The 144179-nt window shown below is 36.8% G+C and overlaps 2 long non-coding RNA genes across 6 annotated transcripts; both read left to right on the forward strand.

The window, feature by feature from the left end:
• Positions 1 to 4554: 4554 nt before the first annotated feature.
• On the forward strand, positions 4555 to 118590 carry LOC146545047 (uncharacterized). Of its 3 annotated transcripts, XR_014881506.1 has the most exons (6): positions 4555 to 4693; positions 50977 to 51127; positions 54818 to 54921; positions 105859 to 105908; positions 109588 to 109632; positions 116688 to 118590. It is a non-coding gene; the product is annotated as an uncharacterized LOC146545047 (long non-coding RNA). The 3 variants fall into 3 exon arrangements; XR_014881504.1 differs by lacking the exons at positions 54818 to 54921; positions 105859 to 105908; positions 109588 to 109632; positions 116688 to 118590 and adding an exon at positions 52677 to 54811; XR_014881505.1 differs by lacking the exons at positions 54818 to 54921; positions 105859 to 105908; positions 109588 to 109632; positions 116688 to 118590 and adding an exon at positions 52677 to 54811 and having other exon boundaries at positions 4565 to 4693; positions 50981 to 51127.
• On the forward strand, positions 27213 to 33669 carry LOC104909907 (uncharacterized). Of its 3 annotated transcripts, XR_014881507.1 has the most exons (4): positions 27213 to 27324; positions 28068 to 28194; positions 29711 to 29799; positions 31522 to 33669. It is a non-coding gene; the product is annotated as an uncharacterized LOC104909907 (long non-coding RNA). The 3 variants fall into 3 exon arrangements; XR_014881508.1 differs by lacking the exon at positions 29711 to 29799; XR_792675.3 differs by lacking the exon at positions 28068 to 28194 and having other exon boundaries at positions 27214 to 27324.
• Positions 118591 to 144179: the final 25589 nt, after the last annotated feature.

Here is a 144179-nt window from a genome sequence, read left to right on the forward strand (position 1 = left end):
TGAGTCCTCCCTATTCTCAATTATTTATTCTTGATGTATGATCAGTCACCTGATTCGTAGGGCATGGAACAATCAGCTCTCTGATTAGATAACTGGAGTATATTAAGAAGTATTTTAGATAGGAGGGCAATGAAAGTCAAATATTCAGTGACAAACAGTGATTCAGATTATCAGCTGCAGAAAGTGGTGTAACTGTTGGATAGGATAGCAGAAAAAAAAAAAATGAAAAAGAAATAAATGTATAAATATCTCCTTCCCTAGTGAGTGTGCTTAAAAAAAAAAACAAACAACAACAAAACCAAAAAACAACCAACCAATGAACAAACAAAAATAGAAGGCAAATTATTTAAAATTACGATTTACTTCAGCATTCTAGACATCCTCTCTCCTACGATTGTGAAAAAAAGTGATGAATGTCATCTTCTGAGTGTAGTGGCACAAATGGAGCACATTCAGATGTCACGTAGTTGTAGTAATTATTTGGCATCTATGTTTTGTCATCAATGAACATTTGTGCATCACACAGTAAAACAGATTTTGTTTGCCAGCTTATTACACTGACTACATTTGGAATTTGATGGGTCTCATTTCCATTAATCCAACAAGCTTTCATGGGTGTGATACATATTCATTATTCTTAGAAACAAGGACAAAGGAAGATTAAAAGGAAAGCACTTGCTACCATGAGTTATTGTCAGTGCTTGCACTGCAAAATGATTGTGCAGATCAAATGGAAGCCAGGCTGTTCTCCTTCTGTAGAACATCTTTCCCAAATGATAGCACGCTATTATTTTTAACATCCGTGCTTTCAAGGGTATTTAAGCTTCATATTTCAAAGGGCTTTGACAGATTCTCAGATTTGACCATTCATAATGAAATACTAAAAATCATGGCTCTGAACAATCTGACATGTGTATTTAAAATTAGAAAAAAAACCAACAACAGAACACTGTGGGGAAATAACCAGCAGATGAATCAAAATCTTTCTCCAATTAAGAGAAAATAATGTTATGTATCACAGGAATGGAAATGCTATTTCGCTGTCTCATTCAGTGTGTATACAATGTATTAGTACTTGAAAGTATATGATTGAATTTAAAGCTCTGGATCTATGGAAAGCATGGACAGTGATTTTGAAAAGATACTGACTGAGTAGATAATATTGTGTGTAACAGTTGTCCTGCAACATGTTGAACCAGGAAATACTGTCCCGTTACTTCTTTGTAACTGAAGAGAAGGAATGGATTTCACAGTGAATGGAAGTAAATTAAAAAATATATATTTGTGTCAAGACATTTTGAAAATGAAACAATTGTTATATGGATAGGCAAATGCTTTCTGTTTAATAAAAGTGGCTCATGGAAGACAGAATTCCTTATTGGAGAATTATCTTGTCTTGTATTCAGTATAAGGCACTGTTAAGTCTGCAGTAAGAGGCTGGAATGGGTTTTCAGCTGGGAAGCGAGGTGACTAAAATGAAAAACAGAAATAATTGTTCTTTTCAGCTCTGAGCAAACAAAGAATTCCTAAACAGATGATCTGCTGAAAGCCTTCATGGGCCAGATACCTCAGCAAAATGAGCGCAGGTCCACAGAAAATTTTCCTTCCAACCATCTGAAAATGACAGCTTATTCTGAGAGCAAATCCATCATAAAGATAGAAGTTGAAGAGCATTAGGATGCCTGCCCTTTCCAGAAAAAATTCCTAAGAAAATACAAGGAAGGCCACATGAACTAAGCCACTCAACTCAATTCTGTTTGTTGGTCCTGGAGTAATTAATGACTCAATATCTAGCATGCAGAAAAACACACAAATGTGAAAACCTTAAATTGCCACAGCGCCCAAAATGTGATTAATTCTGTTCCACATCAGGACAGCCATAAAGTTGTCCTCAGACAGACCACCATGATGACAAACTTGCAGAATATGCGGCACCCTGCTTCCAGTTCTGAGCAGCTGAAGATGTCTTCTTATGCATATAAGACAGGTATGTAAAACTACAATTGGACTGTTATTAATTGGATTATTTTTACTGGTGGTGAAATTTTATTTATTGAAAGGGGCCCTGATTTGCATATATTAGAAATACAAAGACACATGTTTTTCATTTTGAAGAATGTCAGTCTAAGCATTTAATTGAGAAATAGGTACATTCTGGTGTTTTAACTAAATATACTGTAGTTGTTGTCAGCCTTTCCAAACAAAAAATTTAATTCCCATATAGCCACAAATTCCACAAATTGCAAGCTCAAACCATGTCCACAGTGCCTCATATTTGTTTTAATCCCAAATCTAGAACTATGCCATTTTTTTTTCTCCTTGTGTATGTATCAAAAGTAAAGGAAGAAAACGTTGACAGCAGCAGAATCATACTCAATGTTTTTAGTTTTTGCTCTTCACAAGAATAGATTTTGAATGTGTGAGATCAAAATAGCCCAGAGCACATCTGTAAATGATAACTCAACTCTCCTAAGGAAAATTGGTTCATTGGTCTTATTATCTCAACCCTGTATGCCTGCCTGGAAACTAAATAAACAGATAGTTTGCCAAAACGAAACATCAAAATCCAGAGCATGAAGCTTGACTTGAGAAGCTGAGCTCTTGAACTAAGATGGGCTATTGACCAAGGCTGATAGGACATCTTTTAAGATTAAAAAGAGTAAAAGCTGAGCAGGAAGCTAAACAGACAAATCAGTTGTTTGTCCACAGTACAATTGTCATTAAGAACATAATATAAAAAAAATTTCAACGGTAATTTTTAATGCTATATCTTCTTTTGTCAGTGTTCTCCAGCTCTACCATTAAAACTGGTATCTCTAGTAAGAAGTTGATTAGCTAAAAGTTAACCTGTCAGTAATCGCTGTAATTAGGTTATTAGGTAACCAGGTGAAATCTGTTATGTACAACATTACCTGAAAGAGAATAGGTCAGAAACTAAGTCACTACTTTTCTTAGGGCAGAAAGCTTCTCAAAGGTGCACTGCACAATAGATAAATCAGCTCCCAATATGACAAGTTCCTATGCTGATAAACACTTTTTAAAAATATATGCCAAATTTGACCTAAAGTCCTAGTGCATAAGCAAGCCAGAAAATTTCATGCAGCTGATGAGGATAACATGAAGTAAAGCAGACTGCTATTTATTTTTAGAATGAACAAAACTTTACTTGAAAGAAATAGCACATTTATCTTTTAATGCTAGGTAAATCACACAGAGCATTAAGATAAAATCTAATGAAGAACAAGTATACCTGAGACAGATTTCATTTCACGCTTTATACAAGGGGTGTTCAAGAGCTTTGGAGATGCAGGATGTCATTCTTGCTAAAACTGAAGTGAATATTTTACGTGAATCTACATACTATCTATATTCACTCTTTAAACAAAACTAGTTGCTGTTGTGTCCCTTTGCCCTCATGTCTTTTCAGGCAGTTGTCTTACATTACCATTCACTAGTTTTAAGAAGCAAGAAATGAGAAAGGGTAGACCTCATGGTGGTCAAATAGTACAGGATAAGAATCCAGTTTGTGTTCTGAAAGAAACCTTGATGACTTATTCCAAATGTGGACAGCATGTTAGTTTGGTGAACTCAGTAAACTCAGATCATGAAGTTATTAGGAAATTACTGCTATGAAAATTGCTACATCATGAATGCCTTTCTGTCAGTGAAGGTTGGCTTGGCAAGACCTGCCTGACAAGATGGTTATTAAAACTTAACAGGCAACTACTGATCTGAAACTCCTTTGGGCAGTGGGCTGGACCAGGCTTTTGTGATCAAGGGGGTTTGGAGCTGCAGCTGTGGGCACTTTGCCAAAGTTTGAGACAGAAGGCAAGTGTTAGAAGAGGATATAAACAGAGTGAAGCTTCACAGGGATGGTAAGAGTGTTTAATGAGAGAGGAGGTGGGGGGAAAGAGTGTAAAAGGTTGAGATCCTGGAACAAGGTAGTGAAGGAGGATGTTTAAGGTGGTTAGAGCACTTACCAGTGAATCTATGATTGTTCTGGGGACTGGTAAGGTAGTGCAAGTTGTTTGCTCTGGAAATGCTGTTTTTGGATATTCTTGGTGCATTTTCCAGCTGTGAAGTCACAGTTTCTTTCTAATCTGATCTGTGATAGTTTTCCCTGTGCAGGATGTGCTACCACAAGAGAGGTTGCCAGCATGTATTTTCCAACTCCTCTCCCTGCCTCAAGGTTAAGGGTCAGTCAAAAGATTATTCACTGAGAAGTATAGGGCAAAGTAAGAATATAACTCTAAATATAAGTGTAGCCACTGAGGTGCGTCTGTAGGTAAAGGTCTAGTTAATCCTTTTGGAGCTCTGAAGTAATGTGGAGAGAAGTAAAGAGAGACTGATCACTCTGGTGTAAAATTCATACTTTCCTGTGTTGCTAGCCTATTTGATTAGCTTTCCTTTCAGCTCAGCACCACAGCACGTTACAGTACTTACAACTCTGTCAACAGTCACAAGCTAGTCTTGTATGCCAGAAGGAGAGACCCTCCCAAAACACTGGTGACCTCTGGGCTTGATTGTTATCTACAGGAATGAGCTGACTAAGCTGGAAAATGCTTACTTGGTTCTTAGTTCAGCAGCTGAACAAGACAGGCTGCTGAGAAGACAGCATCTATATGCCCTGGAGATGAGTCCCTCCAAAGATGAAACTAGACTAACTACTTCAGCACCCTGAAACAAAGCATGCGTGAGTTAATGACCTAACTTTCTGTGTGTGATTTTCCATGTTGGCAAATACTGTGCCTGAGGAGGGGAAAGTTAGCTTCCATAGTGAGATATGTTGATATGAAGAGCAGGAATTCATCAATTGCTTTGTGGTTTTGTCTGTTAGTCTGTAAATGGTGGGAAGTGCTGTAGGCTTAATCTTTTTTTTACAGAAGGATGCAGAATATGCTCTTCTGAGGTAATGTACTTGTTCAGTACCTGGAAAAAAGAGACCCTTCTTGTCTTCAAGGTGTGTAATTTGAAAGCATCAGCCAGAAAAAAGTAATGATGTGATTCACTGAATTAATAATTTTATTTTTTTCCCCACACATCTCCTAATGTATTCTTTCTCTTGTTTATGTATATTTGGTGGGACTGAAGAATGCAATGTATTCTCCTTAGTACTATCATTAATAATCCATCTTGTTTCATAAATGAGGTAACACATTCTGCCTCCTCCTAACTATCCAGCTGAGGATCACATATAATTAATTTAAAGAAACGTAAAATATGCTCAATAAGCTTTTTTTTTTTCTCCTGAAAACAACATGCCATAGTTCTAAGATTGAGTAATTTAGGGAAAACTGGTGGGTGTTTATAGCAGTAAAAGAACATCTTGCAATCAGTTTTCAAGATCTAATTCCCAAAGAAATACAAACCACATCTATGTATGTCAGTTTATGTATGGAGATTGTTTCACTCATTCGAAAAACAGCCAGTTTTTGGGAGGCTAGAAAAGAGCATTTGCTCAGTAGTTGATATTCATACAGAATAGACAGAAAGTGGAGGACAGAAAGTGAAGGACGCAGAAAACTCATGAGCATAACAACTCTTTTGTATGTTGTCATTGACCACTGGCAGCTCACCTAGTATACAGGATTTTAGTCAACAGATTAATAATGATAGTATTAAAACTATTTTAAATAAATTTCTGTTATTTTGTTATGTCTTTTCTAAGTACAGATTTGTCCTTTTTGCTCCAGTTTTCAGATTTATAACAATCAGATTCAAATTCATTTTTCTCTTAATTGCTGTAGCTAAGATATTCTTATACTGTGGTGTTTTTTTTTGTTGTTTTTTTTGTTGTTGTTTTTTTACAAAGTAACAGTAACTCACTTTCTATGTTATGATAGTTTACTTCAGGCTGTACAATTGCTGCAGGACAGAGAATATGGGATACAAGTTGAAAACATCTGTACTTTTCTAAATGAAACATTAAAAAAAAGATTTAAAGTAGGAAAAAAAGGGCAAATAAAGAGTTTTAGAGACAGAATAGTTAGCAAAATGCAGCTTGAGTTGAGATGCATCCAGTGGGTGAGTACAGCTGGGAAGCATGCATGGAACATGGCTATGGAGGAGCCACTTGCACCCCTCCTAGGAAACCTGTATGCTTGATTACCTCTCTGAAATTTTTATACACTAGTGCATACAGTATGAGGAATAAACAGGAAGCTCTGGATCAGTGCATTCCCATGAGTAACAAGTTGAGCAAAGGAGGCAAGAGGTTTGCACAGATTAGCAAGGAGCTCCTGGCAAAAATCTGAAGAAGGACGTATACAAAATGGGGGGAAAAAAAGGAACAGGCTACTTGGGAAGCACATAAGAACATTGTCAGAGTTTACAGGGATGTAACATGGAAGGCTAAGGACCATCTGGAATTAAATCTGGCAAGGAATACTGAGGACTACAAGAAAGACTTCTTCAAACACTTCAAACAAATTAGTAGCAAAAGGAAGACTAGGGAAAATGTGGGCCTGCTACTGAAAGGAGTGGGTACCCTGGTGATGAAAGATACTGAGAAGGTAGTTACTGAATGCTTTTCTTTGCTTCAGTCTGTACTGCTACTGCCAGCGTTCAGGAATCCCAGGCCCCAGAGACAAGAGAGAAAGCTGGAGAAAGGAAGACTTTCCCTTGTTTAAGGAGGATTTGGTTAGAGATCACTTAGGTGAACTTAACACCCACAAATTCATGGCTCCTGATTGGAGTATACTTCCCTGAAGGTGTTCAAAGGCCATCTTAAGGTGATCCTGTTCAGTGTGCTCCAGGTGATCTTGAGCGAGAGGGTTGGACTAGATGATTTCCAGAGGTTTCTTCCAAATAACCATTCTGTGTGATTCTGCATGAAAATAGGAAAAAAAAATAAAAAAATCCTTGAATATTTAGTTAAATTTCTTGGCATTATCCCTCCTGGCAAGAAAATCACCTCCAGCACAGTTTGCAATAATTATTCCAATACTTTTCCAGCTGAAATCAGCCAGGACTGTTTCTCTATAGCAACACTAAGGCTGGCCTATTTATGTAATTATACTCAGGAAATACCTCTATATGCAAGTCCTTCCACACTTGGTTGAAAACACTGAGCACGTTTTTTTTTCCTTACTTAGTATGATGGTTTTATACTTCAGATAATTATAAATTCAAACTTGCATAGTTACTAGACTTGCATGGTACAAAGCACAGGCCAGGCGTTGTTTGTGAACATCTCTTTTTTTATTTAATTTTTGCACCATCCAATTTTTTATTGTTTTAAAAATTGGCAAAAGCACGGACAACAGTATCAAAGCCCCAGAGGTTAGAAAACAAAGTCGAATGCATGAAGGTTACCAACCAAAAATCTATTTCATGGAGGTATGGGCTCACAAAGAATTGAAACTTTTTGAAGCTACTGAAAAGTTGAACTGATATTCATAATTGCTTAATCTGGGATGCCAAAACTGAGCTACTTCCTGCATGTATAACTAAAGGCACACCACTGAATGTAAGAAGCTAAAATGATTAAAGATTTAAAAAAAAAAAAAAAAAAAAAAAAAAAAGTTGGGAGGAGAAGGGAAAGATGGGTTTATGATAACACTGAGTAGCCACGCAGCAAGATGTATAAGCCATTTGATGCTAATAAATGCACAGCTTAAGAATTGCCTACTACTGACTCTGTTTACAGATTCAGTGCTCTAAATGAAGAGTGAGGAAATAAACACAGACAGGTGTGTTCAGAGCAGTGAAGTAGGAAGATTTCTTGAAATGCTAGAACAGGCTGCCTTACTAAATGTGTTTCCTACAGTTAGATTTCATTTTGTTATTAGAAACTAAACCAAATTCTTCTCAAGTAGGTATTTTCCTGATAAAGTAAAAAGTTTCAATGGGAAGAATATGGGGATAATAAGACCAGTCACACTTGGTCTTGGAAGCATGTTTTATATGTTTTAGTATAGGAATATATAAGACTTCCAGTTCTGTTAAATTTGATCTTCACATTCTGAAGATTGTATGCAGCCATTAATTGGTTCTCCTTGCTTCTACTTTTTCGGTGTACTTTTCTGCAAGGAAAAGTTATAACATCACACTTAGTTGGGAGTGACCAACTAAGGCATCAAAAGCAATTTTGACTGAAGGTTATTTCTATATTGCATAAGATTTCAATAATACTAAATGTTTGTCTGTATAATGCAGTTCATGTTCTTACAAAATTACCATTCACCAAACTGGGACCGTAGTTACTTATACTAATGCTAGGAGCAAATTGTCATCAAAGAAAGCTGATTGAGAACCTCAAATAAAAGGTATTAGTATGCCTATGCATGCATTTCGTTTGGTTCTGTGACACTTATATTTTGGAATGAAACACAGAAGGACATAAAGTTGTTTGGCTGCTGCTGGTCACTGTGATAAGACGTTCATGAGAAAAAGTTCTGAAATTTTCAGTTTTGCCAATACAGGCTGAGGGTTTTGAGGAGAAATGAAAAATGGTTTAATTGTTCACTAAAGTACTACAAAATAAATAAGTGACTGGTTTTACAGTCTTCTAACAAGGCTTTTGCATCAGAAGATTTTGTATTCATTGTTTGGACAATGATACCTCAATACAGATTGCACAATCAAGCATGTAGCTTTAACCTCATATGAAAATGTGGCTTAGCTCCGTAGATATTTCTGTTCTCAGGTGGTCGGAGAGGGGCTTATTTACAAGTTGTTTGGTCTGTATACCTGCAGTGCATTTTGTTTTTCTCCTCATTATGAACTTCTGAGCTTTGTCAAGAGAAAGAGTGAACTATGGGACGTATTACACCCTGTAAGTGAGTATATCCAAGTAAATGGTATGAAACCAAGGGTTCTGGTGCCTTCACTGCTTTAGCATTGTCAAATATGTTCACGAAAAACATCAAATATAATGTAATTATGACCCTTAACTATTATATTACTTAAGAGGCAGGTGTTAAAATAATGTCATGCTTTCCTAATACCTTATATTTTTTCATATATATATATTTTTACTGCACCCACTTTAAGCACATTCATGAATAAATATTTCAATTTGGAAATTGAACTGGCAAAAGTTTGAAAAGGCTCTGTAATCTATATTCAGCCTCAAGAATTCAGCTATGTCTTTGCCGCTCTTGGCAAACAAATATCTAACCTCTCCTTTACATCTCCCCTTGATAGAGATTTCAGTCACTCAGAGTAATCTATTCTCATGCCCAGTGATTCTTACAGATAAAAGGTTTTTTCCTGATACTGAACTGAGTTTTTCTTACTGTAATTCGTGTGCATTTCTTCTTATCCTCTTTCCAAGGACATGAAGAACATACTATACCTTTGCTTTGTGCAGCAGCCCTCTCTGTACGTAGGGCTGTTATCAGGTCTTCCTTCAGGCTTCTCTTCTAGACTAAACAAACCCAATTCATTTTCAGTTACTGCTCAGTCTTACTTAACAGTCTGTGAAATGTAATGTAGAAGAAGCATTTGCAAAGAACACAGTGTTATCAGAAAGTATCAGAACATACACACGAAGAATGCCTCACTCTGCATTTTGTATACTTTATCTCCTTCCTACAAGTGGATTTAGAGCTTCGTCTTACACTTGTTTACAAGGCTTTTGTTAATTGCTGTTCTGGTCCAGAACTGGATTAGATTCCATTGGCTTATAAAACCAAGGGAGCATTTTAATGAAGAGTTTTTAGTGAAGTCAGTAGTTCCAAAAAGTCTGTCAATCAAAACAAATAAAAGATCAGAATGATGACTTAACGTTGTACTATAGCTGAAAAGAAATATAGTGCTATTAGATTTCATTAGAAGGTGTCCTCTGAAGACAAGAAATAGTTCTTTCCATTAATCTACTTTTCCGTATGCCTTCTCATTTTCTATTTAAGGACTGAGGTAATTAGAAATTTGAAAAGAAAAACTGAGTAAATTTACCTCTGATCTTAAACTGTCTCACATTTTAATAATATTTAATTTTATCTTTTTTTTTTCCTGTACTAAAAAAATATCTACTCAGTTTATCACTATTATCTAAATGTTTTTCTCTCAGCTGTATTGTTATGGCTTTTTTTTTTTTTTTTTTCCAAGGTGTACAACTAAGGCTTACGAAATTGTTTTTGTTAAGTGGTAGTGACCTGCTAATTTATCTGTGGTTAGCATAAACGTGTCTATCAGACTGGTAATTTGATAAGGCTTCAGGCAGAATAATCTTGAAAATTTATTGATGTGTACTCACATAAAAAATGCCTTTGAACGTTCTTCATTTAAGACCATGGATGGCAATATATACAGACAAACAAGGAAATGGTTTAGCAGCCCATGATGCTGTAATAGATTCCAGGATGAGAACCAACAAATAATACAATGATGTGACTTCCAAACTGGCAGTAAATAAATTAAAAAAAAAAAAAAAAAAGAGCAGAGCAGTAAGAACAAGGAAGTGAATTTGAAAAAAGAAATTAAAAATATTGGGAGAAGGAAAAAGCTGCAGTGTAAAAAAAAAAAAAAAAAAAAAAAAAAAAAAAAAAAAAAGGACATTAAGGCCTTTTTTAATTATAAAAATAAGATTAAGAGGTGTGCATAAACTTGTCTGGAAAACGGCAGGCTTTGTGAAGTAAAATCATAAGAAAGGCTTCTGCTAGCCAGAGGTGGACAAATTCAGGAAATGGTGCGTTTCTTTTCAGTGAGATAGCAGCAACAGACACTAACTACCAAGGGAAGTGGTAGGCTTTTCACCTCTTCAGATGAAAACAGTCTGCCCTCCTGAGAGTTTTGCTTTTGCACAGCACAGATAGCTGGCTCTGCTTGGGAATGGTGAGATTACATGCATTTGTAGCATATGAGCAGTGAGAGTTGATCTCATGTTCTCACGGCATCGCTTTCCAAGAGCCAGTGCTGTAAGCTTAAAACTGAAATATGAAGGAAGTCATTAGTCAGTCTTCTATTCAGGTTGATAAATTATTACTCCCTCCTACAGAACTGGCAAGTAGGTTGTCTTTATGCTTTTGCCAATTACTGTTAGCAGCTTTCACCTTGCTTATACAATCCCAATTTTGAATTTCTCCAATTTTTCTATGAACTGCTATGCTAAGTGCTGTAAGGGTGCTAGCAACAGAAGTTCTGACAGAATGGTATTCAGTGAGAGATGACCAAATTCTCCAAGTGAAGCTCTTATGATCAGAGCAGTTTTCTTGGTATTTCTGTCCACTTGAAGCATGGTGGGATGGCTGGCATCACCTCCCCACATTCCTCTCTGGCCAGGATTCCAGTAGGAGGAATGAAGAATCAGTTCAAAGCAACATTGTTTTCTGTAAGGAGGATTTTCTGCCAGCATCCCTCAGTGAAGATCTTCATGATAGAAAGTGAGGAACAGATATTCGTTTTGTTGATGCTGAGCACATGCTTCAGAAAAATAACTCAGGAGCCATTATGGATGTAAAGTTATGTGACTTTAAGACAGGAAGTTCTGTAAATACTAAGCTTTGCCTTCCTTACACTTACTTGTAGCATTTCCATCTCTACCTTGCTTTTTTGTCCTCAGCAGGATACCTTGATTTTGGGCATTTATGTGGGCTGAACTCCCCACATTGTACCTCAGATTTTCATAAATACCTAACAGAAGTGAAAGGAGACAAGTTTCAGTCTTTCATCCTGGGTAGTCTTTTCCAGGGAGGAACATCAGCCTAACAAGATGCTAACCTCTCTTGCTGACATTGCTCACCTAAATAAGTCGTAGCAGAGTTTGGCTCCTTTCATCCATACCCCTCTTGGCTGTTTCACCCATATTGTAGTGATGTCTAGAAGATGTGCTGGGGAGAAAAAGCCAGCACATGCTGGAGTCTTCTTTTAACTTCACTGACAAGAACTGATCTCTTTTTTTCAGAGACCTCTAGGAAGGCAAAGGCAGGAATGTTACTTAGGGAGCTTCCTTCCAACACTTCAGTGGTCCATTCCCTATTGGGGTTAGAGTGGAAGCAACATTGTAGGTGCTTTTGTTGTGTGTTCAAATCACATAGATCAACAGTAGGCCTTTCCAGGGTCAGTACATTTTTATTTCTCTGTACCTGCACATTACACAGAGGATCAGTTCAGGCCACCTTTGTCCTTGACACATGCTGATTCCATCTGGGGCACTGCTGAGCTCCACAGTCAAGGAAGTGCTGTGGGAAAGGCAAAGGGACAGATAGGCCTGCTTGAGCTCTTTACCCACCTCCTGAACCGCAAGAGACGTCCTGAGAAGAAACTGTGTTCTTCATATAGGTAACCCCTGAAGAGTCCCCTTTCTGCAGGGGATATGAAATACCTGTTTACCATCCTTATTCATCTTGTACAGTTTTCTTGTTTCTTGTTAACATTCCTTCTCCTAGTCCCACCCAAACTCTGCTTTCAGATCTTCATTTGAGTTATTTTTAAGTAGTGCCAAAAATCTTCAGTAGTATTAGTGTTCTCTTCTGTTTCCTCTTTGCCTTCCCACCTACTTTCTCAGCTCTAGTTTCATTCTGTTTTTAATTGCAGCAGAAATGAAAGACTATTTGGTGATCCTGTTCCCACTCTTTCTTTTTTACAGCTGGTCCTTGCAATACGATAGAATTCTGCATGTTTTCCTCACCTCCACTCTCTTCCTGTCTTTTAGAAATGAATTTTGGTATAGTTAAAAGATCCTAAATGAAACTGTCAAGTCAGAATTTCTAAAACAGGCCTTTGGGAGAGAAAATGAATTCAACTACTTATGAAACTACAGTTAACATATAATTCTTGATTTAAAAAGTGAATGAAGGGTGGAAAAGGGACTGGATTAGTGTTGATGGACATGATATGTGCTTTGATCTGTTGACTGTACTGAAATTTTGATGGACTATGTTGAGTAAATTCCATTTTTTATCCTTTTGACATACCGACAAATAACCTGGGAATAGGATTAGACATCTGAGAGAAGAAGCCTTTAGTACTGAGTAGGAGGCATTCCATTATTTCTCTTTCATTTTGAACATTGACAGTAAAAGCTGAGGAACAGATTACTTGGAGAGGTTGAGTAATGAAGTTAAGTTTGTAGATAAAAATGCTTTATTTTCAAGTTAAGTAGAATGTGCAAAACATAGTGATGCAGGTATAACACAGATGAGAGGAGGTGGCATAGCTACAATCATCTTCAGTGTTTGACTATTTCCATGTGCAAAGTTTACTAAAAGCAGAATTTAAAGAATCGTGCAAGCAGCTAAATAAACAGATCTTTGGCATCATTTCATAAAAGAAGGAAGGAAGTTGAAGATTAACAAAACAAAAAAAGAAAGCAAACAACCATCTTTCATATTACACGAGATTTATGTGGATCTCTTGTTAACAGCTAATCTAGTTTGATTTATAAGTGATTTGTAAATTCACTGAAGACAAATATGATCACAGTTTTCATTGCAGCAGTGGTCTGAGAAACAACTGGTTATTATGGTTGTGTCCCAGTCTTGCAGTGGGAGCCAGTTCCTCAAGGATGGCCATTTGAAGCTGATTAATGATTACACAGTTTCAGTATTTTAGCGGAAAACAATAGTGACAAAATTAATTCTCAATAAGAGAATGTCTAGAAGGTGGCTAATGCATATGCAAATACATCTTTGAGTCATCTTCACATGATAACTAAGCTTCAGATTTCTCAGCTTTAATGTGAGAGTAAAATGCAAATAGAAACAATTCTGCAAGTGTTTAATCATATCTAATTTGTCAGAATATTTAGATACAAAGCAGAGAAATAACTAATTCATATCTGCTTAAGTATTGCTTGACTAATTACTTTAAATACAAAACAAACCACCAAGAGCCATATAAATATATTTCTTGAAAGTAGACAAGTCTAATACGATGTCATTTGGGAGATGTAAATGTCATCTTGACATATAATATCATAGTTACTGAGCTAGCCCTGTCTCATAGATAACCCTTAATTTAGAGAAGAAAATAAAGTATGTATGTATTTAATATGTACAATAGATCAATCTCAGGATCTTCAGGGTTGGGCTTTTCTATTGAAAATGATGATGAGCTATGTCTGTATTAAAATGATATTTAGAAGTTCAGATAAAGTTCAAATGGTGACTTGGTACACTGTTCAAAAACAAGTTGTGCTATGTTATATGTTTTATTCATAGTCCAAAACTTGACTGGATAAATAAGCTTCAAGTTTGAATTTACTGTGTTATGTTTTTAACAGAGTAATTGTTGGAGAGATCAACTTCTAAATGTTACCATAGCTGTATAGCATAAAAGAAGATAATATTCATCAATCACATTGAAAGAGAAAAAATCTGTCTATGATAACATATAAGCTTAAACTTTTTTGTAACTACTGATTTATTATTATAATATTAAGATCATTATGGTAGCAAAATCCTTTTGAGAGTCTGCAAAGATGTTTGTATACATCCATCAGAAATCCCACATGAGAGATTTTAGAGGCTTGTATCAACAGAAGCTTGCAGAGCTTTTACCAGCACTGAGATTATTTGATATTCATAGTTCTCAAGATGAACTTCATGGGAATGGGGCCCTTAGGCTGTAAGGAGGGAGGAGCTCTGACCTTTGCCTCTGTTTGACACTTCTGGCCAACGAAGGAAGCAAGAAGGACTGCGGATGTAAGGGGAGGGTAAAGATATAGAATAGTTTCTCTCCCTGCTTGTAAGTGGCAATGGAAGGACACATCCAGTGCTACAGTCTTTTAGCAATGTGTCTTTCTGTTTCCATTCAGTGATAAGTTGCATTTCTGCATCTACTGTGAGAAGTGCAGTGCTTAATGTAGCACAAGTGTGGTGCACAGCGATATTTAACTGGAAAACCTTGTTTGTTTGTTAATCATTCTGGGAGTGTGAGTAACTGATCTTGTGTGGTCAGTCCTGGAAGATGTCCACTTTGATGATCAGTAAACCTGAACCTATGGAGTTTAGAAAAAAAATATATAAAAAATCAGAGCTTTTCCTGCCTGCTTATTTTGCAGCCTGAAAACCATCTTTATTTTTTTCTTACCTAATTCTAAGACCAGTCATTCAGAGAATGGTTTGTATCTTGAAGATATCAGTCAGTAACATAAAACTAAAAAGTTCCTCAGTGACTATCTTCATCTGTATCTCTGTTTTGTCCTGTATATCCTGTAATATGGTGAAGGAGTTTGTTGTTCACTGTTTTTGAAGGAAAAAGAAAGCAACACAAAAAAGAATATAAATAAAAAAAAATACTATGACTGTATCAGGTAAACACTTCAATAAGCTTGGACGTGAAAGTATGCCACTTGTACTTTAAAAGGGTTACTTGGAAGTACTCAATAGTTTTGCTCACTTATTTCAGGCAATCATAGAATCACCAGTGCTAGAAGAGACCTCCAAGACCATTTAGTCCAACTACCCACCTACCACCAGTATTTGCTCACTAAACCATGTCTCTTGATACAACATCTAAACATTTCTTGAACAAATATTGCTGGGAGTTTATAATTAAGTCTGATACACCTAATTAATAAAAGCTATGTTCAAGAAAATATTCATTTTCTTTTTTTCTTAGACAAATACACAGCAGCTTCAAATTAAGTATTCATTTTTTCCAGAGAGGAAATACATCTTTCCTAATTCTTAAGAAATACTTTCATCTTTAGTTTTGAGAGACCGTTCTAAGTGAAATTTGTGGCAAATTCCTGTGTTCTGTTTTAGAAACCAGCAGATCTTCACCCTGCTAGCACACGTTCTACAACAGTGATAGCAATGAATCTCAGAGATGTTGCATGGTGCAATAGAGAGGACAAGACATCTATTCAGGGGACGGAGCTTCTGTTCCTGTCCCTCATATTGCTCTGTCACATGACTGGAGGGGAAATATTTCTCCTCTGCTCTAGTTTGTCTATAATGTGGAGGTGGATATTCATGCCTGCTTTCTGATGTAGTCTGGAACATTAATGAACAAATCAAATTATTTGATCTTACACTTACAAGAATGGTGCTTACAATTACATCTACACTTCTGCTTGGAGAAACTAGCTGGGCAAAAAAATCACTCATTATAACATGATTTTGAGAAATATAATCTTGACCTGACATGACTTTTTGCTGAATAAGTTAATTAGTTTCTTTTTCAAACTTGCACTTCTAATTGCACATATTGACAATTAAAATGGAATTCCTATCACAGTTTAGGTTCTATATTTTCGTGTGTAAGTACATTACTAAAAGTAACCTCTCAATACAAGATTGATTTGATTCCCCTTTTGGAAGGTCTTTCATAAAATACTGAAAAGAAGGAAATCAGCAGGTTTTATTTTTCTTTTTGAAGTCTCTTCTCTTCAGACATCGCATAAAACAGAAATCATGTTAGTGGCCATAGATACCAAAGTCACAGGACAGGCCAACCACTGCTTCCTTCCCAGAGGGCTGGAGGAGGGCTGGAGGCAGGCATGTGAGAGAGCCACTGACACCATCCTGTGGGCTGGTGGATGGGAAGTGCTAGTGCTGTGATAAGGACTGTTTTGACTTCAGGGCATTTAGAATAATTGGTAGAGATGGTAGTTAAGAAGCCATCAGTGGAACTTCTGTTTGTGTGTGAAGGTCAATTGTTTGGATAGCCAGTCTATAGACAGATAACAATGGGAATGTGCTGTGTAGCAACATCCATAATTTGTGTGCTACCTGAGTGCTACCTGAGTGCTACCAGAGCAGAGGGGAAACATATCTCAAATAGCAGTGAAGTTTGAATGCTTTTCCTATAAGGCATCTCCTACAGCAACTTTTGGAGATAATGCTGCATCCAATGCACTGGTAGTTTGACCCACAGAATATTTTGGTAGCTGCTATGTCTTCTCATGCCATTGTCACTGTAGGGTTTGTTTTCCTTTACTCTTTTGCCCTTTAACAGAATTCCCCTAATGAATTTTAGTTTGCCACTTCCTCTCTGTGTGTATGACGCACTTCTTTAAATGTGCACTCTGTCATGAGAAATACCCAGCAACAGTTCTGTGTGTTTCAAAACCAAGCCAGATCCCAAACAAAACCGACACATGGTTGTGCATGATCCTTATTGTGGATGAAGGACAAGAGAGCAAACACTACAAAGTACTCATAAAAGTCATTTGAATGCCATAGTAACATACCTGTGAGAACAATTTTTTGTCTTTTTTCATTCTTCTCCCAAGCTTAAGATTCCTGTTTTAAATGAAAATAACATAGTCTAGTGTTTTTTTTCTAGAAGCATATGAAATGTTCTTAAAAAATTCTTACTCCACTGTGGTAAGTGAACAACCTTACATGTGTTATTGAAAAAATAGTTGATAGCTTTTCCTAGAGATGTATATCACAACATTACAGCAACAGCTTGACTCCAGAAGGAACCAGAAACACAAGGACCCTAGTTAGCATCTTTGCAGATTGCACTTTGTAAATACATGAATCAACAAGTCATTATACAGCGTGCCCTGGAACAAAGGTTAATTTACAGCTTTAGGCAACATTCATTCATTCAGAGAAGGACAACTCCATCAGGCTGACACTGCTTTGATTCACAAAGCAGTCAATATCAAACCTTTAGGAAAATTACAGAGACGAGATATTCTTAGGGATGTGAGAATCTCAGCAGAGATGACAGTTTCTATGAAAAGCTTGCTGGGAGTCCTATCTCCTTTTCTCAGAAGAGGTTTGTGACAGTATATAAATAAATATGTAATTGGGTATGAGTCAGCTAGTCCTGAAATTATGAGTGCCAGTGTTGGGATAATGAAATCTGTCAAAAATTTCCTTGAATAAAAACAAGCTTAAATTCTTTGTCCCTCAAATGAAAAATTCTTTGTCCCTCAAATGAATTTCTTAGATGCTTTATTGAAGCAAGTTTGGAACACAGCGACAAGGACAAGACTATTTTCTGGCATATACCAGAGTAAAAGAAGTACTATTTTAGCTTTCTTGTTTAAGTGAGGGACGAGGAAGACACAATTGTTCTTAGATTACTGTTGCTAGAGGCAAGTGTCTACAGACTGAGTAAGTAAAAAAGGAGCAAAGCGAGAGTTGAGAGGCAGCCAAAAATGAAACCATTTTTCAAGAGCAGGAGGATGGTGTCCCGAGATTGAAAAGCACTGTCACAGTCTCGATTCAAAAAGAGAAGTGCTGGCTGGAGTTTTCATTCACACAGCAAGCAGAAACACAGTTTTGTCACTGTGACTAAGGCAGTAGGGACTGTGTATGGCTACTGCTTACCTGGGAATCTGAAGGATAATCAGAATGATCTGCTATGCCTGTATTGTTTATTTTTCCAAAGTGGGTAGGACAAAGAGTGTTAGAGGACATAAAAGTCACCCCTGGAAAAATCTTTTTTAGACTACTGAAAACAACTAATCATTCATGGAGATCCTTCTTTTTATTGGCTACAAATTTTGCAGCTGCTTTCTGGCAGTTTATGTCAAATAAAGAATGGTAAAAGCTCTTTTAGTTGCTGTTTCCAGCATACACTAGTAGTTATAAAATAAGAATAGGAATAGGAAGAATAAGAATAGGAAGAGTTGCCTTATACCACAAGAAAAATTAACCACATTAAAAAGATTTTGTTCTCAGGATCCAATTAAACTCAGTGAGGAAGGCCAGAAGTAATTTTAAGCTCTGATTATGTAATGTCCCCTTCTACCTCATCATAAAATCTCATCTTTCTGTCTTGCAACAATGTCAGGGAGCCTGAACTCATCCAGCTACTTTCAAAGCAAAAAAGAATCACATTCAATGAATGGTACCAGTCATAACGCTACTGAGTGAAGAAGCAGTCTGACTTGAGTGATTATGTTTATGTAAGTTTTGGATTTCTTACTAAGTTTCCAGTTACTATGGAACTGTCAACACCTGTCAAAAAATGCTCAGGGTGTCACAATCATTCTATCTCACAAATGTCAAGAGTTTCAGAGTACAGAACTGGACAAACCCAATGCTTTCCTCTCCTGTTTGCCAAAGATTGGCCTTTATAGATATGAGCCAAAATTAAATAGTACAGACATCTAGGAGTAAAGGAGGATTTCAGTTAAGGTTTTCTTTCCCTCTGTCAAAATAATTGGATCTTTCTGTAGAGTATGTTTGTATTGTCTCCCTTTATGAGTGCGATTTTTAAAACAGTTTACCTGCCTCAGGAGCTGACTCAAGCTCTTTATTTCCATTCTGTCAAGGTATAAATCCATCCTGTTCTCATTAGGGAGTAAGCAATTGTACTTACTGTAGGCAATATGTTTGTCACATACTTCATATCAAAATCATCTGTTATAGGCAATGTATACTGAGGCTGATCTTCCATCTGTGATAATTTTTCATTCAGGAATTCCCTGAGATAAAAATAAATAAATAAATAAATAAAATAAGGATTTTAACAAAAATATGTATCAACAACATATCCAACATACATTGTTTAAGCATATTTACTGTATATCAGAAAGCAGGCATGTGAGGCAATTGTGTTGTCTGTTTTTAGATGTGCTGTTGTGATGGATTCTGCAACACAGAATCAACAGCAAAAACTTAAGCTAGGCAATTGAACAGCAGAAGTTCAAACAGAATTCAGATTTGAACCTTTATTCCTGGTCTCATGCAAGGATACCATACAAGTCAAATGTAAAAAACACATAGGTAGAGAGGGAGATTTGTGAAGTATTGAATTTGTTTCTACTTATTTCTACATATATAAGTAATTCATTTAAATTATTTATAGTGTCTAAAGTGTAAATGCGTTTGAAACATTCTCATTTTCCCAAGGTTCTCCAATTATACTGAATTCATTCCAGACGTCATGTGCAAACGTTTTTATCCACACGCTGGAAACATTTGCTTATTTGTAGCATTCATATTTCATAACAAATGGTTGTGAAGAAAAATTCCATTCTAGTGAATTGTGGAAATGGACTTTACTGAGAAGTCCTTGTGAAAATGAAGAATATCTTCTTATTTCAGTAAAGCTGACAAATGTGCCAAACACGGGACTGTTAGCAGGGATGGTGCCTATGTCTGAACAGTGGTGTAGATGGACACTGGTGGTACTCTCAGTATCATCTTTTCATAATAGAGCCTGGAAACATACTGAAATGTACTGCAGCTCCTCAGTTTCATATCAGTGTTTCATTCCATAGGCAACCATTTCAGATTAAGGGAAGGTGTATGGCCAAACTTGGAGTCAAGGTTTGCATGGGAGACCAGGACCATAGGATATGCTGTATCCTGCTAGCACGGCTCCTACAATAGACTGTAGGCTCTATTAGATTTATTAGGTATCTTTTTGCTTTGTAGATTCTGCTTGCCCACAGGTAAAGCAGGAATAGTGAAAAAAAAAAAAAAAAAAAAAAAAGAAAGAAAAAAAAGAAGTGTGTTTTAAAGAAAATGCATTGATCATGAGCTAGGTGAAAATATTAAGTTCTTTAAGGTGATCTTATTAACTGCATAAGTGTTGCATTGTGTGAGGTTTCTTCATTTATATTCTGCAAAAGACTGATGCCATTAGCACTTGCTGTTCAGATAAATGGCATATGCCAATCAACTTTAACTCTTGGAAAATTAGTATATATGGTTTTATGAATATGAGGCATTTTTAATATACATTTGTTACAGAAAAAGCTTTTCATCTATCTTGTTTGCATAAACATGCTTTTGTACATGAACCAGCCTCAAGGGTTAAAATGCCATAAATCCTTTGGCAGTCTGGGAAACTGTTTCAGTAGAAATACTTGTAACAAGTAATATTTGTGTTACATCTATACTTGGCAAGGGAGTGGCCAAAGAAAATTTCCCTCCTAGGACACAACCTGTGCAATCATTTTCTGCTGTATCATTCTGAGGACAGGTAGGGTGACACAGATAAAAAACTTCTGACAATTTTGACATCTTCTAGAATTTATTGCTACAGAATATTAAATACACAATGTGTGCAGCTGAGAAGTTTGTTTCCTCAAGAAGGCCTCAAGCTTTAAAAAAATACAATAATTTTGCTTTCCATTTAGGTAGATATATACTGCCCTACTAAGTTCAGTTTACCTTGGAGGACATGTGCTGAGCTCTGTGGCTGTGGTTCATGAATGTTGGCAGTAAACTGATCAGAGTAGACTCTTTTAGAGATATACCTCCATTTTGCGGCAGAAGACTAAGCATTGCACTACAGCCTGGGAGAGCTCCTGTCTGGGACTACACTGCTGGGGTTAGCATCAGTGATAAAACAGTTATTTACAAAATTCCCCTTTTGGCCTTAATTTATTAGCTAACTAAGCAAAAGAGGACTGATAATCTGTGGACAAGCAGGGGAAAAAAATCTAAACATGCGTATTTGTTTTAGCCTACACTTTTCTTTACCAATTCCTATTTGGAAAATGTAGGTCATCACCAGTAAAGTGCATTTTCTTCATACCTAAGTTTTAGGGTGCATAGCTATTTGAAAATGGAAGTATTTTAGACTTGTGCCTGCAGAAGTCTGTATTTTTTTAAAGACAGATGTGTAGGGATAATATAAAATACATTCAAGCATTTCCTTGCGTGTTTTTAAAGTATCGTCACCAAGGTTTGACTCAACAGCATTCTGCTTTATCTTAAGGCGTCCCTTGTTCATTGCTGTCTTTCCCACAGGGATCACTTCAAGTGTATAAGTTTTATCCTGTTAAGGCTTTCCAGTTTAGACTTTTCTCAGCATGATGTTACAGACTGGTTCTGCCCCTGAGGGGTTTTTACAGAGCCCTGTAAGGACTTTCTGAGTGATGGCCTTGAAATGGTAAAATCTAGTGCATTGAGACTCCAGGACAACCTGTTTTTCCTTTTGAAAATTATTCAAACAAGAAGAAATGGCAATAGATGCCTGTGACATGCTGATAAAAGTGACTAAAGGATTACCTGACTCCTGCTGAAGTTGTCAGAAAGGAAAGCCTGACTGATCTATAAATACACGGAAGAGAGCAAGCTATTATCTAGCAAGCACTAAGCACAATACACCGTTCTGGCTGACATGCAACTTAGTTATGACAACAACTCCCCACCCTGGTATTCCAGTAAACTTCATAGGCTAAATGGGAAAACAGCAAGAAAATCTGCTAAGGAAAAGAAAAATAGAAGCAGAGATTGAAAGTGAAATTTTTGTGAGTTTAAATTCTCTTAATGTAGTCAGCCAAACTTGGTTTTCCAGCTGAGGTACCAGATTTTCAAATGGTTTGTTACCTACACAGATGATATAAATACTGATACTGAAGTATATTGGCAGGTCAAGCAGCCTTTTCTCTTTCTATTAGAATGATATACTGAAATGGGTTTTTAAGGTAGGAATTTCACCCGCTGGAAAGATAATTATGGATGACCTAGACTACACTGCCTTTAGGGCATAGATTAGGTCTTCCACTTTTGCAGAGCTTTGATGACCCTTGTAGCAATGTAGAAATAGACAATATTTTGTGATCTGTGAACTAAATTCTGGAAATACGTGACATCCTGCTAACAGGACATACCTATCTGATTTTGGATTTTTGTAGTGCATGCAGAGCTGAGAAGGAATTAGAAAAACATGCAGAAGTCACCTTCTGATATGAAATATCCATTTGATTTGGATGTAGTTTTATTTTAAAAACACCACACTAAGAAAAGAATTATTTACCTGCCACAAAAGGCGTTCTAAGAAGATCTCTGCATTTGGCAGGTGTAATAGTTGTATTATCTATGGTAAGGCTTGCTTGATGTTTCTCACCATCAAACTCTTTTTAACCTTGCTTTTAAAGTTGCTTTTAATCTTTCTGAGTTAGGACTTAAGTTTTCCATGCCATACCTTTGCCTCAGGTTGTGTTTCATATTTTATGATTGGAAATAAATCAGCTGTGTCTGAAAGTAACACAATAGTTTTAGTGTTTCCTTTTGTAAATCCTTACAGTTCTATACTTCGATAACAAGGCTTAAAAGTTGTCTTTGGAATACACCTCATAAATATCTGCCCTAATCCACCTCCGAAATATTTCATTTATACACAGCTAGGAGACTTTGTAGATCTCAGCAGCCTGTCCCTACTCATCATAATCAGCCTCCTCCTAGTGCCACATTTTGCATGTGCAATTTCACTACAACAGTTGGGCATATTCCCTGGGTCTGGTGCATGAAAGTCACTCCTCTTGAAAATAATGCCTCATGTGAGGTCTGGTCATAAGATGTTGGTCCCAGTTTTGTTACTGGAACTGAAAATAAAAGCATCTCAACTTTACCACTGTTACTCACACACTGTAGAAGAAGAATGTGTTTAGTGTGAGCAAAAAGAGGGGAAAAAGCTAGACTGTGGAGGAAAGAAGCAAGAAGAATCAACAGAAGAGCCCCAAAAGGAGTTTCCTTCCAAGGAGTTATAAGCATAGAACACATTAATGAATGCAGCACAGTAGCCAAGTGACGATAGGAGTTAAACAGAAAAATGATTGTGTGTATCCATGTAGTGAAAGACCGTATTGCCTGATTAAGTTTGCCCAGGCAATTTTCATTCTGGCCTTTTTTGACCTCTGAATGCTTGGCTTTGAACTAAAGATTTCTTCAAGCTCTTGTAACATATAATGTGTCATATACAAATGATGTCTTTGTTTTAAGTTTGTCACTTCACTGCTTCTTCCTCTTCACTGAAGAAAAACAAAAGTCACAAAAGAAGATCAACAGCAAAGAAACATGTAGTGGTAAAAAGTACTTTGCGCAAAAATTTGAATTGGCAATTGGAATCTGTTATCTGATAAAGAAATAGGCACTTTTAATATGAAAAAGAAGACAGCTGTACTCTTCATCAAACCCTTCCTCTCTAATATGCAGAAGCAATTGCACATTTTCTCCACAATAAACAGAGAGCTGGCTAACTTCAAGCTTTCTACAGAGCACAAGAAGTGGACTTTCAGAATTATTTATTTATGAAAAACACAAGAAACAAACCCTGGAAATTCTGCTTAACAAGCCAACCAGTAAGCACAGAAAGAAAAAAAATAATAATTGAAATCACAAGATTGAATAAGGATTGAAACAGCTGTGAAATGAAGTGAACTTCTGAAGCAGTAATATTGATCTTGCATCAATACTCTTTTTGCCTGTATTTTTGCCACTTCTTTCAACTGCTGGTGGAAATATGATACAATTCCCCTGCCCCTTCAGCAGGGGAGTAAGCTGTTACTATTATTCATTTGCTAATAATTCAAAGAAAGTTTAAGTTAATTTATAATTAAAACTCAAACTAATCTGATATATGCTGGTGCAGAATTATGTTTAGAAGAAAGAAAATTTTTTTTGTGCTGTTTGTTTACTTCTTTTACTTTTTAGCCTGTTTTTCAGAGAGAAAACAAAACCACCACAAAACAACCACTAAAAAAGTACTCAACAGCTGCTTTATAACTGGAGATGTTTCTGATCCCAAAAATCTGGCTTGCTTGCCACATCTGTATAGTGAGGGGCCTTCAGATATGAAAGAAGTAGTGGCTGCCTGTTGCAAGAGGTTGTGCTTTGCAGATGGACAGGCAAACACAGCAGACAGAAGATGTCGCATTCTGGAGACCAGAAAATACTTCCTAAATACCTTCTTCTTCAGTGTCTGGACCCTGTTTTTTCTGATTTATTTATTTATTTATTTTTCCTGAGAAGAGTTTTTAGTAAAAGAATGGAGGCTGGGTTTGCTGTCAGAAGGCACAGACCTGGCTGTGACACTCCATTACCACCTCCCCTTGCCCTCTCCGTATTTCTCACCTCTATTTGTGCAAGCTAACAGTCTCCTTGAGCTAAGTTTCCAGATTTTATTTCCACATGTATACATGTGTTTACCTGCGTCTGCACAATTTGTGGCTTCCAGTCCCGTGTTCACCTAGCCTACAATTTCTTGAGTTTTACACTGCAGAAGTGTACAACTGCTGCTATGACTCAGATTAGAGTTCTTTACTTTTTGAATTGTCTGACAGAAAATCCTTTGATCCACCCTTAGTTTTCTAGTTTTTTTTCTTGCTAATCCCACAGCCAGTTTGTTTTTTAGTAGCTCTTACTTTGTTGTCCATTAGCAATCTGTTAAACTTCTAAGTGTTTTTTCTTTAGAGAGGCTTGCATTTGAAGACTTCCCCATTTGAACAGTGGCCACACCACAAGCAGATGGATACTGAGTGTGTCTCACTGGCTTAGAGCAGTCCCAAAGTCTTATATCTCTTCAGCTCCCAAACAAAAAAAAAAGTCAAGATATTATTTTTACTGCCAAATAAGTGTTTAGGGAAAATATCCAATCTGAGTTCATGTATTATGCTTGAACACTTTCCTTGCAGGCAGAGCCACAAACATGACTTAACAACCTTAAGGACTTCTACACCTGTCTAGACCAAGAAGAGGAAGAAATTTTCATTGAACAAAGAATGTGGCAGGAAAACCACAGAGACATCTGACTTCCAGGCAGACTGTTATATTTCAGATGCTCCTCTGCTTACACATATATAAGCTATCTATCCTACTTTCTCTAGTAGAGACAATTTGAGATTCTGGGTCACCTCTCATTAATGAAGTGATCCTATAATTTCTTGATCAAAAGTAATAGATCATCTGCAAAAACAGCTGCTGGAAAGACATTGGAAAGTAGCTAGAAATAGAGAAGAAAGCACCTAGTTGGTCTGTCCTTTAACCCATCTTACATTCCTTGGGGACCCAGAATTCATATGATTGAACTTTGTCAGGCTGTATGCTCTGGAGACAAGGTGCAGAAATTCCAGCACAGAGTGTACTGTATGGGGACTAGATGTACAGAATTCTCTGCACTAGGAGAAATACCTTTTTATTCTCAAAGAAAAATTATTCCAAGGAATCATTTCTGCAGTATTTTAGGCTTCATGTCATAAAATGTAGCACAAAAGTATTGGAAAAATATATAACATTTTTATATTTATTTTTGGAATGACAAACTCAGCGTTGCTGAAAAGAGATTTTTAAAGTTCCTTTTTAATTACTTGTGCTCTGACTTGTGCCCTGCTGCTGGCTTTTCAAGTCCAGTTTTCTAGAAAGTCTTGCTTAATAACATCACATTTGGACAGGAATACTTTGATTTACAAACCCTTAGAGCTCCAGTGTTGTAAACATGTTCCAGCTCTTAAGCGGAAAATGAGCAGCTACGTTCTACTTAGTATCTATAAATCCATATGTATTCTAAGAAGCATTTTCCAGTGTTGTTCTGGGAGCAAAGTGCCCTGCAGGGCTTTTCTGAAAGCTGGTTACTGAAAGATGATCAAGCATGTTCGCTGTACAGGATATGTCTGGGATTTTTAAGTGACCTGAAAAGCAGAGGTTTGGCTTTTTTTTTTCTTTCTGTAGTCAGGCAGCTCCAACAGGGTTTTAGAAAATTTCCCATCCTTCTAGTTGATAGAATAAAAAATGTTACATGCTAGAGTTTTATATAAATATTTTATTGCTCATTGTTAATTTTCCTGACAACGCACACATTGGAAAAACAAATACAGTACTCTTATTCTTTTTCTACAGTAACAACACAGATGCTTACTGGAAGTGGAGAGTTTGGTCCCTATTGTTTTAGGTTAATGTGGAGCTGGGAGTGCAATAGAATAATAGAAACAGAATGGTTTGGATTCAAAGGGTCCAATAGAAACCAGTGTAATTGCTCCCCCAAAGCAACTGAATGCCAAAAGATAAATCCTGTTAGAAAACACAAAATGGATCCAGAGCTGTAGAAAGAGACCTGCATAGATATGTACTGGGAGTTGATATATACCTGGAAAAGGTCTGCAATGCTCTGACTGGAGTAATAGAATATCCAAGAGAACAACTGCATATGATACGTATTGAAAAGTATGGAAAAATTAATGATTCGTTTATTTTTGTTTCCATGGAAGCATGCAGAGTGAGCTGCATGGAACCATAATGGGACATAAGGTGAAATTTAATGAAAGCTTAGTACTTTGGAGGATTCCACACTTTCTTTGTGCATTCTATTACAGTTCTTTGTTATGCTGCTGTTCAAATGATTGGGAAAGGCTTTATTTTGTTATTTTTATAAATGTTTCTGTAACTATGTATTTACATATAAAGTGCTGAAAAATGACATTTTTACTGACTTAAAATATGCCTGGCTTTTCTTTAATCAAATCCAGCATACCACTCTAGAGAGGGATGCTACAAGAAGGAGTTAAAATCTATTGTGTGGGAGGTGTAGCTTACTTGCCTTCAGATATTTACAAGTTAAGTAAAAGCTTGTTAACCTTTGCTCCTTTTATAGGGTAATTAATCTTTCTTTTTTAAATGCTCAGCCTTTGTGAGGAGAAAGCTCATGATTTCCTGCAGCTGTTTCCTCAAATAAACCTCTACATTAATTCTTCCTCTACTTTCACCTATTTCATATTTGTTTTGCAAGAGTACGCAGGTAAGAATGTTTGGGAAATCTGTTTGTGGAAATAAGAGCTAGATATCAGAGAGCTAAAATCCAGCAATGCAGTCATTGTATTCTATCATAATAAATGCATTCAGTTTAAATGGTCGATATAAATCTGTCCTATAAATTCAATCTGAAAAGTGTAAAAAACAATGTACTTTTTTAGCAAATTATTTCAAATAAGGACTTTGATATTTTTCCCCTTGAAAAGATAAAATTTTCATTTAGGAGTGAATTCTATTGTCTACAGCAACTTTTCCAAGACTGATGGATTATTAATTAATTTAAAAAAATTGAAAGGACATAAAAATCACTCTGACATGTTTTTCTCTTAACGTTCTACATGTTTAAGCCTACAAATAGAATATTTTATGAGGTGAATATCATTTTCACGTTAGCTGAGTATATATTCTACTTCTATGCCGGTCACTCTGAATGTAATGTCTCCTATTTATTTCCATGAACACTGCTGAGAAGAGTACTATAACACTGTTTGATAGAGAAAATTGTCAGCTACAAAACATTATTTTTCAATATAGTCACCATCATTAGCTGTGCATTTTCGTCATATTGACGGGAAAGTTCAACCTCTACTGACATACCACCATCATTTGACTCTTAAGTTGTGGGCTAATATAATAAAATAGGAGGCATTACTTTTGGATCAGCCTTGTACTATTAACAAGAATGCTACAAGGCTGTGTAGATTCACACCTTTACTTTCTGTCCTGAAGGTTTCTCAACTTATGCTGGTATTTCTTCTTTGGAATCACAGCATAAAATTTCCAACAGAAGAAAGTAGTCAGTGGGATGGCCACTCTCCAGGTTGCTGCTAATATCGTCTATGCTACCTCAAATATTGTAAGAATATTTTTGTAAAACTGATTTCACCAAATTAAGTCAAATATTTTAAAAGGTCCACAGTGACTTGATTGATGTCATAAAATCCCATTCAAAGAGAGGACCTATATTAAAACATCTAGGAGTTATTTCCAGTAGTTTATTGAGTGAAGATTTGAGTTCATTAGAATATTTTTACTACACATGAATAACTTCATTCTTAAACACTAACAGCTGTACAAATGTAAAGGTCGAACTTGTAAAGTATTTCACTCTCTGAATACTTATTTAGCTTCTTTTACTAAAGGTAATATTACGTATTCTGATCACTACTCCAGTAGTTTTGCTTCCGAGAAAGCTAAAACCCTTCTGAGGAAATAATTATATAAAATCATAAATATTACTCATTTTACTTTCTTTTTAGTTCTATTTTTGTCACCTGCTCATCTTATTGCTTTGTTTATTTCTTCATTCTCAAATTTAACACTATTTATCACTACTTTAAAAATATTTACAGCATTAATTGATCTCTAAATCAACTTTTTAATATTATCAATTTATTTTATGTTAAATCACTTAAGATTTTGGTAACATTGCCTTGGATTTCTCAATCTTGTCTTGCATATCCTGATTTTCCTTTCTCTGTGAAGATAACATTTCTTTTGTCTGTACTTTCCATACTGTGGTGGTAGATATTTCCCAAAGGAGAGAAAATAAAAAGAAATACTCCTATGCAAATAATAGCACAAATAAGTAAATAAAGTGAAATTTTCGCTGGTCTTTTCTCTGCCTTTTCAGTTAACTGTGTTTTTCTTCTCATGTTTGGTATCACGATTATACATGAAGGCTGTTCTTTGTCAAATTTTTGTAGCATGAGATGCTTTGAGAAAGTGAAGATTGCTGTGATTATTAATGGAAAACAGTTTTCACACTGTACCGGATTATATCACTCACATCAGAATGTGTTGGTCACTTGCACTGGGAGGGGGCATAGAGAACGCCACAAAATGCTTCTGGTCAGCTTTGCTGTAATTATCAACAATTTAGAGAGTTCATATTAAATAGTTTTGATGGCTCTTTACATATTCAAATATTTAAAGACAACAAGTGTATCTGAAATTGTTTCTAGGATAATATTCAGGGAATTAGGCTTGTTGGTAGTTTTTCATATAGGAACAACAAAAAAAAAAGCTAAATTCTTGCATAAATTATTAGTTGTGGATTTATTATATTTTGAAGAAAAAAAGTGAGCCATTAAAATAGGTGCCATCTTCATCTTATCATGTTTTGACTATGTGCAACATTAATGCATCAACCTTTCTACTTGTAATTTTTTTATTTTACTTTTTAATCTCTGGTATTTTGGTACCAGTATGTTCCTAGAGAATTCCTCAACTATAACGTATCTTCTGTGATGAAAGCACTGGTATGAAAAATATTTAGCCTGAGCTGCCAACACACACCAACACAGTACCAGGAATAGTATGGAACTGAGCTACTTCGCAGTGCCTGTGTATAACACTGTTTACTTGCTAAGTTGTAGGCATACCAGTGTGAGGTGTCTTTCCTTGGAGAACCAGCCCCACTCTTCCCTCTGGCTGCAGCTTTCCTCACCTCAGTGAGCAGGTTGGTGAAGGGAAGCATTTCAATCTGACACCTCCTAAGAAAAGCCAAAGGGGAACAGATGATGGTGGTTTCTCATGGCTCTTTCACACACATTAAGGAATGATGACAGTACAGTGAGCAATGTACTGAAAGTATGTACTATAATATGTTGACATTATTTACATGAACTAATATTTTTCTCTCTAAACTTCCTGTTCCTCTATTCTTTTTCTGTTTCCAGAAAGATAAGATGTGTGATATTAGCTATCTAGAGAGACAGAACAGTTGATACTGAATGGATTTAAGTATCTGTGTCAGAGTAGCTGAACAACTAAGAATCCAGTTATTGATCACATGTATTTGAGCAAAGTACTACAGTGTGACTCTTGAGCCTCTCTTCATTCATTCATTTGCTACTGCTCTGTTTTACAGGAGGCTGCCAATGTTCTGCATTTAGCTTTGCAATAATTGGAATCTAATCACATAGACTTTCTAACAAACAAGGATTCTAACTGGAAATCTGGCTAGTATCTTGCTCCCTTGTTATTATAGTAAATTTGCAATTAATATATAGAATTAGTGGGCATAATTACAGTGGTAGAAATTGCCAGCCAAAAGTCAGGAACTACAGTCCATGTAGTTTTGCTGTGCTCAGCAAGGGCAGTTTATGCATAGCTGACTGCTATGGAGATAGCTGCTTTATCTAATCTTGGCAGCAAAGTTATTCAGAGGGCAGTGCTGAGTTTATGCACCATCCCAGGAGATCTGGTTTGGTGACTCTGAAGGTTATTTATTTGTTCCTTGCTGGCAGAGATTTCTGGGTTTTTGTTTTTGTTTTTGTTTTCCTTTTACAATGACCATAAAGCTGAGCAGTACGAGATAATGGTCATTTCTTCTAAATGACAGCTTTTTTTGATCTGTCTTTCTGACCCTTGTGGAGACTTCCTTGGATGTATCTGCCCTTCCCAAGGAGCTCGCTCACCACAGGAGAACAAGCAAGGCAATAGCAGGCTCAGTACAGTACTCCAGAGGCAATTATTCATTGCATCAGGTCTGTCCTTGTGCATGGAGAATACTGACTGCAGAAGAATATCAACATTTTAAGATACTGGAATTTGCAATGTGAAATACTAAAGAGACAGACTATTTTAAATCCTTGAGTGTAATGGCATATTTTCTGCTCGTGCTCACATGGTTTTATTTTCAGTGCCAGTTATGCACATTTGATCATAGGTAAAAAACTCTGTGATTTTTTAATTGACAATTACTGTTTTTATACTCTTAACATGCAGAGGCTTGCAGTAAACAACAGGTCGGATAGGGCCAGTGAAAACTAATGATTGCTGCATTAATGGTGAGATGTGCCTGTTGGTTGAAAAAGATAAGTTTAGTGCAGCCTACAAAGCCCTGAACCCAGATTCATGGCATCTTGCCTGGAGAGTGAAATCTAGTCCAACAGTAAATCACCAGAATTTGTTCTATTTGACTGCATTAAAGCAACAGCCTTAAAAGCTAGGACCACCAACTAGGTTGATTTTATTGCATATCTGCTGTAACCAAATCACTGCAGCTTTTTAAGAGTCAAATGTTACTGAGATGACTGAGAATATTATTTAGCGAGTAGAGGATTGTGCTGCTCATCCCCCAACAATCTGATATACTTAATTTTCAGTGCACTCCTGTCTGATTTCCTTCGTGGAAGTTTCACCATACTGAAATCATATATTTTTTTTTACTTTTCAGATACCACAACCTTTCTGTTCTTGCTATGAATATTCTAGCCATCACTTTCATTTACAAAAAACAAACAAAAAAACCATCTTTGAGATAAAGCATCATTTCAGCTTGCCGTAAAGAAGAGGATAACATTTTAAAGAACAGTTAACTGTATTGCAAAAATTTTCCGTTGTTGGAGCCTAATGCTGCTGGACCAGACACTTTCCTGCTTTTCTGACTCTTAAGAAATATCTTGCTATTACAGCTTGTAATATTTAAAAAAAAAAATTGGTTTGTTTTCTTTATGCAGAAAAGAAGGCAAGACAGCTTTCTTCAAGGAATTCAATTGAATTTCTTAGTATTAAGGATATAGCCAAATTTCTTGGGGGGAGGAAGGGAGGCTGGGAACAGCAAGACTTTGCCTAGAAAATGCTTCACAGCTTAAAAATATAGTCATAAGAGTTTCAATTTGGAAAACCAGTGACCCATCAGCATTTCCACATGTTACTTCTTCATAATTTGGAAATATGCTGGAAGTATAAAATGTTACTGCCTAGGCACCTTTGAACTGTTGCAAGCCACATTATTACCTGAGTAAAAAGGTAACAAAACCCACCTATTTGTATGCAGGAATAGCTACTCTTTTGGATGAGGAGGTTTCTGAAAAGTTATCATAGCCTTACAGATACACAGAGATATTGGGATTATGGGAGAGGTACCTTGACTGATGAACTGGGACTGAAGCAAACAACAAGTATACAAATGATCTGGAATTAATTTTACATGGAATCTTTGATTAATAACAACTCCAACTTAAACACTTAGTTTCTAGCATAATATTGGAATTTGCTTTTGTGTGCGTGTGTGTTGTTACTTTTTTTTTTCCATTTGTTTGATTTTTGATGGGGAAAACATGATATTCTATGAATATCTCCTTTAAAAGACTCCAACTTTTCATTTTACTTGCAGCTTTCTCAAAGGAAAAATGTCTGTCCTACATGGTAATTCCCACACTCCTACAGTGAGCATATAACACAAGGAAGTGTCTCAGAGACAAATACACGAATTCTTGGTAAAAATATCTGAGAAATAATTAAGAACATTGTTTAATTAATTTTGCTGTACACTAATGGTGTGGGAGATTGCAAAGTGTGCAGAAAGACAAGATGAAACTTGGGAATTCTGATCTTTAACAAGCTCATCTAGTTAGTTTTTAGTATTGCTGGAAAGTGAAAGGCTGCTGGCCCTGTGACTGCAGGTTTTTGGTGTATCACACCTCTGGCATCTTTCTCATCTTTACCGAATAAAAATAGAATAAACAGTATTTCTTTGACATTGTGGGCCATTGTGCTTCAGTGCCATCCTACTATAGGGTACCAGTTTAATTTTTGCCTCTTCTCATGAAACAAGTAAACTTTCACATACTTTACAATTAGCTTTTACAGGATTTTTCCCACACTTCCCATTCATTTTTTCTCCATGAGATGTGCACTCAAATCCTTTAAAGATCTTCTGGTATAGGCTACTACTGATCCTTCTCCTTAGGCTGGTGCTGTTAAACATGTCTTGCAGAACCTCAAAACATTTGTATGCAGAGCTGGTTTCTCATAAAAATAAGTCATTGGATAATATTTGCAAATGTATGTCTTTTCTCTTAATAACATGACTTATCTCTAGAAACTGGCATTTGCTTTCTAATGGAGTCTATTTATTTATCAGAGCTGTTAGTACGGTGTCATAAAACTGTGAGATTCCATGGATGATTTGGCAACTCATTCGAGCTAGTTAGTGGGGAGTTTTTAGCCACTACCAAGTATGATGCAATGTGGACACTTCTAGGGTTCTAATCCTTGTGGTTGTTTGCTTAGTAAAAAAATTTCTACCAGCTAGACTGATTGCTTTTTCATGCCTTAAATCAAACATACCTGGAGGCCTCAAGATGAGAAAAACAAATATTTGAACAACACTGTTTGCAGGGTTCTCCTTAGTTGGGTTCCTTTCTGACACTTTCATTTTCCTGCCTGGGCACTTTTCAGAAACTTAAAAGGGATACACAGAGATCAATGATACCTGAAAGCTATATGAGAGAGCCTATTAGTCAGTGCTTGAGAGATGTAAGAGGAGATTATGAGCATGAACAGGATACCCTTTCAAAGAACAAAAATAGAAATAAAGTGTGAGGGCAAAAATTTGCGCAATGTATAATAAAAAGGTTTAACAATCAGTTCCTATTTATTCCCTGGTTTGAGAAAAAATCTGGTCTTACAGAAAGCACTTTAAATTGTATTTTCACTGAAATTAAGAAAGGTAAAACTCTCACTCTCAGTCTCACCATAGATAGTGAGGAAAAGCATTTATATACAGTGGGAAAAAAGAAGCAGGCATAATTTCATTGTTGCATTTTTGCTGTTATTGTTAACTGGATGGCATTTTTACTGGAACACAAATGCAGAAGGTATCTCTTTGGGCCATTGGGTCTAGACCTGTGCTGTTGCAGACCATATCAATATGCGTATAATACCCTCTACAGGTAAGTGAGAGAAATCAATCAAAAAAGCTACAAGAAGTCTTTTGTTTCTTAGTTCGTTTTTCTCAAAATTTAATTTCTGAAATGATTAGAGAGCCTTTATCTAATTTCCAGGCTAAATTTCTCTTTATCTTTTCTTACTAGAGAGCCATACTCCCCACTATATATACTGTAAAAGGATTAAATTGACAGAGGGATATTGTTACAATTTGCGAATCCAGTTAAATTCTCCAGAGCAGGGAAATAGTGTGCCAATACAAATATTTGCACTGTACTAAAAATTAATGTATGTGGAAGAACATAAATTGAGTAATTCAGTGTGAGCTTTTAAGACTTCCACATGATTTTTATGTCTCACTTGAAGAACACAAAAAGATACGTCAGTAGAGATCTCTGACAATGCAACCAGACACATTGCTCCCAAGCTGTAGATTATATTTAAGAGGTCATAGTGAGAGAAATCTTTTTCTTTTCCTGTTACATTATTTTCATTCATAAAAAGCCTATATAAATCTACTAGCTCTAAAGAGGCTATCAAATGAACTGTAAATAGTTTTGAAGAGCTGTATGCATGTAATCACATTTATACATATGAGTGTTCACCTTGTGATATCAGAATGGCCAAATCCTGCACAGACTCTGCTTCTCTCACCAGCCATGCAGGAACAGAAGATCAAGGAAATTCTCATCTGTGTGACAGACACTTCTGTAGACTTAAAGGGAACCCAAATCTATTTCTGGAAGAGGCACCATAGTCCCCAGTACAGGCTAGGCTTTCTGTAAGGGCTTCCTCAAAGCTTCCTTTCCTACTTCAAGGAAAATGTGTCATGGAATATGGTGTCACTCTACTGCTCTCATGCTGTCCAGAGGCAAATGAGGCATTGCACTACTGTTTCTACCAAGGCAAAAAAAAATACACTGAGGAATATTGCAGAAAATGGATCCTTGCTCTACAGAAAACTGACAGGCAGAAGGGAAGACAGGTGACAGCTTTGAATTAATTTCTGCCACACGTGGAAGCAGGCTGCAGGTTATTATATATTTCACATTTGCATGTGGCAACAAATGTGCTGCATATATGGAAAGTATATACGAAATAATTTCTCAGGTAACTGGGTGATCTGGTCACTGAGCCTATGTCATACATTTTAAACATTTTCCTACTTTGTACTAGTTCTTATCTATTTTTATGTCATTAAGATATCCCAAGAGTGCCCCACCTTTTGTAGATAGTCATATTTGTCTGACAACATAGTACAGAGTATCCCAGCCACAGACTGTGTGCTGCAGTGCAGGATGAATTCCTGAAGAAGGAGAATTTCCATACATGTGAGAATTATATTCTGTAAGGCAACCTGTGTTGTTAAGGTCTGCAAAGCACATTTGTCTCTTGGGAATCCTTGCTCATTCTTGTTATTTCCAGATCTGAATTTAGGAAATTTAGAAGTTTAAAGCCACAGCAATTTGTCACCACAAAAAGGCTGTGGCAGATCTTAATCCCAACAAATAGGTTATGAAAGCTGGTCTGGTTTTGCTCCAACTCTTTCATTATCACTATCAGTAAAGTTTATGGAACAATTACTGATTCATACCCTGTTCAGTGTCACAGATCTCGACCAGAGGGACTTAACTGATTGTCTCCAAAAAGACTGTGCTATATGAATCTAGAAGCATTTTTGGAAGCTTGATTAAGAAATGGAATAAGCCTGTACATCTTAAGCAGACGCTGCTTTGAAGGAAAGCAGCAAAGCACAAATGTGACTAAAATTTTTCTATCAACCTTCAGGCAAATTCCAGTCAGAAGGACAAGTGCTGCCTTGTCCATACCTCCTCTTTCTCCTCTCTAAAGCGTTCATGCAAGTATAGATTTGTTTATACAGATAGCTACAAAGAGACATATTTACTAAAGCAAGAAAATTCTACTCTACATCTAGAGTAATTATTGTTCTTTGTAATTTTTGTTACCTGCCTTTTCTCTTGCCTATAAAGTTGCTACCATTCATATGAGATGAAAAAGAACAATCCACATGGAGTCAGTTAGAAACAACAAAGAACAGTGAGCAGACAAGTTAATCTTATATGCTTTCCAATATATTATATTTGCTTGGTAATTATTTAGTCAATATCTTGACAAAATCAAGTAGGTCTCTGCATTATTCCCAAACAGAGGAAGGTTTAGTTGTGTTATAAAGACAATGAAAACTTTGATGATAGTGATGAAAAATACAGTTTGACAAAAAACATGCTTATTAAGTTTCTGGTAATTTTATTAATATTTTTCTGTAACAGGGCAAAACAGAAAAAAAACAACAGTATTCACAGCAATCTTAAGGAGGTTTGACAGTCATTGATCTTGTATTAATGCTATGGTAATAGGAACTTCTACAGGGTAAAAATGGTTGCAAAGAGGGAGCTATTGATGCTCATATATAAAGCATAATAGAAAGTCTCATCTCTCTAAGACGTCTATTGTCAGTGATTAAATGTGGAGGGGAAGAGTCAAGCAGATATCTGCCAGTCTATACCGACTTGCACACAGCTATACTTCAGATCTGAAAAATAGTCTGGAAAATGTTTTAACAGAATAGTTAAAAAATAACCAGCTATGATGCAAGCATATCCCTAGCCTAACAATATGAAGGATTTGAAGGATGGACAGTTTGTTGGATAAGGAAATGGTTGGAAGGTTGCAGCCAAAATGTTGTTGTCAATGTCTCTATGTCCAGGTGGAGACTGGCGTCCTCAAGTGCAGCATTTCCAGTCCCTGGAGAGACCAATAGGTCCTATCTGTCCGCTGGAATGCCTGCATTTTATTAAAGTCTATTAGATGTGAAAAAAGCAAGTCACACGAGTACTGTAAATCAGATTATTTCCTCTACACCATTTATTCAGACTTATTTAGAGGACAGTAGGCAGATTTGTGTAGACAAAGCATTCTGTAAAGAAAAAAGCATTGTGTCCTACTTCGGGTCCCTGATTTGAGAGGGACCTGGATGAGGTTGGACTCTATTGAAATAATTTGTTAATATTGTCCTACTCCAATATTGTAGAAATGGGTTGGATTTTGATGGACAGAGTTGCCCCTTTTCCCAGCCTTGTTAGTGCTCTCTGTTCCCCCTTCACTTGTTTCCAGCTGGAAAGAAAGGGAGCAGGAACCCAGTACTGAAACCAGTGCTGTTGATGTTTTTTTAGAATTTCCCCATTTATATTCCTCTGGGTGATTTGGAAGCCCATGACATCTAGTCCACAATTTTGAAGAAAGATATCATTTTGATAATGTAGGTGTGGGGAACGCGGCAAGCAAGTGTGTAATATGTGAAATTCTCTGTCAGTACTAAAGCAACCATAAGCATTTGAAAGTGAATAGCCTCTTTTGAACAGCTGTATGGATGACCTCAAGTGACTAGATATAAAGACGTGCAGTTTGAGGCAAAAAGAATTCCAGGAGCTTGGGATGTTGCAGACAGCTCTGCCTCAATATCTAGATGCTCTTTTGAGCTGACAGTGAGACTGAAGAGGCCTGTAATAAAGAGCTTGACTATTTATATTTGGGCTAACGCTAGCATTCAGAGAGGAGTATTTTTCAGAGGAAATGATCTAATAGCTTCATAGTGATAGAGATATAATATATGTCTTTTTCATTTGGGAATGTGCTAAAATGCTTTGTATGATTCTCTTTGTACTTCATATTTACAGTTACAGGCTGGTGGAAATATTTACACCCAGTGAAAATCGTGGTGTGAGGGGAATTTCTGCCTCATTTTTAAGAGTAACAGCCTTGAACATAATTTTGTGCTTCTGTCTCCAGTGTCCTCTGCTGAACAGAAGGAGACTGCTCAGCTGTAAGTCCTGGCCCCAGAATGCTGAATCTGTAATAAAAAACTATTTGAATCCATGAATAAGAACTGCTTTCTGTTAGTTATCATAACTTCTGAGTGGCCTTGATAAACTGCAGAGAGAGAGTACTGTTTCCAATTTGACATATAAGCATTGTCCTTGCCATAAGGTCTTTGTATCACTAAGCCCTGATTTTGATTGCGTGTTTCCAGATGCTAACATAGGAGAGATATTAATGAAGGATAATGTTAGAAGAAGTTCTGTATACACATAATTCACTACTCTGTCAAATGGTCTCTCTGTAAATATTTTGAATTTTAAGAACCCATATTTAATCCTCTCAAAAATAAAAGATAATATTTAGTTTAACAAAAAGCACATTATATATCTTCTGGAACATTTACTTTTCTGGAACAGATCTTGCCCTTCAGCATGTATCATCTTAGTTCTTTTATTGCAGTCTTTTAGGTTTCAGCAATAACTACACGTTTATTAGAGAATAGTGTCTGAAAATCATTCTCTTGTATATAAGAGTACCTCATGCTTACACTGTAAGACCTTTTGCATTCTAAAGATACGGCACTCTGAACAGTCAAGATAGCCAAGTAAGAAAAAAATTCTGTTAATGTATACTGGAAAAGTAGAGGACAAAGTGAATTGCTTAAGTTCAAGTGAGAAGTCTGTGGGAGAATTTGGAGTTTGCAAGTCCCAGACTAACATCTTAACCACAGATCTGTCTTCTCTGAATATAACTACTGTACAAACATGACTAACCTGTGGATCTTGAACCTTTGTGGTTGTCCAGGTGCGCCTCCTGTGCTGCAGATATATCAACAACTACAGTGGAACAGTACTCATGCAGGACTTGTGAGTTTCTTGTAGGGTTTCAGCCTTAGCTATGTGACAAAGTGTGCTTATAGAAACACCTAGTCTGATAGGATGGCACTACTTGCCCTCCACAACAGCTATTCCGTCAGCCCAGCCTCATCTGGCACTGGGGAGGCGAGACTAGATGCAGAGCCAATCTCATCCAATGCTGATAAAACCATCCATTCTTCATATGAGAGTGATGAGGCACTGAAACAGGTTGCCTGGAAAAGCAGTGGATGCTCCATCTCTGCAAGTGTTCAAGGTCAGGTTGGATATGCCTTTGAGAAAAAACTGATCTAGTAGAAGGTGTCCCTGCCCATGAAAGGGGCTAGAACTAGATGATCCCTAAGCTCCTTTCTAACCCAAACCATTCTGCAATTTGATGATCCTAATACTTACATGCCTAATCCTCAGCCCAGTGTAGAGCTGGTGTACAAGTCATAGGACTAGAAGTATGTACACTTCTGCCCTAGGTACCATAATACATATTCAGTATTACCTATTATAGAAAATATATTTTTTCCATCACTGTGTATATTCTGAGGGAGGTTCCCAGTGGTTCACTATATATCCACCTCTGTTGCTTATTTCTTTGTAGATCCATACCTCGACCCCTTCCTAATTATAAGCTTTCATTGTGCAAGGCTCTTGGATTCCCAGTTATAATTTGACTGTACATTAATTTTGCCTTATGGGAGGATTGTTTCCTTCTCTTTCTTTAACATAGCATTTCTACTAGCAGCTTTTTTCTTACATCACGACTGTTAAACTACCATCCCAGGAGAGTGAACATGAAATAAATGTTTAACCTTGAATTCCTTCAATTCTTCAAGTATCAGTGCTCTTTTCATTCAGCAGCCACAACTGCCATTACTTCTGCCCACAGGGGAGAGAGTAGTGGTGAAGGCACATGGAAAGGGTAGCTTTGCCTGCAGTGTGAGGCTGCAGACTGGTCCGATAACATAACGTCATGGACTCTGTACCACCAGACTGCCCAAAGTGAGTGTGTGCACATGGGTGAATGTTGATAAATCATGATTGGAAATACATGAACAGTCTTGTTTTTCAATTTTATTTTCTTCTCAACTAGTTTCTACTCTGTTTGCGCTGCTGAGATGCTTCAGCTAAGCTTTTAATTGTGAAAGTGTCAGAGGTTGCATAAAACAGCCATTCTGCTCCTTGCTTCCTCTCCCTGAATGGAGTATTATGAGGGAACTTTCACCACAGGAGAGGAGTGTTTTAGGATTCCATCTGTATGGTTTTGCTTGAGCCCTGGTATAAAATTTGCTCTTAACACAACACAATTCCAAAAATAGATGAAGTGTATTTATTCATGCTTTAGCTGAAATTAGCATGCCAAAACCAACTTTGTTGAACAAGCTTAGCAATACTGTATTTCATATGTTGCTAATAATGTTATTGTATCTCTGGGCAATAGATTTCTAGTTTACAAAAGCAAAACAAAAACAAAACAATACAAAAAACATGTAAGAGGCAATTATCCAAATGTAACATGTTCCAAACCAGAAATAGTTTTAAAATCAGTATCAGAAACAAAATGCTGTACAAACCTTTCTTGCCTGTGGATCTAATAGTAAGGTAGATAACAGTAAAAATGAATTTATCTTGCTTCATGTACACCGCTTCCTGGTGAATCATTTTTCTTTTTCTTTTCTTTTTCCTTTTAATTGAGCTTTTTTGAGAGCAAGCAAAGACGACTGTCTGAAAAATACTCTATTCTATTGAAGTAAGTCGTAAAACCCACTGATTTGGTAAAATTCATATGAAGTTTCTTCCACTGTCTCTGGAGGAAATATGTGTGAAGCATACTGGGCAGAAGAGTAGATGAAGAGAAAGTCAGTGCTTCTGCTACGTGGCTTATTTGCTTTAGTTTTTCAGATGGTCTCTTAGGAAATAATTAGATTGTCTACTATGATTTCAAGGTCTTTTGTTTGTTTATTTGTTTCTTATATAACAGGAGTCTCAAACAATTCTGAAAAATATCTGAAAAAACTCTGAAAAATCTCTCTTTAGGAAGAGAGCAAGGAATGATATGAGTTGTTTTATAGACACACTTCAGGTAAACATTTTAGCACATACTCAAATCTAAGCCAATGCATACCTTTAAAATTGCCCTAGAACTTGAGCACTTTGCTGCTTCTGAATCACAGTACTCTCTGTACTATAATCATCTAAATGAAACAAAACTTTATGCACTTTTTTGATCTCATAAAATCAGTTCTCTGTACTATAATCATCTAAATGAAACAAAACTTTATGCACTTTTTTGATCTCATAAAATCAGTTCTCATGAAATTCTGAAAGGAAGAAAACAGTTGAACATTGAGGTGAAAAAATACTTTTAAAGCACTTGAAGACTTTTAAAACTCATGTTTAGGAGATATGTAAAACATATTGAAAGCAATAACCCAAACACCAATTTTAAGCAAAACATCTGCTTTTGGCATATACTACAATATTGACCATCTTCATGGTAAGATTTCCTTCTGAATTATTTTCTACTATTATAATATGAATATGAGGATACTAAGTTGTAAATAAAATGGAATATGCCTTTTTTTCTGATATGAACTCTCCATTCCAGGTTTTCTGGGGCAGCAAACGCTGCTTTTGCCCCTCCATAGTGTCACTGTGTGCTTTGCAGTCTGTAGGCAGGGGAAGAGCAGTGCCACCCCACGCTCAAACACATTAACACCGTGCCTCCACCTAACCCAGTTTTTGTAAGGGTAAAAAACTGTCCTACTTTCTCTAAATGCAACTCTCTGACTGGAGAGGGAATTTGGGCAGCCATGATCATACAACAGTTGCAAATAACTCTCATGTTTTCCCATGACAAAACTGTTTGCTGCATTTTTTGAATTGGTTTCCACTCAGACAGAGCCATGTTGGCTTTTTTTTAAAACTGTCAGACACAAAGTAATGCATAATTTCTATTTTTCCCGATTGTCTACATTGTTTTCTTTGAATAGTATTTCTGTTAGCAGGTCTGGTTGTGGAGCTTTTCAGACAGCTATCTTGTAATCTAATTCGTGTCAATTAGTTGTCAGTCCAGACAAAAGCCCTCTTATTCAGTTTGTGTAGCTTGCCCCCAATAAATCTTTCATGTACTCTATCAGCACATATGGTAGCACTTTTTTTTTTTTTTTTCACAGTCCTCAATTTTTAACTTTTACCAAAGAGAGACCAAAATCTCTTTCTCACTCTGTCTTTACATTTGATGTTCTTATTCATGACAGCAATGTAATAAAAAGAAAGTGAGTGAAGGTGACTAGTTACACACATCTCTGTTTACTTTTAACTAAGCTGTTCTGTGTAGTGTGGGCATATCCCACCTAACTCTCTATTCAGGAAAATGAATCAGAGTGAAAATGATATGTTGTAGTGAGAAGTTTGTAGTGAGAAGTTTGTAGTGAGCAAACCAAACCATTTCTTGAAGGTGAGTTTGCCTGGCAGTGGTTTGCAGCTTGCTCTCTGTTCTGCCTGGGATCTCATGTGTGAGACCAGTTTTGTTGCTTTGAGAGGCACTAGGAGCCCAGATTGATCACAGTTGTGATTAATGTAGGGGCAGGATGACCTATGTAAAAAACACTTCAAATGAAGCATTTTGCTGAGAAGTATGTATTAGCAAAGTGTAGCAGACAAGTCAGTGTTATGAGTGAGTGAGTCATAGAATTACAGAATAACAGGAGTGAGAAGGAACCTCAGAATTCAAACTACCTGCTTACGCAAATTACCTACAATATTTTGCATAGGTAGGCATCCAGATGGGTTTTGAATCCCTCCACAGAATTCCAAGGTCACAGCCTGAAACAGTGGGTGAGCTACGTGAGTACGTGAGTGCCTGGAACAGGTGGGGGGGTTCTAGAGCCACCCTTTCAGTCTCTGCGATACTTCCTGTACCATTTGAGTCTCCATGAGTCCAAATTTTTCCCCACCCTTCTCTGCTGCGGTGGGATGGTATGAACAGGGGAGGGTCATATTCCTCAGCTCGTCCTTTTCTCCAAACTTTTACCAGGAGGGGTGAGTTAATTTGTTTTTGATATCTTTTCCTATAGCACCTATTTCTCAAATAAAGGCTCTGTCATTGCCTTTGTTTGCTCTACCTAAGGAGACTCCAAAACCTCTCTGGGAACCTGTTCCAGTGATCTGACACCCTTAGTATAAAGAAGTTTTTCTGCATGTTTGTATGGATCTTCCTATGTTCAAGTTTTTTGCCACTATTCCTTGTCCTATCACCATGCACCACCAAGCACAGCCTGGTATCATCCATTTGCCTTCCACCTCCCTTTAGATATTTATAAACATTTATTTGATCCCCTCTAAGTCTTCTTTTCTCCAGGCTGAATAGACCCAGGCTACTCAGCCTTTCCTCATATCGGAGATACTTCAGGCCCTCCATCTTTGTGGCCCTCCACTGGACTCCTTCTAGGAGATCTCTGTCTTTTTTGAACTGGAGAGCCCAGAGCCAGACACAGTATTCTAAATGTGACCTTGCCAAGGCAGAGTAGAGATGGAGGATCACCTCCCTTGACCTACTGGCCACACTCTTTTTAATACACCCCAGGATACCATTTGCCTTCTTTGCCACAAGGACACTCTGCTGGCTTATGGCCGAACTGTTGTCCACCAGGACCCTCAAGTCCTTCTCTGATTGAAGGCAAGGGACTTTTAAAAACTTTGTATGAATGTGGGCAAGTAGAACCACCAAAACTGGGGAAATAGTCTCTCAGCTTCACTGTTAGTTTGCCTATTCTGGCATGTGTGGGGTCTGTTCCTGGACTTCAATTTTGAGGTCAGATGGTTTTGGTCAGTTCATCTAGCTTCTGGATGAAGGAGATGCATCCCAGATAGTGAAAAACTGCTAGAGGTACACATAAGAGTGCTCTTTCCTGAAAAAATTACGGGAAGAAATGCCAGGAGGAAAAAACCCTTGAGAACAAGTGAATTTCTCTGATATATAGGCCTTCAGAAAAGAAAAAGAAAGAAGGATGTCAGTGGGCAGAGGCAGAAACTAGCTCTTCCTGGGAAGAATGGTTCATCTGCTGACTGAACCCACACAGAAATACACAAAAAGTGCAGTCATCCAAGAGCCCCGCATGAGGCACTGTACTCTGGCTGCCAAGAGTCAGCAGCAACTAAGGTAGTGCTTTGTACTGGTGATTCCTACGAACCATAGCAGCTCTGAGTGAAGATCTAGGGGTGATCTGAAAGAGATGAGGGCTCAGTAGCATTCACCTCACTTTTCCCAGTTGAAGATAAAAATCTACTTTGTTTCAGATATGAATGGAAATATCCTGAAGATGAAGAGTTCTGCAAGTGGTATTAAGAAACTTTCATGATATTGAGATGTTCAGAGCTGTGGGATGATGAATGTTGAATGCAGAGTTTATTCCACAGGTGCAAGCTGAGTGGTTAACTCTCTGGAGAAAACTTTAGTTTCAGACTGATGCATGTAAAATAGAAGGAAAGACAGAAGTTTCAGCAGGGGTAACCCTATATAGGAAGTTGTTTCACAAAGAAAATGAACAAATGCCTGTCCTTTAAGGACAAGACAAGAATGCTACAATGGCTACTTTTTTTAGCTAAATTTTCATGTTTGTAGCCCCATAGTCTGAAAATGAGAAAACCTTCTTCTGTTTAAAAGCTTCCTGTTGATCTGCTGGAGAGTTTTCCAGGACAAATAATCACATCAAACCCAATCTAAACAGCATGGTATAACAGCTGAGACCACAGCGAATTTAAGTAATGCTTCAAAATACCCCATTTCCTTTCAGAACACTCTTGAATAAGCAATTTAATGTCTCATTTCCACTATGTGCAAAATAATGATAATATTTATCTACTTATAATTAAGGTTGAGAAAAATTAGTATTTATGCAGACTTTTCAATAAAACACAACCTTTGTGAATGTCTGTGTGGATAATCACAGTTAGTCCTGTCATCAGAATAAATAGACCAATTCTGTATATCAGTATCAGTGAGAAATTTGCTCAACTGTTGGTAATATTATCCTTTGTTATTGTGCCATATATGTCTTTCAAAAGCAAAATGATGGTATGCAACATATGCACACACACATATATATATTATATATACATATTTGTAAGTCTAGATAAATATATAGGGAGTTTCCAGTTAAAAACGAAACTATGCAGCAGTAGGAAAAGTCCACTGATGGTAAGGTTAACAGTGTAGAATACATGATACTCTTATGTTAATCTGCCACTAAACATTTGTGAGTTTACTGAAATGCATAAAATTCTCCTGGTAGCAGGGTAAATAAGATCAAAATTATTTGTATGAAGTTTGCTTTATAAGAATACAGATGGATGAGATCTTTGAAAGGCCTATTATTGCTCTTTTGTAACTCACTCCATTACAGTTCTTCAAAGATAGCTGCCTACAGTTAAAAAAAAAATAAAAATCAATACTTGCTTCCATCAAAATTTTGTAACCAGAATAAATGTGAAATCACTACTGTATAAATGCATATATGAACACAAGTGATGCAAATCAGTGTGAATTCACTCTATTTGAATTTCCAAGGGTGAAAGAAATACTTACCAGCCTCTTGTGAAGAACAGATTTTATTCTGGCTCATTGTGTTTCTTTTCTCACATCTCAGTGCTTTAGTGCTACTCACTGAGATGCGTCAATCAGAAAATAGCTTCCAAATTCGTACATGAATGACACAGTCATTCCACATTATTGTACTGTGATTCTCTTCTCTATGTGAATGAATAAGGATGTATTTGAGATATGTTCCTTAATGATGGTCATTTCAGCCTTGTAAGTGGATGATGATCTCTGTATCCAAAAATCTTTTATCTTCACCCTGTAGCTATGACACTATAAAGCTTATAAAGCTGCACTGCAAATGGAAAGAGAAGAAATCAATAGTTGCCAAAGCAGTGAAGAATATACTAAAAACTGTTTAAAATTTTCCTTACCACCCCTGGAATAAACAGATCTCTTTAAAATATTTTCCCATCTTTCAACTTGTATTTAAATGGAAATAAAAGGCAAAATTCATTTAATTTTTCCCTTGTGAGTTAGAATATTTGCCTCAGAGGAAAAAATTCTGAACTTAAATTCCAAACGATAATGACTGTAGATGTTATAAGCCACTAACAAAAAACCTAAGTTCAGATTAAATAAATTATCACTTAAATTGTTTGATGTGGATGGAGTGGGCTGTCCTGGTGCAAACCACAAGTTTTTATTCTGTATTTCTCACTGGTCATTTGTTCTTTTTTGTCTGTCTTAGTTCCACCATCTTTCCCCAAGGCTGCATTCAGTATGATGACCACAACTATGAAACTGCAAGAAGGCCATAACTCTGTCAGTTATAGATAGAAAACAACCACTGCTTCCTTCCTGGTTCTCCTAGTCCCCAGTTTTAGGAGCTAGAAACACAGATATTACTGCCCAAGATTTTGTTTCCAGGTCTGTCTCTTTTTAAATCCTTCTGGCATTTTCACATAGTGAAAACCAAATGATGGCACAGGAGGCAGCATGCCTTTATAGAGGATGCCTGCAGCTTGCAAAGAAAAGGTGATTGCTGATCAGAAAATTCCTCTGCATCAATGAAAAAGTCACTCTCTGCCTGTGATCAAACTCTCTCATCCGCTGCAAGCTCAGATCCACCATTTCCTTTCTTTCAGAACTTCCTTGTGAGTCAGACTGAAAGAAACATTCCTCCTACTTTCCTTACTTGCCATTAGTTTTTTTCTGCATGCTTCCCTAAAATGTTCTGGAACTGTACGTACACTCTGAAGTAGATGATACAAGCACTGCTATTTACTCTAGTAGCAGGAGTTCATAGCAGTACATACTTGAATAAATAAGCAGATGAATAAAAATAGGTTGGTTTTTTTTTTAATACATTATTATTACTATTATTATTATTGTCTTTGGCATGGATGTCCTTTGCCCATCTGAAAGTCAGAAAACTAGTATAAGAGGCCTATTGGGCCTCTTTCCATTGTTAGCGGAGGGAAATCAACAACAGGGTGAGGAAACGTGCACGTGCACTGATGTCTTAATTACCCTTTGGAACCACCTGCCTTTTTTTTTGTAGAATGCAGAAAAAAATGAAGATGCTTCTAATGGATAGATATCTCATGTTAAATTAGAAGAATCTTGCTCTCAAAATATGCAAGAAAAGACAACATCCCTCTCCCTTAGGCTGTTGACTTGCACATGGAAAAACACTACATAGATGCTCTACACTTTAACTTACCCATTCTTCCCTCATGCACGACTAGTTTATCTTCTTTGTTGTTTGTCTGATCCATTCAGCATATGTCTGGCACTGCTTAGGTGTCAAGGGACATATTAATAATGTCAGGGCTACAGCAGGTGACAGCATCCTGCCCTGAGATGAAGGCAACTGAATGGGATGTGATAAGCCACTGGACATGGCATAGTTAGAATTGCTGGATGTGACAGATAACAATGTGGGAACCTGACAAAGGATATAGATAGTGCTATGAAGGATGGCTGGATTTTACAAATGTTTGAGAGCAAGTTATGTAAGAGAAGGCTGGATTTCACAGATAGTTGGAGTGGAATATCTACAGAACCACATCAGAAATATCACACAAACCTAGGAATGCCTAGGTAATTTTATCCGAAGCACAAATTTGGCTATAGATGTAGCAAAACTGAGATCAATGTGGCAGAACTAATTATGATTATTTAGTTGTAAGAGGACAGAGATGGCAAAAACAAGGATAGGAGTAGAGACATAGGTAAAAAAACAGGAACAGATAAGCAAAGTCATGTACATGGTGCAATCAAGTCTTCTTGATTGTCCCTCTCCAGCCTCCCTGGGCATGCTTGCCACAGCCTGGAGCAGAGTAATAAACCAAACTTGTTCTGACCCCACCACACACGTTGAACCTGCCCCTGCAGTCAGGAGGACCAGGGCAGGAGAACTGCATTATCTTGCCAGCAGAGAAACACCTGGGATGAATGGATTATTTAACCCAGCATCATTGTTCTGGTGCGTGCTCCAGGAAAAATGGCATCAATGTCTTCCTAAAATCCTAGAAGAATGCACAAATCTTTGCAGCTTGGATGGTCAGAATCCCTCTTTTTTCTTATGTTTTTCCTTAGGACCATACTTCGTGTCAATTATCTCCCACATTCATTTTGTGAGTTTACTGAAATGCTCACAATCACTAAACTGCAGAAAAATCCTAGCACGGAGATATGAAGATAAATGAAGATTGCTTGTGTTCTGATTTCAGTGAGAAAAAGCTCAGTGCCTCGGGCAGTTATGCACGAAGAGCTGTTCCTGCCAGGTAGCAAGGCAGCTGGGGCTTAGGGTGTGTGCGTTTGAGGTCAGCAGTTCATTAGATATTTCTGCACACTTGAAAATTAGATACCACAATCTCTTGTTTGAAAGATATGTGCCTAACTGAGCAGGGCTCTCTCGTTACCTGCAGGAAATAGCACCATCTGAAGTTAGGCAGGTGACTTGAAAGGGATGAATTTGGGTGCTCTGACCTCAGTCTCAAAGAACTGTAACCTTCGCCTTGTACCTCCTTCAGGAGAAAACTAAGCACCACACACATGTTGAACACCTTGAAGGAAAGTGATCTAGAATAAGCCTGGCTTTGCAGCCAAAAAAAGGGGTCTCAGGAAGAATTTGCTTTTAATTCCATTGAAACATTTTGCTAATAGAAGTCTATTGGATAGAAAATTGCCATGTGCATTTAGCAGATTTCAACAGCCACTTGGCTTTATGAATGATTCAGGGTGGTTTGGGTGAATGATATACGTTCCCAGGAGGCCTAAGGGATTATGTTCCTCTGGGGATTTCACCACAGATTAGAGGCAGATCTGCCTGATCGCCCCCTGGCTGCGGCTAAGCCCATCTGTTCTTGTACTGGTGCCAGTGGATGACTCCTTCCTAGAGGCAGAAGCAATGATTCCAGCTGGATTTCCCCTCATTATTTAGTTATCTTTCTACTTTTCTCCAGGTAGTCTGTAAGCATCCTCCTTTAATAAGTATAGAGTGATTCCCTCTGGCAGATGAGTCAGAACAAATTTTGTGCTGGTGCTGTACCATTCACAAGCTTTGTTATATGGCATGCTTAGTATGTTTTTGAAATTGTATTATCACAACCACAGGCAGCCCTGCATCTCACAGGAGCAAACTATGCTAAGGTAAAATACATGTATTTATATACGACATTACAGAAGCAAAATATATTGCATACTATTTCATGTTTGAGAAACCTCCAAACAAAACTGTGTTCATAAAAGACACACAAACATTCAAAAAATAAGCCCTCAGATATTTACTTTTAAGGTGCCACTCTTGAAAAAGGTGTAAAAAGCATTAATTACACCCAACAGAACAGCATCCTGCTTTGCATGTTACTGCCAGTAGGGAACGTGGCAGATATCTTTTGCCTTGATTCTGTGCAGTTTATGGTTTTGGTGATTTTGTTCCCTGCCCTTATTTTCTATGGTACACTAACATATTGCATGGAAAATCTTCTCTTTCAGAGGTTATTATGTCACCTCCTTCCGGTCACTCTTCACTGTCTAGGCCTTGCTACAGAATTACATACAGTCCAATGTGTTAGCCCTTTCCACATACACAGATAAATTTACATTTCTCCTCGTTCTAGAAATCTGTCATTTTGGATGAACTGAAGATCTCAAAGTTAATATCTTTAAGCTGTCTTAAGGAGCAACGAAATCCAGTGGACAGTGTTGCAGGATGTCTATGAAGAGTGGGTGCTTCATTTATGGGCAGTTTCCTCCACCTATAGGTACTTCTCTTACCAGTGTGGACCATGTCAGATAAAGAATATGGAAGCTCTTACCTTCCTACTCACATTAAGAGATTTTTTAAACTGGTGGAAATCCAGTAGTATAGCAGAACTTGTAACATAAAAAAAAGCCTACTCATAAATTAATGTCTACTCTCCCTTCTCACAGCTGTTAAATAATTTCTGTGTTTTATACCAGCAGTTCAAATGTACTTGTTCCCCTTTTATCTACACAAAAGGCCTTTCTTTAATGATTTTGCTTTATTGGGTGTATAATAATTGCAAATGTAATGTAACAAGTGATTTAAAATGTAAATAATGCTTAATTAATTTGTGAAAATGGTTTTTCATGCAGTAATTTTAGCAGAAATGTTATACATTTTTCCCACCAGAAAGTTCAGCATCATTGTTTATTTGTCTTTATGTGTGTGGGTGTCTGCATGTATTTGGTTCATTTTTTAATTTTATTTATTCTAGAAGCAGTGATTTTGCTCAGACTTTTGTTCACCACTAATGAGAGTTTGGTATTTCTTAAACAACAATCTCAGAGCACAGCCAGGATTTCACATGCAAATATAACATCAAGAATTTATTTTTCTTTGTGTTTATAAATGTTAAATTGGATGAGAAGTATGTCAAGCAGCTGAAAGACAATGAACTTTGCTTCAGAGTTCATTAGAAATTCCAAAACACTTGGAATGAAATTACTAGAACTCAATTAGTGAATTTCCAATGGCAGTATTTTCACTCTTTCCATTTGCTTACATAGCAGAGAAGGGGAACAAGTGAGAGTGATGAGGCCAGAGCTGCAAGGAGGTTTTTTGTGTGTAAATTGATGACTGTTAGAGCACGTACAGATCTGCTGGCCAAAGTACTAAACACAGAGAAAGTTATGGGGTTTAAGTATTCTAAATCTTTTTTTTTTTCTATGAGGCAAACAGCATAAAATTCTCTACCAGAATCCTGTAGAGGCTAAAGAAATTACTTTTAAGTGGGCAAAGAGCACTTTACCTTCACATAGATGAAGTGGGAGGACCCTGTTTATAGTATAGGATTTCAAGCAACTGTTCTGAGACTGAGTTAACTGAGTTAGTTATAAGTGGATAAAAGAATATGCTAAATACCTAACAAATACCTTTTTTTGGACCAGAGAACTAGAAGGCTTTGAAAAGAGAAAGCTTTGGTTATAAATGAAGCATTTTCCCTGGCTGAGTCTTACTAGGGCATAGCATACAGAGAAAGGCATTGCAAGACAAACAGATTGTAAGGAGCTGGGTTTCATTAGCCACAGGCTTTGCATGTTTCAACCTACATTACCTTTTGTATGTGTGTGTATTGTATAAATTTATTACTTACAAATAAATCATATACTTTATATATACATATAAAGTTTCTGTTCAAACTAGTTTTAATGGTCTTAAATTATGGTCTTCAAGATAGCTTGCATGTTTGGTGCAGAGGAGCTGCATGGACTCATATAGACTGGATGGGTGCAGAATGGTGCAGAGAAGAAACAGATGGGCAACCAGCAAAGCAGCAGCAGGACAAACTTTCTAGATCTGTTTCACCTTCTTCCTTGGAGGCCAGGTAGGTTAATGGAGGGTGTGCAAAAGGAGAGATAACTTCACCTTAGCCTTTGCATACTCACACAGAGGCTGATAATGCTCTTATTCATGGACTTATTCATGATTTCATTTTTCTCCTTGACTTGGTATACCAGAGTCAGTCTTAGTCAGAAGGAAGAAAATTGTCTGCTAAGTCGAGAAGAGAAAATTCTTAAAAATCCCAAATTTCAAAGGAGAAGAAAACAACTCACTGGAAAAGTGAACTGAATGAGATGGTGGTGTATAGGGAGGGAATTGATTGTACTATGTTTAGTAGTCTAAAGTATAGGCATCTATGACCAACCCACAGTCAATAAACTGTGAGGTATTTATCACCTTCTGCTGAATATAGAGGGAATCTGGATGAATATCTTATCCAAAAATAATTGCTTTTGGATAGCAGATATTCATAGAGATGAATCTAGGCCTTTATGAGACAATAATAGGACAATACTATCAATTTACATGATAAGTCTTTTTGGACTCTTGATCAATTTTCAGACCTTGCTTTTGAGATAAAGGTTTACTTCCAGTGTTCACATTTATAAAGGAAGTCTGATTTCTTGGCTGCTCAAACATAAAAAATAGTTCATCTTTTAGGTACAGAGATCATTAGTGACGGAACAGTCTGTCCTCCAGTGCCCCCAAAATAACATACACAAACATGTACAAACACATACTAAAACAGCACAGAAAATGACTTTTATTTGCCCTATCCACTAATCAAAACTGAGATAGAAAAATAACACTGTGTTGAGGTTAAAGAGAGAGCAGAATGAGAACTATGGAATTTTATGGCTGATCCATATAGTTTACTTCAGATGTAGTTCTCTCTGGTGTATTTGGTAGTTGGGGAAAAAGGACAATAAATATCACATGCATTTATAAAAGGCATATTTATTTAATATGCCTACAATCTGAGTTTCTTTCCAGAGAAACACAAAACTGGAAGTGGTAAAAGCTCTCAAAAACTTCAGTTGCAGGATAGAGCATTCTGAATTTGCTGAGCAAAGACCAGTATTTCTTTTAATTTCATTTTAACAATGAAGAAGTTCCCAAAAATCTGGTACAAATCAAAACCTATATTACAAAACAAGTATTTTGTAATATTTTTAAATATTTGGTATAAAGTTATGGCTCCTTTGCTCCCTCAAAATTGTGAAAGACTGTTTCCAGCTGATTGATCAGTGGATCAGTGTAATGACTTGAAGGAGTAACCACATTTTTGTGAAAACAGTTCAGGATTCATTCAGCAAACAGTGTTTTAGTCAGTGATTGTGGGCAGGGCAGAGTGCCTTTTGTCATAGAACTGATCTTACAGAAGGAGCTTCCATCTGACTTTTAAAATAAATTTGCAAAAGTAAGCATGTTAAGATTATTATTACCTAAAACACAGAAAAATGAAAAGAGGAAGTCTTTCTAAGCTGGAATAGAAAAATGGCTTTTAACTGCACTTTCTCTGTTATTTCTAGAAATATTATTGGGTTTTTTTGTTTGTTTATTTGTTTTGTTTTGTTTTGTTTCTTTTCCAGATATTCATAGAATCACAGAATCATAGAATAGCTCAGGTTGGAAAAGACCTTAAAGATCATCAAGTCCAACCACAACCAACCATACTACCCTAACTAACAACCCTCCACTAAATCACGTCACTGAGCATCACATCCAAAGGTTTTTAAACACATCCAGGGATGGTGACCCAACCACCTCCCTTGGGCCTATTCAGTGCTTAACAACCCTTTCTGTAAAGAAGTTTTTCCTGATATCCAACCTAAACTTACCCTGATGCAACTTGAGGCCATTTCCCCTCATCCCATAACCTGTCACCAGTGAGAAGTGACTAACCCCGCTCTCTCTGTAAGCATCTATCAGATATTGGAAAAGAGCAGTAAGATCTCCCCTCAGCCTCCTCTTCTCCAGACTAAACAGCCCCAGTTCCTTCAGTTGCTCCTTGCACCTAGAGAGAAGACAAATCCAGTAGACAACTGGTACATTTCAAAGAGTACAATGAATTTGATTAATAACGGACATGACTTGAAGAATTAATGAAGTGATAATCTGACTGCATCTGTGGAAACAGAATAAATGAGCCTCAAAAATTTGAAGACTAAGAGCTAGAAGGACGAGTGTAAACTTTGCTTCTGTTTTGCTACAGTAATCCTGAATTGGAAGTGCAACACAGAAAAACCTGAAGGAGACCTCAGGTCCTTTTGACTTGAAGTTGACATCCTCTGCTGAAGGCCTCTTAAATGCAACATCACTTTGCCTTTTTGGGGACAGTGCAACACAGGTTCCTTCTTCTGTTCTCCCTTCAGTGTACATCACAGCTTTGATTTTTGGTCCTCTGGAGTTATTTACACAAACATTTGGGAGGACGCTACACACCTGCTTTCAAAATGGCTACAAAATGGATACAGCAAACTGCACTGTAAAGATACAAAGTATAATAGAATAAATGCCATAAACTTTTCTTTTTACCATTTTTGACCACTATAGCAGTACCATTGGTCACTTTTCTTATTTTATAAGACTGAATATGCATATATTTTCCTACTAATTGCCCAGCCCTGAACTTCACTACTTACTCTGTGCCTATTGAATAAAGAAAATAAGAAGCAAATCATACAAGAAATACTGAGTTGATTATGCGAGTGGCTGGAGCGGATGTCATGGCTCAGACAAATATTTTTAATCATAGACACAAAGAGTTTAGCAATTATTGCATAGAAACATAATGATTAGCCTTCATGAAGAAGGGAAAAATACAGGGCAGTAAATTCAGTGAATGCATTTAGGCACTGTTATGAAGTCTTATTAGATGCAAGGAAAAAATGTGAAGTATTACATTTAGGGCATTAGAAAACAATGGCATGACATCAGGGAGATTGTCTTTTTTTTTTTTTTTTTACATTATCTTTTTAATCTTAATCTTATCACTTCCATTCTTAACTAATTTGAATATAACATTCTTTTCTGAGTGATCAGAAGTGTCTCGGCTCTTTTATTCTTTCCTTACTAGAATAAAAATTGGTTTTCTGAAAAGCCATATCTTGTCAAGTAACTTAAATCACATTTTTCTTTCCTTGATTTTTAGCTAGAAAAATGAATAAAAAATCTCAAGACAAATTTCACTGAGAGTACATGTTCCCATCTAAGAAATATGAACTGTAATTTGGCTGTGATTATTTCAATGAAAAATTGCTTTTTTTCTGGCTGTAATACAGACATTGACAATAAATTTACTTCACTGTTAGCATAAAAATATAAAGAATCATATTAAGGATCCTTCAGAAATCCTTTTAAATATAATTTTTATTTATACAGTCTCCTCTATTATTAATCAGTATCAGAGTCTTGTGTCTTAATATGCTGATCACATGTTAGCGTTGAGCCTAGATAGCTCCTACAGGGTAAAATCCTGGCACTGTTCATCTTCCATTGTTCCACCTGGGCTGTAGAGAGTGAGTGATTCTGCTGCCTCAGTTTCCCCTGTGATTCCTTTGGATCACTACAGGGTTGTATCTGGAGCTGGACATCTGTTTTTGAAGACCTCTTTCTGTTTTTTTTTTATCTGCTTTTTTTTTCTTTTTTTTCTTTTTTGTATTTTGTAAAAGAAATTATTTATCCTAGCATTTCATCTGTCATTAAACCATAATTTGTTTCTCTTTTTAAGGCAGAATGAATGCACCTGGAGATGTAAAAGTAAGCTGGATTTCAGTCTTTATGCTCCTTGCAGAAACCACATGGAATTTTGATTAATGTTGGAGAAATTGAAAGGTAAAATGATATCTCCCAATTTAAAATTGCCTTAAAAGACAATAACAAGTTACCTGTAAAGTTCTTAAATATATTATCTTAGTTGAAAAAGCTGCCTGTAAAAGAGGAGCCCTTTATTTAGAAAATCTCCTTTTTTAATCTCCTGAGAGTATTAGAAGCATCCTGATCTGCACTCAATAAGTGTGCCTCTTCTAGACTAAAAATGACTCCTTTCTTCCTGTTACCCATGTATCTGTATATTTATGTACAGGTCTGAAATCAGATACTGCTGATGTCTTACATCTATTTAGAAAGCTGTGGTGATAGTCACTTCTGACTAAGTCAAGGAGTTGTTCTGCAGAATGGCAAATATTTTTCATGTTGGCAGTAGTGCTGAATGTGGTGGTGGGGATTGAAGTGGTCCTTCAGTTTTGTCCTGTAACTCATTCTCAGCATTTTGGGAAACCAGCATGAGGCATCAGTCACAGTGACATTTTAGTTACTCGGAACATTTTATTCCACTCTCACATTTTCTGTTTTCAGATGAATATAGCACAAAAAATATGACCTGAAAACAGCAGGGAAATTGTGACATCTCATTCTCTCCTCTTCCCAAGCCCTTCTCCCTGCCCTCACTATAGTTATTAAATGAGGCATTGAAGGTCTTCAAAGCAATTAGTCCTGAGAAGGAAGTTCATCCCTCAGTGCTCTGAAGGAAGCAGAATTCGTTAAGCTTTATCAAACTCACTTAGGGTTACACTGCAGCACACACATGCAGAACAGATCAGGCTCGCTACTGACATTTTCATTACACTCTGTAGGATTTATGTTTAGAAAAAAACCTCAGCCAGTGTTTTGGCATGTCTAATCTGTATGGCATTGCAAGAATAAATCCTATGAAAAGCAATCAAATGCTAAATAGAAAATTCTGTGTAGGCTACCTCCCTAATAGTAAGTCTTTCTCTCCAGCTCTTTCCCACTCTACAAAGCTGTTTATCTACAGAGGCTGATGTATATCTGCCACTTGTAGCTGCACTGTGTTTTGTGTGAGTGATATGAAGAAAGCAGACCCATGGAGACATCTCCTAGACACATGCTGTTCTCTGCTTAAATCTTCTGATGAGATCAAGGATGGCTCTCAAAGCATGTGAAAAAGAGAAAGAATGTACCCCAGAAAAAAATATCCCCATCAGGACTGTAGACACACAGAAAATACACTAACACACTGTGAAGACTTTGGCCAGGATGAGTCACCAAGCAAGCTGCCCTCTTCACCTGTCCTGAAGCACGTAGCTGTTGATGGGTGCAAAACATGTTTTGGCTGCAACTGGTTATATCCGTGATCCTGTTTGCTTTTCTCATAACCTGTAGTTAAAGTAATTAAGCTTCTTATGTGATGCTAAGTGGCACTGTATGCTGGGCCTGTGCCAGCATGTTCGTGTTGGGAGTAGGGCCGAAATGGAAATCCAAAAGAGTTCATCAGCATCTCTGTGGCTTTCTCAGTGTAGTGCTGGTCACCAGCTTCAGCCTGAGAAGCTCTGAACTCTTCCAGCCTACATCTAACTGCAGCAAGTTGTCCCAGTGCACATGTACTGGGTGCAGGAATGTGCCGAAACCATAGCAGAGATGTCCTGGATTGCACTGTGGTTTGCTCTATGTTAGTCATGCTCACGTGGAAGTCCAAGAGCCCTTCAGCCCTATGCCTTCCTTCCACGTGGAGGTGCTCACTGCAGCTCAACCTCACAGCTGCTAGCTTGTTGTAGGCACAGGAAGAGAGGTTTATGGTGCAGGTTCCTGTTGGCTCCCAGGGAAGGGCAATGGGCCAGAGGGAAGTGTCAGGTGGCTGGACCTGGCCAGGAAGCTGCTGCTTGGATCCTGATGGAAATGGGAATTCAGCAACTGAGCTATTACGCAGGTGCAAATCTGACCTGCTGTATTAACGAATGACTACATAGCATAAAGGAAATAACACCTTCTATTTAACAACAGGTAATTTTTTCCATTATTTTCCAGTACTGAAACAAAGTATAGGTCACTGAATGAGGTTATTTTAGATCCATCGTGCTTTTTCCTAAGGGTGGAAGTGGGAAGATGAAAAAGATTTTCTATTTAAAACCATATTAACTCAAATCTGCATTCCACTATCACATCTACGTAGAACTACCCATTACATTTCTGCTTTCAGTGCTATTTTTTTCTCCTAGCAATATTGTCATGCAAAAATACTTTCTTACAATGAATTATACAGACAAAAGGTCATTGTGGTCATTGTCATAGACAGATTGAAATAAAGCAGATAGTGTATATAGTCTGGCCATTCCTGGCAAAGTCAGATGCTCATTACAATAAAAAAAATAATCCAGCTTTTAAATGCAAACAAGAAAGTTTAGATATGTTTTAAATTTATCTTTTTCCTAAATTTATAACAATTTACTTCATATGAGATACACTGTAAGCCTCTGGCAACGCTCAACAGGGTCTCAATAAAATTGAATGCCGTTTCTGGATTTCCAAAGCAGAAATAGAAAACTGATGTGATTTATTCCCTTCCAGGTAGAAATCACCTTTCCCCATTACCTTTGACTCAATCATGTTTAGGATAACTTTCTGCTCAGCTCAAGCAAAATGTGGACACTGCCAAGTCTTCCCATGGTTGGATGACATTGAAATACTAACAGCTAATTAGACTGTTTGTCCCTGTTTGTAAGAGATTCCTATTTGTTTTAAAGTCATATGGTTTTGCTGTGCTGATGGTGAAGTTTGCAGTGTTTGCATAGATATCTCAGAAAAACACAGAGGGAAATGAAGTCGAAATTTACATTTCAGTACAAATTCTTAATATAAATTTAGCTGGACTGAGATTGTCTGCTCACAAGAAACCGGGTGCTGGGAATAGCTGAACTGTTGTTACAGGCAGAATTGAAACACGTTGGCAGAATCTGTGGGAAAGTTCGTCCGTTTTAGTCCTTGCTCTAGAGGATGGTGAAACATTCCTTGAGTAGATAGCATGCTGGCCCAGAGCCTGACAAAAATAACTGATTTTTTTTTTTTTTTTTTAACTTTTGTCTTTTGTACTGAAAATCAAAAAGATTAATAGAGCGGGTTACTCACAGGAGGTGTTTTCCCCTTCAGTCACAAACTGGTTGAGGTTATCTGACTGGTTTCAAGTGAGGGACATAGGAAAATATGTGATGAACTTAACAGGTATGTAATGTCCTGCACAACAGCTTCCTAGTGGCTTGTAATCCTCTCATTAGCAGAGAAAAGCATCTGTTACATTTGTGTTAAATGGAGAGTATCTGTCATATAACAAGACATAAACTCTAGGACTATGATATTTAAACATAAGGATCACTACTGTGTTTCAGGGATGTGCAACATATTATTTTTCCTGTATGATGACACATCAGCAATTCTGATGTGAGAAGGACTTTCTCTTGAAAACCTTGATCTCATTTCCCAAAATTGGAAGAGGAATTAAGCAGCATTTAAATCTTGTCTCTTCAAACCATGCCTGCACAGTTTACTTCTTATGGTTTAGAAATTTCAAGGACACTGAAGTAGCTCGAAGTAATAAGTATTTTAGATAACCGAAAGTCTGACAAATGTCTACTTCTTTCCTTGCTATTCATAAAGTCTGGCAAGTGTGACAAAAGGAAAAGACAAAATTTTCACTTTTTTAGGGTAAGAATTGAGGTCACTGAGCTAGAAATTGTTTTGCACTGTTAAAAATATACACATATATATATTTATATACATTCCTTTAAAAGAAAAGGTGGAAAAAGAATCCCATTACCTTAAAAGAAATGGATAGAGATGTGATGCATTAATTTGTAAGGACAATGTAGGAACAAAGTGGCTTGAGTTGGTTGTCTGTGTTTACTGTACAGAGACATTAACTTGGTAATTAGTTAGTGTCCTCAGCAGATTTCTTAATAAAACTTCATAAAAAGATGTGAATCTATTAATTCACAGAATCACACAGTCATGAAATCATTTAAATTAGAAAAGACCTCTATGACCACTCAGTCCAGCCCACCACTATCATGTCCACTATCCCTGTTCTTTAGTACACATCTACTTGATCACTTGAAGTTTCTTGATCACTTTCAGTGACAGTGATAGCACTACCTCCCTGAGCAGCACATTCCAGCACCTCACAACTCTTTTTGGGAATAAATTAATCTTAGCATCCAATCTGAACCTCTCCTGCTGCAACATGAGGCCATTCCCTCTAGTCCTATTGCTAGTTATACGGGCAAAGAGACCAACACCCACCTCACCACATCCTCCTTTCAGGGAGTTGTAGAGAGCAACAAGGTCTCCCATGAGCCTCCTCTTCTCCAGACTAAACAATCCCAGTTCACTTCCATAAGACTTGTGCTCCAGAGCCCTCACAGCTTCGTTGCCCTTCTCTAGACACACTTCAGGGCTGTGATGTCTTTCTTGTAGTGAGGAGTCCCAAACTGAACACAGTAATTAAGTTGTGGCCTTACCAGTTAAATCATCTCCAGGTTTTTTTATTTGTTGGTTTGCTAAAATTCTATGAATCCAAATATTAAAAAAGAATAATCACCTCAAAACATTTTGTATATAACATGCAAAATTTAAAAAGGGAAATGTTAGTTTTATATTAACTAAAGCTTAAAAATCCACATGCTAGTCACCTGAATGTTCTCCTGTTATTCATTTGCAAAGCTCATTTTATTCCTCAAGTAGATTTCACTATCACTTTGCACTTTATGTGCTTTCACATCTGAGCCCATATCAGAAGCAGGAAAGAATAGCAACCCTGAGAGACCAGAGCTATGGTGTTGCAGAAGTCACTGGGATAGAATTAAAATTGGAGAAAAATTCTTTATCAGTTACTCTTTATCAATATCCCTAAAATACTGAATTCTTCCAGTCTACCACATGGCTTATCTCAAACTCAGGGTCTTTTCAGACTTGTCCAAAAAAAAAAGACAAATATTTATCTTTTTTTGTTTAGTTTTCATGTAGTTTTAGCAATGAAAAGAACCTTTTCCAGTCATTTTCAGGTAGAGGAGAGTTTTTGTGTTACTCTCTGAAGTACAGTATTATAAAATTGAGGAGTAGTATTGTGTACCAACAGTTCACAAAATAGAATCCTTACCCCGTGATAAATTATGATACTGCTTCATTTACTGCATCCTGAGTTAAAGTAAAATGAAAGTCTTAAAGTCTTTATGAAATGAAAACTGAGGAAACATAATGTTTTGACAGTGTTTTATGATTATGTTGACATATCATAATATAAAATTACCGGCTACAATAAATTCACATTTTACTATGTGGTGTCACAAAAAAATGTCATAAAACCAGTTGATGAAAATAGAAAAAAAGTTTTTGCTGTATCTAAACACAATATTTTGTTGCTTTTAATATGCAAAAATAAAAAAAGAGAGTTGAAAAGATTTTGGCACTTCCAGAAAAATGTCTTAAAAAATAATACATTCCCTTGAGATGTTTTGATTTTGACAGGAATTGAAATTTCTGGTGTAAAGCTCATCTGTCAAAATGTTTTCTCCCTGTTGGAGTGATACTGTGCTTGTCACCAAACTTCTGTCTCAGCTGCAGTTCCACACGGCCTAGCTCCTTGCCTGGCTTTCTCACCTGCCAGGGAAGGATTGATCCACAGCCAGTCTGAGCTGAGAGTTGCATTTTTGTCAGATTAACTCGTGCACAACACAGTTTTTGTGCTCACGCTAGGCTATTGGAGGGCATAGAATACTTAGTCTCGCTTAAAGCCTGTGGCAAAGTTATTGCCGGAGGATGTTTTTTTGACAGAGTGAGTTTGCACTTGGTGGCACCTCTCAGCACTTTGCATCCTGAAATGATTGTGTCTCTGGTCCGATCCCCAGCGCCATGGAGAGGAATCCTGCAGAGTGGTGGCCTCCGGCCAGCACAAGCTGACATTCATTACAGCAGGGTGAAGATAGGTTGCAGTGGCTAGCATGAAACGCCTCTTGGAAAAAACAGTGCACAAACAGATTCTGTAGAGAAAAAAACTGTTTATATGCTGTCGTTTGATGGACTCTTTTTATCCCAGAATAATTTAGGTTTGTTGTCCGAGTTTTGAAAGGCCAGGAAAAGAGAAATTAACACTGTGTCCCTTCCCTTCCCATACTGTGGATGAGTGGTGACAGCAGAACATGGGAGTCTGTGCTCCCACAAATCCCACCATGCCCGTCCTTGGTGGCTCCCAGAGTTAGCAAAGCTGTCAGCTAGACTTACAGCTCACTCTCTTTGCTTTTATCCTTCACTGTTCATGGAGGAAAGGCACTATAATTTATACCATCCTGCCACCTTATTGAAGTCCTGACCCACAACACAGAGTGTTCTGGGAGGCTGTCAAAGGGGTGGCAGTGAAAGGGAGGGAAAATATATTCAGATTTTTGTTTTACTTTTAGCACACACAAACACCTTTGAGTTAGTTCATCTTGGCCAAGGTTTTAGCTAAGCTGTTCTCACAAGACTGCATGGAAATTCGTGAGTGTGATTATTTTCCTTCCCAGCATTGCATGCTTCAGGAGAATTTCAGTCATTCATAAAGAAATGTTGGTTTGGAGATGAGGGTGATTCAGCATTAAGTACTTTTTCCTACTTTATTCATAATTTCAACCATAGAGGATTGAGAGAGAGATGTCCTAAGCCAAACATATGGTGCCAAACATATGAACTAACAAATTATGTTAGTTCTGAAGTCCAGTTCTTAGATGTAACGGAAGGAAAACAGCCTACTAAACACATGACCCACTTGGTTAACGGGGGGCATGACCAGCAGGTTAAAAGCGACAAGCATTTAGGGCAGGAAAAAAACCTAACTGGGAGATGCAAAATTCATGGGGTGCTGCCTCTTCACATTTGTGCCTCTTTTTTTTTTTTTTTTCTTTCCCAACAGAACAGCCAGTTTCTTGGCAACTTTGTCCCCTCAGTAAAAGATATCTTAGGGAAAGTTACAGAGCTGTTACACCCTCACACCTGTATCCCATCCCAGTCAGCTCAGAGCACTCTGGCTTTGATTTTCTTTCTGACTGAATCTTTTCAGCTTCTCTGAAGTAACTCATGATTTATGTTGCCATAAGTTAAATTATAATCATGCCCAGAAGGCATGGCATATGTTCTTACGTTCTCATATGTTATGGTTAACAAAAGTTTTTGGCAAAACCTCATTTAAAAACTTGCCAGTTTCACTGGAGATAAACAGATATGGCTTTCTCACAGAAAATACCTGAAGAACACAGCAACTGCTGCAGTAATGCTATTTTCCACATCCACTTATTAATTTTTATATGTAATCATTATGATGAATTTGCTCCATTTGAAAATACATAAATAAACCTCTCATTTTGTTTCAGTTAATTCTCCCAGAGTGAATTCTTTATTCTATTTCTAGTTTTATGGAAGTGCATGTATCTCCGATTTTCATGATACTTCCTTCTGTCTAATTCTGTAATTCTGTTTTCTCCCAATGATGGCACTTACTTGTGCAAATTCTGCACTGACTGCAAAGATTTCTGTGATGAGTGTATCCTGCTCAGTAATACTTGGAAGGTCTTGGGACAACAGAAGGTCCTTTCAGCCCTGAAGGATGGGGAACGCACATCTCAAAGTTTGCCCTCCTTCTTGTGCGCTACAGGGAGAGACATAGGTGTATTTTCCTGCTTTTCTTTCACCCACTTTGTTGTGCTTTATTTTTGAAGATGGAGTAACAAGGGAGGCAATCATACCAGACAGCAATTCTTATAATATGACCGGCTCAGAAGGGGGACTGAAACTCCTTATTCTCTCCCAGTCAGAGTATGTATCTGGGTTGCAGCCTTTTCTGAAGTTTACTTACGGACCCTGTCCTGAGAAACCACCTCTACTTTTTTGAATGCCATTATTTCTATTGTGGTTTTTGCTATTACCATGGGCAGAGGATGAATTGCACCTCGTGACCAGGGTGGTCCTCAACAGAAAATTGCTGCTTTACTTGCTTGAAAACGAAGGGATGGTACTTTCTCTCTGTTCTCTGCCATCTTTTACTACAGGATGAGTATTTGTGCCAGCACATGTTCAGTGGGAAGACTGCCTCCTCCAGGAAAAGCATTTAAGCGCTGCAAAGAGCAGAGGAAGAGCAGGCTGCCCTGCTGATGCTAAGATTAGTTCTGCTGTTTCACTTGACTCAAGGGTATCTTACCTTCAGCACAGTGGTGACTGCTATGCCTTTTGGTAAGAAAAGCTCACAAGCTTTTCTTGTGAGTCCATCAGATGTTTCCATGCAACTTTCCTGATTTCTTCTGACAGTAGAATTAAGTATCATCATTTCTTAGCTAGCAGGTCCACCACCACCCCTTAGCACAGCCACTGCCAAGTTAGTAAGAAGCTAGAAAAGCTCTTGGCATCACCTTGCTAAAAGTGCGGATATATTCTGTGCATGGTGCACGCTGCATGCTGTACCACTGATGTTATTAGCTTCCATGCTTTTCTCTTCTTTCCTCTCAACAGCTTAAACATAGTTTGAGTTTAATACATTAGTAAAAAGGTAATTTTCTTGCCTGCTAAAATCCTTGGCTAGAAATTTTAAAGAGAGAGCCTTTAGCACTTAACATTTCAGCATTAGTAAATGGTTAGTAATTGGGACCAATCTAAATTTTCTAAATGGATATGAGAAGTGAGAGTCTTGTTGATGCTCCCAGAAAATATTGTCTCATAATGTCAACAGGACTAAAACAATGGCAAAATCTTCACCAACTTTAGCAAACATCTTACATCTTAAATGCAAATAGAAGATCCTCTGAGTAAGAAAAAGTAATCACTTATGTGATCATAATGGTACTATTAAAAGCCTAAGTGCAGTTCTCAAGACATTACCATAAGTTAATATATGTGTAGTACATGTGTATGGCTGCACCTTCCAAGCTGGGTCAGAGGGTTATTTACTGTGTCTACACTGATGAAAATAACATTATTGTACTGTGCCAAACTCCCTAACATCAGTATATAATATTGTTTTCCTAAAGATAAAGAACTGCAGGATACATAAAACTTTCCCACTGAATTAGCGGATGTTTTATTTGTGGCTCCTTACTGTCATTGAGCTGACCAAATGGCTCATTTGATAATTCAAATGGAAAATCAGTGGGAAATGGAGGTTAATGCTCAGAGAGGGGAATCTACAAGAGCAGATGTGTGTATTTTAACATGTATGTTAGCTGACAATGTGTACAGGTTATGTTTTATTTCTAGACTAAATATTAGCACTGCTAGTGAGTTTTTCCAGGCTGAACCATGCATGAACAGAGGTAATTTTCAACTTTTTCCTTGCACATAATAAAAAAGTTTCAATTGACTTTTAACCAAGATTCCAAAAACTTTACTTCCTTAAGACTCATTTCAACAATAACCGTTCATTCTTGCTGGTAGTAGTTGCTGGGATATCTTGTAATTAAAATCATTAGGAGATTTCACCGAGGCAGGAGGACCTTTAGCAATCTTGAATCACAATTTATGTGTGTGTTTCTTAAAATGTGTTTGAGACTGACAAGAGAGCACGACACTGACTTCAAATTTGTGATAGTGGTAGTAAAATCCATATTTGAGATTAATGAGAGCAAGCTCATCTTTAATGCTGGTAACACTTGAAGAAGCCAGATAAATACAGCAGAATTTCAGCTGGGACCACTGGAAATGGAGGTAGAATGAAAAGCCAGAATGAAAAGCAATTGCTTGCATGTGTGTTTATGTAGTTTGTATGCTTACACAAATGAAAGCACATGTTTTGTCACACATTTTCAGCCTTTGCCAGATGACATTCCCTTACTTAACTCCATTTGCTTTTAGCTTTTTAAGCTCTTTTTCTCTTATGAGAATTCTAAAAAATTGCTATCACTAATTATTACCCCATAATACTGGCATTTTCTGCAGTTATAAAATATCCTCCATTTAATAAGCATTCAGTCATGGTGGGAAATCATGATGCTATAGCTATGCACAGACCTGGAAGCCAGGGCAACAGGATACAAGCTGGACCAAGTACATATCTCAACACATCTTGCTGTACCTGAAAATCTCTTTTCTAAAGGGTTTTGGTGATAAATCCTTTGTGAGATCTCAACATATATTAACCAAATTGTTTGTTACAGATTTTATTTATTTTTCTTTTTGGTAGAGAATAGAAAATAGTACAGGAATTTGGGGAAGTGTCATTTCAGACTTAACATGCATTATAATACCTTTTCAGCTGAATTGGCCTTTTAAAATATATACAGCTACTCAGTAAGAAAACAGTCATGGTAGGAATAAGGCCAAGACTTTTCAACTACATGGTTAAATGAAAGTAAGATTGAGAAGTCTGCGACGGGTACATTTCAAACTGAACTGTAATAACTGTGAAGAAAGAGCAGACTGATGTGCTATTGGCTTTGAAAGGAGAGCCCTACCCAAATCCCATTGCAGAAAAGTAAAAAAGCTTCTCAAATGACTTTACATAAAGATTGGGGTAGTGACTGAAGAAATTTATAAAGCTTTGCATTATGTGGGACAAAGCATCAAAATCTGGGGCAGTCTTAAAGAGGTACTCTGGAGAACAACCCACAGAAAATCAGAAAAACAAATAATTCTCTCTTTCTGGAAATGAACAAACCACAGAAATATGAGGAGAGTCTGTTAACAAGACTAGGAAAATTTTAATAAAAATCATGTAAGATGGAGGAATGAATGATTGTTTATAGGAACTGTCCAACTTTACAAATTGATGAATCTGACTGTAATGGAAACAAATCTCATTGAAAAGATTCATTTTTTTTATAATCACTCAGGGAATGGAGATATGGAAAACAGATCAGACGAAGATATTGGGTTTTTTTTTGAGATTTTTGTACTGCCAAGTGAGAAAGAGGAAAAATAAGAGAAGATGACAACCATCCTGAGGGATGGTACTTTTTTGTACCAGAGAAGAAAGTTCTGATTACTTGTGATGCTACTTTGCCAGTTGGTTAGGTTAATTGATCACCATCCTCCATGATACATCATCTGGCAGGATTTATCAAAATGCCTTTGAACTAGTCATTGACCTGCAACCATTCCTGAGGAATGGCACTCTTTCAGACGTGAAATATCAAGAAGGACAAAACAACCCTGTTTTAGCATTGGGATAGGCTAAATCTCTTTGTGGGGTCTTCCTCAGTGTAGTTTTACTGTTTTATACCTGGAACCAATGAAGTTATTCTTGAGGTCTGGATGAACACCCAGTAATTTAGAGAGGTCTGCTCTCTCCTGATAAAAGCTTTATTCATGGGACAGTTTTTCCTCACAGTAGTAGTTATTTATAAGTAGAGTTAAATACAAGACAAACTAATGGGTAATACCTACTATTAACTGGTAAATAAAATACTAAAGATTTATGATGGTCAGGAACTAATGCCACAAGACTTTAAAAACATAAATATACTTCATTTATTTATTTGATTTAAATACTTATAGATTTTTGAAGTTGAAAAGTCAAATATTCACATCATTATACTGAATTTGCTTAAATGTATAACTTTGCATCATATATATGTTAGTGTACGGGAACTATTAGGTCAGGGCTCGAACTGGTGATTGAGCACCTGGTGAAGAGATGTGGCTGGCCAAGGGAGCACAGACACATAGTTTCCACCTGTGCTCCCAACCTGAGAAGAAGGGGTGGACTCAGGGTAGAATAACCCTGTGCTTGTGTAGGACAGTAACGGAAGGGAGAGTATCTTTTGGGCCTACGTTGCTTTCTGAGAAGGAGTGATGCATTACCAGAGAGCTTCTTTATCAGTGGGGTGAGTTCAACTCTTCTTTCTGTGTGTGATTGTTGGCCTATCTGCAAATACTTTACCTGGGATTGCCATGAACCTGTCAGAATCAATTTTGTTTCTTGGTAAGCAAGAGTTTGTATTAAGAAAGCATGTGTAATTTAAAATGACTTTAAAATATAACTGAATGAAGAAAATGCAGTGAGTTGTTATTTTTTAACTTTTAAAATTGGTTTTATAATATATTTATTCAGCACAACTAGTGGATGTATGGTTTCTAGGTAATTTTAAGCATTTAGGAGCTCATAAAGATTAGGGAAGTTGTAAAACTTTATAGTAGATTGCACTGAAAGTAATGCCTTTTAATTAATTCTATGGAGACTACAAGAGTTACAAAGACCAGAAGAATACTATTTGATAGAGCATATTCTAAGCTATAAAACACTTCTTCAACATAGTCACCACTATTAGCTATATCTTTTCTTCAGGAAGGAACAAGAGCCTGCATGCCACACTTGTAAACATCTGCACCAGTGGAAGTGATCCACCATTCCTGTCACTTCTGCTAAAAGGCACCGCCCATGGCCTTACTGAGCTTGCATCCACTGTTTGGGCTTCACTAGTGCTCAGCAAGCATCAATAAATGTCAATGGGTGCCATTTTTTTCTGCATGAAGGAATTCAAGGACACACCTTTTCTTCATCTGCACTTCCATGTCAGATGGTCCCTCTGCTGCTATCTGTTTCAAAACAACAAAATGTAACTGAATAATGATGGGAAAGTTCAACCTGTACTACAATACCATTAATATCTGCTTCTGACATTGCGGGTCAAAAAAAATAAAACAGGAGGCGCTACATTCAGAGCAACCCTTATAGATGCTTTTTTGAACTGAACTTGGATATTACTTGCTTATCTATTCTTCACAGTGGTATCACAGATATATTTATCTATTTGCTGGACGTCTTTGTCAGATTGAAAAGAAATTAAGGTTTCAAGTTTTTTATCTCCCCTTTTTTTAGACCCCTTTGATTATTTTAGAGGAAAAAACATGGAATAAAAATGCATTAAACAAGGTACCAAACATTTGGAAGTCCTTAAAAATACTATCCAGTTTGTCTTTTTAAACAAAGAATTTTTTAGGAATAAAAGTCTAAAAGACAAGGAAAGGGAAGCAAAAGCTTACTTAAGTTTTACCTAAATATTCATGAGTGAATACAGAAGCAAATATACTAAGAAAATAAAACAGAAGTGTGCTGAGAAAATTGTTTTTTTTTTTTTTTTATGCAAGCTGTACAATTTGCATCATAGACATTTTTGTTTAAAAGGCCACGTGTTGATGTATCGCATGAGATGGCAAATCGATTGGAACTTAAAAAAGTATTTACAGACTATGGAACAGAAATACCTAATGCTGAAGGCTGGCTCCAAACAGTAGCTTATTTCATGCAGTTCATGTGAATTGCACTGAGTATTACTAACAAAAAAAAGCCAACAAAAAAACAGTGAGGACACTTCTATTGGTTTATGTTCTGTTTGAGAAATTATGGTGTACACCCATGAGATTTTCTTTGCCCAAGACCATGCTGGGCAAATGGTTTTCTCAGTAAGGGAGAGAGTTTTAGAAAGAAAACACAACAACTGAAATAGCTCCCAAGTATCTATATGGAATGAGAATACTCTATAAATGATTCATTTAGCATTTCATCAGAAGCTTGTAAAGTCGGATTTGGCAGGTGAAAGCAATTTTGATAACGTAAAGCTCATTCTGCTCAGGGTGTAACTGGTAGTATGTGAGCATACCAAGGATATGAGAACTGTTATAGTGTATTGTACAATGTGCTGGGTAGTGTTAAAATAATTCACAGCCTTGACTTTTCTGTACTATGAATTCTATATTAATTTAAAATAAATAAATAAACTGACTCAAAACTCTTGGCCTCATAAATTGGTACAGTGTAAGGCTTTAACTGTAAACAGGGGACTGCTTTGAGTTGTGCTATTTTGTACCCTAATATAATCTCCCTGTAGAGCTCCCAACATTCTCTCACAGAATCATTTAAATTGGAAGGGAACATTAAAAGTCATCTAGTCCAATTGCCCTGCAATGAACAGGGACGCCTACAGCTAGATCATGTTGCTCAGATCCCCATTGAGCCTGACCTTGAGTATCTCCAGGGATGAGGCATTCACACACCTCAAGGAAATCTGTTCTGTTGTCTCATCACCACTCTCATCCTAAAAAACAAATAAACAAAAACTGACTTTCTTCTTTATATCCAATCTAAATATCTCCTCTTTTTAGTTTGAAACCATTTCCCCTTGTCCTATCACAACAGACCCTTTTAAAGAGTCTGTCCCCTTCTTTCTTATAGCCCCCTTCCCGCTCCCCCATCCATACTGAAAGTCTGCCCTCAGGACCTTCTCTTGGATCAGTTTTGTGTCCCTCCTTTGGACATGTTCCAACAGGTTCATGTCTCTCCTGTACTGAGGACTTCACCTTGGGATGCAGTACTCCAGGTGAGGTTATACCAGTGAAGACTAGACAGCCAGGATTAATTCCCTCACCTGGCTCACCACACTTCTTTGGGTGTAGCCCAGAATTCAGTTGGCTTTCTGGGCTGCCAGAGTATGCTGCTGCTTCATGCCCACCTTGCCACCTGCCAGTATCCTCAGGCACTGCACTGCAGGGTGACTGCATACTGAAATGTGTGTCACTTCTACTGGGAGAAAGAGCCAAGACTCCTGTGAGGAGAGCCAACAAGAAGCCAGAGGTGACCTCGGAGTTGGGGAAAAATAAAAAATGGTGCTCACTGGTATTCATCAATACCTGCTGATTATTTATGGAGGCCAAACAGTGAATGTGAGCTCAGTGAGGCTGCAGGAGGTGCATTTCAGCAGTGGCAACAGTGACTGTGGATCACCTCTGCTAGGGCAGATGCTTATGAGCATGCAGCACTTGTACACTGATGGTGAAAATGCAGAGCTAATGATGGTGATGTTGAAAAAGAGCAAATTCTCAGCTACAAAACATTCTATCAAATAGTGTTACTATGTTCTTTGTCTCTGATCTGGTGTTCAGGAAAATAAATGAAGGGCATTATTTTCAGTGCTATTTATGTACTTTGGGCTTTCTTGCTTGGTAGAAGTTCCTTTTTTGTAGCTTACTCAAATAATTACAGTTCATTACCTGTCAACTTGGTGTTACCAAATATCTTAATTTTCTTTGATATACAAATCATTTTTTTTTTTTCTTGAGTTTGAGAACCATGAATGCATAGACTGACATAAAGGTTAACAAGGGAAAGCCCAGTGCCATTTAGAATAGAAAAAATCTTGGAAAACAGGGAGACAGGAGAGCTGCAATGTATGTATTCATGGAAAAGATATATCTTTCTTCGTTGTGACAACTCTATTTTTGTCTACTCTTGCAGAACTAAATTTGTAACTTCTGTCCCAGAGAAATCTTTGATATCCTCCTACTTACTTTATTCCTCAAACAGGACAAAACATTTAATGAAAATTCCAGAAGAACCTTATTCAAGAGATATTTTGCCTGCTTTTTAAAATAATTAGAGATTCTATTTTCTCAAAATTGGCCTATATTTTCCAACAGTTATATAACTTGGCAGTAACTACATGTTAGAAATACTGAGTAGTGCTCTTGTGCTTTAACACCTGACACTGAAACTGGGTGCAGTACAGGTTCAGTCAGCGTAGGTACCACTTTGCATAGTCCCATGTGAATCCTGACTCTAGGCTTTTGGCTTACAGAGATGTGCCAATCATCTCTCCAATGATCATTTCTGGATCCTTCAAATAAAAAGGGATGTCAGATACAAACCTAAAAAAAAGTCTCATTTGCTTTTCAGTGGAAAATTTGGGGCTATCTGTCTGAAGTCAACATTTTCCTATTATTTGCAGAAATAAAGATATCTGTATTAAGAGCTTTCAGCAAACTTTTCCCTCAGCTGCAGTGTTTGGCTTCCTGTGATGATCACTATTCTGTGAGCAACCATCATCACCTAAGCACTCAAGGCATCAGCATCTCTGCGTAGGGTAGCTTCACCAGGGGAGGAGTAACTTAGACCCTGGACCCTTTTCTTCCTTCATGTCTTTCTTTAGCTTGTTTGCTCAAAACTTGATGGTCCCAAGTTGTTGGATTCCTCTAATTTCAATGGAGATTTCTGTACTTTTTAATTTTTTTGTGAGATCTGCCTTTGTTATCCGCTTATTTTAAAACTTTAAAGTATTTTTTGGCATAAATGCGTACGCTTTCCATCATCCATGTATTATACATGCCTGCTAGATCCTTTATTCATAGTTTCTTACGTAGTTTCAACTCCTTTTGAGCTCAAATTCTTATCAAGCATAAGTTGATGGTGCCTTATTTAAACTGAGTTGCATCAGTTTACACTGAGGATCCTGCTTTTTTACAGTTTGTGTTTTTAATTGCTAAGGCAATTGCTAATACTCATGTTTATGGAAAGTTCTGACAATAAGATCATTTTCTTTGTAATTCAAGTTAAATTAGATAGAGAAAACTTTATTCTACAGCCATGCTTGCTGTTTTTATTCTGATCAATGAAAAAAGCTTTCCTCTGAAAATGCCTTCCACAAAGAAAGATAATTTGATCAAGTGTCTTGATTATTATTTCTCCTGTTTGAAAGCATATAAACTTTTTGGATAGGTTAGTAGGGAATCATTTGACTGGAAAAGAAATTTTGTGATGATATGAGCAAGTGTAGCTGCATACTTCCACAGTACAGTTGTATTATTTTTAGATCTGAATATACTTCTTGTTTAAAAACTCTTTTCCTGAAAGAGTGTCATTGTCTGGCATTACTTTCCAAACTGGCTTTAACGTTTTAAATGAAGATGTATATATTGTGGCTGCTGGTGAAATAGAATGGCAGTTGTTGATGGCCACAGCTGGGGAGTAAATTAACTGGGGAACAATCTCAATTCATGCTTTTGAGAAATGGTCCAGACAATCATACCCTAAAATAAGATCATTCTGAAAGTGAGGAGCTTTTGGCTTCCAGTTTGGACAGGTTTGCTCAAATATCGTAAGGATTTAATTACTTATATAACTGAAGTATTTCTGCAGTTAGTGAATGTTAAAAATATCATATGTGCAGCATACGTTTTTTCTAAAGTATTAGAGGAAATACAAATCAAAAGTGGAGGGGATGAAACACCATGACATTTCTCTAGCAGAATTTCCAGCTTTACAAGATGCCTTGCGTGATGTGTGATTATCAAAGCATATGCATCCCAGTTTTTACAGACTGGAATAAGCGTGAACGCTTTTTTTTTTTTTTTTTTACTTAAATGGATCTAAGCCAAATGTTCTGAGGTTTGTCCATGGTATTTCATTACAAAATAATCAGACATTTCCAACTAGAAATGCTTTTATGATTTACCATGTTCTACTTGTAAGCCTTTGAAGAGAGAGTATTGGTTGCGCCACCATTTAATAGAATTTGGACAGCTATATTTTTAATGCAAAAAATATGCCCTGGAAGCAACTCTTCTTATCATTGATTTTAATAAGTTTTCTGACAGTCTACTGCACAATTGTGTATAAATTTCATCAATATTAATTTGAATATCTACCCACTGTAATTCAGAAAAAAACAATGTCATGAATTGACCAGGAATCACTGAGGATAGCTACAAATACTTGAGAAATATCTTCAGATGTTCCAGCAGTTGGACAAATAATCCACATTCTTTACAAACGCTTGACGTTATTGGCATATGAACCACTTAGCTGAATGGGTAAATGAAAAAGAATTAAATGTTGTGCAACCAATTTGGGCAATATCTATCTCCTTATTCTGAGAATGGCCTGGTTAATTAGAATGCTTTAAATGCAACATCTGTCTGTCTGATATGCACAGCTGTACAATTTGTGCTCTGCTTGTGATCCAGCTACACAGCCTGCTACACTCCATCTGCTTTCTGTGGACTGTAAAAGGCAGTATCTTGATTGCCATGTACAGGAGGTGGATTTCTTATTCTTTCAAATTTTGTGTTCTTTTTACTTTGTTCTTTCTACCCTCATTTATAATCTACAGGTTAGAAACTTGAATTACTGCAATTTAATTAAAATCTTTTTTACTCTAGGTAAATTTTTCCAGGGGTAATTCCCTGAGAACTGTGAGATACAGAAGACCCTGCATAACACAACTTGAATAGCAAATTCTATCTATAGATAACATCATACATTAAAGAATATTTATTGGAATGATTTCATGAAATCTAAGCAAGTTATTTTAACTTAGCCAGGTTTCTGTCATTGCTAAGCTTTTGAACAGCTGAAGGACTTTTAAAATGTTTCACAAGATAGAATGTGTTGGATGTTTCCCAGCTTTAAGAGGATGTAATAGATGCACAATTCAAATCACGTAAGCTAAAGGAACTGAGAGAGACATCTTCTATTTTAGGGTTGGACATTAGATCTAGCTATCATTAAAATTGTGTACTGAACTCCAACAACATAAACACTGATGGGGGAACAAATAGCTCAGCAACTACTTGTTGCTGTGGAAGTTTTACACCTACATATAATATACCCTAATACTCATCAGCTGCTTAGATTGCCATTATCTATGGCATTATTTGTTCAGCTAGATTTTTTTCTCTACTATAAAGATAAAAACTTAAAGCTATTAAAGAAGGGACAGAAAAGGGAAACACTCTGACAGCAGTAGGATGCAAGGCTAAGTATAACAGTCCTGAGGCTGCTGGTGACCATCCTGTAAAAAATGTGATACTCAAAACATGTATCATTTGCCAAAAAATTGCTGGAAAAAAAAATCTACAAATGTACTGACAGTGCTATTAATCAAACTGCTTATATACGGAAAACATTTATACATGATGCATTAGTTTTCTTCCAAAAAATTGTCAGTTTTCTTCTGACTGCATTTTTATGATATCCCAAATGAACACCTGTTCATTTCCGTTCTTTCCTTCTTCTAAAGATGGGACAATTATTAAATAAATATTACTATAAGATTAACTGTGATATTTTAACTGCTTAGGAAAGTCACATTCTGTGCAGAAATGAAACCCACAATACTATCAGAGCTAGGAGAAATTATAAAACATTATATTGTTTTATATCAGGTAAGATTTCTTGTAAACGTTTATTCAATTAGAATCATAGTATCACTAGGGGTTGGAAAAGAACTCTAAGATCATTTAGACCAGCTATTAGCCCGTCACCACCATGCCAACTAAACCATGTCTCTCAGTGCCACATATGGGTGTGAAGGTGTTTCTTGAACACCTTCAGGGGCAGTGGTCAGTGATGCCACCACTTCCCTGGGCTGTTCCAGTGTCTTGTTGCTGTTTCTGAGAAGGAAATTTTCATAATACCCAACCTGAACCTTCCCTGGAGCAACTTATGGACGTTACCTCTTGCCTGTTTCTGTTACATGGGAAAAGAGGCCAATCCCTACATCACCATAACATCCTTTCAGGGAGTTGCAGAAAGTTATAAGGTCTCCCCTGAGCTGCTGCTGCTTCTCTAGATAGATAGAAGATAGTTGATTCCCAAGAAATGCCAGCTTCCTTGGGCAAGGTCTCTCTTCTAATATATGATGAATTTGAAGTTTGTGCATGTAGAAGTAATGATTTTAGAATAATTTTCTAAATTACCATGAAATAGTATCACCAGGCTAGACCATAGTGGCAATCTGTAGAAAGTCTTCACTGACGGGCAGCATGAAACTCTTTGGAAGAACTGGACTCACTAGCCATTTTCCCCTTGTTTGGAAAGATGGAGCAATGACATGTCCCTTAGTGCAGTGATAGAAAATGCAAGCTGCTTCTCAGCTTGCATGGGAGTGAAGAGAAGTTTAAAGAAACAACACGTACTTGATTGAAAGATCATTTTTCAGGACTGAGGCTGTCCTGCTGCATGCCTCTCAGCCCAACTACCACCCAGGCTATGGAAAAGAGTGGCAGGGAAGCAGTAGTTCTCCAGTGTGATTTGGAAGCTTGAAGAGCTCTCTGCAGCCGTGAGTCTGGGTAAGAATGAGGAGAGCTGGGGAAGTCTTACAAGGCAGCTGGAAGCAGCATGGTTGTAGGCTTAGGCATACAGATTGCTCTGTTCTTGTGCTGCAGTGCCTGCCTGAAGCAGAACTGATAAATGACAGCAAGGTTATGGGTAAACCACTGAGCATGGCTTCAGGAAAAACATCCAAGGACTCTGTGGGATATAGCAGAACCAGCTGGGATAGTGTTTTCATATGGAAGGAGAGGTTGAAGGATGTTTGTTTATTTTTAGTCCAAGAAAACAGATTTTTCTTAAAATCAAGAAAAATAAAACTGGAAAAGAAAGGTCTTACCAGTATTATTTCTTTCTCTGAAGAGAAAAAAATGTCAGTGTTGTTATAAATGTCAGCTCACTGAGCCAAGAAATAGTGTACCATGTCATCATAACCGAAGGCCATTTAGAAAATTTGTGGGGGAAGTTTGGGACCAAGCCATGTATACATACAACAGTTCATATAAATTCAGTTATTCCTTAGACTCCATAAATAGCAATTGATTTATACTTCAAACAAAATATACAAGATTTATGTCTTTGAAAAATCTCTCAAGCCAGAGCATGCAGCAGCCTGTGTGCTTCTCTGTGCCAGAGGAGTGCACCATTTCAACCCTCTTGCCACGCCTGTTTGGATTTTGGCTCCTTCTGAGAAGACACCACAATTTAGTTCCTAGCTAAACTGGTGAATGTGGCATGTGAGGATGGACTTCCTAAGAACCAAAATAAGAACCACATCTTGTTTCACTATAGTAACCAAATATCTGTCCCATTCAATAATAAACCTTTACTGGGCCAGATTTTAATTCTAGACTAGGAGTTAAAAGTTTCCACATTTGCTTTTTAATTCCCTGTTCCTTTTTATTCAGATCTAAGCACACTGGTGCACCTTGACAGAGCTTTGAAATACAGCAATTAGTCACCCTGATTAGCATGAAAGCAATACAGATTTGGAGGAGTTGCTCATATGTGGAATGACTTCTGAATGTGCAGATCTTATGGAAGATATGAGTCACTTTGACCTTTAATGACCACCATGCATTAGCCACTGACATGAAGGGCAGCGTGCACCTGGGTATATCAGTAAGAATTAATAGTTTTACCCTGCTGGCTTCTGAACATGCAACACCTCTGCAGCAGATGATTTCCTAAATAGGATTTATGCCCCTTGAAACATCTGAGTCCCTCTAAAATCAGTGGAGCTCGAGTGTTGTCAATATCTTATGGAGTCAAGTTCTACGCAATGAAAAAGCAGGTTTTAGACCCTACCTCAAGTAGCTGTATAGATATTTTTCTTCTTGCACATGAACACTATTCAGTAACTTCATTTCAGGTGTTTTATAATTTTCCTTGGGCACAACACCCTTCTGTGCTAGCTGAGTTATCTTTTGTATTGTGTGCAACTGGAGATATTATTATCTGTTGATGTCATAATCTGACTTTCTGGGCCAGCTCAGAGGGTTGCTTCTTTAAGGTCCCATTACAGAATATGGACTATATTATTAAATAGAAATATGGAGCTGAAAATGGTATTACTGTGTCAAATGATATCCATATCTCCTTTCCAGAGCAAAACAAACAAAAAGTACGCACAAAAGAGAAATAGTGATAACCAATAGTGCTGGTAGATATTCTGTGAGCCTTCACAGAGGGCAATATTCTATTTCAATAAGAACTTTTGCTAACTCTTTATGCTAAAACCAGAATTAGATTGATTTTACAACCACTAACTTTATCCTCTCAAATGAACTCTAGAATCTGTTTGTTGTCATACATAACTCATTTCCGTGATGTTAAGTGCAGTGACAAAGGATAATGAGTAGTTGTTTGTATATCACATCAGATGTATGAGGCAGTTCAATCATACCTGGTAAAATATTGTTTGATTGATTAAATGAGCTCTTAAAGCCAATCACTTTGTTTTCATGTAGGTATTCTAAATAATGGAAGAGGTAAAAATAAAAATAAAAACACCGAAAACTATAAGGTATGCACCTAGGCCCTTCCCTGAAGTAAACCATTATTATGGCTTCTTCACGGAGTTGATCACGTTCAGGTTTAGTAGACTCACTATTAAACTGTAACAATGCATAACTAAAAAACATTATGCGCCTCCTGCAAAACTACTTACTGAAGTTGCAGACCCTGGAAATATCCTTTTCTCTCTTGTCTGGCTGTTGTGGATTATTTAGTGCTCTGCTGAATCTGAGGTGCTGGATGGGGATCTCACATGCCTTCCACAGAGAGGTCAGGTTTTTATGCATCCACGGGTGTCTGCTTAAGTCTTCTAGCTTCATTCTCTTCATACTTTGAAGTTTAACGTAGCATTTAGATAGGCTCAACTTTCAATTTTATTTTTAAGAGGTGTTTCCTTCACTTGTATGAATACTTGTAAAGCAGGAAGAAGAAAATTTTATAGTTAACAACTTTTTGGAAAAAACGCATGCACCTACTTCCAGAAGATTAAAATAATAAAGATTCCTGAGAAATGTTATTTCTACAGCATTGTTTTGTTTTGAATCTCACTGGACTTCTCTGGTGAAAGGTTAGGAAACCTCTTACTTTGTTGTCTTCTCAGGGCTGCAGAAACCCAGAAAGTCTGGTTGTTCCATCTTTCTCTCTGTCTGGAACAATTTTACTTTCATTATCTCATTTTTAATTATTATGCTAAAGTAACACCACAGACAGACCAAGGGTAGGATTTTTCAGTTACATATGCACCAGTTTGTGGAAATACTCTGAAATGTCTCTTTGTGAATTTTTTATTTGAGAATATAATCAATATATTATCAATTTTACAAAGTGATCAGCTCCAGTGCAAGCATGTTCTGCAGCACAGTGGGGGATTGCAGTGTATGAGGGAGGGGTTCCTGAAATTGAGGCCTCAGGATAAGGGACAATAGCCTTGAATAAAAAATTTTTATATGAGACTCTATTCTATGTTGAGAGAAAGTTCTTTACTTAGAGAGTGGTGAGGCACTGGAACAGGCTGTGTGGAGAAGATGAGGCCAGGGTGGATGGGGCCTTGTAGAACTTAACGTGATAATCTTTGAATTTTTGTCAAGCAGTTAAAAGTGCTCAACCAATGGTGGATATTTTTTGACCCAAATTCTCACAAATAACCTGTATAGAAAGTTTAAGAGGTTCATATCAACTGATAAATTGTTAGGATTGATCTAGATACTGCTTATAATAGAGTAGATCAGATAATAATCATCTGGAACAGATTAGTGGTTATCTAGATCTTCTAAAAGGAAACCTGAGATTTGAAATGATGAACTGACTTGGAATTATTCATATTGTCAAGGACATAGAAACTAAGGAAAGCTCCTCTTTCAAATCTAATGCCACAATCATATTTTATTCATTTTTCAATACTTTTAGTGTGTACTGCTACTATTTATTCCTCTTTCTGTCTTTCTTTCTTTTTTTCTTTTTTTCTTTTTTTGTAACTTAAATGGTAGGGAGTAAAAATCAATAAAATCTTTCTTTAGGTGCAGCTTTAGACTCTATGACTATGATGTGCCTGCAGGAAGATGTCTTTTCAGGGATTATTTCAAATTTCCTGTCAGAATATTTCAAGGGGTTCAATTTTGCAGTAATATCAGTGACAAAATCTGAATTTTCTGGCTCATATTGGAAAAATCACATAAAATACATGCCTTATTAACTTTACTGGGAGCAACTCTTCGTAGCTTACCTATAGTGAGTGGCCGAGTCATCAAGACCTTTATAGAGGAAGACATTTAAAAACCATATGCAACTCCAGACTGAGCTGGATCCCCTCTTCCTTTCTTCCATACCCATTTCTTTTCTTTCCTCAGGAAAGTCAAAGCTCTTACATTCTGATCTCTCTGAATTTTCAGGAAAATTTTTGCACTAATGCTGTCTGTAGATAGACATAATTTTGTTAAAGGCAGACATTTCCTGATGCTATTAACATAAATAATAAACTTTAACAGAACACAGCTTTCTGGCTGTGTATTATCTTGACAATTGAACTCATTTGTCTTTAAGCTCAAAAGTTTTCATCTCTCAACCAACATCACTTTTCCTATATTTGACTTGAAATTGAAATTGCTTCATTTTGTGCTGGTATATCAATGCCAGGCACTGATATTCTCGACTGAAACTGAATCTGCTGGTGAGTTATGTATACAACTGCTCTGTAAAGAAAAGGAAGTTGGTATAATTTTGCCATTTGAAGCACACGGTTTATTTGTACTTCTGCATTTTTAAATAAGAGAAGCATGTGTTCATTCAGTCCAAAGCATGTGTCCAAGATCAGTCCAAAATTAACAGAAGAGAATGCATCTGGATTTTTTTGCAGTCTATTTCTTCTTCTGGGAAGGTAAATGTAGTGGCAAAAGTAGTGTAGTTAGAGCTATTTGCACTTGTGCTAATTTCTGGGCAGATTGTTCCTCCTTGTGCTCTGAGGTGTTTTTCTGCTGAACCCTAATATGAAACCTGGTGAGGACTTAGCTTTTAGCCAAGAACATATTGTAGTGTTGTTATCAAAGATCAGAGAAAGAAACATTGAAATAGGTCTGAATAGGTAAACAGATTCCACTAAAATGAACAAGCTGATGTTCTGTATGAAAGGCTGGTAGAAGCAGCTGCTCTAAGGTTTTTTGTTTGTTTGTTGGTTGGTTTTGTTTTGTAAGTGGAGCCATTTCCACTTGAAAGTACTAGTAGCTATCCCCTTTGTCAGATGATCAAAACATGACCCTCATGACAGCTCCTCCTGCAGCAAAACAGCCATCACCCAGCTTGACTACAGCTTCAAAGCTGAAAGTCAAAGTTTTGGGTGTATCTTCCTATACTGATCCCTCTGAGTTGCGCTTCAAAACAATTTGTAAATGAAATGTTCCACTCATTGTGGCATGTTATTCTAGGACTCTTTCCCCATTCTACACTTTAACACTCATTTTTCCAGGTTTCAAAATACATGTTTTACATAGCAAAATACAATATTTCTTTTTGTCCATTTAAAAAAAGCAAAACAGCTATGCTTTGGAATTCTTTATTGGTAAACTGCCTTCATTTCAAATTTACTGTGTGAGTCTTGTCACAACTGATGCCAGATTTCTTCTAAAACTCAAGTTTTAATAATGAATCATAGAATGACTTGGATTAGGAAGGGACTTCAAGGATCATCAAGTTCCATCCCCCTGCCACAAGCAGGGTTGCCAACTGCTAGATAAGTACTAGATCAAGCTGTCCAGGTCTCCATCCAGTCTGGTCTTGAACACCTCCAGAGATGGGGTATCCACTGCTTCTCTGGGCAGCCTCTACCAGTGCCTCACTACTTTCTCATTGAAAAACTTCCCCCTGATATCTAATGTAAATCTTCCTTCCTAAACTATTTTAAAACCATTTCCCCTTATCCTATCACTATCTACCCCATGTAAAAACTTGATTTCCCTCCTGTTTCTAAGCTTCAAATATTGGAAGGCCATAATGAAATCTCTCTGCAGCCTTCTCTTCTCCAGACTGTACAAGCAGAGCTCCCTCAACCCTTCTTCACAGGAGAGATGCTCCAACCCTTGGACCATCTTTGTGGCCTTCCTCTGGACCCTCTCCAAAAGCTTGTCATTTTTACTTTATTAGGACCCCAGACCTGGACACGGTTCTCCAGGTGGTGCCCCACAAAGGAGGAGTAGAGGGGGAACAATCACTTCCCTCTCCCTGCTGGCCATCCCTTTTGATGCAGACCAGGATACCACAGGCCTTCGAGGCTGCAAGCACACAGTGCTCACATTAAGTTTTTTATCTGCCAGAACCCCTAAGTTCTTCTCAGCAAAGCCACTCTCAAGGGTTCTCTCAGTCTGTATGCATACCTGGGATTGCCCTGACCCAAGAGTAAATTTTTGCACTTAGCTTTGTTGAATCTCATTAGGTTAATATGGCCTCACCTTTTGAGTTTGTCATGGTCCCTCTGGATAGCATTCCTTCCTACTATTTTATCAGTTGCTCCACTCAGCTTATTGACACTAGAAAATTTTCAGAGGATGCACTTGATTCCACTATCTATGTCATTGGAAATGATGTTAAAGAATACCAGTTCCAAGATAGACCCATGGAGAACACCACTCATCACCGGCCTCCACGTGGACATAGTGCGATTGACCACAATGCAACATTCCAACTATTTCCTTATCCAACAAATAGTCCACCTTTTGAACTCATCTCTCCAATTTAGAGATAATGATGTGGTGTGGGACCATGTCAAAGGCCTTGAACAAGTCCAGGTAGATGATATCTGTTGCCCTTTCTTTGTCCACTGATGCTGCCCTCCATCATAGAAGGCCACTAGATTGGTCAGGCATGATCTGTCTTTCGTGAAGCCATGCTGACTGTATTGTGTCATCTGCTTATCCCTGATATGCCTTAAAATGTCTTCCAGGAGGATCTGTTTCGTGATCTTCCAAGACAGAGAGGGGTGACTCACCAGCCTTTAGTTCCCTTGGTACTCCTTCCTTCTCTTCTTATAAATGGGAGTGATGTTTCTCTTTTTCCAGTTCCTAGAGACCTTGCTTTATAGCCACTTTTCAAAATATGATGGAGAGTGGCTCAGCAAGCACATCAGCCAGCTCTGTTAGGACGTTGAGATACATGTAATCTGGCCCAATAGACTTGTACACATTCAGTTGCATGAGGTGGTCTCGGGCTTGCTCTGCCCTTACACTGGAGGGACAGTTTGCTCCCCTAGTTCCTACCAAGAGGCTCAGGGATAAGAGGTTCAAGGATTTGAGAAATATGAGAGCTGAGGCAAAGAACTCATTGAGTACCTCAACTTTCTCTATATTTCTCACACAGTTCTTTCTCTTTATCAGAGGAAGTATGGAAGTATGGTCTCTTTATCCTGTTTCTTCTGACCAATGTACCCTTGTTGCTTTTAGCATCCCTTGCCAAGTTCATTTCCATCTGTGTCTTGGCTTTCCTAATCCCATCTCTGCATGTTCAGACAGCACCACTATATTCTTCCCAGGTTACACATCCTTATCTCCAGTGCCTGTATATGCCCATCTTTTCCCACAGTCTGACCAACAGGTCCTTGTCAAGCCATGCCAGTTTCCTGCCTCTTTGGCCTGTTTTCTTATTCTGAGGGATGGAAAGCTCGTGCTCTCTCAGAAGGGCACCCTTAAAGAGTAACCAGCTTTGTTCTACTCCTTTGTCCCTAAGGACTGCCTTTATGGCTTATTTTTCTTTTTTATTCTAACAATGAAAACTACCTAAACTAGAAAAATAGAGAGTGTGGGCCTCTACCAACAATGCTATCTGAAAGGATTTTTGCATGTATATTGTGGATTGTGACAAAACTCAATGGACATTGATGTAATTTACCTCGTTAACCTGAAGAAGTTGTCCTGTATTTGTATTTGTATTCAGTTACGCAGTTGGAGTGGGAAAAATTTAAGATGTACAGTGCAACATAACTTCGAAAATTGCATGCTCAGGGGTAATGGGTGAGGAAGAAGTTGCAAACGGCCAGTGAAATCCAAATAAATTTCTTTAATTATTATTATTTGTTTATTAGTATTCAATTATTAGTAGTATTTGAGTTACTGTGCAAACATTTTTGTGTGCCCCCCCCCCCCCCCCCCTTCAATACAAGGAAAATATTATGAGATCTTTATTACACTCTGATTGTCTCTGTGGTCCTGAAAGAAGAACATGATGTGGCAAAGGTTGTCTCTTATGTCTATGGTTTTTCCATGATTTTCTGAACTGTCACATCTTTCCTTCACTTTGAGCTTCAGGGAACTTCATACCAGCAGCAACATTTTCTCCCTGGATCCTTTTAACACTGTTGGTTATCTGGACTGGAAAGTTAGGAGCTTTTTTCCTGTGAAGAAGGCATTAAATGTACTCCTTGCTATGCCGCCTTTTCCAAATGCTGTGAATCGAGGAGTTGATCCTAAAAATTGAATTCTTCTTTTGTAAATATTATTGTGAGATGACACTCACTCTCTCATTTTATGTCTTACTATAAAAGCTATTAGCAATAATTCTTTTTTTTTTTTTTTAATTTATTCTATCATCAGAACATGCCTCTTCCTTTTGTCAATGTGTACAGCAAGTCAGTTTGTTAAGCTAGCCACAGATAAAATACAGAGGGTATTCAACCTTATAAACAACAGATAATGAGTTAGAAACTTTTCCCTGAAACACCTATTGTGGTGAGTACACAAATATAGTTGCCTTTATTGTAAAGGGAACTGAGTCTTCTGTTAAAGGGGAAATACATGTCTCAGGTCTTAGAAACTTATCTTAAGGTTTGCATCTAAAGAGAGGAAACAATAATTTAACAAGTAGCAAATGAATGGCAAAGCAGATGTATACTCAAGGTTCTTTTCCCATCTACCCAGACAAAAGGAGAGGCCTTTATTCAGTTCATAAAAGGATTCTGAAACATACTAAGATAACTAGGGGTATAGTGCTGGGCCAAACTTTGTTAGCTATGCTAGTGCCACTACAGCAAATTCAACTTGATTTTTACCAGAAGAAATTCTCAGTAATACAATGCCAAGTGTAAATGGAAAATACATTTTCCACCATTAAAAAAAAAAAAAAAAATATTCCAAATATTTTGGTGGTGTCATGGCAAAAGCAGCTGCAGTTTAAACTTTGCATGTAAATAGTCTTAATGAGGGAAAGTGCCTTTAACAGATGGACAGTTGCAAAATTTTTAAGAAAAGAGTCCATGCAAATTTCATAGGCATCTGCTAAGAATTTAGCAATGGAATGAATCCACCCTTCTGTGACGTGGAGGCAGAAGCATTTCTGCCCTCTCCCTTGGCCTTGCTGCTTTCAGGTTTCTTCTACAGGAGACAGTAACTGTAAGCAAGAGACTCTTAGCAACAAGTTGAAGCTATTAACAGCTTATTATAGCTCTCAGTAGTTGCTATGTATCTAGCCTTTCTTGATGGAAAATGAATGGCCTCTTGTACATCAAAAGGTGCTAGTATAGTATCAGAACATGAGATTTTAGCTATAAAACTAAATTATTTGGTAACAAATAAGTCAAAATGGACAAACACAGGTTTATAGATAAAGTAACACTAACAAAAATTTCTGTCAAGTCTACTATGAATGTATTGACTTCATCCTCAGGGTTCAGTGGCCTTTTATGTTTCCAGACCACCTTTAAGTGTCTCTTGGGATAAATGAGCACTTCATCTGCAGTAAAGAGAAATTCTTCCAATGGAGTCTCCTGATTTTATGACTCAAGGAGATGTATTTTTCACACAGTGTACCACATACTGTTTCCTAGGAAGACATTATTCTGTAGGATGCCAGGAAACATGAGCCACATTTCATCCACACCTTCCAGAAGTAACTGTATGGCATCAGTAATCACATCATATCCAGGCTCCAGCACAGATAAGATAACAGTGCAGGCATAGATGTGTTTGTGTAATCCAAACCTTTAGGGCACATAATGCAGTGTACAGAAGCCTGGGATGTCATTGGTTCTGTTTCTATCATTAGAAATGATTTTATTATACACCTTCTGTGAAATAAATATCTTCTTACTTGTCTCAAGTGCTTGTGCTGACATCAGAAGGAATTTTGAATCTTCTGGTCAGATCAGAGTTTGTGAAACTCTTCACAAAACTCAGACCCCATTACACTAATTAAATATTTCCTCCTGGGTCAGTTGTTCTTTAACTGACTTTAAGTCATTAACTTCTTTTTAATGTGAGGAAGGCCCTCTAGGTATGAGGGTAACATGAATTCCTCCTTAAAACAATGATAAAATAAGTTTTCTTCAGTTGTGTCATGAATAATGGTAATTTTGGATCTTTGTGTATGTCTCAGATCTGCTAGTTATTAAGTACTTTCATATCACCATTAACCCTTTTTTTTTTTTTTTAGTCTGCTTAGTTAACATAGATGCCTCTATCTGGCTACATGGTAAAGGCAGGATTGTTACATGTAGTACTTTGCAGAGGCACTTGAGAGAGGAGCAACCCATCTCCTTCATCAAACTCCATGTTCTGAAATGCATCTGGTGTGTCAGGATAATATTCATCATGTATTCATTGGCATTCTACTGTCTAGTCACAACAAGATCTGCTCGCTGCCAAGCACAATTATTATAAGGAGAATGTGCTCAGTAAGTCTTAAAATCTTCCATGTTTTTTCATGTGCATTCATAACAAATGGACACATCATTTTTGTAAATGAATTGAAATTCCAATAGAAATTCATGTTATACGTGAGACCTTCAATTTCCCTACAAATAAATCTAAATCTAAATTTCAGTAATGTATCTGATTCTCCTTAAGCAGATGTAGGACTCTAGCAATAAGGATAGGGCCAGTTTTAATAAGGTCACTTAGCCTTCATACCATTAGAAGTTGTACTGTCACATAGCTGGGCAAAGCTAAGATCGTGTGTGTGACAGACTACTGTGATCTCAAAGCTGCTTTCTTAGGTGGTCTATCTTTCCTGTGCATGTTGTTGTTTTTCATGGGAGCAACAGTATGAGATTTGCTGTGCCTCAGTTTCCTTGCAGCGTTCAGTCCTGGCCAGCAGGGACTTAGAGAGTATCTATATCTGTACTGGTATTGCTGCTTCTCACCCTCAAGGTGTGCAGTTAGGGTAGGCTTTTATAGCCATTGTTCGTACTTGTTAGTGATTTATACCATAATTTTATTCTTGTAAAATACTGCAGCAGAGTGAACCTTGACAGCATTACTATGCAAAGCACTGCAGAGATTTCTGCCTGGGTTGCAAACACAAAGGTTAGGGAAAGATTTTTCTTCTAGTTTGCTCTACTGGTTCACTTGAATGAGAACTATGAGAAACATCAAAATTTTCTATCTAAGCTCCAATTCCTTTCACACTGGAGAGTTATCAAAACACGAAAGGAAGTATACATCACAGTGCAAAAAGCAATGTGAAGTCCTCTGTGTCATGTGGATCCTGAGAGACCCACGTCAAGACTAGGAGCAGAAATGTAGCAACAGCAGAGAGTTTTGGAGATGGGATTGCTGCAAGGCATTCAAGCAGATTCACAAAAGATCAAGGGGCATAGTGTGCGTAAGGCCACTGGAATCAGTCTATTACTGCACCACTGAGATTGATTGCCAAAGTCTTGCATACGGAGGTTACAGCATCTGCTTTATGAATAACACTTACATGGCACTGGCTGAGTGCTGTCTTTACCAAAGTAGTTGGAATGAGTTATGTTGTATTCTGCTGCTGGTGGTTTTTTTCTGTGTGTGTGTGTGTGTGGCATAATACGTAAGAACAATGCACTGATGCTTGCTGAAAGCTTATGGAGCTCAAACAGTGGATGTAGGCACAGTGAGGAGATGGGTGGTACATTTCAGCAGTGATGACAGTGGGTCACCTCCCCTGGTGCAGGTTTTTACGAGTGTGACATCTAGGCCTTTGTTCATTGCTCTTGAAAATGCACAGCTAATGGTGGTGACTATGTTGAAAAACAGTGTTTTGTAGCTGAGAATCTGCTCTATCATATAGTGTTCTTTTGTTCTTTGTATCTCTTGCAGTTTCCATGGAAATAACAGGAGGCATTACTTTTCATGTGTCTGAATATTAAGTGACAGTATTTCAAGTTGAGAGCATTCTTTTAGTCATAAATGCCTTTCTACATTTTCTTGATCTGAGTATAATTTAGGTCCCCGCTAAAGGCATGAAAGGAAAATGGTAATGTAACTACATTTATGTCTATTCTCACTTTTGTGTATTTCATATACAGCTAAGCTTTGATGCTGAAGCATTTATTTCAATATAAGCAGTTTTGTCCCCATTTAATAAATTTAAGTGAGGAATATTTGGAGAATATATTTAAATTTCTTTTGTGATTGATGCAAGCAGCAGGGCATTGAGATTCTTGCATTGAGACTGATTTCATTGAGATGCGTCCGAAAAAGTACCGCACATGGGTCACTATATATATATATGTACTAAAGCAACTACTAGATTTTTTTTCAGGCATTGAAAGACGCTACATCAAAATAAAATGAAAAATTCAAGAATGCAGCTCAAGTACATTTTTTATTGTATTTCTTTCTTGTATACTAGTTTGTAATCCACAATAATTTTTCTCTCTCCTTGGCTCCATATAGACTGGACTTTAAAATATATATGTTAAATGCCAATAAACTAGGTGTCAGTTGTATAAATGGATACACTTGGAAGAAGGGAAAATAAATTCCAAAGCTCTGTATTCTGCAGCTTACTGCGAACTGTTAGTATTAAATGAACTTTCAGCAGCAGGGAAACACCAAAGAATCCTATTTAGTTGCCACTGTTCATCTGATACAATACTTCAGGGGTTTTGGGACGGGATCTGTTTAAGGTAACAGAAATGGGATTAAGAGTGCACTGTCCAATGCACTAACAAATTTGCCCAGACTTGAGGAAAGTTCTGCTTGTGGCATTGGATCTTCCTGGGGAATAAAAAAGGAATGGAGAAACTTAAAATTAAGATTAAATTGAAATCCTACTTAATATAAAATGAGAAATACCTGGTAATCTATTAGTTTGATGGTTACATCTTCTGAATGTCTAATACATGATGAAACAATAGTTGAAAAAAAGGCAAAGAGAGGGAGGAGGAATTGTTGAATATTGGAAATACTGAGAATACTTAACTGTTCCCTCCTGCCACCTTATCTATAGGTTTTTGGGAGAGATTCCCCAATATCCTTTCTCTCTAAATCCGCAGTCATCTGTGATGCTCTGTGCTCTTCCCTTTGGGCAAGTGGGCACTGTAGAGTCATCATCAGCTCCCTCCTGCTGATTACTGGCCTGTGAAGAGCTGATAGGGGCTGGTCTATTGCATATCTGCGCTCCAATACAAAAATACAAACATGCAGTGTTAAATCCTAGTTTATCTGTCTGTAATTCAGAGCAAACCCTGATCTTTAATGTACATGAATGGGTAGAATTTTATCCACAGTATTCAAATCAACCCCAAAGAGAAGGTATCTACTGGGTGCTATGTTCTGGTCCAATGATTTTTTAAAATTGTTTATTTATTTACTTATTTATTTGCCAGGCTTATTGTGGAACATAAAAGCATGAAAATAGAAACAGATGTAGCTTGAATGGGTCCTTGAGGTTTTATTCACTTTCATTTTAAGATTTGTAGAAGCAAACTTCTGTTGTTGGTAATCCCTTAATATGGTTGCAGTCTTAAATTGATGACTCAATACTGATAACACTCTAAGGCAGCAAATGATCAATAGATGTGGGCCTTTTTCTGCTCCCTCCATTACTGTCTGTGATTTATTTCTCTCTGAGCCATCCCGTGACTAAGCTTCTTGTATTGAGTTTATTGCGTGTGTACTTTGGCAGCTGAATAATTGAGCTTTGCTAAAAGAAGATATATAAAACTTGAAGATGTGTTCTCCACAAGGTCTCTCTTGGATTGAGACTCTTCTCAACTGTTGAAAACTAATTTGGAACAAATAGTTTTGCCTCTATTAAAATATGATGGAATTTAAAACTTTCAGCCTTCCTGAAGGAAACTTTGCTCAGGGACATTTCCACATCTTTTATGTGACACACCAACAAGAACGATAAGGGAACAGCTGGGAGCTAGCTAGTAATTATGATCAATGAATCACATCTGTGAAGAGCAAGATGATTCAGTGAGAATGTGGTACTTTCCGTAGCTTTCAGTGTCTACCGTGTCAAAAATTAAGTATAATCGTGCAGTACTAGGTTCTCAAGACTCTTCTTTTCTGAGTGAAAATATTATGCTACTATATTTTTAAATATTCCAGAAGAGAATGAGTCAGAATAGTATAGGCATAGGGGACAATTATAATATCTAATTAATGTTTATTATGAGTGCATGCTGAAGTGATAATAATATTCATATGGGGAACTGGCTCTCACTGTACTAGGCACCATGCAGAACAAAGCTTGTCCATTGCTCAAAAAAAGTCTTTATTTCAGTTTAACAAATTATTTATCTTACTAAGAGTTTATTTCTTTATATAGCTAGTTTAAGGTCCAGTAGGACGTTTCTATTGTCAAAGATGATGACAACGAATCTCTACCCAGGCAGAACAGTGATTGTATTAAGATACGACTGAAGTGCTGAAGTTTTGAAGGGAGAGGAAAGCTGGCATGAAACTCTCAGTTAAAAACTTGTCAGATTTCAGTAGAGAGAGAGTCAGGGCAATGATGAACTAGCTGGTAGATGAGCAGGGGTTAAAGCACTATCAGCTTCCCAGGATTAAAGGCACTGGAACACTGGTTCCATATACAGACAAAATTCATCTCCTCATCCAAACTGGCAGCTGAGGAGTTCTCTTCCCTTGTCCCAGTAAAAGATCCTGTTGTGATGTCAGTTAAACTTCTCTCCAATTTTAACAACTTTTTTTTTTTTGTTAAAACAAATACACTATAAAGAGCTGTTGACACCTCAGGGATATCTCTGGAAAACTTTCTGTTTTGAAACAATTTTGCAGATGCAGTATTAGAAAGGTCTTGGCTTTCTCCACATGATTTCTGAATTTTATTTATAAGAGATGTCTGCATAAAAACATGATCATGTTTCAGAATGAAAATCTTTTTCTTCTGTTTATTTTTCATTTGAAATTCTCACTTCACAGCCGATTCCATGGCTGTTACACAAGTAACTCTCTGCTATTTCATCAACTAGATCCTTCTCAAATATGTTTATAACACTTTCAGTGAATAAATTTTGGATTGGCAATGCTGCTAGCTGGAGGAATATAGTTATTTACCATGGAGCTTATATTAGTATAATGCTGATATGGCTGCATTTGCACCAGTATAAATCAGAGAATCAGAGTATGGCCTGGTTTGAAAAGGACCACAATGATCACCTAGTTTCAACCCCCCTGCTGTGGGAGGGGTAACCCACCACTAGACCAGGCTGCCTGGAGCCACATCCAGCCTGGCCTTGAATGCTTCCAGGGATGGAGCACCCCCATAAAATACACCTCTATGGAACAATGAAATATACTGATACAACAACAGCTATAACATCTCCAAATTGTACTTTTTCAACAACACTGGTGTGTTTGATGAAGGCTGAACATTTAATGGCCTTTTACTTCTCAGCAGAAGTATCTGATGGGTGTGAAGGCAAGAGCTGCTGTGGGGAGTACTGCTAGCTCAGTTTGCATCTCTAGCCATTGCCCAGGATGTTGGCTTCAGGTCCCCTGTGAAGCAAGAAATCCCAATATTGTCACTGCTTTGATTTTTCTAAAAGCTCTATGTAGTTAGTTGCTACTTACTAGTGCAAAAGCCTTATTCCATTTCTGTCCATATACGTAGTTCTGATTCTTTGCCTTCAAAAACATCAGAGAATCCCATGAGCTCATTTCTGATACTGACTGTCTTTTTCTTTTTAGTAACCCCTATTAATCCCAGTAATGAAATAAAGATAGCATTTACCATAACTGGCATTACAACCACTCTCTGCTAATGTTTTTCACTTCTTCTCTCCTGCAAACTAATGACAGGAGAGTAGATCTTTGGGAAGAGATGTCCTATTCTTCACGGGGATAGGAAATTTCAGAAAATGTAGTGCATTTCTTCTGTAATTGAACCTGTCTTTGCAGAGGTAGCACTCTGGTCACAGAGACTCAAAATTGACAGATGTCATTAGTAAAGGAGGAAAAGAAAATGCATAAGCAGCATTTACATTTAGGAAAATTATAAGATCAAAGACAAACAAGTTAAAATATTTGCATGAAAGTAATTTTTCCAGCTTCCCAGCTGGAGATCAGCACATATAAGAGTTCTCCGTATGAGCTTCATTGTAGTATGCTCCAAACCAGGCACTGTATACTTGAAATTGTTATAACAATGAGTCCTACCGATGCCAAATACACTAAAAGCAATTGAAATAATAAATAAGAATTTTCAATCTTCACAGCCCTTTTTTATTTTATTTTATTTTTTAAAAGAAGATGATGCTGTACCTCAAATTCTGACCTGTGCCCAGGTATACCTCAAATGAGAATGAGGAAAACAAATTTGATTCTGTGAAGCTGTTTGAGTAAATTGTACTCCTTCAGTCTCATAGGAAGGTTTTTCTCTGGTGCTGTTAATCTTCAAAACTGGGAGAAGAAGAGAAAGGAGGGTTTTGATGGAAGTCCTTTTCCATTTTAAAGTGAATTACTGTAAGTGAAATCATTTTCACTGCCTTTTTCCAAATTTTGTTAGTGGCAAATTGTTCCCTGTAGAGGACTGTAATTTTTCCTAGCCTTCTGAACTGTAACCAAATACAAATAAAGAGATAAAAAGTAGTTTGCAAGTAGTTCTCCTGAAATAAAAACAAAAAGTTTGAACACACATCCTAGGACACTGCTTGTATCACTGTTGGTTATAATTTCCATAATAAACGCCTTCAAAATACTACACTTCCTTTTTTAAGCCAGGGAAAACGTTCTCTTGATATCATTCTGGTCTTCATTTCTCTTTGGCATGCTGTATACAGAAGACCTTTTCTCCTGATTTAAATAAATAAACAGCAGTTTGTTCTTTGCAAAACCTTTCATTAAAAATAAAAAAAAAAGTACTGATGTACCAGTGTTTAGAATTATAACATCTTGCAGTAAATTAAATATTTGTCTGGTACAGTTATGAAGAAAAGATATATATTTTCTTATTTGTTAATTTGAATATTTAATTAATACTCAGACATACTGCTGTATTTTAAACTGCTGAATTCGCCAAAATTTTCATTCCATAGACACACAGCAGTCACAAATACAGAATAATTAATATTTTTAAGACTTTGAATGCTATAAACAACTCAAAATAGGCTCTTCATTTTTTTAAAGATGGTAACTTCTCTTGTTTAAAAAAAAAAAAAAGACCATTGATTTATCTAACATTATTTTGATGTTATTGAAAGAAAACAATTAAGATCATTCTTGTGTTGAATGAGTAAATATTTTAAATTGTTTCTTTTCCGTAAAGTCTCTAGTTATGCATATAGATAAGAAGATTAAAGCCATAACAGAAAAATAAAATTCTAAGACTGAAATTACAAAACCAAATGTTCAGTTGCTGTATGTATTCTGAATTTGTATTCTTCCTCCTGTTAATCACAGAATCATGTCATAGAATGGCCTGGGTTGAAAAGAACCTCAAAGATCATCTTGTTTCAAATCCCCTGTTGTGGGCAGGGTCGCCAACAACTAGACCAGTCTTCTATCTGATATAGTGCCCCTTTTTTCCTCTTCCTAGGTACGTAAATCTGGGTCCACAGACTATGAGAGCTTGTCCCAGCTTTGAATCATCATGTGTTGTTGAAGTTGGTTTGCTAGTATATGCTATTTAAAGGTCTACTGGTGTCAGTTTTATTAAAAAAAAAGTAAAAATCTGTGTTGAGATCTGTCTTCCACGTGTTAGTATCAAGTTAAGAAAACTTTCTTTACTGACATACTTTATTCACAAAAGCATATTTCTGCTCTGTCTGTGATTCAGATCTTCTACCCAGCTACTTCCATATCCATCATTGTCTTCTTCCATCTAAAGGCTAGTCTTAGTTACCCGGTTTGTAAATTTGGATCCTGATTTTTTTTCTGCCTTAAAACGTTTTCTACAGACTTAAGATCCATGACAAGAAGTAATTTTATGCCACCACCTCTAAGGACTGCACTCCTACTGGGCACAAATAATCTTCAAAGCAACCCAACATTCCAAATACAGTCTTTCACTGAAGCAACTACTAAGCCATGGGATCCTTTTTTCAGTCTCAGCAGAAGCAGACAATGAATCCTTTGTTACCACATCACTGTGCCAATCTCCAAGTTCTGAATCCATCATTCCTCCTGTTAGCCTGAAACAGGGCCTTAACCCAGCCATAAAGCCTCCTGCAGACAATGCTCTGTTTGATTTCCATTTTGCCTTTGTGAGGACAGTGATGGAGGTGCAGACTGCCAGACACCTCATTGTTTCACAGCATATATATTTTCATGGAAAGTATGCAGTAAATGTATTTTTTTTTTTTTTAACAGCAAATCTTCTCAATGTTTTTATTGGCAAATATCAGTTAATGTTCATTTACTTCAATAAGCAGGGTTGTATCAAGGAAAATCGTGATTCCTGACTCAGTGAAAATAATCCATAAGATCCCAGACACTTTGAACTCCCGGAGACAGAAGAGAAAAGAATATAATGGCATGAGTAAATGTGTTAATCTGTTGTGCTGCCAATAGTGGCTGGGTCTGGGCTGTGATCTCTCAAGTATCTACCTTGGCTGTCCCCTATCTCTGTCCTGGAGTGAGGCTTGAGTACATGCTGGTCCCTAGTGCCTTGTTTCCTCAGAAATTAGAGCCCTGCGACAGACAGGAGCCACATTAAGCACCTAGCTTGGCCTCAGGCAGCTGGGGTTGGCTTGGTTCATGAGATCTATTATGATGCACAATTGGAGGTCAGTTTGGAACTTTTTTTCCCCAAAAACCTCATTTCTCATCTGACAAAAAACATAGAATCGTAGAATGGATGAGTTTGGAAGAGACCTTTAGGATGATCTAGTTTCAACCTCCTTGTTGAGGACAAGGTTGCCAGCCACTAGATCAGCCTGTTCCTGGTGCCCTGTCCAATCTGGCCTTGAACACATCCAGGAATGGAGCATCCACAGCTTTTCTGTGTCAGTGCCTTACCACAGCAACCCTCTGCTTGTATCATTTTAAACATCTCTTTATCCATTAAATAGTCCAGTCTTCAGCTTGGAGATAAGGATGTTGTGTGGGACCATGTCAGAGGCCTTGCAGAAGTCCAGATAAACAACATAATCTGCCCTTCTTTTGTCCACTGATACCATCGCTCCATCATAGAAGGCCAAAAGATTGGTCAGGCACAATCTGCCCTTGATGAAGCCATACTGGCAGTATCAGATCACCCACTTGTTCCTCATGTGCCTTAACATGTCTTCTAGGAGGATCTGCTCCATGATCTTCCTAGGAACAGAGGTGAGCCTCACTGGTCTGTAGTTCCCCACGTCTCTCTTTCTTGAAAATCTGAGTGACAATTTTCTGTAAAAATGAAAAAAACATAACTACACTCTACATTCACAGCTGAAAGATATAAACTAATTGTAATCATTACAAGATTTAACTAAGTTTCCTTTTGTTTGTTTGTCTGTTCTTGTTTGTAAAATGTGTACTAATGGGAATAATTACTGCTAGTGTTTAACTTAGAAAGGACTCGACACTGATTACAACTTAAATAACAGTACACAATATAACATTTAACGGTAAACATCCTACCAAAAGAACACATGCATTACCATCATTCACAGGTCCTTCTGAACTATGTACCTCTCAGCCAAGATACAAAAAATATTTTATCCAGTAGACATATGGAGAATAGTGTAGGATATGGCCATTTGTCTCTGTGTAATCACTCTATCAAATCTGTAATGATCTGCAAAATGAAAAAAGCTGTGGTTGATACACAAAAAATGATAGAAATGCTGTGCATAGCCTTTCCTGTGCATTTAATATGAAGAACTGTGCATGGGAGCAAAAAAAAAAACGTTTCAAAAAGAACCTAAAAAACAAAAAAATCAAAAAGAAAGAATTCAAAGAGACTAATCTTTTTTTTTATTATTTTTTTATTTTTATTTATTATAATAATCAGTCTGGTCTTCTGCTGCTATTTTAGGTTAGTTCATATTCCAAAAGTTCTGCTGACTTTTTTTTCTTTCCCTACCTGGACGAAATTTGAACAGAAATGTTAAAATACCAGGAAAAAAGTAGTTGTGTAAATTTCCAAGAACTTGCTCTGCAAATCTGCTATTGTGAAAATATAGGATTCTTGCTCTTGTGTGTGTGTGTGTGTTTGTGTATGTATTTTGTTTTGTTTAATAGTGTACTAACTTCATACTATTTCACTATGGTAAAAAGGACAGTTTTTTATACTTGTGATCTAAACCTTCCATATCTGTGAGGAAAAAGACCATTTACATGAAGCCAGAGAAGCAGGCTAAGGAGAAAAAGAATGAAACCTCCACAGCTGGTTAACAATATTGTTCAGTTTTGTGGAAAGGACCAAGCAAACACACAGAAAAAAAAAAAGAAAGAAAAGAAAAGAAAAGAAAAGAAAAGAAAAGAAAAGAAAAGAAAAGAAAAGAAAAGAAAAGAAAAGAAAAGAAAAGAAAAGAAAAGAAAAAGAGAGAGAGGGAGCTAACTGCTGTGCTGGTAGGTCAGTGAGACCATAGGAATTCCTTACACGGATCTGGATGAAACAATATAAAATTCTAGCAATGTGTAGAGGTATTGAGCTACTGCAGTTATCTCATTTTGGCTGCTGGGATGGAATCTTTCAAACTTTATTTCATGGATATAAAATATCTTCTACTTTTCTGAAAATACAAAGACGAGCAAAAGTGTCTAAATCTGTTTTTAATGACTGCAAGATGTCTTCTGCCATTTCTGCTAATGGTAAAGAGCAATGGCAGGAAGTCAGGGAGTGGTTGTGCACACTGATGCTAGCGCACATCAGCGTCAAAGTCTTTGTGGGTCCAGACACTGCCATTTTTGTTTTTGTTTTTGTTTTTTTTTCCAAAAGAAGTTACTCTTTCAAAAGGTCTTTGTAGGAATAAAATATTCAAATGGCAATGTCTTAAACTTCAGTCTTTGTGACTTGCAATAAGCAGTAAGGAAAATGATACCATTTTTTAATGTCATGTAAATGCACTTTTATAGCACTTTCCCTTCTCCATAATTATGGACTCAGCTCTCATTCAGCAATGCCAAATCTTTTACTTTAATTCCTTGTAAATCAGTCTTTTTCTTGCCTCTTCTCCTCAGAAAAATCATATACTTTCAGTTCTTTTATTTCTCAGTGACACATACAAATACCAAACAATATACTTTTTTAAAGAAGCTTGTCCTCTGAGACCTACAAGTGAAAACACGAAATTGCCTAGTTCTCATTTTAAGGCCAAATCCCATGCTTAACTTCTCTAATAATGTTCACCTCACCTTAATACTGTCTGTACTCTCCAGTCCTTTATGGAACAGAGTTTTGTTCTGGTTATAGAGCTGGATTTACTCTGGGCCTCAGAGCTGTCTGGAGGAGAGGATCTGCTTTGAGATATAGTGACAGCCACAGTGCTGCAACCTGGCAGCACACACATAAGATGTACTTTGAATAACTACATATCAGCACTTTCTGCAGTTGGTATACAAGTCAACATCTCAACTTTCTGTACAAAGAGGAGAAGGATAACTGAAGCAATGAAATCAGAATATTCAAAAAGACTTAGCTGTGGTTTAAGCACACAAGACTTGTGAAATCAGCAACCCACACTGGAGGGGGTCTCTTTGTTTTCTGTTTTGGGAATATGGAATAGGAACCAAGATAATGATGAAGGTGTTGTTGTAAATGGGACAAATTACTAAATGATAAGGAAGATGAGAAATGAATCAAGAAAAATAGTTTTCTGAGCAAGTGATTAACCTGCCTCTGGGTACTGAGTTGCCTGGAGCCTTCCATCTTCCTTCTGAGAGGCCAAAATATAGCTCGAAGTTGTCAGCTGAAGAGTAAATTAGTGGAGTGATAAACTGGCATCATTAATAAGCATCAGCAGGGAAGAAAACCCATGTTGCTCTTGTCTTAAATTATAAAGTAATATAAATGGCTTTTAAGCACCCTGTGCAGAGCTGAATTGAAAGTTTCATTGAGCATTAAAATGACTGGCTTCCTTAGCAGTTGTGCAGCAATCCCCATCTAAATGGAATAGTGGGAGGAGCAGTGGACAGGCTGCCTGTTTTGCCAAAGGAGGGGCTCCAGTTTTTATGGGAGTGGAATTAAACATTAAGCAACTTTGAGACATCCAGCTTTGGATGCCATAAATATTGAAGTAACAGAGAAATGGAGACACATAATGCCTTGCGTCTGAAACCAGTGGAAACTTAAAGACTAGACGTAATTTGGGCCAATGTTGAGCTTGAAGGATATTTTATCTTAGGCCGAGTGAGGACACATTCACATTAGTTTGAGAGGAAGGTTTAAGTGTAGCAAGGGACAAAATAAACTACAGGGTGGCACAATAGCTTTTTAATGAATATGTTATATTGCGTTTGCACAAGATTTGAATTTGGTGTTGGCTAGGCTTTTATAAGGTAATAAATTTCTTAATTGGCACTTTCAGAGAGTTTCATTTGCTCATAAAGGACTGCATTTAGGTCTGAACTTCCTGGTGCAAATCGCTTCCCTGCAGCCTCACAACGGGACTCATGGCAATCTCAGCATTTGTCTGTAGGCACGTTTTAAATGTATCACCCAAGTCGAGAGTTTTACAAGAGCCCTTTCTCCCTGCTTTCTGCAGATTCTATGGAAAATGCATTAAAGACTTGTCTTGAGATGTGCAGCTGTGTCTGCTGACTCCTGAAAGCAGATTTGACTACATTTTGCTGAACCTCACAGAAGCACAAAGAGCTAATGGTAACTTGACTCTTTACATTAATAATAATTTTTGGAGGCACATGGTTGTCCAGGGTACACAGTTCCCATCCATCTCACATCAAGGAACCACCAGACCTGTTCTCAGCTGGACTTAGAGCCATGTTTTTGTCTGGTAAAAGTGATGTGATTTTTTTTCAGGGCAAAGAGATTATCTGAGTTTCACCAGAGGAAGCACAGTGCTCCAGGTCTCTTCCTAGAACCCCAGAGAGGCTTCTGCCACAAGCACCAAGCCTTCCTCCCATCTCAATGAAACTTACTTTAATCCTATGCTTAAGCAGTCAGGAGGCAGTAGGTAATCTGGGACCTCTGCTTTCTCCACTCTGGCACACACCTAGCTGGATTGCTGAGGGTATGTCACATTGGTGAAACATGGAGGACGTGAGAACTGCAGTGCTTATAATAAAAACCAGAAATACTGCAGTTTTCCCTTTCCTATGGTTGCTCCAGGTGCTGGTGACAGGACTATGGCTCCTTGCAGAGCCAAGCAGCACTGCAAGGATTTGTGGGGTCACAGGGAAGAGATCTTCCCAGCACAGATCTCAGTGGGGAATGCAGATTGCTCCCAGCCCTTTCTACCACCTGATGTACAACTGGCTCAAAGCTTCTCCTTCAATGGAAAGATTCCTATAAGTTAAGCTTTGTTTAAAATCTATGTTTTAACAAAACACATGTGCTTTCAATTTTTATAAAAATGTATTGGCACATTTATTCTATTTTACTTGCTTCATGGCTCTCTTCAAGGAAAAGCTTTCTTTTTCCAGAAGAAGGAAAGCTGCTCATATCATCATCTGCTTTATGCTTGAGCCATTTACTTTTTTTTATATCTTGTCTCACTGTCTCTTTGTGGGTGTGTGCAAATTTCATTTTCTAATGCTGTAGTCCTGATGTGCCCTCACCTCACTGCTCTGACATTCTACTTCTCTGCTCCTCTGAGCTTTTTGCTGCTTTCTTATTTACCATCTTTAAATATACTGTTCTTCCTTTCCCTTTCTGTTAGCCATCTTTTCAGAGCAATTTACCAATTTTGATTACTGGTATTTATGACTGGTCATCCCTCAGAAAAAGAAGGAAAGAAATGCTGGCTGCCCTTTGAACCCCCTGTGTTTGCCTCACACTTTTTATCAATCTGTGAAAACTTCAAGTCTTCACAAAAAGGCCGGAGACCAGAGCCAGATGGTTCCCTGTGTCTTCTGCCTCTGTTCACAGCCTCTTCCAAAACATGTCCTATTCTGTATTTTACTTTCTTATGCTCGTTGCTCCAATCTGTCTTTCCCTCTTTGAGGTAGGAAGGATTTTGATATTACGGGCTATGGATAGAAGAATTAGCTGATCAACGAAAAACATTTATTCATTTATTTATTTTAGAATGTGTCTGTGCATTATATTAATTGTCCAACAAGGAAAGATACAGAGAATGCATGTAATTGAAACTCCTCTTGTGAACATCAGTGGACATAGCAGGGGCATATTTATTTCAGCGTTTGCAGGCTCTCTCATGATGAATTAGGACATTTTAAAGCCTTGGCTTGAGAAAACTCAGCACAATTTTGCATATATTTTTAGATCAGTTAAAACATAAAATATGTGGACTCAGGAAAGAGCCTAGGGAAATGATGCAGAGTTGCTCTTTTGTGTGGTCTTGGTACAAGTTACCCGGACACATAGTTTCCTGATTAAGGTAAGCAGATGAAAAAGCTTCCTACTTTTGCAGATCATCTGCACCTTCTGAGAGAGTTGGGAGAGACTATGGTTAAAGTATTTTTGGATATTTTATATCAGAGCTTTAATAATTGCTTATCGTCACGAACACAATGACAGAAAATCTCCATTTTTTAACGGTCACTCTGAACATAACCTTGCTGCCAAGAGATAACCATGTTGGCCTGAGGATGGAGAGAAACTCACATTTAATTACACAGTTAATCCATAAGTGAATGAGGCTGTGATATGTTGCTATTCTTCCCTATCAGTTTTCCCAGTTTCTTCTGACCAATGACATTGCCACTGCAAAAATCAAGCAAGTTCTTGCTTTGGTAAATTGTCCTTCTGAAGTCAGCTGGGAATAAATCAATAAATGTACAGAGGGCGTGTTAACAAGCACTGATAAAATGAAAGTCTAGGACATTTATCTTGTTTCACTTGCCTGGGGTGCTGGACAGCTATTTAGCTTATTATTAGGGGTTATACCAGCCATTGGCATGTTTATATTTCAACATAAGTAACATGTTTCATAAGATCAGTAGTAACTTCCATATCGTGCAGTGCAGCACAGTGCAGAGATTCTCCAACATGTCTACAAGCTGCAGTGAGCAGAGCCGGCAGCTTGGCTCTCACAAGGGCAGCGACTGCACACAACCCTAATAGGTTTACCATAGTGAGAAAGCCAGTGAATGCCAAGACCCATCCATATCTAAACCTTCATTGGAGTTTAGGTTTGGTACTAACAAGTATTAAAAGCTCTTTTAGAGAGGAATCCCTTGGTTTTCAGAGTTGTGCACTACAACAGTGCCTAACCCTAATACTAGAAAGCAAAAGCAAGCTCTGTGGCATAGTGGTATGCCTACTTCCTTCAGAGATGAAGAAGACCAATTTTACAAACAAACCTAGGTTTCCATTAATCTGCCCTTTGGGATAATGTTCATACTCCCCAAAATGGATCTTCAGCCACTAGGGAATGAACAGGACTACAGGCTGTCTTGGAGAGAAATGACTCTCTGTCCCTCCTGTTGGAAAGTTGCAGGAAGGAATACAATCTCTGGTCGTAAAATGTGCGAAAGCCTCACTCACCAACTACCAGACATGTTTATTTTAACTAAACTCCCTTATTTCTGAAAAGCTGATGTTCCCTGTGTATTTCGGGGGTTTTCCAGAACTTTGATATTCCCGTGCTTTATGGCTAATTTATTTATATCTCCAGACCCTGTGCTATCTCTGATCCTTGCCATCATTTATTCAGCAGCAAGGAATATAAAAAAATGATTAGTAAATTTATTTCTAAACTATTTATTTATAAACGCATAAACTGGTGAATTTGTCTGTAAATTTACTGGTTTACATGTTTATAACTAAATGATAACAATAATAAAGCAACGAACATAGGAATAAAACTTTTGAAGTAATTAAAATCTTTGGCTTTGTGGCTTCTCATGCCACAAAATGATACTGGTTAGTAAAGCACCATTCACATCTCATTTCCCATGAAAGCTCTACCTAAAGAGACTATCACTCTGTGCAGTGTCATGTACCAGTCTGCATCATCCTCCTTTTATTTTTCCCATTCTGCAGGCTAGCTCACACATTTAAAACCTCTGTTCCACAAGCTCAGGAAATCCAGGAGAGTTTCTAAAACAGGAATGTTCTAGATGCAGTCAGATGACAGTCTTTGCTTATTTAACACTTTTTCCAACAGTAAAAAAATAAGCAATTCATGAATCATATAAATACTGGCAAAAACAAATACACTTGATCCAATGGTGATGAGCTCATTCACTGCCATACATAGCATCTTTTCAGCAGCTGTCTTCCTGTGAGCCCAGATCTGGTTGTCTGCAGGGCACAAGTGACCTCCCTGATGTGACATGTAATGCAGACAGACCTCGCTGGGGTGTGCAGGGTCCTCTCTACAGCCTGGAGGGGCTGGTATATTGGACTGGCTGGAGGTGAGCATACAGCAGGAGACCCCTAAACTGCTTCCATCCTCATCAAAATATGATTTTGGATGTTGCCATCATTGGGTGGTATATAAGGCTGTCCCGGCGATCCAAAGGAGTCTTTGTCAGTGTTTTACTTAGCAACCCAAAGTGTGCTTTCTATGAAAGTCTGAAAGGTGAAGCAGAAATGGTAAAATTTTCATGTGTCCAGTGAGCTGTGACACAGCCACTTTCATCTCTTAGCATTTTTATGTTGTATATTAACAGGTATATGTTGCTTACTTGGATTTAAATAGACATTAATTGCCTAATTATCATACAGCATTGATTACTGTAATCCAGGAGCATTTCAGCAATCATTCAAAAACTGACTCTGTCAGACAAATAAAAAGAAAACCTTTCCCAGATTTTATTGTTCCAGGAATTAATGTAATCTTAAGCCTCTTTTGGATCAACATGACTGGTTGCAATTTTTTGAATAAAATTGTGTTTTCTTAAAGCTTCGGATTTGGAATGTCAGACATTATCTGCAAAACAAGAAGTTGTTGAAAGTTTAATTTCAGCACAAAAAAAATATTGCTTTTTGTTCAAAATATCTTTTTCAGTTTTATCTGAGTGTATCTTCACATAACAATAATAAAAAAAACCTTGAAATAAAATCAGACAAAGCTTCTAAGTCACAAACGTTACTTTAAGCAGAGTAAGAAAAAAGATCAGATTCTTCTATTTTCTTACAGTAAAAGCTGTTGAAAACAAATGATTGTAAGAGAGAAAAATGATTAATCTTACAATAGGCAAGAAGTTTAAACTATCAAAAGTATACTGTAAACTCTAGAGGAAAAGTAGGAGTATATTCAAGTTCTCATCGGATTATATAATTCAGGAGCATTTCTGTAAACCTACTGAATGAAATGTTCTCTGTGAATCAGAGAGAAGAAATAGGCCCAGCTCTCTATTTTGATCTCTCTGCTTGAGTAGTCATGTATTTTCTGAATGCTAATAAAGCACGTAGTACATTTTAGTTTGATGTTGCATAATTTTCAATGACATTCACTTCATACTTCTCAAAATTATATTTAATAAGCAAAATAGCATGAAAAAATAAAAGTGGATGAAATCAGAGAAAAGAAAAGAAGAAAGTAACTTGGATCTGAGTGGATAAAATTTCTACCCTTTCTGAAAAATTAGTATTTGATAAAATATGCATTCTCTTTATAACAGAAGTCTGTAGACAGATATTAATGTGAATGTATTTTTTAAAAGGCATTTAACTGGCTACTTTTTCATACATTATGGTTAATTGTTGTGGGATCCTCCTCCCTTAAAATGAAGTATCTCAAGTTTCCACCCTGGTCGCTCATGGAACGAAAATTGAACAGTCTCCTCTGTAGGGTATGTCATCCCATCTGGAGACCTATGTCTGAACAAATTATGGGGAAAGAGGTGCACTGTGGAGCACCCCTCTAGCCTTTACGTGTTAGAAACTTGGATTGTCAGCTTTTAATTTTTGGATATCAGAAGGATTATTCTTGAAGACTGAAGACAACTAGATTAATGTTAGTATTTGGTATTTTCTTCTATAATTCGCAAATATGAACTGATCTACTTTTTTTTTTTTTTAATTGTAGTAATTACTATAAATACAGACTGAATGTTCATAGGAATTTATATCACTTTTAGTGTACAGGGACAGTATTTTTAAAGTAATGATCTATACAATTCCAACAGGAAGTGCTTGGCCCTAAAAACAACTGTGTTATTAACAATTTTCTTACGAGCAAAATAGTTTACTCCTCAATTAGAAGTGGACTATTTTTCATTATGGCACAAACGTGTTTTGTCAGTTTTCATTCTTATGCATTACTTTGGCGACAGTAAATGGCTACTCCCAACTCTTTGGAAGTCAACGTTCACTTAATTTTAAGAAGTTCGGTTTCTGGCATGAGAATCTGAACTCCAGTTCCTCTCATTGGGTAAAGGGGTATGAGAGTTGCTGCTATGAGTAGGTAATAAGAGAATTTCATGCACTTAAGGAAGCAAGCACATGCTTTCCTCATACATTTTCACTGACCTAGCTGTTAATTTTCAGAGTGATGGCTTTTTCATGGCTATTAAGTCTGTCTCTTAGAAAAAGATTCCTCAGAAGTTCAGTGAGGAAAAGTTTCCAGGAAGCATTAGAAAAGGTGAATTTTGTTCACCCAAAATGAGCTATGACAGAATTGGCTTCATTATGGTAATAATCTACTGTCTAAAGAAAAGATGGGAAAGGACAGAGCCTAGCATAATAGATAGGCATAGTAGGAATAACAGAGATGTGCAGATAAAAGATTGCGAGGAGTAAAGAGCAGATGAATAATTACTCATGCAGAGTATTTTAGTGACTGTATTTTGTATTTTGTATGCAACAAGGCTGAGTGTGTGCAACAGGGAACCCAATGAAGTGGAGAACACAAGTTTCTGTGTTCTTTGTTTTGCATTCATATCCTTTCCCTTGTGTTTGTACACAAGCAGGATCTGCTCTGCTCTGCTCCAAGTCTCTTTAGCTTAAAAATACACATGAAAAATTGTGTGGTGCTGCAGAGACTGTGAAAATAGCAGGACAAAAGATCTGGACTCAGTTCCTGAGTGGTTAAGATAGACTGTGGTGCAGCCTGTGAGTATTGTGAATATGGCTTCAGAGAACATGCTGATCCCAAGTTTAGCAGCAGTGACCAATGATTGACAAGGTTGGGCAGGCTGCTGCCTGGAAAGGAGTCAAACTCTAAATTTGGTAGTACAAGCACAGAGTTAATTATGGAGAACTTCTCAAGAATTCAATTGGAGCAAATCCAGAACATTCTTTTTTCTGAATACCTGGTATTTTTTCAGACTTCAGAGTAGAGAGGATTGCAATATGAAGTTATCTCATTGGGTTCAAAAACTGATTACAGTGGTTTCCTTGCAGTCTCTTCTTTAACCCCATTTCCTATCACAAATACTGTATTCAGAGGAGAAGGAAAGAATGTAGGCAAAACCATAGCTGGCTTCTTGGTTCTTGCAACAGTTTGAGTCTTCAAAATTCCTCTTGCCTTCTTCTGAGCTTTGTCCAGTACTCTGCAGGATTTCCCACTGCAGAAGGATCCCTTTGAGCGTGTGTTCATTTCATTCACAACATAGAGAAGACAGCAACAGGTGAAAACTCTTGGAGATTAATGTTTGGAGGAACCAATAACACTTTCTTATCTTCCCAATCATCTGCTTTACCAGAGCAGGCCCCCATCAGTGCTTAAAATTATTTACTGATCTTCAACCAGATACTTTTTCAGAAGTGTTTTCTCCCATGAGATACCTCCTTGCACTGGTCTGCTAACTTCACCTCTCTAGTTTTCTTCTTTTTCTGCTCAGAATGAGGCATCCCAGGACTGTATACTGAGCTATACTGTCTGTCTCATTACAAAGCAAAGAAATTGTGTATTTTTGATGTATTCTTGTAGTGACTTTCTTATCTCCAAATTGATTGAACACATCAGATCGAACTTCATACTATGTAGTTCAAACAGTGGCTCATAACTGGGCAAAAGGAGTCACTTAGTTTGCAAACTGAGTTGTTTCAGCTGCCTTGTTCTTAGGTGTCCCCAGCTGCAAGAAAAAATAGGTTAAACTATGATTTGTCCTAGATATATGTTCATAGTCAGAATTTAAAGGATACCTTATTTCAGCACCTAAGAAGGAACAACATCTAAATGAGAACCCAATGGAGCTGAGGCAGATTGCTGTGCCACTGTGCCACTGCACTTGTGGAAGTTTGAAAATATTTTAGGTAATAATGTATGTTTTCATACAAATAGGGTCTTTTTTTTTTTTTTTTCCCTCCTATGCCCCTCTAAATCCTCGGTGTTACTATCATGTACAACTCTAAGTGAAGCAGTTTCTGTTTTATCAAAATGTGAGCCACTTAAAAAACTTCATGAAAAGTACATCACCTTGTAGAACCAAGGGCAAAAATTATCTTCTTTTAGAAGATTTTCTCATCTAATTTCTAGAATGAATGCACCAAGTATAGCTAAGTCTTGACTCCTAACTAATGATTACAAATTACTTCAGAATATTTAGTTAACTGTAAATTTCACATTTGTTTTCCCTCCTTCATGCGTACTAGCAAATAAACAAAAATTAGGTTAGAATTGTGACTAAATAAATTAACTAAGGTAAGAGCATCCTGAATTAAATATTTTTGGCACACACTGTTGTCTGATAAAACCAGTGCTGTAAACATTGAATCAGATTGGAAACAGCTACAGCATTACTTTACATTAATAAGTGTGTGTAGCAGCATTGGCCATTATATTTTATCTATTTAGTTCATCAAAACATAAATTTAGCTCAGTTATTCATCTCTCTTTGGAAATTTCACAAATTTCAAATTTCACAGTTATTACAGTTCTACAATTCAGATAGCATTGTGAAGGGTATTATGCTTGGAAAACACACACACACACACACACACAAAAGTATAATAGATGGGTAGTATTCTCCAAACAAGCCCAAAGGCAAGTAAATGGAAGTTACATTAAATCTGTTTTCATTTGATTGTTCAGTTATTTTTTTATTTTTTTTTTTTTTCAAGGAAAGATCTGGCCAGATACAAACGAAAATATGGATATACGAGAAAAACTACATAATGATTCTGTTTTTAGGGATGGGTTTCATTTCTCATATATCAATTTTCATGTGAACAAGATTTAATTTTAAATTTTATGGGGTATAAAGAAGGGTTTATACTGATGGAACTTGGATTTACCTCTGTTATGGTTTTATGATTGGTTATTGATATTCCACATCATAACATCATGTAATACATTGGGAGTTAAAGAGTTAATGCTCCAGTTCTGGGAACCTGTCCAAGAAGAGAAGAAGAACTACATTCCCCAGAAGACTGTTCACTGTGGTGTTACCATTTCTGCTCAGAGGGAACAGATATAAGGCCTTGGTAGATGATCTGACATCCCTCTTTTTTTCCTTCAGCTCTCCTCCCTGCTGCTTGGCACGACTGTGCGTCTCACCTCAGTGTTACGGTGAGGTCTTTCTACATTTCAGACACTCACTCTCATTATATTTGATTTATTAGCTTCAGTTCTAATTATATTGTATTATAGTGTATTATCTTGCATTCTGATACTATATTTCGTAAATTAGTTTGTCCCCTTAGATGGTTGCCTCTGTTTTTAATTATTTGGGATCCCCTGCTTCCCTTTTCTGGAGGCATAGATTTGCAAATCTCTCTGCCTTGCTACTCATGGAACCAGGCTGAACCAGCCCATAAACCACTGCCAATCTCTTTAAAAGTCATTACAATATTTTAATGTTGGGCTCAATAAAGACTGGATTGAATGTTTTTCAGAAACATAGCAAAATGCACTACTTTAAAATACATAGTATTTCAGACAGGAATAACTTTGTTACTAAACTGCCAGACTGTTTTTTATTTATTTTTGCATGCAAAAACAGAGGAAAAGCAAATCAAGACAACAGTTAATTCTAATTGTGATAGTCTGTTGTTTTCTTCGCTGTTGGTTTTGTTTTTTTTTTTTTAATATCAACTTCTTTTCTTCTCAAAAATGGGAGTTCCCTGATCACAGTCCATTTCTCATAATATATCTCTTTATCTGGCTACTATCTATGTTAATAATCTGTGCCTTTATAATGATAAAGGAAAGGTTAAGTAAGGGGAAATTGCTTATGGTAACATTATTGTGCCCTGCTAAAATATGTTGAATAGCTTGGTCAGATAATTTTCTACTATTTTAGAACTGGCCAAATAAAAATATTATTTATTCTGTACAAAAAATAATGATAAAAATTTATTTAAATGAAAAAATATCCCCTTGAAGATTTCTTAATAAAGTAATATGGATTTTATTGGTAGGATGAAAAAAAAAAAAAAGAAGGCACATCTGCACAAAAAGAAAAAAAATGGCACCAGAAAACATGTTGTTAGGACATAGGTTTTCACCCATGCTTAAAAAAAAATCAAATAAACAATCAAGAACCTGTACAGGCTTTATTCACAATTACATTCCACTTTTAGTGAGCTATATATGTTGTTATGTCCATAACCAGCCTAAGTTCTGCCAGGATATATGTTGTCAGCAAGCTTAAGTTCATATTTACTTGAATGAGTGAAGGACTTCAATAAGAAAAGAAGTAGTCTAGCAGCCATTATGTATTTCTGTAGTTAAAATATAGAGGAAGAGAAAGTCTTTAGTTTGTTTCTACATTTCTCCTTGGCTTGTGTCAGAGTTCCCATGGACATCCACAATCATTTAGTGACAACAGGAAAGCACTGCACTGCAGACGTTTTAAATAGAGGAGAGGCAGGTTTTCAGGATAATTTTTGTGCCAAGACATTCTTAGAATCAGAAATAGTGAGTTTCTATCATACTGGCAGTTTAATCAAGAATTTTGTGATTGTAACGGATACCAGGAGTGAGAAGATCGAACTCTGTAAAACAATGCAGTTTACAGCATCTGAGTGACAAGGATGGGAGGTAAAAATATCAAGTCTTTGAAGATCCCACAAGGATTTCCAGCCTATTTCATAAGCTACACTCTTTTCACCCACAAAAGCTGTAACACTATGACATGTGAAAATTACCCTGTAAGCCAGTTATTGTGTTCATTAACTGGGCTGCTTGGATTCTATATGGAAACTCAGCAGCTCGCTTGTTTAGTACAGGTGTAAGAGCTGACTGATTTGGAGATGTTAAGCCATAAGCTCTTCCTAAAGGAAGGACCATCCCTCAAAACTGTTGGTATTTTTCCTTTTTGAACTGTCATGACTGCAATCTTTATCAAATGACAATTGGCTATCCCTTGCTTTGATGGGTGTAAAGGGAAATGATGCATATTCCCTGAAGAGTAGGATAATTAGTAGCAAAATAAGCTTCAGAAGAAAAAAAACCTGCACTCACATTTTATTTCAGAGGTTTTAATTTAGAGGAGAAAACAGAAATTTTTGTCGTATGCAAATATGTTCAGACTAATAAAAATGAAAATAAACTATCTATAAAAATCTTGTATAAATTGTGATGATTTTATTTGACAATGCAGATTAACATTTGCATTTGGGGATAGTTTCAAACATGCAATGAAAAAAGCTGAGGTCTCAAAGAAGTGGTAAAAAAAAAATAAATTGCTACCCTAACTATCCCTTAGTGCTCTTAAGTTATTTGCATCCTATTTGCTCTGTAACTGAAGTTAGTAAAGGTTGTGAACTTGCCAGCCACTAGCTTTATGGACAATTTATTTAACTGTGCCAATTGTGGTGGCACTTGTTCTGATGTGAAAATCTGATTCTTACAGTTGAGACCTCTCAGGTATTTCACAAGTGCTCCAAGCACCTGGAAATTATGATTTTGTGGCTTTTAATCTAGTGACCCTAGCAAATTGATACCAATATCTTGGACTAAAATGGGCACATTTGCAGTCAAGTGAGAAACTGCAATGTCTTAACGTGTAGTGGACAGCATAGATATGCCGTGCCATGATATCATCATTGAACATCTCTTACAAGTTAGCAGTTAAATACAACATGAGTCAATAACCAAATCAAATATTCCACTAGTGCCCAGACTAATAATTCGTTATGACTTTCTCTTTATTGAGGCATCAGACCTTCAATTTATTTGTGAATGAGAAAGGCAAATTCTCCTCTCGTATTCAAGGATGTCTACTACTATGCAAATGCCCGATGCAGCATTTTCTTAGGCAAAACTATAGAGACCCAGAGGATCTACTTGTTTTTCCTGGCTGCCTGTTTCAGTTACATTATTAAGAACTTAATATGTTTTTTCAAACACATGTGGGTGTAGTTTCATATATAAGAAGGCTTTGTTATTGCTTTTACCTTTGGTAAAGAGACACACAGAGAAAGTAGAAGTCATTAACAGCTTTAAAAACACAGCTCAGTGAAATTGATCACATGAGAAACAGATAGCAAACAAGGCAGAAATGTGGTTTGGTGCTGCACTCAGAGCAACCACTGTGCCACTGTATTCAAAAAAAAAGAAAAAAAAAAAAGGAATGGATCCTGTGTATTTGTTGTTAATTAAATATTTGATGGATGGACTTGAGATTTAAAATTTACATACAAAACGGGATTTGGTTTTAAAATAAATACAGATATGCAGATGCAAAATAAATATAAGCTTTATTCAGGTAAATTGAAGTTTCTGGGAATGTTCCTGGGCACTGGAATATGATTGTCTCTTTTGCTCAGCTGTGAGATTGGTCCATGCTTCTTGGCACACTACTCATTTCTTTTCATGCAGCTTCCTGGGCCAATCTTATAGACCTTTTCCATTAGTCCTGCTTTTGCAGAGGAAGAGAATTTAATGAATCCAACATGGACTGTTCTGCACCTATTGATTAGAAAACAGATTTGGATTTATTTAATTTTTTAGAATCATAGAATCCTTGGAGTTGGAAGGGACATTTGAAGGTTATCTAGTCCATCTCCCCTGCAATGAACAGGGACATCCACAGTTACGTCAGGTTGCCCAGGGCCTGATCCAGATTCTTTAGCTACAGATTCTAGCTACAGATTCTTTTTGGTACATGCATGAAAGTTTTCTATGCATGGATAGAGATGGATGTATGACCTACATTTAACCTAAGGTTAATTTGGTTTTGTAGTAAAAACAAGATCTTGGTTGTGTTAAAGAAATAATCAGAATCTAATATGTTAATTTGCAGTTTTCCAGAGAAATCCATGGATCAACGTGGAGATGTCCACAGTAGGTAATGCTACAAGAAAAAAAACGCCTATCCTTGATTCTTTTCATTCCACAGAGCTTTGCAATACTACTAAAGAGTAAGGTTTTCCTACAAGTAAGATTTGCATATTTGCATGCTTTAGTTACCAGCACACTACACAGTATGTCTCAGAAACTCACCAAAACCAGGCTTGTCTACCATGAAAATTATCAGACCACAAAGGATAGCATCAGGATTGCCATAACATGCACTCAAAGCATTCTGATGCATTTGAGTTCAACACTTGGCATACTAAAGATGCACCTGGGAATCTCTTTGAAAATGGAATGGAAAACAGGCTGGCTTGGATAGAGCACTCCAGGTCTTCTTTTTTTTTTTTCTTTTTTCTTTTTTTTCCTGTAAACCTGCTTTCAGGGTGCTGGTGATGTTCCTGATCCACCTTCTTCATGCACAGACACAAAGAAGTCTCTCTTCAGGCTGTTGTAGACGTGGCTATTAGTAGACAAACTGGCACATCTGACAGACTGAGCTGAAGTTCTGTGTTCACTGTGGACTTATTTGTGTTTCTGACACACTATTTCAACATTTTTGGATATATAAAGGTCTAAAAAAAGCATTCAATTGGTGGTCTGAACATTGAACTTCGGTCTGCCAATAAAAATCCCATTTCAGTAACCTTTCACGGATCCTTTAGAAATACTGTGTAGGTACTGAAGCGGAACACTTATACCTTGACATTTTCCCATTTGCTTTTACAGATTTCCAACTAATTTTAAGTCTTTAGAAAAAGTAAACAATTTTTGCCCAGTTCTTTTAATTTGCCACTTTCTTTTAATTACATGCAGTAGCTACTGAAGAGAAAAAGGACTGTAGTCTCCAGTGTAAATGAAAGGGTTTTGAAGTACTCCCACTCTAGAATACTTGGAGAGTCCATGTTCTGCACACCAAATTGCAATCTTCTCAGGGAATTCCTTAGTTGCCAGTGAATTTACTGGGAGCAAAGGGACTTCAGGACTGTATAGAATCCTATCTTCTGTTTTGTGACATGTCCAGCTTTGCTCAATAAAAATGTTGGTTATTAATATGCTTGATGCCACTTATTCAGCTGAGACTTAGTTTATTAAGGCGTAATGTTTACATAAATTATAATAACTTTCCAAACATGTTGCATCTGTTGCTTACTTCCTTCGAGGATCTTCCACTTCCTGTCTGTTGCAAAGGATAATTGACTAAAAATCATCAGGAAGGAAATATACTTTCTGGTTTAGCTAAAGCTATAGTGTTTTTTTAAGTTAGTGATGCGTGAATAGTTTGTTAAAGTTTATTTTTAAAGGTCACTTCCTACTTGGAAAGGAGCCTGTAATAATCTCTTCAGTGAAGAGATCTTTTTCTTTAAGATTCTGATTCTGGGTGGTCTGATTTATTCCCAGTCCTGAAAGAAGCCAATGGAAGGGATGTTCCTTTGTCATTTGGGGACACTTCTGAGTCTATGAAAAACAAACAGCATATTTCAAGATGAAAAGAAGGTATGAACAGAAGTATCTTTCAGTTAATACATATACATGTTAAAAGAGAAGAATCTGGACCCTTTAATCACGCACAGTCAGAAGGGATTAAATCATTGAGAAAATATATGAATTGGGAGTGGATTAAGTAACATCAATTAATTTTTCATATTTGACGTGGGGTTCTGGCAAGCATTCACATCTCACACTCTGGAAAATTTTACTTCCTCCACTTAGTACTTGTGCTTGTTTGGTAACGGAGGGGCCCCATAGGAATGTGTAGCACACATTCAAAGGAAAAAAGAGTGAAAAATTTTCTGACACATTTAAATTTGGTAAAATAAATAATGAAAAGCTTCTGAAGGGCACAGACAAAAATTTCTGAATTAGTTTTGGAAAGAATCCTACCAAAGAGATAGGAGCTACCGAAAACTCTCTAATCAAGTGTGAATTGTGAACTTCAGATCTCATATTTAGAAGAAGTATTTATCTGGCTAGGGCAGGTAGGTCAAGGTGATTCTGAAAGTGTTGTACTGTATGTCCGTAAAGCAGAAAGGGATAATAAAAGATGATACAATCTATGATCTGGGGCCAAAAATAGGGTACTAGCAAATACTAAGTACCTAACAGTGGAGATGGTATCTGTGGGAAGCAAAAAATCCAAAGTGGGTACTCCTACCTTAGTCCTGACAGCTACTGTCATAAGCATCATGCACTTTGTGGGGCACTACTTCTGGGAAGGAGATATGGTACATTGCTTGGCCGGAGCTGCTGACTTGTGATCCAGTCTTGCCTTCTGACCAGAAGAAAACATGGACCATTCCAGAATGATTGTCACCTAATTGCTTCTCAAGTCAGGAGATATTGTAATACATCAAGGCAGCGTATGAAATTCCAGGAAATTTGCTCCTTCTTTCCCTTCTCTTACTCTTATTAAAGAAAGTCAATTCCCTCAATTCTTCTTTTAAAATACTGTTTTCTAAATATCTGGTCTTCCTTTTGTGTGACCTTTTGTCTTCTTACCTTCAACCTTTAAATTCTCAGTGGTTGTCTCCATATTAATAAGAACCAAATATTAGCTACAAGCATGTATATTTCCTCACTTTTGGAATAGAAAATTCTCCCACAGCAAATGCAGAAAACGTTCTTGTGTATGATGATTTACATAGGAAAATGAGAATCTAGCTAAAAAACAGACAAACAAAAAAAGCAAACATCATTTCTCTCAGCCATTGTAGACTCTTGGTATGTGAATAAAATCCAGTGAATTTAGGACACTTTTTTTTTTTTTTAAATAAAATACACACATTTTGAAAAAAAAGTTATTCAGAACAAAATTCCAAACCTAAAGTAATACAGCAATTTCTGCAAAATGTGAGTTATCTATGCATATGTCCAAAGAGAGTGTTAATACTCAATTCTTTGAACGTGAAAGTAAAAAATGGATATAGATGTTTCTGCAGTCAAGAAATGAGTGTCAGAATTTTTTCTAGAACAATCTAGGCTTAGCTATTAAACTATTGCAGTTTCATATCTATATGGGAAGTCAAAATTAGCTGAAACTTGCATTCTTGTTGCCATAATTAGAAAGATCTGACAAATAATACCTGTCAACAACAGAAATTTTGTTCAATGTGAAAATAGAGTAAGTCTTAGTGTCTTCAGACATGCTCTCTAAAATCTTTGATGGAATGAACTGTACCAAAACAGATGTAGGTTATATACATTTCAATCTAAACTTAAAAGCCTGTCCAAACTCCTGATTTATTCTGGATAGTTACTGAGCTTGTGTGTCACTCTTGGATTGAAAAATATGACTGAAAGTCAAACGTGGTTGCTTACAACAATAAGGAAATTCACTGGATTATTGCATTTATCAAAAAGAAAAGTGAAAAGAGAAAACTTCCTGTTTTGATGGTGCAGGAAGAGTAGTCCATATCTTAGGCAATAGATTTGTTTACATTAGCTAAAGAAAGTCCAAAAACGCCTACATGCTTGCTCAGACTATTTTTCTAACTTTTTTGAGTTAATCTTATTGGAGAGTACCACAGTCAGAAAGGTAATCATGCATATCTCCAAGGAGCATAATAAGCATGAGTGTGCAGTTAAGTTTAGATTTAGAGGTGCCATTACAAGTTGTTACTCTCCCTGTCGCAAAGAGTTGTTGAAAAGTGCCATGAAAATAGTAAAGCATCAACCAGAAAGAACGTGGATACAGACTGATCTGTATTTAGCCCAGTGAAATGAAATATTGATGAAATCTGTTTTGATGGAAAACAGAAAATAGAGTCTACTCTATTTAGAACCTCATTTCAGAGTCAGTGGGATTTTATAAATAAGGACATATATAAAGCAAAGGAAAAGAATTGTCTTGTACGAAAGAAAAAAAAAAAAGGTATACAGAGAAGAGCTGGGACGTGAAGCGCTGCTTTCAAAGTAGCAAGCCACATAATTCAGATGGTGAAGTATGATGGCACCCAGCAAGGGAAAATGAAGAAAATTGTAGGGGACCTTCTACAGAATCTGTGGCAGGGGAGATGGGGAAGGTGGTGAACATTAAATATTTGGGAGGCCACAAGAAGAAAAAGTTGAACTGGCTGGACCCCGAGTATGGCATGAATAAAGCTATTATCTTTGTTTGCCAGTTATTCATACTTTGAGAGGAACTGCTTCTGAGTTTGCCTGAATGCTAGTAATTAGTTTTAAGTGATTTGTATTTTAAATGTTTGAATTTCCATTTCATATTTCTATTGACTTTTCCAGTTCACGTCTAACTGGAAAAGAGATGTAATTTCTGTAAAAGGCATCATACTTTGAAAAAATTGCAATAATTAGATATGCATAACTTTTTTATTACAATTGTAACATGTGGATATGCAAACTTTTCAAGTTCCCGTATCTTTTCTACCTAATATAATTACAGACGTTGTGTACTCAATTAAAATTTAGAAACATTTTAAAATATAATAAAAACAGACAATAGTGGTCACAGTGCAATAAAATTAAATGAAACATACATAAATATTTAGTCTGAGATATGAAGCAACAGTGCTGATAAAAATTTCTCCAAAACATTTAATTAAGTTCTATTAACAATATGTAGATTCATATGCTGGAATTAGTAGAACACACACCTGTGAAGACCCAGTGAGATAGGCAGCATATATGAAACATCCAGAACTGTGAAATACACCAAGGAAATCTGTGGCTTTCTTAAGCAATAGATGATATATATGAAATCCCTCTAAGAGATGAACTCCTAGAGAGCAGCTCTGCCAAGAAGGACTTGGGGGTCCTGATGAACGAAAAGTTAGACACAAGTCAGTAATGTGATCTTGCAGAAGGCTGAAAGTATCCTGGGCTGCAACAAAAGAGAGGTGACCAGCAGGGCAAGGGAGGTAATTGTCCCCTCTACTCTGCCCTCATAAGGTCCCATCTGGAATACTCTGTCCAGACGTGGGGCCCCCAGCACAGGAAGGATGCAGAGCTGTTGGAGTGGGTCGAGAGGAGGGCCATGAAGATGATTGGAGAGCTGGAGCACCTCTTTTGTGATGAAAGGCTAAGGGAGTTGGGATTGTTTAGCTTGAGAAAGGGAAAGCTTCAGGGAGACCTCACTGTGGCCTTCCAGTACTTGAAAGGAGCTTACAAACAGGAGGGAGACCAACTTTTTAAGAAGGCAGATAGTGATAGAACAAAGGGGAATGTATTTAAACTGAAAGAGGGGAGGTTTGGGTTAGCTGTTAGAAAGAAATCCTTAACTCAGAAGGTGTGAGGCACTGGCACAGCTGCCCAGAGAAGCTGTGGTTGACCCATCCCTGGAGGCATCCAAGGTTGGATGAGGCCCCGGGCAGCCTGATCTGGTGGGGGCAACCTTGCTCATGGCAGAGGGGTTTGAATGGGATAATATTCAAGATCTCTTCCAGCCCAAGGCATTCTATGATCTATTTCCCAGTGTACTTTTATCCTGATAGGACAGTGTTTCAAGCAGGAATGTGTCTGAGCGCTGAAGGAAGCACTCTGCTGAGCGCAAATACAAACAAATACAAAAGGACAAGAGGGTTTACTAAAAAGCAGGGAACTACACTGTAATCCTAAACTTACACAGCACTTGGCATCAGCCCAAACTTTTGCATGTGAGAGTCATTCACTATTTCCTCTTGCCCTTCCTCTCCCCAAAACCTTAATCCAGATCATTCGCATTTACTGGGCAGGAGATTATTCTTAGTCTGCACAGTGAGAAAACTGTGAATAAAGCTGACAAACAACTACAGCTGACTGTGGAATTAGTTCTCTAAGCTTTTGTGCAATTCATTACACAGAAAGATTTTACAGTTTAACTGCATTTTACAAATTTTCATTGTTCCTTCTTTACAACAACTATATCTAGCAACTCTTTTCCTCCGAAGAGATAAAATGTATGCTCAAATACAACAAAAGCACAATTATTAGCAAGTGAAATTTATTTGTTGTGTCTAACTTAAAACAGTAGACAGTTATGGAAAAGCATGAAAATCAAATATTTCATTAGTCAAATATGTTATTTCCTTTTTTTTTTCAGAATATAGTTCTCAAAGGCTATTTGACAACATTTGAAGACATAATGTATAGTATGCATAGATGATAAAACTACACTAATGAGATTGTACATATCTGCCTTAAAAATTTTGCTGAGAAGTTTTATATACATATATATGTCTCTCTCTCTCTCTCTCTCTCTCTCTCTTTAAATCAAGTAGTTTAGACCAGTAAATTTAAGATTTTCTTTTTGCCATAACCCCACCACTCTACAAGAAGAAAAAAGGCTGAACTTATTTTAATAGTTCATTCACACCTAATTTTTAGAAATCAGTATAAGAGAGATGAATGCTATCCAGGGAAATAAGATAGGGACCTGACAAGGAACTGTCATTCACTGTGATTGAAGTCACTTTGTTACTAGATTTTTATCTGGAGGAACTATTGAGCCATACTTAACAGCAAATATCCCTAGTGAGTAAGAGGTAGGTGCTTTCATGCCTTCCTATGACAGCTCAAACTTTGAACCCATTCAAAACATAATTATTAATAAAGATCCACCATTTTTTTCCCTGCATCTTAAAATTTTCCTTAAGTGACACGTTCCCTATTAGCTAAAACTGACAGAAACTTCTGTAACAAAACCTGGATTTTTTAATGAGTAATGATGGACTACCATTTCTTATATTGCCCAAACTGTCTACTTTTTAGGTGCAATAATTCTTTATATCCTGACCTGCAAATATGTTTGTGTTTTTATTCAGAAGACAAATTTTAGTCATTGTCAAACAACATAAATATCAGTTGACTGTACTAGCAACAACAGTTGCCATTCACCCTTTATGAAGGTCTCCTCAGTTCTCAGCTGTTTTTTTTTTAAGCTTTCTTATATGAAATTGTAAGTATTATGTAAATTTGTTTTTCTGCAAACAATTATGAATAAAAGAAAAAGCTTTATAATTTTTATAGATCATTAACAATGTAAAAATAAATATACTGACATCACCTTTTCTCCACTGAAACCTAAGTGTTTTTTTCTACCATTCTACCAATTCCTAGATGGCTGTTAATACCAAAGTTCATGCCACAGTGCTCACAAGCTCTGCAGGACTCCTTCTGCTGATAGCAAGCATCATCTGGGTGTGTGCTCAGAGGACAGGCAGCCTGCTCTGGAGGATTAGCTTCTCAGCATCGATCAAGTTACAGTGAAACTGTGCAATGTTTCTGTTTGCAATGATCAGAAGAAAAGGATTGACAGCAAAGGTAGCTGTGACCAAAATCTCTCTGAGGTTAGTGTGTTGTGGGTCAGACTTTTTCCTGTTACATGACACTGACTGCAACAGGCTGTGGTGAGGGGGGGTTATATCTGCCTGCTGAAGATATGCTTTCCAAAGAAATACGCAAACATCCACTTTTCGGCATTTGCTTATCAGTCTCACTTTTGCTTTTCAAAGATTTACTTTGAAAAACAAAAGTTTTATTCTAATCTCTAATCAAAATCTTTACTGAAGATGGTGTATTTTTGTACCATTTTCTTAAGTTTTGGTAATTTTTGATTTAAGAAAAACTTGGACTGTTTTTGGTTTGCATTATGTGCTGCCTTTGCAGTAAAGCACAGATTCAGGACCATAGTTACTTTTTCTCTTATTTCACAATCTTCAAAGATCATTCCAGACAAGATTGACGTGTGGAGGAGCAGGACTCCAGGCAACATGCAGCATTTTACAGCCTTTTCCTGAAGTTAACAAACAAAGGAGAGCAAAGGTTAGCCATCAACATCTATTGGTTTGGCAGTCATGTTTTTCCATTTTGAAATCACACAGTACTAGATGAAATAAATTTAGGTTGGACACAAATGTTGCCATTACCTTGGGTCTTTAAACTAAGAGGTTCTCTAGGAGATCTGAGCTGGAGCTGGCTCTATAGAGTCTCTAAGCTTTACAGCTCAATTAAACTGCATGAGTCAACCTGTATTCTGTCCAACCTTGGAGATATATTTTCATAGTACAGAAGCTACACAGAAAATTATACAATTCATCTCATAAATTATGGATTTTACGATGATTCATAAGCACTGGAAGCAGGATTAAAGTCTTCTTGATAAGTGAATTAATTTGGAATGTTGCTAGCAATTGGTGGTGTAAGCTGTTTGAACCTGTCATTTTGCTGGTGGTGAACTGGCATTTAAAAATCAATGTCTGTATGCGGACAGAAATCCCAAGTGATGTTTTTATGATTATAATGATGTCTCTGGTTGCATTATATCTGAGATAGTCGGTGTTTCCATCATGAAAGCTACTTTTCATACGTGTGTACTTTTCCATATAAACTTACTCTTTGGTAGATTAGAGTGCTTCAAAAATAATAATAGTAAATTAGAATCTTTCCAAACCTAAGAGAGAATCATAACAGCATTTTTAGTGGATTTCTCAATGGAAAACTTTTCTGGTCCTGGAATTGCCTTCAGCTACAAGGTACAGAATTCAAAGTTTATCATTAATGATGCTTTCTCACTCCTGAATAACTAAAAAGGATCAAATTTGAAAATAATATTTATTAAGTCCATCTGGTCTAATCCATTTGGTGTTTTCAAAACAAAATATAAACACAATGAAGTAATTAAACTTAGCTATGTCTTTTTTTTTCTTTTTTTTCCATTAAGAACTGCAAACTGCACAAAATCTTATGGATAAATGTGATCTGTATTTTATCATTACTGATACATTCATTTTGAATTTTGTTCTTTTGTATTATAAGAATTTGTCCCTAAGGATATAGAGGCATTGTAGCTAAAAATTTAACCATGAAACCTAAGGCGTAATCCTTGTAGAGCTATAGGGAAATGGGGAAGTGTTGTTACTTAGCTATAAATAAGGTCTTCCAGATGCACTGTGGGAAAAAAAAATAATAATATTAGAGATTTTTAAAAAATAATAATTTGAATAATTTGCTTTATAATTGGCTTGGGAATACTCAGAAAAAGATCATGATTCAGTAATGTATAATTATGATTTTAATTATTGTGTAATTATAGTCATAATTTTAATGCCTGAAAATTATAAAGATGACTGTTTCTATTTTACTAGTAGCTATCTAAATGTATAGAAAATTATATCTCCTGTTTCAAAGTAGTTATAATCTAAATAATATTATCCTTATTACTTCTTTTTCTTATAATATATTCTATATAGTCAAGCAATGATTTAAATAAGTATTGCTCAGTGAGAACATCTCTCACTGTCTTTCTGTAACCATAATGTATATTGATGTGTGTACAGTGGAAACAGGTTGTGTATGTATAAATATAAATGTACACAGAGATACTTGCACTACTATGTTTATTCATTTTTCATTGGTAAGACTTGACGTGTTCTAGGCATGTGAATGGTGATGAGAAATCTTTTTGTATGAAACAAAGAGAGTCCATTTTCTGTGAATCTCCTCCAGTCATGCCTGGTTGAAGGTAGATGCTCTTCCTAAAGACAGTTTGAGGCTACAAGAGACTGCGAAGCAGCTTACTGGGATTTGGGACCCATGTACTAACAGTCAACTTTGAGAGTGCTTCACGGCATCAGTCCACTGATGAATTTCACATATTAACAGCTTCATACTTTCTCATCTTATTCATAATTTCAATAGCATTTATTTAACTTTTTCTGGGAGCTGCCTCAGAGTTGCAAGAATTTTTCTTGTCACCTGCCACTGATTTTGTTTCCATGTGGACTTCAGAGATAGCAGAGAAAGAGGACAGCCTCTACACTCTGTCTTCAATCTGAGATTGGAGGAGTCTCCTCAACAAAGTCTTATGCACAGCAGATGATTAAGAGCTGTTTGACTTGGTGAGTCCTGGCAGAAAAAACATGTTAAGCTCCTAAGAGCAAGTTTTTTTTTTTTTTTCTCTGACAGTGTCATTTTATTTTCTCATGGGAGCTTATTTCCAAACATCTGCCAAAATTTGAGCATGATCCAAAATGAATTCTACCTTCAGTGGTATCTTTATGCAGATCTAGACATTGTAACTTTTGCCATTTGCTAAAAAATATAACATATTAATTGAATATGTTTGTCAGTCTTGGAGACAGTTTTCTACTTCTGAAAATCATGCCACTGATATTTGGCTCACACACTGTTAGAAACTTGGGCCAGATTGTATCATTACCAATCATTATCTAACATGCTCAGTGAGGTGAATAATTAATGGATTGGGAAAAACGTCTAATTTATTGTTCTTTTTACACACAATTTTTCTAATCACATACCCTCTACTGATATTGAGAAGAAATGCTGGATCTAATCCATATACATTTGTGTGTGAGAATAAGAAACAGACATGGACCGGATGGATTAATTTAGAAAACTTATCTGTGTCATATGGAAAAGAAAAAAAAAAAAAAAAAGAATAAACAACCAAAAGCTCCAAAAGCAGGAGAAATTGTGCGGAAAGGAAAGGAAAGGAAAGGAAAGGAAAGGAAAGGAAAAGGAAAGGAAAGGAAAGGAGGAAAGGAAGGAAAGGAAAGGAAAGGAAAGGAAGGAAGGAAAGGAAAGGAAAGGAAAGGAAAGGAAAGGAAAGGAAAGGAAAGGAAAGGAAAAGGGAGAGAGATGTAGAAAGGAATATAAGTATTTTTTGGTTTATATGCGCATGTTGACACTTTTTTTCCACAGAATGTACCTAACTACTCCCCTATACCCTCTATATTCAAATGCCTCACTGCAATACTGTGGCTTGCTAGAAGTACCTGCCTTTTACAATGCAAACCGTGATAGGGGTGACTTGTTCACTCAATATCTTAGTGTTAATTCAGTATGTAAAGTATTATTCATGGAAAAGTTTTTCCTGCTCTTGGATTCTGTAATTAGACAGTATTGTTAACCAACCAATAATAGCATTTGAAATGGCTATGTGTCTTGGTTGCACTGAACTAGGGAAAAAGAAATAATTTTGTTCCAATAAGCATAGCAGATGTACCCATGGTGCAAAGTTAGAAAAAAAAAATACTGCAGAAATTTCTTTCTATTATGAGAACAATATTATAGAACTTCAAAGTATACTGTCAAATTAACTTGAAATTTTTGAATACTTGTCACACTCTGGTCTTACCTTATCTCTAAATATTTTTTTTGTTTGCACAAGTGCCTTCTAAAAACATCTGGAGGTGTTCAATTTACATGAAGAATGACACTCTTATATTGACTTTCCTGCTACGGAGCTAATTTTATAACAACCACTTATGCCGACTGCAAAATTTCATCCTCCGTTGCATCAGTGATACTGTATGCAGGGCTGCATCAAAAGAGGAATGTCCAGCAGGGTGTGAGAAGTGATTTTCCTTCCTTCCTATTCTGCCTTTGTAAGGCCCCATCTGTGTCCAGTCTTGGGGCCCCCAGCACCAGAAAGATGCAAAGCTTTTGGAACAGGTCTTGATGACAGCCACAAAGATAATCAGAGGGCTGGAGCACCTCTGGTTAAGAGAGGCTGAAGGAGCTGCACTTGTTCAGTCTGGAGAAAAGACGGCTCAGGGAAGGTCTCATTGTGACCTCTCAGTATATCAAGGGAGCATATATACAGCAAGGGTACAGACATTTTACATGGTCTGATAGTGACGGGACAAAGGGGAATGATTTAAAACTAAAAGAGGTGAGATTCAGATGTTAGAGGAAATTTTTCACTGAGAGGATGTTGAGGGCCTGGATCAGCTGCCCAGAAAGCTGTGGGTGACCCATCCCTGAAGGAGATCAAAGCCAGGTTGGTTCGGACCCTGGGCAGCTGAGCTGGTGTGAGGCAGCCCTGCACATGGGAGGTGGTTAGAACTGGATGATTTTTGAGGTCCCTAACAGCCATTCTATCATTCTACGATGAAAATCAAATAAAAGAAAGGCTATCTTCTGTCCACAACACCACCAAATTTTAGTTTGCAGGCATATAAATAATTGCGAAAGGAACTTGTTCAGGGCTCTATATTTCCCTTTTTCTTTAAAATTTGAAAATCCATTTGTCCTATCCGAATCCATAGACAGCACTCACTCTGATTCAGACTTTGCCTTGTTATTGTTCTCACATGCTTAACTTCTGAAATGAACATCAGAAACCCTGCAAAAAACAAAAATCTGGTCACTGAAGTCAGCACCAACCTATCACAGCCTATGGGTTCAAATCTATTGTAAACTACAAAAATACTGAGAAAAATAATTATTATTATTATTTAACCAACTTAGTATGCTTCCTCTTTCTCAGATCTAATAAAGACTGGATAATTCTGAAGACTTTTGATGGAAGAATACTCCACAATTTATCACATGATGACAAGAATACAAAAAGTTGAACAAAATCTATTTTTATGAGGCAGAGCTCAGAAGTTTGCCGGTTGTTGACAGATGTTCAGGCTGTCATTTAGCAAAAACAGCCTGTTGAGCCCCCCTGCCTGACCCAGTTTTGTTTAGTTGGAGCTCAGGAGAAGACTACCTGTGGATTCACCAGCATAACTGTCTTTGGGAGAGCAAGTGCTTTGCACAAACAGAAGCAGAAGTGCTAGGAAAGAATGTGGATTTATGGCTCTGCTCTTTGATTTGGTTTTATTATTTTACTGGAGGAAGTTAAATACAGTATCACTTTTAACAGTGACTTTGGGACAAAATCTGCCTCAGGAAATTACACAACAGGAGATCTGGGTTGGAACCACTCTGAGTTAGCAGCTCGCTTTCGGTTATTTTATTGTCCAATTTGTGACTATACTGGCTCCCTTCATGGTGAGTGTTGCTCCTATTCTTTTAAATGGTTTTCTTTGCAGTGTTTCCTTTGGGGGCTACAGCCTGCATTGAGAGTATGGAAACTATTTCCCCAGATGAAGCCAATGAATGTTCTGAGACCTAATAATATATGTATCCACTTGCAATTTAAAGCAGATTCCAGTAAACACTGGCCTTCATCTGTGTACTTGAGTACACCACTTTCCAGAGCTCTTGGCAAAAGTAAGTGGTTGTGAGGGGAGCATGTCTGTATCTTCTCAGTTGTCCGCGCAAGAAAATTTGTGCTGATTTTCTGAACCTTACTTGACCATTGATCACGATGGCTGGTATTGTATTCAACTCTGCCAGAAAACTATGATTTCAGAGATTAAATTGTTTGGGTTTTTTTTCTTTTTCTTTTATTTCTTTTCTTTTTTTTCATTTTTTAATATATATTTTTAAATATATAAAATCTTTAACTCCTAGGTCCCAGTTTTGCATTTTGCAATTTATAGCTGGGTCCACTGGCAGCAGCAGCAGTTACAGAGTAGTAACATGGTTTAGGTAGCATTGCACCTTAATTTTAGTTCTGACTTGCAGGTTTCCAAATGGCCCAGCATGTTCTTTGTGTGTGGTATGCTTGGAGCAAACAGGTAACTGTGACCTATCACATCAGGAACATGGAATATTGCACCAGGATCTTCACCTATACATATAGCAAAGCCTGTTCTGGCCTGGACACATTCAAATGAAGCCCCACAAAGGCAGATAAAATGTTAAAATCATCACTGCAATATGCAGCAATCCTTTAAGAAGTCTTTATTCAGGTGCAATATGTAGTCACATTCAGATGAACAGCCACCATGCCCACGGGCAACAGATAAAGAATTTCCTGAAGAGAGGCACAAAGAGAGAAATGTATCAGAGATGGCTATCTGACTGCTTGCCACTGTCATCCCCTCAGCAAGGCTTCCAATTATAGTATGTGGTCTCTCTGAGCATGGGCCAGTCTGTTTCTGAGCATGGGCCAGTCTGTTTCTGGAACAGAGTGACAGAGTCCCAAAGGCAGTGAAAAGTATCCCACTGTGCAGGAGACACTCCTCATGTACGTCTGCCTGATTGTTTCCTTTGGGCTCCTTTCAACAAACTGTACTAGAGCCTCTTCAGAAAAACAAAACCAAACCAAATCAAAACAAAACAGATTAATTTGTGACCCTAAAGATGTTCTTGCTAATTCAATCTAAAATTACTGCTATTACTCCATGGAATTGTGTAATTCTGTTTTTTAGTTTTCATTCTCCCCTTCAGAAATTTTTTCACATGTAATTCTGTTGAAGAATATCTATCTATTCCCGTATGTAGACTGTGGTCACTTACAGCATAGCAATTATCTTCTGTCTCTTTTACCTGTGCTCTGAATCACCGCTCTAAAAGTGGGTGAGGATTTGCATTTGGCATTCTGTGCCATAATTAAAGGATGGTTATGCCTTTGTAAAGATATGAACACTCTAACACCATTTTCTAAGACAAATCATATCCTCAGCTGCTGGGAAGGTTATATTATCATTGCTTTTTGCTGTTATTTTCTGAGTACAGACATTTTTTGGAAGGTTGTAGTCCTCCTTCTGAAGGAAAATATGCCTTACCAATACCATACATACTTTTTTGACTATCAGAATTTAGTGCTTTACCAGTATTTTTTCACCCAAGTTGTCTCCCAAAGATTTTTCTGCAAATGTATATCATTCATAATGGAGTGGAGAGCCAAAGTACTACTTTATCAAACTCTCGATATCTTGGAGAGTTTTATCTGAAACCTACTAAAAGGCATTTTGAGTATGTGGCCAAATTTCAGATTAGTTGGGTGACAAGTGCAGAGGTGGCCTCTGCAAATCTCATGTTGTTTAATAACAGAATGATAGATTGACTGTCAAAACATTATATTTGTTTATTAAGGAGGTACACAGATTTTGCTAAAATAGCAAAATAAAATAAATGTACTATAACTTGTTATTTAAGTGTGCCATTTTATGCAAACAATGAAAAATCTCTATTGAGGTTCCCTATTGAGAACATGAGACTGCTGGAAAAGTAAATATTTTCTACCTTCAAACAAGTGTCCTTGGCTAATGCCCAAATTCCACTTCATGACAGACTTCAATGAATTTGGCAGGCTCCTTATTTTTTTGTATAATTCATCTTTGGCAGTGAGTCAGATATTCAAATCTTTTCCCTATCTGTATTCTTCCATATAACTTTATGACAACCTTTTCACCTTTACTTATGCTCATGTGTGCAAGAACAAGTGATGATCTCATTTATGTCACGACACTGATAATTATCCTAAAGAGAACTATTTGAGTGTAATATAAAGCAATGTATAACACTGCACCAAAATAAATGTCTCTTCCCATTCAGTTTAGCTATAGTTTGGTTGCCTTTAATCATATTATCACGAATATAGAGCTAGTTCCTTATTTGCCTTCCTGTTCTGGGCTTCAGTGGAATGAGTTCCTGTACTTAATGGCTTTGTAGGGTTGTGATATTTGTTCAGCATATTTGCTAAGCTATCAGCACTTAGCATTTGTCATCTGGCGTCTTTCATTTTCTTTCAGAGTGCATTAAAAAGATGGCATTACGTTTTGGAAAAACAAAACAAACAAACAACAACAACAAACAGAAATCATCCACCTTGGCATATTTTATGTACTTGTAGAGATACTGTGCATGTGTGGGAAGATCTTGTGTAAATTTAGCCTATTGCAACAAATGAATAGACCTTTTCTCCTGTCTTTCGTCACCTTGCTGGATAGCAATATTGAAAACAATCAGAATAAATGATGAAAGATAACACTTCTACTCTTGTTGTCCAAGAGCCTTCAGGGAAGTATGTAAAGTTTATTTTAAAGTCATTCCTAGTGCATTGAAAAAAGTAAAGCTGTTCCTTGGAGGAATTCTGTGTATAGAAAATCAATTAGCCATGATGAATGGTCCAAAGTCTAAGCTTCCATGAGCAGTTTCACAAAGGCTGACACACCTGGTTCTTAGCTGCACTCATTGATTTCCCTGTTTGAAACCTGGCTTACGCTTTTAGAGGCTATGGATGGAGTATAATTTACTGCTTAGTAGGTTACTAGAGGAAGAGGGAGCAGTTAAGTGAACGTATTTATGATCCTATTATATGGAAAACAGGCAAACAGACAGAAGTACTTTTTGAAGTCCTTAAGAAATTCTTCTTTCATTAAAGCCAGTTGTTCTTAGCAGAGTCCTTCTGTATAACAGAGAAAAAATGTTGTTTACTTCTTGCTTATGTTGATGAAACATCAGATTTTACCTTTATGCTTTTAATAATGTTGTGTTTCTTGTGAACACTTGTAATGGGACAGTGAGTTCATTGAGTAAGGATTTTTGTTATGCTGACCAGATTTTTATTGGCTTCAGAGTGGGAGGTACAATTTCCTTTACAAGTCCCTGTTTCTTGGAGTCCAGATGGTCTCCGTTCTTTAACCATGCACAAAGCATGAGGTCAAAGTCCTCGTTCTTATCACTGATAATACATCATGGCTTTTGGCTTATAGTTCAGATTCCTGAATAAAGTAACTGTAATTTTGATTTTGCTTCTAATTCATTGCTCTTCATATCACGAGACTACTCAAACAGGGTCCTTATGAATTATGAGTCTCTTGAAAAAGAATGGGTAAGGTTGTATAGAGAATGTTCAGTTGTATGAGAAAAAAAAAAAAAATACGATTTGTAAATGCAAAGAGTTAGGTCTTCTTCCATTGGTCACGAGTCAAATGAACTCTCATGTTAATTTCCTTGCTTTTCTTTCCACATGACTTTTCAAGTTTGTTCATGCCAAATGTTGCTTTCTATCCTTTCTAAGTATTTTCCTTCACACTTTTCTCTTTATTATTGAATGATCGTTGCTCTTGTTGCTCAGATAACTGAAACAGATTAAAAGGAAATAATTTTGAACACTAATTGCCATCCAGGCATTTTACCAATTTCTAGACAGAATCCTTAAAATACAAAAATGATAAAAAATACTACCATTTCCCAAATTCCTAAAATAATAAAATTAAGTATATTAATATATTAAAAATTTACTGTAATAGGGATTGGGGTGGAAAAAGCAATATAATTGCCAGACTGTCAATTTCTGTCATCTTAAATGCAATGTGTAATTGCATTTGCTAAGAAAGAAAAAATAAAGAAATTAAGCACACCACAAGCAATAATAATAAAATCCCCTACTCCTCCTTTTTTTCCCCCAAAATGCTTTTCAAGTGATCTAAAACACACTGTTGTTGTCCTTCTTCTTCTTCTTCTTCTTCTTCTTCTTCTTCTTTTTTCATATAAGGAAAAGGAGCAAAAAGTATGGAATAAGAAATACTTTTATTGGATTTGAAAATAAGAATCTGTGATGGCAATTTTTTTTTGTTATAAACAAACAAACCAATCAAACAAACAAAAAGCGGCTTCAGAAATAGACTGTTTTTTTCAGTGAAAATCAAAACACATTAACACAAGATGCCTTTTGAAAGAAGAAATGAAAGAATGCTGAATGAGATTAAAATGGCTTTAGCCTTATTCAAAATATCTTTTGATACATCTATCTTTATCAGTTCTAATCTTTATTATTTCCATCTTAATTTGCCCTGAGCTTTGGATGAATTGTGCTGTAAATTTTCACATTTGTTTGGATTTCATAGGTTTGTGTAGATGGTGTCTTCTCAAAGTTATTTTTCTCATTTTTATCTGAATAGAAATACAAATTGGGATAGAGCCTGTTCCTCATCTGCAAACAATGTTCTGAGTTCTGTTTCTTCCTTCAGAAACTGCTCAAGACAAGAGAGAATTTTGGGCCTATTGGTAAACTTTTTCGTAATCCTTACTAATTATAGTTACGAATGAGTTAACATTCAGCCTAGAGATGTCCAATTATGCATATCCCAATTAAAAAAAAAAAATCTTTGTAATTAAAATCTGCAGGATGCTTGGCTATACTTTCAAATTTATGATATTCAGGTATATTTCAATGAGGAAAAATAAATGCTTCTGAAGATATTCTGCTGTACGGTTTAGTGTTAAATCATGCTTAATTTTCATATTTGAAATATAGACAATGTAAATTGAGACAGTATAGTATGAAATAGTAAGTATTTGGGGCCTATGTAAACCTTATGAGATTCAACGAGGCCAAGTGCAAGATGTTGCATTTAGAAATCCCAGTTAGATGTAAGACCGGGAGAAGAAATTATTGAGAGCAGCCTTGCCAAGAAATACTTGGGAGTCTTGATGAAAGAAAACCTGGACATGAGCCAGCAGTGTGCTCTTTCAGTCTAGAAAGCTAACAGTATCTTGGGCTGCACCAAAAGAGAGGTGGCCAGTAGGGAGCGGGGAGGTGATTGTCCCCCTCTATTCTGCCCTCATGAGGCCCCATCTGGAGTACTGTGTCCAGAGTGGGGCCCTCAGTACAAGAAAGACACGGAGTTGTTGAAGAAGGTCCAAAGAAGGGTCGCAAAGATAATCCAAGGACTGGAGCACTTCTCCTTTGAAGACATGCTTAGGTGGTTTGGCTTGTTCAGCCTGCAGAAGAGAAGACTCAGGGCAAACCTCATTGAGGCCTTTTAATACCTTGTGGGAACTTATAAAGAAGAGAGAAATCAACTTTTTACATGGGTAGATAGTGACAGGAAAACGGAGAATGGGTTTAAATTAAAAGAGAAAAGATTCAGATTAGATGCCAGGAGGAAATTTTTCTTTGAGGGTGGTGAAGTTCTGGAACAGGTCACCCAGAGCAGCTGTGGACATCCCATCCCTGGAGGCGTTCAAGGCCAGGTTGGATGGGGCCCTGGGCAACCTGAACTTGTGAGTTGCAGCACTGCCTACAGCAGGGGGTTGGAACTGGGTAGGTTTAAGATCCCTTCCACCCCAAACCATCCTATGACTCTGATTGTATGTTTCTATGATTTTGTTTTACTTTTGCTATCAATACTATGATTTTCCATCTTTCTCTTCTTTTATTCTGATGTTTATCTTCTGCAAAGGAGCAGGAGTTAATGAAAAATTTTGCACCAGGTGTAGTAAGTTTAATTAAAAGAAAACTATGGAAACTATTTATATCTTTTCTTTTAAAACAGAAATATTGCCTGGAAAACAATGTCTAGCGAGACTAATGGTTTCACAGAAAGGAGCCAAACACTGTGAGTTTTGTTCTCACTGCTTTTCACCTCTTTCTGAAAGCTGTTCTGCAGTCAAACAACATTTTATCTCTGTGTTTCATAACTATTCTGTCTGTACTTTTCACCACTTCTTCACACTTTGATCTGATAACTTCAGGACTAGTCTGGTTTTCCGGGGTTACTCTGTTTCAGCTGCACTTTGGCCATGAGAAGTTGATCCTATTTCTTGTTGCAGCCGCCACCTATTTTACTTAAATCTAGCTGAAACTGACAAGTGGACAGACGATCAACTGGTCATGTAAGTTTAGAAAAAAGATAAATAAAGTCATCCTTGGACAGTCAGGTCTGGCCTGGAGCTGCTCCAGGTTACTTGGGATTGTCTGGATGCACAGCTGTTGGTGGCACCCTTGACTTGTCTCCATCAGCCTAAGGGGTGTGCTTCATAGATCAACCTGCACAGCTCCCAGGACTCCAGGATTGGCCTCCAAAATCACGGGGAAACTGGGGCAGGGGCTAGAGCAGGACCTTAAACTTTTTCAGTAAAATTTTGACTGCCCCTGTCAGTAAGAGCCTTTACCATTTGACTCTACAGAGGCAGTGTTTTCCCTGTACTTTTTGAAGTGCTGTGATGTCAAAACCCAAAATGAATTCTGGATCTTGATTTAGACCTTTCTTGTTCAGTATGTGCTCAGTGTAAATTCCAGTAACATATTAGAATGTATTAAAATATTACTGTATATGTAACTGTATGGACTGTACTTGGGGATCTTCTCACTCCAAATTCAAGCAATTACTTTAAATGTGTCTTGTCAGGGAACTGAATTATTTCCAGACTTAACAGGTGTACTTCAGTGTATTCTTAAAAGGAGGTCTCTCACGAGGGAAAAGAGATTTAATGTCTCACAGATATTAAAATATTTGAGGTAAACGTAAAATCTAGTTAGGTTTTACAAGTTGAGATAATCTCTATTCCAGTACCATATAAACTGCAACAAAACCCATCTCCACTAGCTTGAGTTTGTAAAAATACCAGCTAGTTTTCTTGGATACATAGAAAGCTTTGCAAATGTAACTACTGTATTTTATTCTATGCTAATTCAGTTTGATTTCATTTAGATCATTAAAATCCAAACATAAGAGTTCTTCACGAACACATAAAAATCTAATTTTCTTCAGTTTGTTTGAAACTTTGTTATTCAAAAGATTCAGAACACTGAACAGTTGCAGTTGCTCAAAATGTTGTGCTCTGGCTGAGAGAAATGAAGTCATTCCAGTTCTCATTCTCTTTTGTCAAGTGTTCTCATGACACCATTTCATTTGACATGCACAAAAGTAGCACAGACTTTGCCCCCATGCAACCTGCTGACACGCTCAGAATACACAGCATTAGTTTTATGGTTTGCAGCATGGAAAATGAGTATGATAAACTGTTCAGTGTACTCCTTTGCCCTTGTACCACACAGTACACCTCTGTCAAGTGTATTGAATCCTAAGAAAGTCTGAAACTGTTAATGGTGAAACCATGCTGGTGTTAATATAATGTGCATGCTTAAGAGCGTTCATATGTTTTTTGCTTGTATTTTGGTCACGTTAGTTATATGCTATGTTTATATTTGTAAGTCTGTCCCTAACTGTACTTCTTGCAATCATTCTTTGAGTGCTCCAAACTATTTGCAGAAGTGCTTACTTCTGCCTCATAAACTCTATATATAATGAAATGCAGACTTAACATCTGGGAATCTCTATACATGATACAATTAAAACAGTATGAATGTTCAAGGCAAATGAGGTTCAACTGAAACACAAACTACATTTAATTTAAAAAGTTGTGAATTCTGTTAACATTTTTTTTCACCAACTAAAAACATTTTAAGTGATAAATAGTAAGAATAGAATAAGAATTTGCAAGAACTAAGATGAAATTAAAATTTTTGGCCTCCTTGTGAACTTTAGCATTTTCCTGATGTGATCCTTTACTGTATTTCTTAATGTATAAGAACTGTGTGGGAAAAGGCAGTAGAATTTTCATTACCTGCATTCTGGGGATTTTGTTCCTTTTTGTTTATTTGTAGAACTGTATTTGTAGTTTTGTAGAAACTGCTGTGTTTGTCATACTCATCAGATGGCATACTACGCTGGATGTTAATTTACTAAGAAACAGTTTTGAAAGCAGAAGTCAAGAAAGGATAGTGGGTTGCTTTTCACGATGCCCCCTAAATGTATGTTTCATATACAAATTTTCCAGCACAAAATTAAAAAATAATACATCACTGGCACATTGTAATTGTTGATGCCTTTTCCAATCATATGTTATGGAATGATTGTATATCCTCCTGATCAAATAAATTTCATCAGTGTTCTAATGAAAAAACAAAAAAATGCTACCACCATAACAACAAGCAAAAACAAAAAAACATTTTTTGAAGGGCATTCAGTTAAGTTTAATTGCTGAATTCAGGAAATCAACCTTATGCTTTTTAACTGGAACATTTATTCCTTACCTTTGGAAAAAAATCATATTGTCTTAAGGACACTATTTAAAGCACTGTTTTGTTTGTCTAATTCATTTCTAATAGTGACAATCTGTGATAAATACATCTTGTTCTTCTTTTCTCTGTAATGTTAACTTCTAATGTGATGCTTAATTTTTTGTCCAGATTACCATAAAAGCTCCTGCAACTTCATTTGTTTCCTGAATTTTTTATTGAGTCACAGAGCTTATAAATATAAGGGCCATAGATATGCTATCTAGATAAAATTATTATTATTTTTTTTCTTAATAAGGGAACATGATAGAAATAAAACTGTGGATAGAGGAGAAAAAGGGGAGGAAATAAACTGAAGCTTTATAGAATCCGTAATAGCAGTAACAGAGTAATACTGACTTTGTTCAACTCATATTTTTTATCTTAAACTAATTCTGGGACTCAACACACTCCTTGTAGTACTCTTTTTCTCAGCCACAGGCAAGTCAAGAACAACTCTCAGGACACAGGCTGCAGATGGAATTTGCCTCCATCCCTCTTGCTAGGGCTTGTTTGATAGGAGGAATTGCATTTGAAGGTCTGCAGATGCTTTAAAACTCAGGTTATCCAGTAGCAAGGTATACACTCATTGTGGTGTGGCCGTGAATTCTGCAAGAGTATGGAAGGCATTTGCTAACAAACTTAGTAGCTTACTCTGTAAACAATAGAATTAGAAAAATGTTCTGATGGACTGGTTTTCCCTGGAAAATTCAGTGAAATTAAATCATTTTGCAGGAACACATCACTTTCACTGACGTCCATGATCTACTCCAGTCTGTCAGCCAGGCAAACTGAGCCTCCCTGCTGGTTTATGGTTCTCCCCACTCCTAGGAGCAGATGAATCCACAGTCTAATGTGATTTCTGTCTGAGATATTTAGGCAGCTGGCTCTACTGCTAGTTTTTTTTTTAAATATTGTCTCAGTGTCCCCCTAAAAAATAAAAATAAAAAAAATAATAAAAAAATTCTCTTCCATAGAAAACTTTCAACTCAGGAATCTCGTTACAAATTGTGGTAAATGTAAATATACTTCAAAGGGAAAATTTATTACTGAAAAGTGATTGCCATTATCCACAGGACCCAAAACTTGAAGATCTGCAAGGACCATCAGATGGTAGATATTACAAATTCTTTCTATGTATTTACCAACAACGTATGTACTTGTCACTACTACACTGCTACTGTGTTGGATTTACATGTGTAGATTGAAATCAAATCTACTCAGAAAAAAAAAAAAAAGGAGGGGTGTGAAGGGGTGCAAGCCTGGGAAATATTTTTTACCTCCTTCACTTTCTAAGGAAATAAATAATGTTCTTTTTAAATATTCTTGTTGTAAACTCTAGTGGAAGCATTATTATTGTCTTCTGTTTTCAAAGAGTTTAGTTTTCTAGCTCTATCTTACTAATTCCATGTGAAGTGAACAGATTCAGGAAGCAGTGAAGCTTTTGCTGAAAGTCATAAATACATTTATTGATAAAATTGACAACTCAGTGTTTAAATCCACAACTTCACTGTAGTATATTCTACCTCAGCTGCAATGTAATAGTCTCTGCAGTTTTTTCAATGCAGCCTTTAGTAGACTGCAAGATATAGTAGGCTTCCAAATACCTGGAATTCCTTGTGGTTAGTTTGTTTTCTATCCAAACAACAACACAGAGATGGATCTATAAAACTAAAAATCTGAAATTACGTCTTGTAGATCTCCTTCTTTGTCTCTTTACCTTTAAAATAAGTGAGCAGGATTTAAAAACCCTAGAAAAAAAGATTAAAGATTAAATTAAGAAAAAAAAATAAAAAATAAGGGCACCAAATTTCCTAAATTTGTAAAGAAAAGTGGTTAATGAAGAAATAAAACAACTCACTTCTGACAACACTTGTTGTTACATTTTGAAATCTTAGAATTTAACATCGAAGGTTTTTTTTTCTGCTGGTTTTGCACATGTGATGAAGAGAATTATTTGAGATAGGTATAAAGATTTGCACTTTTTGTGAGAAACAAAATGAGCTTTTTTTTTTTTTAATTGAAAAAGCCATAAACATATTCTACTAATACAGAATTATAGTTTGATTAAATCAAGAGAAAAATGTTACTGAGAAAACAACAGAGAAGTTTTAGTATTTGCCAAAAGTTATTTTTCTCCTCCCTAGTTTATCTTAAAAATATCAAGAAGTCAAGACAGATGTTTTGGCTGGCTTGATAAACTTCCTGGTATTGTTCTCCATAACCAGAAGGCAGGCAGGAATTCAACCCCTGATCAAGATGTTGTGGTGCTCTGGCTGGCAGAGATGCGAGTTCTCCACCCAGTTGATTCTTGTGGCTGGTTAAAAACTGTTACTGCTCTGTTCCTACATGGTCTCCAAACAGATGTAACACATCCCATTCTTTCTGCTGAGATGAGAATTCAAATAGATTTGAAAACAACACTTGGTGCCTATCCCCATCGCTAGTGTTTTGTATTGCTCTCCTGTTTGTATAGCCAGTCTAGAAAGGAAAAAGTTTGTACTTATTTTAGATAAATAACACTGGGCTTTTGTATTATGAATACAGAGTTTATAAGAGAAAACCGTGGAGGTTTCTCCATGAAACATGGAGGGAATTGATAAGATAGATAACGAAAACAGTCCTCAGGAAAGTCATAGGACAACTTTTTAGTTTATCATTTAATGCACGCACTCTGCCTCTACACCTCTACACCTCTACACCGTAAAGATACGGTGAAAACAATAGTTATTTGATTTAAAAGAGAAAAACAAAAAAATATTTAAAAGTGGGGAGATGTCTGTCCCAATTCCCCCATCATTTATGCATACAGTCCTGTGATGCAGTGATGCTGACTGAATGGTTTTCCTTCTGAACTACAAGTAGAAGTATGAGTAGAATATGGCCCTTTTAACCCATCGTTTTTTCTTGTTGGATTTCCTCTTAGGACTAGCAAATTCTTTCTTGCCTGCCATTCACTTTTTAACCTTCAAGTCAGAACAAAAAAAAAAAAAAAAAAAAAAGAAAACACCACAAATAGAGAAGACTTTCTCTAGATCTAAAGTGAAGTAAGTTGCTACCTGATTTACCTGATTTTTTTGTTTGTTTTTTGTTTTCAAAATGGATTTAAAATCAATATGCAGAGGAATTGACATCATGCGTCAGTGTAAGCAAAACAAATTGGTTTAAGATTCTAGGAAGATGTATGTTGTTTGGGGCACATTACACCTTACTGCTTATTAAACCTGGGACTGATACCAATTCTGGAAATAATTACAAACCCAAAAAAACAAGCTATTAGTTTCTTAAATTATTCCAAAACAAGCTATCAAGGCAGATATCCTTTTTATAAATACAGGAGAGAGAAGCTTCTTCACCACAAACAATTCTGTCTGGATAGACATTCTGATTTCATTCAATATTGTCAGTAGATCTGTTGCTATTTGCATCTTTCTTCTTCATGCACACTTTGCATTTCTGTGTCTAGCTGTCTGTCTTCCCTATCTAGGGAAGGGGTAGGGAGATATGCCTATAGGTTTCTTGCCTTTTTTTTTCCAACTTATAAAGCCTAGTCTCCCTGAAGTCTTATGCAAAGAGCTCAATCCTTTCAGTTTCTCATCAAGTATCTCATTTCTTGACATATGAGGTTTGCGTCTAAGATATTTTTTCCTAAGTTTCTCTCTCCACAAGCCACTTTTGTTGAAGTCAGGTATTAGGATGTAATGTGGTGTTACATATACTGATGATATAAATTAAACCTCCCACATTGGTAAACCCCATAAATGCCTGACACACGTAAAAGGCATACAGAAAGACAGAGTCAAAGAATCATAGAGTAGCTGATGTTTTGATACTTGAAGGGACCTCTGGGTCCAACTGGACCAACCCCCGCCCAGGAAGGGACACCCAGATCAGAGTGCCCAGGACCATGTCTGGGTGCCTTTTGGAAATCTCCAAAGAGGAGCCTTCACAACATCAGAGCAGCCTTTGCTAGTGTTCTGTCATCTGCACAATAAAAAAGTTTCCTGGTATTCAGGAGGAACCTTTTGTGTTCCATTTTATGTCTATATACATACATACATACATACATATATATATATATATAATGTCTATGTGTCTTCAAAATTCCTCAATGTGGAATCTCAGAGGTTCTCCAGATAATTTGTCAGGTTCTGTTTTAGAAGACTCTTCTATTCTAGCCTAGAGTACAGCCAGTGTATTATATCTGGAAGGGTGATTTTGGGGAAAAATAATATGAAAGTTAGCCTTAAGTTTTCAAGGTAGAGAACTTCCATAGCTTACTTAATTGAAAAATCTGACAATAATGAAAAAAAAACCCACAATGTGTTTATTTTTTGAGTTGTACCAGATGTCCAATATCTTCTATGAAGCATTATTTCCAGGTATGTTTCCTGACAAGTAAACAACCAGACACTGAGAGTGTGGTTTAAAGCTGACTTATGAAATCTGCCTACTCTTTCTAGAGTATTCTGAAATCACTGCTAATTACTTCACCGTCTTTGTATCTCACATATCCATAAATTTTATTTTATGCAGGAGCTGTGTTTTCTTTAGGTGGTAGGCATGAGTCCATCAATAGTATGGTAGCTACGAACTATGAGTTGCTGGAGCAGCTCTCTGCTCCAGTAAACCAACATACTGACACTATGCTCAGTGTACCTCATCCTCCTTCTGACAACTGAAAGTCTAGCAATGGTAAGGATACTTAGAAAATGAAGAACATAAAATATTTGCTTCTATCTGCATTGTTTTACAGACCACAGCATCAAACTGCATTGTTACAGCTGGTGTTTCACAGGTTTCATAGGGAATCAGCACTGCCTACTGTCAACAGTCATCTATAAATTCAAGTACCAAACAAAATGCTACTTACAGCAGAGCAGAGCTGGACAAAGCTGCATACTACCAGCATAAAAGCAATTGGTTAATGCAAGTAAAAATGGAAGTAAATTTGTGCAGATGACTTTCTATGCTTTTGTTAATTGATCCTCTCACCTTTTCACAATTCAAATAAAATTAACAGAATGAATCATGACAAACAGTACAAATCCAACGCATTACTCAGTGTTATCCATAAATAAAAATAATTAGATTTGACTTGTGATATAGTAAACAAATTCTTCTGATAGGATGTGCTGGAATATTCAGCTTACATTCCTTTCTTGCTTACATAATAGTAATTTTCTGCTTTCAGAAAGCTATTTAATAAAACAAATATTTATGCATATAAATGTGTGTGTTCAGATTTTAGCCCATGTGTGAAACTTTCAGATGTAGCTGTAAGCTTTAGGGAAATCTGGATATGTCTTTTCATTTTGAAATCACTTGCATTATCATTCTTCAGCTCAGCAGGAGCTTGAAGGCAATTATTCAAGAAGAGCAAGTAAAAAGTGTCTTGTTTGCTCTAAGTCATGCTACAGTACTCTGACCCTGGAATGCACTGCAGCAAAACATGACATATCTGCATCCTGAAGGAACAACAACATAAAAAAAGCTTCGAAAGAAAATGGTAAGCCAAGTGTAATGATGTATTGTGATGATAGGAATCCCTCTGATTCCTGTATTCAGAACCTCATAGAGTCCCAGGAAAAGTCATTTAAAGTCCATTTTCTGTCCACAATTTTGTGAATTCATTTTTGTCAATAAAATTTACATTGGCAGAAATATGAGAGTGATCTTGGAGACAGGGAAAAGATCAAAAAAGGAATAGTTCATGTTCTTACATGTTGTAAATGTTAGCTAAAGAACATTTATAATTCTGGACAGGATGTCTCTTAAGGCTTCTGGTTTATAGTATGTTATCTAAAACGTAGGTACTGAATATCAATGCAGTCTGCTGTCATTGAAGTATACCTTTTTGAAAGAGAATAGGTAAACATTTGCTTCATCAGTATGTTCAGCAAGCAACTTCATAAATTTCATGGCATTTCTTTTCTGTCCTTGTAGCCAACTACCAAGGATTCTGAGCATAGTTGATGAAAGCTATAGTTTGAATGAGATTGCTCTGTGGGTGGAAAATGCTACATGGTAAAGAAATGTATGGAAAGAGGTCTGTTATTCTATTTTGATGAGTTATCCAGTACAAAAACAGGCTCATCTCTGCTGCAGGTTAAAGAATTAACCTTTGTAACCCGTTTTAGGCTAAGAATTAAATGTTGGATGTGGGTGGGCAAAGAGGAGGCAACTTCTGCCTGTAGTCATTTGTCTACCACTCAGAACTGACATATGTGATTGTTCAATAATCAGTTTACACCCTTTACTCCCTCTGCATCTAGGACCATATACTACTTTCTCTAAAAGCAGTGGCTTTTACGTTTTGGACTGATCCAGGTAAAGGAATTGCTACAGAAATACACTTCACTGATAAGATTTCTCAAATTTCAGATATCCATGGACTCTGTATTAGGACTGTGACTGCTCAGCTAGAGAATACATTTCATCTGGAATCACTGCATGAAGTTTTTGGAGTTTCAAGAAAAAAAAATCAAACAAAACAAGTTTGTCGATCTCATAAATCAGTTACCCCTTTCTGTTTTGTACAGATAGGAGGTGTGTAGTCCATGTGGAGATGTAGATATCATGTAAAAGACAAGATTCTAAAAAGCATGTTTGTTTTTATTTTAAAAAAATATCAGCACTGTAAACAATGAATGAAGGCCTTGTATAATGAATATCTTATTTTAATCTGTGTTGCAAAAATGTTACAACAATAGGAAAAATGTATTACATTGTAGAATTTAATTAAAAAAAAATCAGATAATCAGCTATCCTAAAACCTTACATTCTTCCAGCGTAACATTCTGTAGTTAGAATACTTTAAGTTTTCTTCTTGGTTTCTTTTTTTTTTTTGTTTTTTTTTTTGTTTTGTTAATACTTATTATTCAGCTAACAGATTAATTTCTTTCTGAAATCACTCTAATTTGGATAAAGTTGACTTTTCTTCCTCTTGCCCGCTGTATCTCTATGAGTAGATAAGAGCTGTTGATTCTGTTAATATGTCTTAACATCCTCTTAAGAAAATCATCTGGAAAAACTGAAATTTTCTGTTAGAAACTAACGTTTGCCTACTATTTGCAGCCAAATCTGTTTACAGATAAAAGTCATGGGTGTAACTTTCCATCTAAAATTCTTTTCTTAGCTTACGAAACCAAAGGCGTAACTGTCCCCTATAGAAATCTAACAATTCAGGAAACTAATCTAGAATTATGCTTAAGATACTATATGCAGCTTTTGTGTAAGACCTGAAGCTAATACATTCTCACAGCTTCAACAGCATGGTTATATTTGATTGTGGAACCTGGTGAATCACTCCTGTACACTACACAGTTTCTTGCCTACTATAACTACATTATTTACCAATGTTAAGCATATCCAAACTAGACATCTCCAGAGAAAGTGAATAGAAGGTCAGAAAATTGTTTCCCATCTTTCATTACAAAAGGCACACAATTTTCATTATTGTGTGTTGTCAATATTCACTGCAATTGTATTCTTCCTCCCATTCTCTAATAAGATATTAGAATATTTTATTGTCTGTATTACAATTACTCAGAAACAGAATATCATTTGTAAATCAAAACACAAATATCTTTACAAGAAGTTTGAATATTTGCTCCCTAAATCATTATGCTGTTCTCATAACATATTATTGATATAATTTTCCTGCATTTAACATGTAAATCTGAAACTTTCATCAAGGCAGCATATAAACTGATTCTTCGCAGACGGACTAGCTCATTACTCTGTCATTGATTTCTCTGAAGTTAGTTCTTGCCTGGACTAAAAATTGGTAATCACTTTTTGTTGCTTTTAGCCAAGTTCTGAATTCTGATTAAGCATTTACACTGTGCTGGTAACCTGGCAGCTGGTTATCTGATTAATATGAATATCAGAGAAAAGAGATTTTAAAATGTGCTTATGAAAAAACTCAGTTTTAATAATTTACTTGTGTTGCCTCAGTACATCAGCCTCCCGAGAAAAATAAAATCCAAATGATATGAATGAATTCCTCAAATCCTATAAAGATAGAATTTTCTTCAGGAATAGGTCATAATTCTGTGTCATGCTAGAGCAAATTATCCTAGTCACTTTCCCAGTTGATATTGCTAACTGTCATTTTCTTCAGTTTTACTTTAGTTCTATTTTTGTTCATTATTTTTAAGCAATACTTCTTTTAAACCCATTTCTTTCCTGCTAACATGTGATTTTGTTCAAGTAACAAGGCCATGTGATATGTAATTTATGCCTACTCTCTAATACTCCGATTAAAGAAAGGAAGTAACTTCGTTTCTTAATGGTGAATTTGGAATCTTTCACATTTTATTGCATTATAAGTATTTATGATTTATGAATCTATATATACATACACAGTTAATTTGTAGGGACAAGACAGTTTTGAAAAGCTAATAATTTCTGCAGCATTGTAATACTTTGAATCATTACTGCTCGATTTTCTCGGGAATTATATGTTTTGTACATGAAACATGAAATAGGTGTTAAAGAGATTATTAGAATGAGTAAAGTAGCCAAAGCTATTATTCAGTGAATGCACTTGAGCTACAAAGGAGGAGAAAAATAATGGTATCCTCTATGAAATGGAAATTTCTTTACCAGTGGGAATTTCTAGTCAAATGGATTAATACTTCTCTTAGTACCCTTTGCAATCTCGAAGGGCTTGTCAGTAAAAGAATGTATTATAAAATAATGCTACTTCTATATCACTAAAAAAGCTAAACATTCCAGACAGAATTCAATGAGGAAAAACAAACTGAAAATTTTGCACTCATAAGCAACCTTGATTGCTCTCTTTGTTGTCCTTTGCATTTCTTTACTAGTCAAAAATTTTTTTTAGAAATCACATCCGCTTGTGGCAAATTTCTTTTTGCCCCAGTTGAAGCTCTAAGTGAAGGATTGAGAACTTTTTACAAAATAATAATAATAATAAAAAAAAATTAAACTTTCATAAGCTTCTCTAAATGGCATAGAAGCCTCTTGCATTCTTGGCTGTGGGGAGCTGACCTTGACTGTCTGCCACGTGTCCATCCAGCCTCTCTCTCACTCACCCTCCACAACATGATGAGTGAGAAAATAAGATGGAAAAGCTTGTGGGTCAAGACAAAGACAGGGATCCTAATCACTTACCCTTGTAGACAAAACAGACTTGACATGGGTAAAATTAATTTATTGCCAATTAAAATAGATTTGGATGTTGAAGAAAACAAACAAATAAACAATAAAACAAACAACAACAACAGAACACACACTTAAAATCCACAAATCTTTAAACACTATCACCACCCTTTTCTCAATGCTCAATTTCACTTCATGCCCAACTCTACTATCCTGTCCCTGCTCTTCAAGGAAGATGGGAAACTGGGGATTTAGGGGATCAATCCTTACCAATTCATTCCTGCCACTCCTTTCTCCTCACACTCTTCCCCTGCTCCAATGTGAGTTCATGCCATGGGCAGCATTCCCTCAGGATAAACCTGCTCCATTACGATCTCCTCCATAGACCTCTAGGGAGGACCCCTGCTCCACCTCTCATCCTGTTGTTTGTGGGACTGTTTTTCACACTTTTTGCCTCAGCTCGCACTACTGTGCAGTTTTTTGACCTTCCTTAAATGCACTCTGGCTGATGGCCTTGGCCTCAGCTGTGTTTTGTGGAATGCTGGAAACCATCATATCCATTACAGTGTGGCCCTCGGTCTCTTCTGACATTCCTGAAGACCCTCACTGTAAAAGCCTTTACACAGACACTGAATATACATTGGCACCAAAGATACTGTTTATATCTTTATGGCTCAAAGAGAAAGAAAAAAGAAGTGGTTAAAGGTTTAGAGAAAAGACAGTCCAAGGGAAAAGTTTAAGTATTAACTACAGGTTGTGAGAGAAAGGAGAGAGAAAAAGGAAGAAAGAAAGAGAGAAGAAGAGAAACTACAAACAAGAAGACTTAAGAGACATGATTGTGAGTAAACAGCTACAACATATTATGCACATCATAAAAACTACAGCTGAATGGAGAAAGGAGAAAAGAATAATGAGGGTGGTTTAAGAAGAGAAATAAAATGAAAAATTGAAGATTAGGAAATGATAGTAGACTATGTTGAGCATAGTCTGAAACCATGAATGCTACAGAAATGGATGAAACTCCTTGTTTGTTAGAATATGAGGGGCCTTGCTAAGCACATTTGGCAAATTCAAAGCTGAGAAATTCAGGCAAAAAAGGAACAGAAAAAAAACAATAAAACAGAAAGAAGAAAGAATGAGAGGAAGAAAAAGAACAAAAGAATGAGAGAAAGAGAGAACAAAATGGAAGGAAGGAAGGAAGGAAGGAAGGAAGGAAGGAAGGAAGGAAGGAAGGAAGGAAGGAAAGAAGGAAAGAAGGAAAGACGGAAGGAAGGAAGGAAGGAAGGAAGGAAGGAAGGAAGGAAGGAAGGAAGGAAGGAAGGAAGGAAGGAAGGAAGGCGATTAAAATTCTAAGGAAAAAATCATAGAGAATGAGCTTTCTCTCCCAAAATACATGTAGCAAGGATTTGTCCCTTCAGGAAGATAAAAATTGGACTCAGCGAGATGTACTTGTAAGAAGTAGGATAAATCCAAAAACACAGGCACTGTTTCAACTGTTGTTGGCCTGTATATTTCATATGATATGTTCAGAAGGAGCATTTTGGCCCTAAAATCTGTGAGTCTTCACAAGATGTGTAACTTGATGACAAAAATAAATACTTCTTTGCAACTGTTAACAGCCTTTTTAAACATTAGTTTTTGTTTCTCAACATTTGGTAAAAAGATTGTCCTATTTTTAATAGAACAGATATTATATGTAATTCCATCTAGAAGCAAAACAAAATAGAAACCTGCAACCTTAACAAACAGAAATGGTGATTTAACTCTCTGCAATGTTACATCTGGAAATCCATGAAGCAACAAAAAGAAATAAATAGTTCACAATGCCTTCTCCCAGAGAGAATAGATGAGACCTGCTTAGTGACTAGCTGAAAGAATGGGCTTTCTCCATTCCTTTATACGGCTGATTCACATTCTCATTTACCAATTTCACAAGTTTACTAAGTCTCACTGTTCTTATTTGCTCTAGAACTGTCTTTTTCTTTGATTGCTTATTTGATTTGAAAAGTAATGATTTTCATAGCTTTTCTGCATTGCCAACAAAAAAATTCTGTAGATCTTCAGGAAAGGGTAGCTTGATGTGTTGCAAAGTATTATATAAACTGAATTAGTTATAAATAAAGGCAGAAGAAAAATGCCCATGGGTGTGTAATATTGGCATATGGATAACAGAAACCCTGAATAAGTGATGATGTAATCATCATCATCATCATCATCATCATCATCATAACAGCTATTGCTTTTATCCCCTTTAATTTCTTGCAATTTTTTTCTATTGCCACTTTGTTCTATTTTTTAATGCATATGTTGTGGCACTACCTGGATTCTCAGGTTCTTTTGGCATTCCTGTTTGTTTCCTCTGGGGAGTTTGTCTTTTTCTCTCTTTCTCTCTTTCTCTCTTTCTCTCTTTTCTTCTTTCTTTGTTTCTTTCTCTCTTTCTTTTCTTCTTTCTTTCTCTCCTTCTTTTCTTCTTTCTTTCTTTCTCTAAGTATTAACTATAGGTTGTGAGAGAAAGGAGAGAGAAAAAGGAAGAAAGAAAGAGAGGGGAAGAGAAAGAAACTACAAACAAGAAGACTTAAGAGACATGATTGTGCATAAACAGCTACAACACATTATGCACATCATAAAAACTACAGCTGAATTTCTTCCTTCTTCCTTCCTTCCTTCCTTCTTTCCTTCCTTCCTTCCTTCCTTCCTTCCTTCTTCCTTTCCTTCTTCTTTCCTTCTTTCCTTTCTTTCTTTCTTCTCTTCTTTCTTTCTTTCTCTTCTTTCTTCTTTCTTCTTTCTTCTTTCTTTCTTTCTTCTTTCTTTCTTTCTTTCTTTCTTTCCTTTCTTTCTTTCTTTCTTCCTTTCTTTCTTTCTTTCTTTTCTTTCTTTCTTTCTTTTTCTTTCTTTCTCTTTCTTTCTTTCTTCTTTCTTTCTTTCTTTCTTTCTTTCTTTTCTTTCTTTCTTCTTTCTTTCTTTCTTTCTTTCTTTCTTTCTTCTTTCTTTCTTTCTTTTCTTTCTTTCTTTCTTCTTTCTTTTTCTTTCTTTCTTTCTTTCTTTCTTTTCTTTCTTTCTTTCTTTCTTTTTCTTCTTCTTTCTTTTCTTTCTCCCCCTACTCTTTACTTCTCCTTTATTTTCTTTTGTTTCTGTTAATAGAAAGGCCTCTGGAACTCCAAAGGCTGTTGAAATACTTTTGTTCACATAGAGAAATCATTACCTTACTTAAACTGTTGCTCTGTGGAAATACCAGATAAACATTCAAAGTTGCAATTGAACCTCCACATTGAGAAGACTTCTATGATACTTATAGCTGAGATTGGATAGAGCTCTGGGCAGCCTAATGTTGTGACTGATCTAGTGGCTGGAAACCCTGCCTGTGGCAAGAGGGTTGGAAATTGATGATCTTTGAGGACCCTTCCAAGCCAAGCCATTCTATGATAGTATGATTCTGTTTGATTTGTAACTATGACCAAGGAATAAAGAAGCATGGTTATGTCCTTTATGAACTTTCCTGATAGTTGTTAGTGGCAGCCTACTATGAACATACAAATCAATAAATTGTATTGGAATAAAGCTTTGGTTGCATCAGTTCCCTGACTCTAAGAAATAACAATGGCAGAGCAGTTGTAACTTGTTCTATAGATTTTCTATTGGAATTTCAGCTTCAAGCAGGTCTTGTGGTACATCCTCCAAAAAGTTCCTCCCAAGCTCCACTACAGTGAAGTTGTATTAAAATGTATGTACAGATTATTTTTTCTGCTAGAACTTCATCTTCTGTGAATGCTCCTTTGGATTCTACAGTTTCTCTTATACTCTTCCTATTCCTGATATGTTCAAGAAAGATATACTATGGATTCATATGTCTTTTGAAAATTTTTCCTTGGGTACACATTTGACCTGCTGTATTCTGATCTTATATTTAGCCCACCAGGTTTTATGGTACTTTCTGTTTTCCTCACTTTGACAAAAAACTCTGATTTTTAAAAGCTTATCTCCCCATT

Source organism: Meleagris gallopavo, chromosome 2 (assembly GCF_905368555.1).
Source record: "Meleagris gallopavo chromosome 2, MGAL_WU_HG_1.1, whole genome shotgun sequence".
Lineage (NCBI taxonomy): Eukaryota > Metazoa > Chordata > Aves > Galliformes > Phasianidae > Meleagris > Meleagris gallopavo.